The sequence below is a fragment of the Rhinolophus hipposideros genome (genome assembly GCF_964194185.1).
Source record: "Rhinolophus hipposideros genome assembly, chromosome: 15".
Classification (NCBI taxonomy): domain Eukaryota; kingdom Metazoa; phylum Chordata; class Mammalia; order Chiroptera; family Rhinolophidae; genus Rhinolophus; species Rhinolophus hipposideros.
In genome coordinates this window covers 6,692,453-6,836,631 of record NC_138061.1, presented here as the reverse complement: position 1 = coordinate 6,836,631, position 144,179 = coordinate 6,692,453, and the positions used below count along the sequence as shown (strand labels likewise).

At 46.2% G+C, this 144,179-nt stretch overlaps 1 protein-coding gene across 3 annotated transcripts; it reads right to left on the bottom strand.

The window, feature by feature from the left end:
- Window positions 1-29,143: 29,143 nt before the first annotated feature.
- Window positions 29,144-124,423, bottom strand: CPXM2 (carboxypeptidase X, M14 family member 2). 3 transcript variants are annotated; one of them, XM_081074593.1, is made up of 14 exons: window positions 123,993-124,423; window positions 114,744-114,842; window positions 99,364-99,473; window positions 86,765-86,904; window positions 63,794-63,878; window positions 62,673-62,823; window positions 52,094-52,182; window positions 45,007-45,130; window positions 43,580-43,776; window positions 42,452-42,631; window positions 39,614-39,911; window positions 35,064-35,203; window positions 33,059-33,158; window positions 29,144-30,508 (listed from the first exon to the last, which is right to left on the bottom strand). In XM_081074593.1, the coding sequence occupies exons 1-14, from the start codon at window positions 124,291-124,293 to the stop codon at window positions 30,240-30,242; spliced, it is 2,283 nt and encodes a 760-aa protein (XP_080930719.1). In that variant the 5' UTR covers window positions 124,294-124,423; the 3' UTR covers window positions 29,144-30,239. The 3 variants fall into 3 exon arrangements, with proteins under 3 accessions (XP_080930719.1, XP_080930720.1, XP_080930721.1); XM_081074594.1 differs by lacking the exon at window positions 114,744-114,842 and having other exon boundaries at window positions 123,993-124,295; XM_081074595.1 differs by lacking the exons at window positions 114,744-114,842; window positions 123,993-124,423 and adding an exon at window positions 102,223-102,308.
- Window positions 124,424-144,179: the final 19,756 nt, after the last annotated feature.

Here is a 144,179-nt window from a genome sequence, read left to right as displayed (position 1 = left end):
AGGCCTCTAGGGACAAATGGAAGGATTCAAACAGCGGAAACAGCCCTGTTTGCCAAAGTTGTCCTCCCCTGCGTGGCAATTCAACCACACCCTTCACACCCACACCTACTTCCGGGCCTTGTACCAACTGCTCACGCAGTGTGTCATTTTAATATGTATCTAACATTTAAAGGTCAAACATTATGAATCTAATCACTTAGCAGTGCTATAGTTTATCACGGATTCCCATATTTAAGGACTTCTGAAATAATTTAGATTGCTAACTCAAAAGACCACATGTGTGCTCCTTCCGGGGACGTGTATGCTCTTAGGATCATAGGTCCCGTGCTCTGTAGTCAGCATTTTACTTATCCCTTGGCACGGATACTTCATTGCCTGTATTTAACGGAACCTAGAGTGCATATTTCCCTGGTTTCAAAGAACCTAAAATCTGCATTTGGAGACAGGAAGTCCACTTTGAACTGTGAGAGTCAGATTAGTGACCTCGAGGTCCAGGCCTCCGTGACACCCTGTACTACCCATGGGGGATGTGTTTGCAGGAAGCAGTGATGCCATCCACCAGGGCACCCGATCGATTTATTGACCTGAGCTGCCCGGTTTCCTAATGACCACATCAGAGTGATTGCTCCTGCCTGGCCCAGCCCACCACTGCATTGCATCCGAGTCATTTAATACCAAATCTTTGCTTGAATTATTACCGGTAACCAAACCCCATGCTCCAAAAACCTTACAAAAAAACTGACATCATTCCAAACCTCAACAGTCCTGTTTACAAGCATATAAACATTATCTCTTCTGGAACATTTAAGGGACATTTCAGGAGGATGGTGTCTCGCCAAACCCATCAGGATTTCCCCAGGGAAAACCTGGCTAACTCCAGCTCATAAACAGCATTGAAAGTCCAGTGACAAATCCAAAAGGCACCTTGTCTTACCCCCTCGACCACATGGAGCGTTTCCTTAAACTTTGCAGTAGGGTAGTCTTTATTTACTTAGGCACACGTGGGGAAAGAATTTCGAACCCTTGCCATGTTCTACCGCTCTGCTGTGCTGTGGTGTGGAGTGGATGTCAGCGGACCAGTTCAGCCACCCCGTCTATCCTCGCTAATGGGGCATGCCCATCACCCACACGAACACCGCCCAATTCCCAGAAGGAGAGCCATCACTGCCCTTGCTTGAGAGGAGAATGGTTAGATGCCACCCTGAGAACAACTGGAAGCTCTAAGGAATGAGAGCACCAGAGTAAAATTCCTTTAGTTTTCATAGATTTCATGATTTTTTTTGGTGTCTGTGTGGTGGGGACACTTAAACCATCTTAGCTTGGGGCATCACAGGGAGCCCGCGTTAAGGAAACCTAAGGTCTGTGCCAGCCAGTGTAGCATTCCACAAGGAAATGTTCTTTCTATTGGGAAACTTCAAAAATGCTTTTGGAAACTGGGATTTAGAAAAATGAAAGACATTTCATCCCCAGGGACAAAGTAATCTGCCGTTGACTGGCTCCTTCACAATGTTCTGTCCCTAATGTCTGACCTATAGGGACATGGGTGGGACATCTGTGTGGATGTTGGAGCAAATGTGCCCACAGACGTGTGCGCCCACAACTCTGCGCCGTGAGCATACACACGTGGGTGAATGTGCACAAACGCAAGCAGCTGCACACTGAGCGTAAAGCGAATGAAGCCAACGTTTATCATCCTCTACCATTTGTTAATACTGTAGCTTTATCTTTACTTTCTCCTAATTTATTAAATAGGAGTATGACTCCATTTAAAACACAAACTTACGGAAGCCCTCCCAATGTGGCAGTATTTCCTGTCACATCACACACATGCCAACAGCTCTTCTCTGTTATAATGAAATACAAGATTTTTGAATCCAAGGCCAATGTCACCTGCTCTGTGTACAATGGCTTGTGATTCTTGAAAACATATCAGACAATGTGACATATTTTTATGATAGAATTGATAGCTAATACGGGGGGGGGGGGATGTATATATTGTGATTCTGTCCAGTAAAGCCTCCTGTTATAAAATCTGGTCCACGTGCTTTAATGACCTGGTGTGAACACATTTTTGTTATGTACAAGTCAACTGTCAGAAATGCTGGGTTTCTATAACTTCATGGTGGGACAGAGTTTGTATCTCTCGTATCTCCTATCATCCTATATTCTACCCATTTCCTCTCCCATTTCCAGTCCCCAGATGCTCCTGGTCCTCCCACTGCCTTCTGAGAGGTATTTTATCCTTTGGGACTATCTGTTATCTTTCCCAAACCTACAGCCCCCATCCCCTTCCAAACATGCCTGCCCAGGGATGGACCACCTGTCTCTGGGAGGCATGTCCCCCACCCCTCCCAAATGCCATGGAACTTTTGCCACTTTGGGCCTGGTTCCTTCCTAAGGCTTTGCTAGATGACTAATTGTAGCTCAGGAATCCCAGGAAGAGAGCAGGAAGGACCTCAGAAAGGAAGGAGTCTCGTGGTTGTAGATTGCCTGTTGTGTGCTAGGCATTGTGCTAGGGGCCTGCTACAGACTGAATGTGTGTGTCCCCCCAGGATTCATACGTTGAAGCTTAACCCCCAAGGTGATGGCATTAGGTGGTGGGGCCTTTGGGAGGTGATTAGGTCATGAGAGTGGAGCCCTCATTAATGGGATTCTAAGAAGAGACCCCAGGAAGCTCTCTCACCCTTTTACCTAGTAAGGACACAGCAAGAAGGCAGCCACCTCTAAAGCAGGAAGTGGGCTTTCACCAGACACTGATTCTGCCAGCACCTTAATCTTGGACTTCCCAGCATCCAGAATCGTGAGAAAGAAATGTGTGTTTTTTATAAGTCACCAGTCTGTGGTATTTTTTTTTTAAAGATTTTATTGGGGAAAGGGAACAGGACTTTATTGGTGAACTTCCAGGCCAGTGTGTACTTCCAGGCCTTTTCTTTTCCAAGTCAAGTTGTTGTCCTTTTAATCTTAGTTGTGGAGGGTGCAGCTCAACTCCAGGTCCAGTTGCCATTGCTAGTTGTAGGGGGCACAGCCCACCATTCCTTGCGGGAGTCGAACCAGCAACCTTGTGGTTGAGAGGACGCACTCCAACCAACTGAACCATCCAGGAGCTCAGCAGCAGCTCAGCTCAAGGTGCCGTGTTCAGTCTTAGTTGCAGGGGGCAGAACCCACCATCCCTTGTGGGACTCGAGGAATTGAACTGGCAACCTGTGGTTGAGAGCCCACTGGCCCATGTGGGAATCGATCTGGCAGCCTTCGGAGTTAGGAGCACGGAGCTCTAACCACCTGAGCCACCAGGCTGGCCCCCCAGTCTGTGATATTTTTGTTACTGCAGCCTGAACAGACTAAGACAAGGCCTCAGCTGTATTTTCTCATTGAAAATTTCCGGAGGTGGGCTTTCTCATTTAGTAGCTGCAGAGACCAAGCTCAGAGAGGTTAAATGGTTCACCCAGGATCACACAGCCAGTAAGTGGGGCACCGAGATTTGAACCAAATGTGTCTGACATTACAGTCATGTTTTCACTAAATTCATGAAGACGCTTCCTAAACTTAGAGAAGAGTTAGCAAGGTCTCTCTTTATACAGTTGGGGAAATGGGCTTAGAGAAGGAAAGGACTTCCTAACATCAGACATTGAAACTCAAGTGTTCCATAATTAGGCAAGCCTCTCTCTTCCTTCTTTCAAAAATCTCTTCTATGTTCTGGTCCTAATGTCAGATTTGCCACTTTCTAGGTATACCTTGAGCACGTTGACTTTATTGTGGCATGCTTCTATCCTCCCCAAATGGGGGGAGAACATTTTATTCCTCAAAGGCTTGCAAGGAATAAGTCAGGATTGCACACAGAGCATGAAAAGCAGTGCCTCATATTTAGGAACACCCAACTGACATTACAATTGTTATTGTCATTCTGGGGTCCATGATGCTGCAGCTGCTGCTTCTTTAGAATATTACCTCCTGCTTAACTGCAGAATTAACGTAAAATTAATGTCTTCATGTGAGCAGTATCTAAGACCCAGGGCACAGGTGATGAAATACCAGCTTTGCACTAACTTGCTGTGTGACCTGGAACAGGTGACCTAACCTCTCTGTGCCTCAGTTTCTTTATGTGTAAATTGAAAATAACAGTAAGACCTGCCTCGCCATGCTGCGGAATCATTGTGTTCTGCCTGCTAGAACCTGCTTGACACAAGGTTAGCAGTTCAAAGTTGGAGGTTAAGATTAGTGCTATATTATTATGATATAATATTATCGTCCCAGATAGCACACCGTCACTGCAAAGGAGAGTCTTGGGCTTCTCAGGAGGGACTCCTAGGAAACGCAGCTGTGGGGGAGGCATCGTGAGTGAGGGGGCTCGGCTGGGTCTCCTTTATCTTACCCCACTCCACAGAGCCCACAATGCTGCGGCGTGATTCGTGTCGAGCACAGCGGTATCAGCCTGACACTCAATCCTGACATTTTAGAAGAAATCCTAGACATGCTGCAACCAGGAATTGTGCAGTGCTCAGCCTCCCCAGCAGCCCCTCAGCACCCACAGTCCCCGCCTCGACCTTGCTGAGCCCACAGAAGCTCAAGAATGGCCACAGGCATGAGGCATCACTGTCCTGGGGCGGGGGGGGGGGCCTGAGGAGGGGCCTTAAGACATCCTCTCGGGGTGGGATCCAGGCCCCTGTCTGAGGGGGGCGCTTCTGGCTGTGTGAAGCTACGCTGACACCCCTCTGCTGGAGGAGGGCTGAAGTGTCCTCAGAGGAGTTTTGTCTGGGCCACAGCCCCAACCCCCAGGCGGACAAGGAAGAAGGAGGAGGGCTGTGCCTGGGAATGGGGTGGCCCGGTCACCAGGGGCCCTCCACCACCCGGCGACATTCCTGGGGTCAGCTCCAGGAGGAAGGATCCTTACACTGACTGAAGGTCTAAGTAGTTAAGAGTCTCCTGAGCACCTACTGTGTTCTGAGTCCATACTAAGTTTATCCAGAGCAACAGCTCACCCATCCCACAGCACTTCTATGCAGCTGGCATTGTTCTCACCCCACTTTACAGGGGAGGAACTGGGATGGTTAGTTTTGTGTGCCAACTTGATGGATCTTGGGATACCCAGCTATTTGGCTGGATGTTATTTCTCGGTGTGTCTGTGGGGGTGTTTCCCAATGAAGCGAGCATTTGAATCAGTGAACTCGGTAAAGCACGTTGGCCGTCCCAGTGTGGGGCCTCGTCCGATCTGTTGAGGACAGAATGGAAGACAAAGGAAGAGAAGGAAGCATTCGCTCCTTCCGGTCTGATTTCTTGAGCTGAGATGTGGATCTTCATGTGGATCTTCTCCTGCCCTCGGTTTCCCTGGTTCTCAGGCCTTTGGACTCGGGTTGAACTATACCAGCAGCTTTCCTGGGTCTCTAGGTTGCTGACAGCAAAGCATGGGACTTTGCAGCCACTGTAATTGCATGAGTCAATTCCTTATAATAAGTTTGTGTGTGAGTGTGTGTGTGTGTGTGTGTGTGTGTGTGTGTGTGTGAGAGAGAGAGAGAGAGAGAGAGAGAGAGAGAGAGAGAGAGAGAGAGAGAGAGAGAGATTCTGTTTCTCTAGAGAAGACTACTAACACAGGAACCTACAGAGATGGAGAAGCTCGTGCAAGGTCACAGCTGCCACGTGAAGAGCCAGCTCCATCTCTCACTCGCACTGGCCTCTCACTTCTGCATGGACCTCACAGCCAAGCTGGTGGGCTCCCAGGGAAGCATGGCGTCCCGGCATTCATACCCACACTTTTACTAGTTCCCTCTTTGCCAACTTCCAATAAGAGTTAAAGATGGATATTTACAAGAGTCACATTCTGTCCTGGCCTCTAACATTTGTTTCGATCTAGTGCAGGGCTCTTCACTCTCTCAGCCCCAGCTTTCTCATCTTCAAAAATAAAGCTCTGGTTCTATAAGGTGAGCCACACAAATCAGTGGAAAGAATAGAGAGTCTGGAAATAGACCCACACGTATATGATCAATTGATTCCAGCAAAGGTGCTCAGGCAATTCAGTTGGAAAGGATGGTCCTTGCACCAAGTGGTGCTGGAATATCTGAATATTCACACGCAAAGAGAAATAGTAAACCTTGACCTCCCCCTCACCCCACGCACTAAACTTAACTTGCAAAGTATTGCAGACCCAAATATGAAGACTAAAAATATAAAACTTCCAGAAGAAAACATAGGAGAAAATCTTTGCAACTTTGGGTCTGCAATACTGAGATGTCTTTGATAGAATGCAAAAAGCATGACCATAAAATAAAAAATGGATGAATTGAACCTCATCAAAATTTAAAACCACTGCTCTTGAAAACGCCATTAAGAAAATGAAAAGACCAGCTACAGAATGGGGGAAATATTTGCAATTCATATGTCTGGCAAAAGAATCGTACCCAGAATATTTAAGAAGACAAATAACAATAAAATGGGGCAAAAGATTAAGACAGACACTTCCAAAGACACACAAATGGCCACTAAGCACATGACATGGCGCTCCACATCCTTAGCTACCAGGAAAGTGCAAATTAAAACCAGGAAATGCCACTACTCAGGGAATGGCTGAAATGAAAGATCAATATTACCCCGTATTGGGAAGAATGTGGGACAACTGAACTTCCCATACATTGTTGGTGGGAATGCAAAATGATTTTGGAAAGCAGGATGGCAGTTCCTTACAAAGGTAAACAGAGGCTTCCCATATGCCCCAGCGTTTCCACTCCAAGGGGTTTTCCTTGGACAAATGAAAACATCTGTCTGCCAAAAGTGCTGTACACGAATGCCCACAGTAACTTTACTTGTAATAACGCGAAACGGGGAACAACCCAAACATCCACCAACAGGTGAATAAACAACTGTAGTATATTCTGTAGAATTCCATTTATATCAAATGGTTAAAAAAAAAAGACAAAACTAGTCTATAGTGACAAAAAGTGGATCAATGGTACTTGGGTTTGAGTAAGAGATTATGAAGAGGCACAGAGGAACATTTGGGGGGGGGGTGTTAGAAATCCTGTGTACTTTATTGTACTGTTGTTCACACACATGTATTGACAAATGTGCTGCCAGAACTCACTGAGCTGCACGCTTCAAATGGGTGCCTTTTACGTAACAGTGTGAATAAACAGTGCTGAAACATACACTTAAAAATGGTAAACATGGTACAGGCTTCGACCTCAGTTTTCGACCACAGTTTTTAAACAATGAGTATACAGAAAAATAGGCGCATTTTTTTTTTGGATATAAATTAAAGCCCAATAAAGTTGACTTAAATAAAGCTCTAGATCTTTTCTAGTTCCTGGAAATTACGACAAATATTCAGAATTACCTTCTCTCACCATTATCAAAATTGTTTTACTTTTCCACTCTGCCAACAATTCTCCTAATAAGATGAAATTCATCTGTGCTCACAAGTCTTCCTTTAAAGGAGGGGTCTTTAACCTTTTATGTTGGCAGCCTGTGAGCCCTATGGACGCCTCCAAATAACATTTTTTAAAAGAAGGAAGTAAAATCTGTAAGATCTCAAAGGAAACCAATTACATTAAAAGATAGCTGCCAAAATATTTTGTAAATATGTTTGCAAATACAAAGCAATATACGTGCTTTGTTATGAACATATTAAATGACAAGATCTAGTGACAGTCTCAGAATAAACATCATTTCAAAAGATGAGCCTAAACAATATTTCAAATATCTGCATCGACTGTTAAGTGATGTGACAATACAAAGTCGCAGGGCAGTAACCGCCCTATGGGCTAGCACGCATCTATAATTGAAAGTCACACTAGATTTCAGTAAGAGGTTATCGAAAATGAAGACGTGATTTTGCATCCAACTGCACAGACAGACTTCTGGCTGTGGAACCCAGTTTGAGAACCCCTAGGTTAGTGTGTGATCTTGTGATTGACACCTTGGTGGTAAATTTTAAATCAGCCTTCTTTCAGTTAACCCTGAGATTATCTCCTCACCCATAGGAAGGTGGAGAAGGAAGCTTGGGGCACAGTTTGGGGATGGGACACAGGGAGGGTACTAAGAGCCTGCAGAAGACCGGTGCAGCCGCTATGGAAGGCAGTGTGGAGGTTCCTCAAAAAATTACAAATAGAATTACCATATGACTCAGCAATCCCTCTCCTGGGTATCTACCCAAAACATCTGAAAACATTTATCCATAAAGACACGTGTGCTCCAATGTTCATTGCAGCTTTGTTTACGGTGGCCAAGACTTGGAAACAACCAAAATGTCCTTTGATAGATGAATGGATAAAGAAGTTGTGGTACATATACACAAGGGAATACTATTTGGCGGTAAGAAAAGATGAGATAGGAACATTTGTGACAACATGGATGGATCTTGAGAGTATAATGCTAAGCGAAATAAGTCAGACAGAAAAAGCAGAGAACCCTATGATTTCACTGATATGTGGTATATAAACCAAGAACAAGACAAACAAATGAGAAACAAAAACTCATAGACACAGACAATAGTTTAGTGGTTACCAGAGGGTAAGGGGGTGGGGGTAAGTGATGAGGGTAAGGGGGATCAAATATATGGTGATGGAAGGAGAACTGACTCTGGGTGGTGAACACACGATGGGATTTATAGATGATGTATTACAGAATTGTACACCTGAAATCTATGTAATTTCACTAACAATTGTCACCCCAATAAACTTAAAAAAAAAAAAAGAGCCTGCGGAGCGGAGCTGTGGATACACATGGGGGAGGGCAGCAGGGAGTGGGAAGTTTCTCCTTGAAGTTTCATGGAGGGCAGGTTCAACCTCTCTTCTCCTTTAAATAGCTCATCAGAAGGGGCACGGGGTGGGAGGGGGGTTCCTGGGTTCCCCCACCCCACAAGCACTGGCTGGAGAGCTGGAGGAAGATGGACTGGCAGAGTCTGAAGTGGGCATGAGCTCGTGTCTAGACTTCAGATAGTCACCCACATGTGAGCGGCCCTGCTCTCCTGGGGTCAAGCCGGACACTACGCAGACCCTCCGTCCAGCCCTCACGCAGCTCCAGGGCCCCGAGGCAGGCTGCGTAGCAATGGCAGGGCAAGACCCATCCCCAGAGCCCACCGTACGCACAGCTCCCTCTCTCATCTCACTGCCAGGAGGCATACCTCCTCCCAGGACCCTTCGCTTTGCCTCCAGGGTGCTTTGCTCTCTGCCCTGCAAAAATCCCCAAGGAAAAGAAATCCAAAGGGGTGGCTATCTGCTGAAAACCCTCCCGGATGTACGTTGAACTGAGGCCCAGAGAGGGAGAGGACCTGGCCTAGGGGACCTCGCCCAGGAAGCAGGTGGAGGGGCTGGGAACAGCACCAGGTCTCGGCTCACCTGCTCTCCTCTCTGCTCAGACGGCTCTCGGAGAGGCCTGACAGAAGGATGGCATTGTGGGTAGGCGCCCAGGTGGTCTGCCTCATAGACACACAAGTATTTAGAGGCCATGGACCTCAGACATCACCCAGTGTACTTTTGTAGATGGGAAAACATATTCCAGAGAAGGGAAGCGGCTCTTGCCAACACCACCAGCTAGAGGTGGTAAAACCGTCCTTTGGCCCCAGGTTAGCGGTGCCCAAACCTGATCATGCATCAGAATCACCTGGGTTGATCCCTCAAAACACGCCTCCTGGCACCAGTCCCAGACCTGCATGATCAGAGCCTGCGCCAAGGGGCCTAGCGTCCGCACTCAGGGAGCCCCAGTGTGGGGCCAGGCTGGGGGCCCATGGCTCTGTGCCATTCTCAAGGGTGCCTCGGGCAGAGGTCAGGCTGGGACCTCGGAGCCTGTGCTGGGGTCCCGCTGTGGGCAGAATGGAGGAGACGAGGGCAGGGAGAGGGCTCACCCCTTGGGGAGAAAGAATGGGCCTGAAGTGGGTGTTGTTCAAGAAAAATCTTAAGGGCCGGCCCAGTGGCCCAGGTGGTTAGAGCTCTGTGCTCCTAATACCGAAGGCTGCCGGTTCGATTCCCACATGGGCCAGAGGCCTCTCAACCACAAGTTGCCGGTTCGACTCCTTGACTCTGGCAAGGAATGGTGGGCTGCGCCCCCTGCAACTAACAACCGCAACTGGACTTGGAGCTGAGCTGCGCCCTCCACGGCTATGATTGAAAGGACAATAGCTTGACTTGGAAAAAATCCTGGAAGTGCACACTGTTCCCCAATGAAGTTCTGTTCTCCTTCCCCAATAATAAAATAAAAAATTCTTTAAAAAAGAAAAAAGAAAAACCTTAAGCCTCGATTCCCTCCTTTCTTTTAGTTGGCGAAATCTAAACCTCGGGAGAAGGAGTGGTTGTGGGGCTGTGGGGGAAGGCTTCAATTCTCACATCGGCCTTTTAAGTCTCCGATCTGCTCCAGCAGCATCCAGAGGATAGGAGTTCCATCTTACTCCTGTCTGTATCCCAACCGCTCCGCACAGAGCCAGGTGGAAAGCAGGCACTAAGTAAATGCTTCTGTAACGGAATCCCCATGCTTAGCTACACTGTGCGAGCGGCACACCCATGATGGATTTTTCTGTTCTTCTTGAGTTTCCACAGACATTGGGAGTTTCTGAGAATGCTGTATTCCATGTCAAAATACTGATTATGACACGTGCTTTTTGCAATTTCCACGACAGTCATTACCCTATAATGAGCTCAGGGAGGAAAACAAACTTCTCCTGGCAAGGCAGCCATGCAGTCGCCAAGGTCAGAGCTCTGCATCCACACTCAGGGGGCTTCTCTGTTGACCATGACAGGAGGAATTCAGGCCTGGGAGCACTGGCCAGCGGGTGTTTGGCCCGACTAAATCCAGTGACACATCTCAGGCAAGGCCACCAAGACCCTGGACCCCAGGGATCACAAGCCCACAGACATGTGTTCATGATGACAGCATATTTATTTGCGGTGCTGGGTACCCTTGCAGTCATCAAAGAAGCACAGAGATCCTTCTGTTTGACATTTTCCCCTGTTTATCTCATTAAAAAAAATAGCTGCGCAGTACAGAAGTTTGCTCCTGGTCTCATTAGGTGCCTCCCATAATTGCAGGGTTTTAAACAAGCTCAAGGCAGAGCCTCTCCTGAAAATTAAACCCAAAGAGAACGAGAACAAGAAAGATGCGTAGGAGTTGGATAATTGTGCGCCTGTGTCTCTAGCGATGGGATCAGGCACACAGAGCAGCAGATGGGGTCTAAATTGAACAAGAAATGGAAATGAAGCTCGACTTTGACAAATGGTGATCAAAGCAAGCGCAGAGAATATTCCTGGACAAGCAACCAGCTCTCTCGTTATTTGGTTAGTTGTTTGTTGGGTGACTTTACTTGCTCTGACGCTACTCCCCCTTTCCTGGCAGCACTCAGTTGGACCTTCTCCTTCTCCTTTTAATAATAGATGGTTCTGGCATCTGCCAGGGGTACAGTCAGCCTGCACGTTCCCTCCTTGCCTCTCCAGCCAGCTACGCTCACTGTAATCCAACCAGCTGCAAACCTAACCAGGGTGGGGGAGATGGGGGGCTTGGGGGCTCCTAACACTGCACTCTTACAAAGCAGAGGCTAGATTTTTTTTGTTTAATTTGGAATGTTGCTTAGCTCCTCCTCCAGCGTGGGCAAGCAGAAAAATCGTGGGTTTTGGAATCAGAATGACCTGGTACAGAATCCATTCATTGCCGTTTTTGTGATCTTAACCTCTCAGAGCCACCATCAGCGAAATGGTGATAAGGATACCTAAACTGTTAGAAGGACTAAGTGAGCTACCTCTGGAAAGTGCTGGCACACAATATGTACTCCATTGACGTTGGTTCCCTACTTAGCCTCCAAGTTCCGAGAAATTCATCACATTTTCTGGAGTGAAGGGCACTCTTTGGGGTTTTCGGAGTTTCTAGTTTCCAGGACAGCACCTCTACAAGAGTTGATGAGGGTCAATGAGAGGGGCCCCATTTCTTCGAGTCTCCTGTGACCTTGGCCTTGGCCCCAAATCCCTCAGGGCCTATGTCAGGGATCCAGAGACACTGTCCTAGGCCTGACCCGCTCAGTCATGAGGCTGTCTTGAGTTGTGGGTGGTTAAAGACTGAGAACAAACTTATAAACTGGTAAAGGGGACCCCTTATTCCAACCCGAAGTGGGAAGAGCAGCTCTGAAGCCCACAGAGGAAAGAGTTCTCAAGGACTTTTACTGGAGACCCCATGTGGGCTGGCAGCATGCCATTCATGCAACTGGACTTGCTGCAGGAGAAAGGGAGACAACTTTGGAGCCGGAAGAATCTTGGGGACATGTACCTGCCATGCGACTTCAGGCAGCTTCCTCACCTCACAGTGAAAAATACATTGTGATAATCGATGTAAATGTTCTTTATAATTTGTAAAGCACAGGTCCACGTTAGTGGTTCCTGCAATTCTTTACTCTAGCCTCAAAGGTGCTCAGCTCAGCATTAGGCACTGGTTGGTACTTAATTAAAAATCCCCATAGAAGGGAAGCTAGCCAGATACTCACTGAAAGCCCATTATGTTCAAGCAGCACTTGAAGCAATTAGCCTTTACAAGATGATGTGTAATGCAGAATGGGAACGGTTCCCTGAAGATGTCCAGGTCCCAATCTCTACAACCTGTGTATATGTTACTTTACGTGACAAAAGGAACTTCGCAGATGCGGTTGAGGATCTTAAGACAGGGGTGTTCTCCTGGAATAGCTATGTGAGCCCAATGCAGTCACAGGGTCCTTGAAAGACGGAGGATAGAAGCAGGAGAGTCGGAGACCACGCGACGATGGAACGCAGGGGTCAGAGTCAGAGAAAGATTGGCCGATGCGGTGCAGCTGGCTTGGAGCTGGAGGAAGGGGCCATGAGCCAAAGAATGTAGGAAGCCTCTAGAAGCTGGAAAGGCAAGGGCGTGGATTCTCCTCCAGAACATCCAGAAGGAACACAGCCCTGCTGACACCGTGATGTTGGCCCCCCGAGACTCATTTTGGACTTGTAAATAACAGAGCTGTGAGGCAGTCCATCTGTGTTACTTTAAGCCAATTTGTGTAATTTGTTACAGCGGCAAAAGGAAACTAACTGCACAGATAAACGGAAACATCTGCTATTTGTGTACAAAACTCCCATAGGCCAGGCACAAAATGGGAGAAACCTGGTTTGGCAGCTGCACTTTGGAAGAGAGCTAAATGATTAACCATCTGTGATGTGGCTGTGGTCACCAGGGCAGATTCAGTGTGGAGTTTTCTATGAGAAGCATAGTGACTGGGTTAAGAGAGGGGATGGCCTGTATTCACTGTGGTCACTGGGTCACACAGAAATAGTAGGTTCAGTTCAGGGCAAAACCATTCCAGGAGGGCGTTACAAACTGGCGGGTCTCCTACGAGTGACGAGAGACCAGTAACTCTCATACCTAGCTAGTGGAGAATGTGTACCATCTCATTAGGTGGCAATTTGGTGACGTGTATTACAATTTTAAATGCACATAACTTTTGATCTAGCAATTGCATTGCTCTAATTTATCACATAGACAACCTATACGTATACACAAGGCAAAGATATTAATGATTACTTTGCTTGAAGTTGTAAAAGATCGAAAACTGTCCAATGTCCATCAGTAGGGGATGGGCCACGTAAGGTGTCATCTTCACAGGTTTAGTAAAGTGCACATGCAGCTTTTAAAAGAATCAGATATGGCTTTATATATGCAGGTGGAATAATCTCCCAGATGTATTACTCGGTTTAAACAAGCAAGGTGCAGAATAGTGTACCTAGTATTTTTATCTCAAAAATGATGTTGACTCTATAAAAGCATAGAATTCCTTTGAAAAGATCGAAAACAGTAATATGGTTGGCTCTGGAGGATTCGGGAGCCTAGAGGTCTGGCATTTGACATTGGGTCTGCCCTTCACCTTACCTTTCTATACTTTCTCGTTCCATGTGCATGTATTATACATTAAAGAAAAGGAAGATAAAAAAGAAAACAGAAATGCCTGAAATCAGCTCATGTTAAAAGAACTGGAATGTTTATGCAGAAGGCAAGGCTGAGTCCATGGAGAAGATTTGGACTTGAAATGAAAAAGAATTTTCCAGCCATCAGAGCCGCACGTCCCTGGACAGGCGTGAGGTCCCTGTGGCCACAGGGCTGTTGAAGCAGACGCTGCAGGAATCTTTCTTGAGGAGCCACACTGGGGTCTCCAGCTTTGGACGACTCAGGCTAGTGCAGAAAGTCTCCCCTTGGCTCCATATTAATTACACAGGAGACTTTTAAATGCCACTGATGCCTGGTCCAGGTCACAGAGCAGTGAATCAGAATAAGGAATCCAGACTCCATTCTGGCCTAATTCTGCTCCACACGGAGGTCAGAATGATTGTAAACACCCATCCAATCATCTCACAACCTCGTCCAGAACCTGCCAATGGTCTCCCACGTACTTAGGGCAAGGGTTACTTCCTCAGCATGGCCTGAAGTTCCCCTGAGTTCTCTTCTCCGCCCGTCTCCCCGGACTCAGCTGGTCCCTCTCACTCACCAGCATGCGTTCCGACGGCTCACGGCTCACTGCCACGAACTGGTCACAAGCACCATTAACGCATTTACTGTGCCTGCCGACCGCCCCTGGGTATTATTTTTTACTTTGATTAAAAACACAGGTGCACATATTACTTATTTCAGGTGATTACAGGAGCAGAGGCAGCCAATTATCCCATTACAGAAATCGTGTACCTCGAATAATGGTTATGCCGCAGAGTAATCTAATTTCATTCATCTGAATAAAGAAAAGGCACTTTTTACTCGTATATTGCTCTTAAGGAAATCAGACGTGAACAAAAATGACTGACTTGTTATTAGGAGAGATACTCGCTCGGGCGGCTAGCGGATGGAAATTCTGCCGACTGAGATCAAGAACGTGGGGTGGGAGTGACGGGTCCACTTGGGGATATATCGAGTCTGAGGTGCAGGGCGGGTACTCCAGGTGCAGGGGAGGTCCAACGCACCGTTGATTAGATGATTTTGAAAAAGGAGGGAGAGTTCTAGAATGGCGACAAGGATGAATCTGAGAATCATCAAGATTTTAGGAGGTGGCTGACACCAAATGAGTGAAGAGATCACCCAGCAAGTGTGCGTTCAGTGAGGGAGACCCAGAGAATCCCAATATTTATGGGGCAGGTGGAAGGAGAGAAGGACGAAGAGTGAGAGAGAAGATGCAGAGAGGTGCAGTGACAGGCCAAGGAGCGAGAAAGTTCCAAGAAAGAGAGAACATGTGGCGGGTCCCTATCAGTCGGCGTTCTCCAGGGAAATAGAAGCAAATATAGGAAGAGGTTTATTTTAAGGAATTAGCTCATGTGATTATGGGGGCCCAGCAAGACTGAAACGCGTAAATCCAGGAAGTAGTGAGACAGAATTTCTTCTCCTCAGGAAACCTCAATTTTTGCTCTTCAACTGATTGGATGAGCACCCCCTGCCATTGCTGAGGGCAATCTCCTTTATTTACAGTCAGTTGGTTGTAGATGTTAACCAGAGCTACAAAACACCTCCTAGCAACATTTCTCCTGTTTGAAGAAATGACAGGTGGCTCTCACCTATGCAAGTAGGTGCATAAAACTGACCATCACCCATCCTAACTCATGCAAGTTGCTAGTCTCCTGCTCCAGCTAGACCACGACAGAGTGTCATATCCATTTAACAACATATTGGGAAATGGAAGGACTTGGGCGTCCTCTCATGGCCCCTCAACAAGTCATGGAAAAGCAGAAGAGCTGCCATTCCACTTTCTCAGGTGACTTTCAGCTCCTTTGGAATTCCCTTGACATGGCCTCTAAGATACGAGGGAATGTCTTATTATTCATCCAACAGCTGTAGTCTCACGGTGGCTTTCTCCACGACATGTGAGCAAGCAGGCACCTTTTCCGTGACACTCCGTTGGGAACTGATCAAATGCTCCCTCCCACACTCCGTTATTAGGGTGTGTATTTAAGAAGACTAAGCTTGTTGGTGTTCCCTTCACTTCTTTTAAGGTCAACCTATTAGCCAGTTGAGAGGATGTTCCTTGAGGCCACACATCTATGATCACAATGGCAGTGAGACGGCCCTGAGTTATCCACACAGCCGCTTCTGGAAGAGGCTCCTCGTGCCAACAGAATATGGCTGACTGGGAATGCTCAGAGTGCAGGACCCACCTGCACTGTGCAGTCTCCTCTTTAGACCAGGATGGAGACGGTGCAGGGGGTGGGGGGAGAGGGGCCTTGGGGTTCCTGCCTGCCCGCCCCTTGCCCAGTGCACTTGCTGCCTTTAGCTCTCTGCAGCTCTGACTCCTTTACCAACTTTTAAATCAGTAGATTCACAGCGAGCAGCACTCTCACAAAGTGTGTTCAGGTCTACCTGGGAGGTGGATCAACGTTTCTCTAGTAATACTCAGTAGATTATGGGGGGAAATGATCAACCGTGAGCAGCTGAGGGCCCCTCTGGCCGATTCTGACAGTTACTAAGCAAGCATGATTTACCTGCTTCTTCCTTTTAGTGCCTTTGATCCTGCTGCGATAAAAAGTTTGAAATCACTGGGACAAAGTGTGGATCCACAAGACCAACGATTCCCATCGGGGGTCCCGGGGCCCCTTGGCTTCTACTAACTTGACTAGGACGGAAATGCTTTGTTTTCACTAACTCCTAAAATTTAGCATTCCTTTAATTATGAATGTAGGTGGCACTCCAGAGTAGTAGTCCCAGCACGTGTGGGTTTGTCACCAACGGTAATCACAGGTATTTCTACAGTTTAGTTGCACTTAATGTGTTAATGATGTAACACATACATTACTATATCACACATTTGCTTTTTAAATATATTTATAACTGCATTTCAGTGTAATAAGTTTCTGTTGTAACCCTACATACATGGTTTTGTGCATTGAAAAACATGAGTCTAAGGAACGTGTGGCAGAGAAAAGACGCAGAAGCTGTGTACTAGCTCAGGGTTTTTCAAACCTCAGGAATGATCCAAACAGTCGTGGGTTGTCACATCAATTTAGTTGGTTGCAACTGGCATTTTTCTTTAAGAAAAATGAAATAAAATACAACACATCAGAGTACATCATGCATACTAAATACAATATCAAACTTTTATTATTGTGTTGTGTGTGTTCTGGTTCACAAAGGAAAATGTATTTCTTAGTGTGCTTGTGGTGGAAATATTTGAAAGTCACGGCCCTAGACAGCAAGGCTTGTAAGGACAGAGACGGTGTCTGTATTTGGTTCACCACGGCTGACCTTTCCAGCACTTAGGACAATGCTTGGAGTTAAAAGGTGCTCATCGATTGTCTGTAAAATGGAGAAAGGAAAAAAGTCCAAAAGCCAAGAACCATATCCAAAAGATACCTCCATCACAATGGTCATAAAAGTGTTCAAGAAACACTCTTCAAGTACTTCCTGTGTGCTAGGTACTGGCATTTCAGATGTGAATACTCAGTTTCCTCTTTGGTCTAGGCAAATGAACAACTTTGTTTTCGTAATAAAAAAAAATTTTAAAAAGAAAGAAAAAGCGCATGAGGTTTAACATTTTTCTGGTTTTGCGCTCCCTCTGAGGAGGTCTTGTAGTTGACACTCACATGGCCTCTTCCGTGGAGAGCCCACTGGAGTCTGGTGGGAGAACGCAGGGCAGAGTGTGCCCGGAGCCAATGAGGACACTTCAGCAGGACGCAGGTGTCCAGTGGTCACTGGAGAAATCCCAACAAGCACATGTCTTGGGTTAATCAGCTTCTTCAACAGTACGAGATTCTTTGATGCTTTAACCGAAATCACCTCCCTCCTAGCTCAGGTGCCTGTGTCATATAGTTGTTTAGCTCCGTCTTTTTCTTTTAAACCTACACATTACACATTTATTAATTTTTATACATTCAAAATCCATACACTCAGCTAGATACTTTCTAGTTGATGAACTCATCATTTCTGTTTTATATCTCATATCTTCCTTCTGGGGTTATTTTCCTTCTTCTTAGCCTACATCCATTGGAACTTTGGCGGGGGAATCTTTGGGCGATAATAGGGCTGGGACTAGAGTGAGGAGAGGGAGGCACCCAGGCTGTAAATTTGAAGGGACGGAGACTCCCTCTCAGGTGCCAACCCTGACGGCCACGGCCTGGGAGTGCCTTGGTGTCTGTGGGGCGCACTCTTGCCCCAGTCCTAGGTGGTAAACGTTCTGTTTTAGATTTACATAAATCTAAATGTATTTATTTTACTCTTACTCTGGAAAGGTCGTTTCACTGGCCATACATGTTAACCATTATTTTATTTATTTGAAGATAGTATTCCACTGTCTTTTGATTTCCATTGTCATTATTGAGAAATCTGCTCTTAACATCATTTTCTTTTTTTCTTTTGGAAGTGACTTGTCTTTTCTCTAAGGCTGCTTTCAACCCTCTACCTGTCTTTGGTGTTCTGCTGTTTAAGTGCCATGTGTCTAGACGGGGAGTCTTTTGCATTAACCACCTTAGCTTTGAAGGGCTTACTAATCTGAACATTATTCCCCCTCTCGTCATTGGTGGACAATGCTGAACAGTGACCTCACAGAATATTGCCTTTTCCCTAACCTCTCCATGATCTCTTCTAGAAATTCAAAGCACACACGTTGACCAGCCTTACTTTATGTTCCATTCCTCCTAAACAATCCATCCTTTTTTCATCTCTTTTTGTCCCTGTGATAGTTTCCAGGTAAATTCTTTAGTCTTGTCTTCGGTTCATAATGTTCTCTTCTGCTATGTCAATCTGATCTTGAACTTCTCCATTGTGATCTTAATTTATATTACCATAGTTTCGATGTCCCAGACTTACACTTGCCACTGGTCAATGTTTTTATAGTCTCTTACTCAGGTTTGCAATTCCTTCTACATTTCTTTAACAATATTCAACAAGCACACGTATATTCTGGAGCCAAGGATTTCATTATACAAAGTCATTGTAGGTCTGTTTTTCATTTGCCGTTTTGTCTAGCTCTGGCTCAGATAACTAGATCACTAGACCTCTGTGGGACTTCTGAGCAGCTGGACAGAGGGTGTGTTTTCCCAGTGAGATTCTTCTCCTTGCTGAGCTCTTCCCCATTTTGCCAACTGAGAAGTGCTACCTCATTTAGGAACCAGGTCACAAGTCACTTCCTGAATCAGTTGAATTTTAGGGGATTACAAGTAACAGGAAACAGACTTAATCTAGGTTAGGAAAAGGAGTGTGTGTGTGTGTGTGGGGGGGGCATTATTGGCTTAAGTCACTAAACCATGGGTCAGAAGAGAGGTACCATGCCAGGATGTAGGATCAGGTGGCCATCTACTTTGACAGAAGGTAAGGTCGGTGGAAAAATGCACGCCCCATTCCCTGTGTGTTCAGAAGGAAGAAAGGGAGCTAGGTGGGTCTCTCCAAAGGGCACAAGACTCTCTTGCCCCAGTCACAACTCCTGCTTTCGCCTCTGTAGCACACCAAGTGCTTGCACCCAAGCCATTCACATTCAAGTAACTGAAACCCTGCGGCAGTCTAGTCTAAACTCTGACCTTAAGGGTTAAAAAGTTCCAGCCACCAAGTAGCCTAGCTGGCCTTCAACAGTAAGGCCCCATTAATGGAAGAATTTGTGGTCAACTGTCCTGGATATTTCTCTTATATCATCCAGTCATGTGTGGTGGCTTTTCACTGTCATTTCTTGGAGTGCATTGTCTCTCATAAGAGAGGCCCCACCCTGCACATGTAGGTATATAATGTGAAGTCTCTAACATGCAGATATGTATACACACACATACCCCTCCCCACTTATCTCTGATCTCAAAGAAGAGTCCCCAGGACTGCCAGTCTCCTGGCTGCATGAGGTCTCAAGGGTTCCCAACCTACTTCTGTCTCCATCCCAATCTCCATGGAAACCTTGAAACCAGAGAGGACTAGGCCAGGCTGAGTTACTTGTCTCTAAATGAGCAGCTCCAGCAGAGTCCAGTCCCTGCAGCTAAGAGTTAATAAGACGATGAGTTTTCAAATAGACAAGCCCAGCACTTTTCTGACTCTAAGTACTGGGGCCAAGTAGACTGGGAATATTCCTTCAAATAAAGCCCAGTGTCTAAGTAAATATAGCCTATGTGGGGACCAAATACAGGCTAGTGTCTGCAGAGAAAGGAAGAGCTCTGGGAACTCTGGCAGCATGCTGACCCTGCAGGTATCCTATCTGTGGTCTTTCTGGACTGGCCTTTTGTTGAACATAAACATGTCGCCCAGACTGTCTTCAGGCACCAAAAGTGGACTGCGCCCCAGGCTCCCTGGGAGATCGGCTGGTTCCAAAGCAAAGGTAATACCAGATCTCCCTGCTCTGGAATATCTGACTCTGGGCATTCCTTAACACTGCCCAGGCGTTTCCATGGGGATTGTGCAAAGTCATGTCCCCCGTGCCTGAAACTGAATCAGGTTCAGGGTCAGGAGATGAGAAGAGAAATCGGCAAGTGGATGGAGGAGGACAGAATGACCTACCGTGTCGCTCATGACTGCTGTTATCCTTCACTAGGCCCTCAAGTAAAGTTGGGGCCCTGTACCCCAACTCAGAATTCGAATCACCTTGACACTGCAAAGTGCAATTTTATACAGCAATTCTTGATTTACAAAGAAAACCGACAGCCTATGTTTTGATGGCACAAACGTACCATTTCATGTTCAGGGGTTTCTTCTCTTCCGCTCATATTCTCAGACAAAGACTCAGCACGGATACCCAACAAGCAATGCAAAAGCTCATGGACAGGTTGATGTGGTTTGGAAAATACAAGCAAATAAGGGGCATCTGCAAATTGAAGTTGCAAGCGTGACCAAAACCAAAGAGATGCGTCATCTGAGCTTGTTCCCTTCACATCCAGTACTTCCCAAGTCCCTGCTGCCATCTCCCCCAATATAACATGTCCTTCAAGGCCATTAAATGTCCAAGAGGAAAGGCCCTTCCTTAAATCACTAGTGGAGCTGGCAGAGAGAAAAGTAGGGGGGCTATCAGCCTACAGATACTGTTCCCATAGACCCAAGATGGGGGCTATTCTAAGTCAGAGAATGTAGTTAACTTGGGGGCTTAGAACACATACTCCCCCCCACACACACACACACAGGGTACAGGCTCCAGGTACACCCATTAGGGAAGGAGACCAATTTCCTTGTGGGGCTCATGGAATCTTATTAATCAGAATCAAAGACAATCTCAATGTTTGAAGGGAACAGAGAGGCCGGGTTATGTAAGATGATTTTATGGAGCTCACTCAGGAGAACCCGCTGCTGCAACAGCCAGATCAGGGCCTTCCTGCTCCCAGTCAAGTGCACTGTCAACAGAGGGGGCACACACTGCGCACAGCGGCCAACAGACAGCAAGGATCCCTGTCTTCACGGAGCTCATACGGGTCTTCGGCAGCCCAGCCATCTTGTTTACGGGGGAAACAACACCCTGGCTTTCCTTTGTAAAACCACCTTCTCCGCCATTCTCCAACCATGTTCTTAGGGTCAGTGTGATCCCTTTCCTCCAGCCCTGGAGGTGGTCATGAGACCCAGGCCTGGTCACTTGGGATACTGAATGCCCTGGGCAAAGACATCGGGTCAGAGATGGGCATGCAACCTGGGCAATAATAAAAAAATGTGTGTGTGTGTGTTGCTAAAGCTCATGGATTTAATCAGCTCAGCTCAAGGAAATATGGCCCCCAAATGGTGGGATAGATGGGGAAGAGCCTTGCAGCCTGGCGGATTCCAGGGTGTTGGCTTCAGTCCTATCTGTTAAGGGGAAAAGAGGGATTGGTTTGGAAGCACCAGATGCTTGAAAATTTTTAAGTACTGCCTGGACGAATTAAGATGTTTGGACTTGAGACCTGACAGTTCCACTGGAACCTGAGGCCAGAATGCCTCTGAGCCAGTCCTAGAATGTGTGATATGTGATGTCACTATTTCCTGTGGCTGCTGCCTTACTCGGGACCTCTATCATCTCTCACCTGGACCGGTTGATGTAGCAGCTCCCAGTTGGCTCCTTCTTTCCCCAATCTTGGCCCCGCCAACTCCATCCTTCTTGCTGCTGTCAAAGCTTCCTTCCTTAAGGACAGGACAGATGAGCTAAAGAATAACTGCTCATCCTTGGCTCATCCTTCAGCAGTCTTCAATGCAGTTGAATCACGTGTGTATGAAAACCTGAACAATGGATCCCACCATCTTAGCCCGACCTCATAGAAGTCGGGTGTGTTTTTTTTCCCCCAGAACGTCTCATCCTCTTGCAGTTAGAGGACCCGCCTCTCCTAACCCCACCACCGCAGACCCCATCGGGAAAGGCTCAAATGACTCCTGGCCTCCTGTCTCCCTCCAGAAATCCACTTTCTTGAGTGGAGATGTTTACTTCCCACAGACCTTTTCCCACGTGTCTTTCCTGGATGACTTTTACCTGCAAAGTAGCTGAGCACATCAGTACGTGTGACAAGGAGTGCGTACCTGCTTCCCTCCAGCTGTGAGCTTATGTGCACAGCAAGCCCATGGGGCTAAAACATCAGGCACCGCTGAGGACTCCTGCAAGACGCCATTTCCGTGTGGAAGAGACCTCTCGTCTCTCCTTCCGGGGGTCTCCTGAGCCTCAGCACGATGCCTAGCGGACGGCAGGCTTCAGTACATCTTGGTTCACTGAGGAATCAACGAGTAGAAGTATGCAGCCCAACTTCCAGTTCCCTTGCTGCGCTCCAGGTACCAGTGGTGTAGGATTCCTCGTAACCAGCAGTGCAGCAGGGAGATGAGGGGACAATCCCTGAGGTCTTCCTGAGTGCAGGGCACTGAGGCGGTGAATTCTGAGCCTCTTTCACTGAGGCATCACGTGGCCCTGGACCCACCTTTCAAACCTGCCTTCCTTGGGGTTGCGGATGGATTTTAGTGACCGGTGCCCCCAGGTCCACCTGTTCTCTGAGCTGCACATTCACTTCCTGCTGGCAATGTCCCCTCCAGGCTCTGCGCTGCTCGCTTCGCACACACACTTCCTTCCCTGACTCCCAGAGTCCACCTGGCCTCACACCAGCTCCAACCCCCTGTCGGGACAATCCCGGGGCATGACCTGCCGTTGCCCACAGCACCCACTTTATCCTCATCACTGTGTGCTCCCTCACTCCTGCTTCCTGGGATCACATCCCAAATAAACTCCCTGCACCCACGTTCTTGTCTCAGACTTGTCTCAGGGAACCCCAAACCACGGCAATACAGTTAGACAAAATGTCCCATTGTGGACATTTTTCTGCTCCAAATTCCCATCTTGCAGACCTTCCAATTATCGATCCTTTTACTAAATGCCATTCCCTCCAAATTTCTGCTTCTCTATAAATGGAAAAGAGCTTAGATAAGTAACGGACCATTCCTAGGCCTAGTGTCCTCATCAGTAAAATGGAAATAATTACACCTCTCTCCCCCAGTTTCACTGCTGTCCCAGGAGACAGCCCTGGCCAAGCTAATGCATGAGCAGTGCTTGCAAAGGGACCAGATTTGCCAAATTTAAGTTTGCAATTAAATCCTAAAGCTTGTCCTGCAATTCACTGATTTTTTAAAAAATGTATCCTCCTTTTTAAAGAACTAAACATTTTTTCCACTCCATGTACTGAAAGAAATGTTTTTAGCATGCATATTTTTAGACTGAAGAAACCACTCATGGAAATGGCCCCATTACTTCTCAGCAAGAAGCCGTGTTTCTGCTCTCTTGTATTTCTTGGAATTTCTTGTGTGGTCTCTGCTGTTCTCTGTGGGTTGGTAGTGCCCACAGGGTACTTCTCAATACCTAATCCAGCATCTGAGGCCTGGCGCCTGGCACAGCCTTGCACCTGCTTTCCTCTTTGCCATCATCTGCCTTTCCTCACCTGATATTTTTCTCTCATTAATGTGGAGTCATTCTATAGCTCCTCAAATATAACACAGCCTGTGGCTCTCTGTGCCATTGCACGGACTGTCTCGTCCCTCGAGAGGCCTGCTCTTACACTTCCTCCCCTGGTCTGCAGGGTGAACTCTGATTCATCTTCCCAATCCAGCTGGAGGTCACCTTTCCTGCCCTACACCACCCGAAGTCATCAGAGAGAAGTGACCAATCTCTAAAACTGCCATCAACGGACATTGGCACGCCAATGTTCCAACTGAGAGACTGGGGTCTTTTCCATCCTGTCCTAGTGCCTGTCAGGAGGGAACAGAGCAAACACCCAATAAAGGCCTTTGACAACAAACCTCATCTTATGACAAACCTTCATGTCATGGGAATCCACAACGTATTGCCTAGGGTAGACAGGACACAAGATTTCCTTCATGGAAAAAGGTAAGACAATTAATTCCAATGGTCGTTGGAATTGTTGGATTCCATTTCTGTAGATGCCATTACATCTTAACTCTGAAGGGTCCCAGGAGGGATGGCGATACTTTAGTCTCATCTGGTTCAAGGTCTGCCCCAAACTTCCCTTTCCCAGGTTCCCCTGTCAGCCTGAGGGCTGAGCTGGCACTTGATTGGCCAGAACCGATGACAATCATTGGGCTGTGTTTTCCCACTGGGTGGGGTTTCGGCATTTCAAGGCAGGAACCCCTGTTCTCTCTTCCTCGTGCGGCCCTACTTGGTGTAGGCAGGCCCAGCACTTCAGACCGGCAGGCCCTCACTCTTATTCCTTCTTCACTGCGCAGGGTAGTGAGCCTATGTGCAGTCACTGGGTCCCACACAGCCATCGGAGATAGGGAGGACTTGGTTTGTGCCCAGAGGAGGCTTTGTTGGCTTGGCAGCCTTGATCCCCCATCCCCATCATTCTCCCTTACATGGAGCCTCTTGGAGCCTCCAGGGCGGGGAGAGGTGATAGACATGAAGGACCTGGACATTTCTGCACCTTTGGCCTTACAACCCTCAAAAGCACTGACACCTAGCTTGGTCTTGATGATGCCTGGTGCATTAATAACACTGAGTGTCAGCCCAGCAGACCCAGGGTATGAACTAGAACGTGGATCTCAGAACCAATCCAAAGGCAGCATGTGGAGGGAGCCCAGTAGTTGGCAGCACCCACACCGTGGAAGGAAGCTCTGATCTGAATCAGAGTCTACATGCCGTTATCCCAAGGCTGTAACTCATAAGCAAATACTCCTGCGAGCTAAGCAAACGTGTTTGGTTTGCCTCTTTGTACTAAAAGGCGTCAGGATAAGTGACCCCCTCACACAGCTCCACCTGCACACCCCTTACTAGTGGGGCAACCCACCACGTTCACCAACCATTAACTGCTCCAACCTCACTTTTTCATTTGCATGATGGGGCTGATAAGAACTTTCGGCCTACCCCAGGGGTTGCTGGGAGGTACAAATAAAATAATGGATGTGCAAATCTTCTGTAAATTGCAAAGTGCCATGTAAAGGAAAAAAAATTACCCAGTATTCCTAAAAAACATAAAATTAAAAACAAAAACCTGAAGGTAACAGAATTGATTTCTAGGAAGTGATTTTAGTAAAGTGCAAGGGTCCCTCTCTTCCTGCATGCTTGTTCTGAGTCAGCTGGCCCATTTTGCAGGTGAGGATACTGAGTCTGAATAGGATTAGTGACTTACTTGGACTCACATAGGCAGTGAGTGACAGAGTCTGAAGTCAAATCCATTTCTCTCTCCTCCCAATGCCTGAGCTCTCTCCTGTGGAATAAATGAAGGCCACCCAAGTGAAAGCAAGCAGGGACTATGTATTCAGACTATGCATGGGGTCAGCACTGTCTCTGGTGTTTTGGCAGAGACTTAAGGGCAAGCCAAGGAGAGGGGAAGCGTTGAGGGAGGGCTTCAGGCGCACCCGTTAGAGGTTGTTGGCCTGGGGAAGCTGGAGGCGGCATAGCTAGAAGCGGGACACTCTGCATGATTAGTTAGGGGGGCATACTGAACTTTCTCTGGTTGGCCGGAAGTTGGAAGCAGAGACAGAAAGTAGGGAAAGTATCAGTTATTGAGCAACTCCTGGACATTTTGCGTTGATTGGTTGGCTTCCTGAATCATTGGAAGAGAGAGCAGTCTGACTTCTTCCAAGGCTGACCGACAGCAGGCTGTTTTCCTGGCTGGTTGCTGCAGATTGCGGATCAGAAATCTGTTTTCAAATTAGTCTGGTCGCTGTCCACTTGTATATTCAATTTCTCACTCCCCTCCACCTCCTGACTCTGAACCTACCCCCTTCTCAACAGGACACATTTCTTTCCTAGGGTTTTATAAGAACCCAGAGAATTTAATCCCTAATGAAATAACTGAACAAGTAAGCAAACATCCTTAGAAGTGCACTACCTGTCTGTTAACCAAAAGAATCATCTTGGAAAGTTCTTTATGCAGCTAGAAGGTACAAAGCAATAGTTTGCAAAATCATGCTTACAGTCTCTGCAAATGCAAAATTATTTAGGGTCACAGTTATGGGTTCCCCATGCTCAAAGTCCCATTCAAGTGTGTGAACACAGGGACACTCATCGCGCCAACAAGCTTAGTGTCCTGAAGCTTCATGAATCTTACTTTACAATCCTTAATGGTGAGTGCTGAGTCAGGAGGCAGTGCCCAGCGACAAGGTGAAAAACATTAGAAATAGTAGGTGATTTGGTGAGCATGCTTATAAAGGACCTGGGCGCATAACGGAACATCTGAAAACTAGAACTGAAAATACCCGAGCAACACGGTTATTCTTTTTAGTCACAGTTTATTCAGCATTTTGGCTTTCGGCTTTTAAAGTTCTGAGGCAGACTAAGTTAGAAAAATATGTGCAGAAATGTTCCTGGGTTCAGTAGAGCTCATGGGTTGGAAATGCTAACTTTTGCATCAGAGAGACCTGAATTTGAGCCTTGTGTCACTTAGCATAAAGAGCTGACACACTTAACTTAAAACCCCCAATAAGCGAGGCGGAGACAAGGTAGGCTGGAAACATCCAGAGGAAGACTGCGGGGACCGACGTGGAGGCATTTTGTGTCTCCAAGACCAGGCTCTTCCGTCCTCAAGGCGCGGTTTCCGTCTTCAAGGTCGGCATCAAAGACGGCTGCTGCGGCATCAACTGCTATGTGCCTGTTCCAGGCTGACAAAAGGAAAAAAGAGAAGGAACAGAAAGGCACACCCTCCTTTTATTCTCACTTTCTGGAATTGTCACATTTCATTAACCAGAACTGACAAACATGGTGCCACCCCTACCCACAGGGAGAGTTCAGAAATGTAGCCGTTTCCTTGTCCACATTATTAACCCTTGAAAATAACCCCTGAATTTACCAGGGTTCAGTTACTGAACAGGAAGGAACTATTACCGTGTTTTCCTGAAAATAAGACCTAGCCGGACCATCAGCTCTAATGCGTCTTTTGGAGCAAAAATTAATATAAGACCTGGTATTATATTATATTATATTATATTATATTATATTATATTATACCTGGTATATTATGTTATATTATATTGTATTGTATTATATTATATTATATTATATTATATTATATTATATTATATTATATTATATTATATTATATATTCCCAGTCTTATATTATAGTAAAATAAGACCGGGTCTTATTTTTGCTCCAAAAGGCGCATTAGAGCTGATTGTCCGGCTAGGTCTTATTTTAGGGGAAACATGGTACCAGACTGTTTTCTAAATATACTCCATTTTAATTTTTAGATCTTTTTGATGCTGAAGGTTCCAAGCATTTACATATGTTAACATTGATTGAACCTCCACAACAACCCTAAGAGGTAGGGGCTCCTATCCCATTTTAGAGATGGGGAAATAAATCCCAGAGAGATGGGGCAACTTGCTCAACATCACTTAGACAGTAAAAGATGGCCCTGGGATCAAACTCAAGCCACCCACCCACAAAGCGCCATCTTTTCTCTCTCAAACCCATTGCCCCCTCCTCAGGAGGTACAGTGACCGGTGGGCTCTTCCCCTCCTCCACAGGCCTGGGGGTGTCATGGAAACTTTCTCCATGGGGTGCAGCGGTCTCCCTCTTCTTTCTGCTCCAATGGTCTCCCAGGCCTTGTGCAGTGTGCTGTATATGAACTGGAAGAAGGCAGGACCTGATTCCCAAATCCTGGAATTTCTGGACTTCCCAGAGCTAGATGGAAAAAATGCCCAAAGGACTGTAGCCTTCCTGTGTCCCTTAGCCCGGCAAGAGCATGTGCCTGGGGAAAATGACAAGTGAGGCAGAGTTGGGCAGGAAGCCACAACTTTCAGTCACAATTCATTGCAGATTAGAAGCTGTGCTTCTGATGAGCGTCACCAGCTGACCATTAACACGGCACCACAAGTCAGGAGAGAACCCAGATGTGAGGTCGGCTCAAGAGGACAGGGAGTTATGATGGCAAAAAAAAAAGCGCACCAGAATCAGACCCAGTGTGCTTCTTCAGGGTTTTATACACATTTCATCAGCTCCTTGCTAAATTTCTCCAGGCAAATTGATCAAATAAGGGTCCCATCTTTTGTCCTCTCTCTGATTTATGAAATGCGCCCCTGGCTTCCAAGGCTCTGTCATTGCCTGGCGGCATGATCTGCTTCTAAGAGAGTCAGGTCCAGAGGCACAGGGCCCAGGGCAACTCTAGGACCTAATTACACGTTTTTCAGGAAGGCTGTGGAAAGAGCTTTGCCGTAAGGGTCCTGCCGCTGTCTGAAATGGGACTTTGAACAATTTGTGCCCCTTCCTGGGCCTCAGTGTTTCTATCTCTAAGTTCAGGAGGATTGGACTAGCTCAAGGATGGAAGCTTGAGGTCTCCCCGCTTTCACCCCTTCCCAGCCCCATAACACACACAGCTGATAAGTTGCGGTATTCTTTTCCACTGAGCCAGGACTCTGCCTCAGAATCCTTAACACAGAGCTCCAAGCAACTACTACTGATAAATCAGAGTTGGTCTGCAAGAGGAAAGCTGGGTGCCGTCCTGGAACTCATTGATCTGGAGGTGCCCCTGAGCTCTAATGACCTGTCATTCTCCTCTGTGTGCCCCAGAAGGCACCAGAAGGCTCAACCCACCTCTCTGATTTCTTTTTTCTAATTTTCCCTGGATTCCTTGTGCCTTGGCTGTGAACTTGGAGCTTTGTTTATATGGCAGGAGACAGACAGGCAGGAGGAAGAGCTTCTATGGCCTCCTGGAATCAGCTCAGCTGAAGAAGCACGCTGCAGGGAACCCGTCTCGAAAGCTTTCCGGCTGGTCCTACTGGGTGGGGGCGGCGAGTGTACTCAGGAAAACCACACACTGGAAGCATCATATCGTTTGCTTTTTTTTATTTTTCTCATCCTTCCCAGGTCAGTGAGGCAGCAACATTAATAAAAAAAAAAAAAAAAAGTGGGACAAATCGTTTTCTTGTATGGTAATTCAATAGCCCCTCCTGAACCAACGCTCCACAGATAATTCTAAATGCCTTTCATCAGGTTTAGTGCAATCTGGAAGGTCTGGTATTCCAATATCAAAAACCACTCCCCTAGTGACATCAAGCCAGTTTAGGAGTGCTCATTTCCAAGAAAGGAGGACAGCCGGAGCAGAGAGGGTTGCAGGTGAGCCTCCTTCCAGCTCCTCTCAAGTCCTAGCAGGTCACTGAGGAGCAGGGCTGAAGGATCTGGTTCCTTAGGAAGGCGGGCACCTGCTGCAGTCCCCGCCCAGGCAGCCCCCAGGGCTACCAGAGCAGCAGGACATTTGGGGATGGTTCTCTGGAAACCCAGTCTGCAAGCGACCAGCCCAGCCCTAGTGCACGCCAGCTGCCCAACCATCACTTAAATTATTTCAGCCTGTCTCCCCTTTTATGAGCACAATCTTTTGTTGAAAAGGAAACTAAACCTGACTCCAGAGGCTGACTGAGCTCACGTGGTGATGTCTCTATTGTTAACAGAATGCAGAATTGATTTGCTGCAGCTTAGCATGTCCTGGGGCCAAGAGGGTAGATTCTCTTGGAATGCCCAGGAGCATCTCAAAATGGTGACACTGGGGATTGCAAGGCCCCAGGATTGCTACAATTTAGCCGAGCACATTGCAAGTGCTCATTGCAAATACAAGGAGAACTTGCTGTCACGCAAATGCAAACGGGAAGCACCGGTTTCCTGTGGCGGCCAGGAGGCCCGAACAGGCAAGCTTCCCCCTCTCTCTGATTCGATTGACTTGCTGAATTCTCTCACACCAGCCAGCCTTTCTCTGCCACTCTGCCCAAATTATTTGGATACAAGGGAACAAAGAGAAGAAAATGTCCTAAGCCTTCAGCCCCCCCTTTGGGACCAGCCTTGCCGTGCACACATTCTCCCAGGCCTTCTTGAATTACAGAGCAAACAACGGGGAGCAAGTCCTCTATGGAGCTATGACCGGGGGTGGTTTAATTTGCAGGGGTCTGGGATGTGTCTCAAGCGTTGGGAGGTGACCCTCGCTGTCGTCTCTTCCGCCCCCGGAGCTTCAGCCGCCTGGCTGGCAGGCTGACCGGCTGCTTCCCGAACTTCTGCATGATCTCTCTGATCCTGGCCAGGTTGGTTTTGCTGAGAGTGAAGTCGCACTGAGTGGCCCCCATGTCATAGCCAACCATGCAGTTCTTGGTGGACGAGGTGAAACCTTCCGCCTTGGCTGTGACAACATACTCTCCGGGGTTCAGGAGGCGCCAGTAATCCCCATCAATGGCTGTGAAAAGAAACAGAGGAACTCAGAGCAACTTTTATCTAATGCAGAGACTACCAGCCCTGTGATTCCAAGACCAGCCCCCTGGCCAGAGAGAGACTCAGAGGCAGGCCGTGTGGAATTCAAGCCCCTGCAGATGGAAGTCCTTCATGCATTTTGGAAGTCAAGATGTTTTCCTCTTTGGAAGCCCCCTTAATGGTTTTAACAGGCAGGGGCTTGGAGTGTAGACTCCCCACAGTGTCAATACACATAAACAGAGATGGAGAAATAATCACTAACACTCCTTTCTCCGTGACAATATACGCCATTCATTATGAACTTGAATTTCCAAACAGTAGGCCCTCACCACAAAATGCCATCTTGAAAAGCCATCGGTGCATGGCTTCCTGGCTCCCCTTAGCATGGCTATAAATATAGAATAGTAATTTAGGGGTGGTGCTCCTCACTTCTGAAAAGAGAAGGGAAGGACAACATAGGACAAGGGCTAACACCCTGGGAGGAGGCCCTGGTAACGGTATTTCCACGGCCCTTATTTCACGTCCGAGGCCAAGAGAAATTTGGAGCTATATGAGCAGTCAAACATGGGTGCTGCAAGGCCGAGCCCCCGTCACGAGAGCACAGGATGTGAGAAAAATGAAATATGCTGGCCGTTGTTTGCCACACGTCACGCAGCCTGCTCCATGGTACACAGGACTCGGTGTGAGAGCCCCGGTGCATGACTTAGGTAGGGGGCCCCCTGGTATTTCTCAGCCCTGCACCTCACGTCTTCCTTTAGTGAAAATGCAAGGTTTTCAACTAAATCCAATGACGTTTATGGCTTTTTCAGAAGGTAAGAGCCCATCAAGCAGTCTTCATCTTGCGATCAGACAGCCTGCACCTCACAACGCAGTTTCCCCTTTGAGACACCTGTCTGGGCGCTACAGCTCCCGAGCAAACCTGAAGGAGCAGCCCTTCGCATGTCCCCCTGTCCTCCTACCAGATCACGTGTCCTCCTCCTCCTGTCCTGGCCATGGGTTAGAGTGTGGGCTCCTTACGCTTACTCTTCTGCACTTCACAGTATGTGCCATATGGCGCATCCCCAAGTAACGCCAGTTCAATTCAGTGGGATGAAGACAAATGTCTTATTCACCCAAGAAGTTGGGTATGTCAGGTCTTAACCACTGATGGGTTACTGTCCCATCGAGTGGTCAGGTCTGTCCAGGCGCGAGTGTTCCATGCCGCTGAAGAGGGGAGGTCGACATACAGCTGGAGTCGCTCGGCAGTGGTGGACAGAAGGGACAACCCTGGCCCTAGTGAACATCATTTGCTAGAAGATCAGGTGAGTGTCCTGACCAAGCATGGGACAGTCACGTGGCATTCTGAGCCAGGTGCTGGCCAACCTATCTCATGCATTTAGAAAGCATTCTTACTAGCTTCTCTCCCTGTGGAACTGCATTTAATACCCCTGTTTATTTTATGCAAAATCCCTCCTGAAATAAAACATGTCAGATCACATAGGCCTCAGACAGAAATCAGGGTAAATTCAGAGCTGACATTGAGCACTGCAAGACGCTGAAACAAACACAGTAAAGCTCCATGCGTAAAGTATGGAATTCATTTACCATGAGTATGCACTGGGAAATTATTTATGGGGGAAATAAAGGCAATGGGACACATGTTTCCCATAAGCTTATCAAAACAGTCTCCTTGATTACAGGGACTTGAAATTCAGAGCTCATTAGGCAAAGAGCTCCCTGCTGGTGTGTGGGGCCCCGGGATTTTTATGGCCCACTCCATTTCAAAACCCTCGTGTTTTCTCACCATACGCACAAGGCCTAATACTCCAAGGGATGTTCCTACCTCATATGAATCACTCTTTTGAAGGCACTTGTTAGCCTTAAATGCTTAAAATACAGCCCTATGACAGCTGATCAAACAGCCTCTTTCCCACATAATGACCTCGGGCACCTCGCATGTATCTGGCCTGTCATGGGTTTGCAATCTGCATTTGTTGAATAAATGAATGAACAAACGAATCAATGGATACCTATGAGGGGCTTATATGTACCAAACGCCATGCTACACAGTGTGAAGATATTGCTGAGTGAAGAAATAGGCAACTGCATGGAAAGAGTGAGATGCAGGGCGTGACAGCGGTAGTCTGCTACTCTGTGGCATCTCAGATACATTTTGCCCATTTAAGTAATAACTGGCCTCTGTACGGGGCATGCTGGCAGGCGACCTGGCACTAAAGAACACATGGCCAGGTCTAAATCCCAGCCTCATTCCATCCTAATGTCCCAGGGTCTCCGTTTTCTCACAGGTCAAATTGAGATGTGTTGGGAAGACAGGGATGAGGACAATTTTTGGGGGAAAGGCCTCTCCTGCTCTACAGGAGGAACAGCATGGGGTAAGGGAAGGGGCACTGCACTTGGACGTGACCTGGCTCCCATCCCAGCTCAGCCACTCACAGCACAGTTTGTGAACCATCATGCAATGTCCATCCATCCATTCATTCACTCATTCATTCATTCAAATACTTCAAGAAAGTGGATGTTTCCTATTTGCAGTTACCTGTTCGAATGTCATGGTTGATACCTTCTACAGAGATAATGGCATTTGGAATTCCTTTTCCGTGTAAATCCTTCACCACGCCTTTGATACCGCGATGAACCTGCTCGGCAAACATGATGAGACATGGGGTGAGCTCACTGACTCTTCCCGTCCAACCAGCACAGTGAGAACTAAGAACCCGAGGCCAGCCCAGTGTCACTAAGAACCCTCATGAAGCCAACCCTAGCTCAAAAGCTCTGTGTGGATTTGATGCGTAAATGTCTGCACTCCTTATGAGTCTGCACCAGAAGTCTTCCACTGGAGTGAAAATCTTTCAGAGGTTTAAAAAATATTAGGATCTGAGATGGTTCATAAAAAAACAAAAAAACACATCACTGAAAATGAAATGTAACTTTTTATAGGCACATTGATTTTGACTTTCCTGGACTATATAGACGTAATATGTCGACTTCATGACTTAAGAGTCAGAGGAAAGAAAACAGTCACAGACAAACAACAACTCGGTTTATAGGGCCCTCCCACTGATTAGCTGTGTCACATGACACATCAATTCTGAACCCCATGCCTCAGTTTCCTATCTGTGGTAAGATGTGAGAATCCAAGGTGACACGCCATCATTGCCAATGACATTCTTTATGCCTAATACTATGCCCTGGCTTTGAACCCATATGAGGCTCTTTGGCAAATTGGGACCATGACTTTTGAAGGATGAGAGCTGTCTCTCTTTTCCTAGATGAAATGAAAAAGAGCCTTTCCTCACCAAGTTCCAGGGAGGGGACAGTAAGTGTGCTCATGGCTTCCCAAAGGGCGAAGAGCAAGTTCACAGCCTCTTGTGACAGGGAAGTGCACAGTGGGCTGCACCAACCGTCCCACGACCTTCCTTGAGTGCTAGAGCCCAGGGCCGACCTCTGCCACTGGTGTGGGGCTGCAGGTACAGGAAGCTGGCAGCCCACTCCATAATGGCTGCCATTAAGGATCCTACTCCGTAATGGGTGGGAATCAGGGTAGAGTCATACGAGCATAACTGAGGTTCGGCATTCCTTTTTGTTTATTCCTCTGGTTTCCAGTTAGTCTGTTCCTCAGTGGGGCATGGATGCTATTCAGTTAGTTTTAGCACCTAGCTGGAACTGGTTTACTCAGTGCTACAAAATGGACGTGTCCTTGAGAGCAGGAGGAACGAGTCGGGGGTGCAAGGTTCCTCATGTATACAGCAGGGCTTCCTCCCCAGCTGCAAGCAGCACCTCAGTAGGCCCTTGTTAGAACTGCTCCCAAATGACGCCCTGCCTCCTGCAGAGACATTTCAGCATGAGGCCTGTTATGGGCTGAATCGTGTCCCCTACAAAATTCCTATGTTGAAGCCCTAACCCTAGAATCTTGGAATGTGAGTGTATTTGGAGAAGTGATGAAGTTAAGATAAGGTCATTACAGTAAGCCCTAATCCAATCTGACAGGTGTTCTTACGAGAAGAGGAAATTTGGACACATAGACACACATGGAATGTATGCCAATGGGAAAAAGCCCACGTGAGGACATAGTACGAAGAAGGCCAGCCAGCTCCAAGCCAAGGAGAGGCCGAAGAGTGAAACCAACCTGCTGACACCTTCATCTTGGAATTCGAGCCACCAGAACTGTAATTTGTTGTTTTTGCCCCCCAGCCTGCATATTTTGTTATGTAGCCCTGGCAGACTAATGTGACACAGCCTGGTCACGCTGGCTCGGACACATGTCACCCACCTTTCCACAGAGCAGCAGCTGAAAAACCCCCAATCTAGTTCTCACTCAGCATGAATCAGTCTCACTCAGCCTGAGAGCAATCAACGTTGACTTAGAGCTCGCTTTTTCTCCAATCAAGTGCAGACAGACAATGGTTCCTTCCTACTCTGTAGTGGCCAGCCAAGGACGACGGCCACAGTCCGACTCACTAATATGATCTCTTACTTTCAGCCATCTAAAGGGCCTCGTTCCTTAGCTAAGCTCCCATCACAGCCGTGTGCCCAGGCCATACCTGCTCCATGAACACGATTAAAGATTCCCGATTATTCTCCCATTCCTCAGGAAGCTCGCTCTCGTGTGGGTATTTGTCACAGCCCACATAGATGGACAGCTCGAAGCAGTTTGTGTGAAGGTAGCTGAAATCGTTGAGACCTGCCAAGCCAACCGGACAACATGTAACTGACCAAGGCTCAAAATGGCACCGAGGAGACTGCAAAAACATTCAAGAAGGGGATTCAAAAGACTTCATTTGAAAAAGGAGGTAGCAAGTATCTACTACAGATAAAAAACTAATTAGGGCAAGTGTTGAGGTTGGGGTAGGGGAGCTGAGAGAGGGTGAAGATGCAGGTGGAGTGGTTTATGGGGAAGATAGGCACATATGACAGACAGCATCACTGACAAAAGGAGCTTTTTAGGTAAAATCCTTTTATTTCTTAATCTCGGTTTAACACTACTTTTGGAATAAGGGTATCATTCATTAACAGTATGGATTTTTAGTATTTAAATTTACCTCTGTAGTTATGCTGCTCTCAGCTACAGCTCTACAACACTCTTCTATTCTATTTCCTAAAAATAGCTATCCAGACCAGTTACCTCGGTGCGTTCCATAAACCAGGACCTAGCACTCTGCTTCCATTAGTTACTTAATCTGCTCCGCAAACCCAGCAGAGAGGCAGGGAGCATAGCACCATTTTACAAATAAGAAAATCAAGGCAGAGAACGGGTAAGAAATGTGTCCAGAATCATGTGTCTGGAAAGGGCAAGAGGCAGGGTTTGAACCTAGGTGTATGAGACAGTCCCTTGTTCTTGTCTTCAAACAGAGCACAGCTGCTGGGGGCTGTGGGGCACATGCGCTCACCACTAAGCCTGAAAGCAGATGAGCCTGGCGCTCCTGACACGAAGGCAACAGATGTGAAGGACGCAGCCTGGCAGGGAGTCAGTCCCTGTACTCGTCTCCTAGGGCTGCTGTTACAAATGGCCACAAATTGGGGGGCTTGAAACAATGGAAATGTATTCTCCCACAGTTCTAGAGGCCAGAAATGTGAGATCTAGGTGTCAGCAGGGACATGTGCCATCTGAAGACTCTAGGGGAGGACCCTTCCTACCACTTCCAGCTTCTGATGACCCCTAGCAATGCTTGGCTTCTAGTTGCATTGCTCCAATCTCTGCCTCTGTCTTCACATGGTCTCCTCCCATTTCTGTGTCATCTCCTCCTCTTCCATCCCTCGTAAGGACATTTGTTAATGATTTTAGGGCCCAACCAGGCAACTCAGGATGACCTCATCATCTTGAGACTCTTAATTACATCTGCAAAGACCCACTTTCCAAATAAGGTCACATCCACAGGTCCTGGGAGTTAGGAAGTAAGCATGCGTTTTTTGGGGGAGGCACCGTTCAACCCACTACAGTATCTTATATCCGGGAAATGAATAAAGGAATGTTAGACGGCAGAAAGTTCCAGGGGTTCTTTCCCCAACACCTTTGTTTTTGGAGAACAGGGTGATCAGCAAGACACACTGCAGTGACGTTGCGTGTGGTCACCAGGAAGCACTCACCGGCAGAAGGTACTTCTCATGAGCCCCCCATGGATTCTGAGGGTTAGGGCAACAGAGAGTGGAAGCGGGTGCGTTGGGTTTCTCTGTGTTGACCGAGAAAAAGAGGAGGTCCTCCTGCTATTTGACCCACCTCTGCCCTCTCCTCCGTCCTCCCTTCCTTCTCACTTAGCTCGCCATTATGCTAAGTGATGAATCACTCAGTATAAGTGTCTGATTAAAAATCATGGCTTTGGGTGTCAAGAGCAATTCTATATCAGTCTGCTGCCTAATTGCTAATGTCACAGGCAAAATGGTACCAAAATGTGGTCACTCTCTCTACCAGATTCAAACCATTCACATGTCATCAGCTGTAACATTTGTGATAAACAAGGAAGTGGGAGCAGTGGCACGGCAGGGTGGGACAGTGTCAAGTTAATAGAACATCCTTTGCAGGGCCTGGTCTGGTTGAAGAAGGTTGGTCAAAATGCCAGGTCAACTCACACAGGAGAACTGAAGTATGGAATTGCAGAGAACACAGCATGTCCACTAGTTAGCACAGGGGGGACATCCTGGGAGGGCTGCGCTCCTCTGTGCAAATAAAACGTCCTATTGCCAACTTTTTATGCCTCATTAGTACTGCAATAAATAAATGTGATACTTCAAACTCTGGAGTGGGCTTGCTATTTTGCAACATGTGTCTTCCAAGCCCTGGAAGCACTAGAAGATTGGGCAACATGGTATGAAACCGGAAGAACACTGAGAAACCTGGGCAGACGCTATGCTGCTGACTTCCAGAGCTTCAGCAAAGGTCTTGTAACCGAGAATACTTGGCAAAGAGTGGCGTCAGAAACAAACCGTGTGGGCAAGATGCTGTGACCCAGATAGTTCTTCCCGAGCCTTTGGTCCCAGCTGGGGACGGCGAGACATTCCTTTGTGTTCTCTCCTTGCCTGGAATCCTGCTCTTGTCACAAGCTTCAATATGGAACACGGAGCTCTGTGTGCCCGATGCTATCATGGCATCTGCCTTCATTTCGGGAGGACGCAGGAACACAGAGGGTCTAACACCACTTTGGCGTGGATACGCACACACCACAAATGAGGTGCCCTTTGAGAAGCATTGGACCCTGCCTCAACGGTCCCACTCTCCATTAACTAATGCCTGGCAGTGCAGTGCTAATGAGTGAACAAGACCTGAACAAAAGGATGGAAAAGAGCACGAAAGGAGGGAAGGAAATTAGAAATCGCATTTCATTAATCTACAAAGAAATGAATCTGCAGACTTCATCACACTGCCAGGAGGAAGAATGATTAAAGAGGCTGGAGCTACCATGTGGCTCTGCCACAAAAGTCCCTGAAATAATGGAAAAACATAATTGATAGGAAAAAATTAAATGCTGCCGATGTGATGATGCGGCAGCCAAGTTTCAAAACGTTACTATTGACCTGATGCTAATGAATCTGTTGTGTCTGTCCCCGAATTAGTCACAGCAGCCATAAAAAAAAATAAACAGATATTTCACGTGAAGATCATTGTAGGTTTTCAGGGCTAGGATTGAAAAGCAAGAATGCTTTTTGGCCATGAAGAAATGTTGCTGATTGATAGGGATTTGCATTTATATTTCTTATTTTGTACAGAGAAAAGCCATGATGGAGATAAATAAAATACGTCTGCTTGGCAAGAAAAAAACTGGCAAGCTTTCGGCACATGTTTTAAAATGGTCATGGGAATAAATATGTCTACCACTTTTTTTATTTTTATTTTCCCAAGGGTGGAAATATACCTGGAAAGTATGGGAAGCTGAATCTCTGATAAAATAAAATAATATTAAAGTTAATTAGTACAGTGAAATAGAAAATACAGATATGCTGATGAAAGAGGTTGGGTTGGGATGGATGAGCATGGGATGGGGACTTATCACGACTGAGTGCTTCCGATAAGCTGGACAGACAGCACAGCCACATCTGTCACCTACATAATCCTCACAACAGCCCAGCAGGACCATCACTGCCCATTTTACAAATGGAAAATATGAGGGGTCAGAGAGTTGAAGTAACTTGCCCAAGGTCACACAGCAACCAGAATTTCAATCCAGGTCTATCTGACACAGGATATTTTTCAAATTCACCAGTGGTTTGACCAACCATCACAAAGTGAAGAAAACAAGCAACGAGCAATATGCTTAGGGTCTTGCCATCCCCACACACAGGGACCTTAGAGAATGTGACACCCTTAGGCCTCCTCATTTGGGAGGCTTGGGCCAAGAGCAGCCCTGTCCTAGGAAATAAAGTACTCATCCTAAAACTTGGACCACAGGGTCCTCTGAATTCCTGAAGTCTCTACTGGAAGCTTCTCTGGTCCGGTGTAAATGCCAGGAGCAACACCACATCCTCACATCACACACAGAGGGGTTTCCACCGGATTCCCTGGTATGGCTGGCTGGGAGACCAGCTGCTGACCTCCAGCGGACAGATGTGTGAAACTGTCTTCACTACGTGTCGGGCCTCAGGACACACCTGCAGCTTGAAGTCACTTCACACTGGAGCATGGGCTCAATATCCAGCCCTCTCTGTGGGCTTACAGCACGGGACATCCCCCAGGATGGGAACAGCTGTGGGTAAAAAGCCCGGCACCAGCACCAGCACGGACTCTGCCTCTTTGCTGGGTTTCCTTTTTGGTCCAACATTTCCCCTAAGTCCATGTGGACCCATCTCTGATTGTATAAAATCCAAAATGCTCCCTGGCTAAGAGCAGCCCACGAAGTCAAACAGACCCAGCTCTGCCCCTTTCTCGCTTGGGCAGATCCCTCCTGGTCTCCAAGCCCCAGTTCTCTCACTTATAAAATGGGGATAAGCCACACCCTATGCTATGCAGAGTGCTGGCACTTGTAAATGGTTAACCATGATGGCTATGCTACTGATAATAAGAATAACAGTCAGTCAGCAGGAGATGGCCCCGCAGGGTCCCTCCTTGTCCCACAGTCCGTTATCATTTGGCCCCACGATGATGACAGGATGATCAGAGACTTACTTCCAGCCACAGTGTGCCAGGAAGCCCCGTTGACAGTCCCATCCTCTTTCTGGAAGTCTTCCGTGTGGCACACCCTCCTCCTGGCATCTGTCATGAGGCGGTGTGTGGAGGCATAGGAGTAGGCCAGCCAGCGGAACACGTGGTCATCGGGGGTGGGGGTGCGCTCCTGAGTCTTCCACAGAGACCTCACCATGTCATAGGGGTATGCCACCACCAGTTCACCCCCCTGCAGGTTGCCGCCCAGCACAAAGGGGATTTTTTCCATCCAGGCTATGACTGCCCTGGTCTCCACTGCCACCTGTGAGCATTCCAAATTAAACATTCTTTGATAAATAAAATAAGAAGGAAACTGCTTTCTCTCCCTATGGTAGCTTTCCAAACAGGGACATAGTTGAAAAAGCTATCATTATATGGAAGAATCTTAGCAAAATTTAGAATTTCAAAATTGGTCCTGGGAAAACTGGACTTTGTGGGAAAATGAATGTAAAAAGAGAGAAATCCAGGGAAGTTTCTTTTTGTAGGAATATTCCAGTGAATGCACAAAGAGGAAATTATTGAGTATCAACATTTTCCAACTCCAGGGGATTAATGGGTCAGGCGCATTCATCATTGGCTACAAAGAGCACAGAAAGAGACATAGCCACGTGTGATTGTCTCCTGATAGAAGAACACACACCTAAAAAAATATCAACCTTGAATTTGATGAAGCCTTAGTCCAGACTTCTTCTGTAAAGGACCAGGGAGTATGAATGCAGGTAGTATGAATGTGGTCTGTCGTAACTACTCAACTCTTTGCGCAGACAACACGCAGCTGAATGAACGTGGCTGTGTTCCAATACACACCATTGACAAAAGCAAGCCTGGGGTGGGGGACGTGGCCCACAGGCTGGAGTCTGCCAACCTTTGTTCTAATTAGCCTAGTCTCCTCTGATTCTCACTACCAATTTATAAGAAACACAGAGGGATATGTTACATGACATCCCAAGAATACAATGGGATGTATTCCCAAACAGGGAAAAATGCTAGGAGGCAATTCGGCTGTTTATAACCTAGTTGCTACGAGATCAACAACAACAACAATAAAACTGCAGGAAAAAAAGAGAAAGTGATAGAGATGAAATCTGTAACTCCAATGAGACTTAAAAGACTTACATACCAATCAAAATGAATGGGCTTTATATGGATCCTGATTTAAACTGGGGGTGGGGGAAAGGTGGGGGTGAGGGGAGAGGGAGGGAGAATGATAATAGTGAAAACGTGAACACTGGCTAGAGATTTTATTATATTACGAAAAAATTTATTTTGATATGACAATGTTAATAATTTATAGTTTCAAAAGAGTCCAATATTATAGAGATACTTACTAAACTGTTTACAAATGAAATGATATCATGCCTGATATTTGCTTCAAAAACCTTGGGGAGGCGGAGAAAGTTGGTGAACGTGCAGATGAACCATGAATTGATAAAGGAGAAGTTGAGATGGGTACGTGGGTACATCCCCTACAGCTTTCTCTCTAATTTTGTATATTTAACTTTTTTTTATGATAAAAAGTTAAGAAAGATGAAGGAAGGAAGGAAAGACGGAAGGAGGGAAGGCGGGAGGGAGGGAGGAAAAATGACAATATTAGAAACAAAAACTGGAAAGCCTGATATGGTCAAATACTGACCAATGAATCAAATATTTATCATAAGTGAATCAAATATTGAATCAAATATATGAATCAAATATTTATCATATCTTCATAAATCCCTATGAAGATAATTCCAGTAGAATAAAATTGATAATAAAATAAATAAATAAACACTGGAAATGGTTTAACTGAGCTTGCAATGTGCTTGCCTAACATATAGTATTTCCCAGCCTTCCCTGTGGTGGGTTGATGTCACCTTTTGACTAAATTCTGGCCAATGAGATTTAAACAGAAGTATTATGGAGGAATTCGAGGAATGCCTCTTGAAGTTAACTGAATTATCTGAGAGGAGGACTTATTTTTTTTTAACCCTTTCTCTCCTCTTCCTCCACAGGCATCACAGCTGGAGTACCCACTGCCATCTTGGATTATGACCTTGAAGATGAAGGTCACATGCTAACATGGTGGAGGCAGGAAAATGGATGAGTCCTTGGTTCCTGATGATCATGGGACTTCAATTTGGCCAGCTGTGTACCATCTGCCTCCAGGATCCTTTTATGTGAAGAAATAAGTAAATTTCTATCTCATTATTTGTTTTTTTCTGTTGTCGCAATTGAGCCTAACCCCTAACTCATACAGCCATCAAAACAGATTTCTTGAGGGACATATACTATCAAAGATGAGGGTAAAGACAATGGGCAGAGGAGGCAATAAAAGGCTGTGAAAATTATTTATTCTACCACATCCTCTTTGGGAAACAAGACTAAGAAACTTAGGGAAAACACCTCACCCAATTGTGTTTTTCCTTCCGAAGAATCACCCCATGTAATAAATCCATGGAGAGTTATGTATAAAAATAAGACATGTCAAGCAATCAGTGAGGGCTAAAGACAATTTCATAGCAGGATAACTACCAAAGACGAAGGTAATAATGAGAGTTACAAACATGCCCAAATCAGGGGAATTTTTTTGTTGAAGCACTGCGTGGTTGTAAAGAAATACAATTAAGTGATTTCTAAGAAGAATCGCCTCAAATACCAATTGTAAAGGTAGTTATTATCTAGCACACTTCTCTACTTTTGGAGAAAACATGAAAGAAAAACCGCTTTTGTCTTGTGCTTAAAATGTCACATCCTCTTCAAATACCAATGGGTGTTAACCTTGGCCTTCCACTGCTCTACAGATTAGGAGGTATTTTTACTCACCGTGGCATTTTCAGACAGAAACCACTCAGGGATGGCAATGTAGTGGTTGGGAACTTTCCTGGGGATGTTCTGTCGGTCCTCTGCCTCCCAGAGCAGTGTGTTTAAGTCAGGAAAGTTGTTGTTGATGTCAATCCCATCGTGGGTCCAGCGTCCCAGGGACCAGCCTCCCAGCTCTGAGCCCTGGGAGACAATTCAGAATGTGAGAAATCCCCCAACTTCTGGGCAGTGCTGACACTGTCACACACAAGATGCCTCCATCTCCATCTCCACCTCCACCTGAGAGTGTGTCTCTAAGCCTCTAGGTGCTCTCTGGCCCAAAGATAACATCCAAAGGATAATTATCAAAATACCTTCTATTGCTATTTGGTGGATGATGGAGAACACAACCAAATCACTCCAAAGAGGGAACGGAGAGAGTGATCCCTGCCTCATGGCAGTGCTCAGAAAGTATCCAGTCCCTTCTTCCCCCTTTCTCTCCTCTGAGGGCTTATATACTGGTTGGATGAAACTCCCAGTAGTAATGGATCTAAGAGTCCATCATTGCAATATCAACACCCACCACATTAAATGCATTCTCCCTGACCTGCTCACAAATCCCTAACCAACTGGCCTCGCAAATCCCTAAATCTTTGTACCAATAAACACAACCAAAATTCTGTATCGTAGGTACCCTTCTGTTAAGTATAATTTTTCATTTTATTCCCAGGTAGTACTAACTATATTCTATACATAATTCTCTACATATGTATATTCTGCACATAAGTATAACCTATACAAACTCTATACCATAATCAGAACAAGAAATATAAACAATATATCAAAATAATAAATAAACAACTCCCCTCAGAGGACTGATGAGAGGATCACAGAAATCCTCAAGGTCAGTGCATGCCTTGACAGACTGCTCAATGTTAGGCGTCATTATTCTGTTCTATTCTTCTCACTGTATATGTTACAATATTATTCACGTCCCCGTTCTCCCGTCTGTTGGCACGTCCACCTCTCAGAGCCCCTAAGTCTCCGTTTCCGCATTGCGTCTTTCCTAAATCTTGTCTCAGCGGAGAGGCAGACACTCAACAAGAGAGCACCAAGGGTGGGCTTTGAGCCGCGGGTGACCAGCGCCATTACCCCTTCATAGGCCTTCTCGTAGCCGTCGGGGTTGAGAGAGGGCAGGATGTGAATGCGTGTCTCCTCCACCAGGCGGACGATGCGCGCATTCCCGGCCAAGTACTCCTGGCACAGGAACTGCACCAGCAGAAGCATTAGCTCCCGGCCCAGCACCTCGTTGCCATGGGCCCCTGCCACGTAGTGGAACTCGGGTTCACCTTGACTCAAAGACGGGAAAAGTACAGGTTCAGATCAGATGCCTGTAGCAAAACAGCCCTTATCACATTGTGCTAGACAAAATAAACAATCTCTGGATAATATAAACTTACAATATTAGTCCTACCTGTTATTTCAAATAAACCTCCAAAATTATACAGGTACTATGTTGTTGTTGTTTTAATTCCCAAATAGTCAGGTAAATAAGAAAATGTGTAGAAAAATCTTAGAGACTATCAGCCACAAGGTTAATGTTTATTGTTTCATCCTTAGCAAGGATGAAAGCACACAGTGTTAAGGGTTTAAATTTACAAACTAAACACAAGCCATAGAAATTATATTTTTCTCTTCTGGAAGGTAATTCTTTTTCTTAAAAGAACTTCCTATTAAATTGTACACAGATGCCAAGATGAACAAATACAAGCAGAAAACAGTCCGGCAGGGCAAATCAGCAATGACACAATTTTATAAGAGGGTGTCCGAGCTTTTTCTCTTCCAAGCTCAGCTTTTTCCATGTTGGAATTTATCAGTGCTCAGCAGGCACTGATAATACTTCTCTCATTGGCAAAGACACTGCTTTTGAAGAAATGGGATTTTACCAGCAGATAAGCCCTTACTCTTTAAAAGAAACTCCTCAGAGGAAATCCTGAAATACAGATGAAAGTTGAAGTGGAATGAATCAGACAAATCTCTGAACTTAAATATTAGGGGATTTCTAGAGGGCTCGCAGATTTACCAAAAAGCAAATCAGAGAAGTCCCTCTCGCCTGGAGAACACAAGCTCGGGAATGGCTGATAGAAAATGGGTGAAAATAGAAAATACTTGAAAATAGGATTGAAATTAAAAAAAAAAAAATAGGGAGCTCCTCAAATTTGAGTTATTGATGACAAGGGAGTCTAGAATTTTCTTCTGGAAAAGGACTATTCTAGTTGTCTCTGGCCATTTGCTTCTTTGCTTAGTGGGACTGGTCCAGAGCAGAATAGGATTAAAAATGGTCCTTTTGGAGAAAAGAAGGAGATTTCTAGCTTAAATAAGTCGACAACCCATATCATAAGACGAGAGGGTCACAGAACCAAATTCTGTGGAATCTGTCGATGTGAAGTGGTGCATGGACAGCCCCTGCCCCGTTTCATGAATGTTCTCCCATGGTGAACTGTGGCCTTTGAGAACTGTGCTCTTTGAGAAGGCATCGGACATGAAGGGACAGATGTATCCCAGAGGGGCGACCTCACCGACTTCGTGCTCCCCGGGGTGGTCGGAGATCTCCACAGCATAGAGCTTCAGGCCCTGGTGGCTCTTGCCAATGTTATAAATTCTGGTGACATTGGGGCACATTTCATTCACAACCTTCATCAGCTGGAACACAAAGTGGATTAAGGACCTAAGCAATGATGGCTACACACCAAGGGGGGGCAGACCTCTCCAGAAGACAGCCACTTGCTGCTCCCCTCCCATTGCCCCACCTACTGCGTGCCCCCATCCTCCACACACACCAGTGCTGCCGTCTCTGCCTGGAATATTCATTTGCCTTGTGTCCTCCCAGCACCCCTGGGTTGTAGCTATCACCTCCATGGTTGTGATATCCCCTCTCTTGGCTGGGCTATCACTTCCTTTGGTTTTGGTCATCATGCCCCTGGGTGGTGGTTGTCACCTCCCTTGGCTGCGGTATTACTGTTTCACGGTGGTTTCTGTTTTCTTTTGTCCCCTCACTAGACTGAAGATCCTTTAAGGGAGAGACTGAGCCATTTATCTCTATATCCCAGCCTAATAAATATTTATTACTGATTACCAATTTTCTTTCATAATTTCATAAATATCTACGATGTTAGGCTGAGGAAAGAGACACCGCTCCTGCCCTCCTAGAGCTTATGGTGCAGCCACAGATGGCAGTCTTACGATGACCCACTTCCTTGGTGATAAGTAAGGGGGCAAAGGGAGGCCATGATAATGGGTGCCGGGTGGTTAAAGGCGGGGGAAGCAGGCTTCCACAAGGAAGTGAAATAGTTATGTGTTGTTTTCTGAATTTTGCTTTTAAAGTCTGGCTCATCAGACTGACAGCTGCCATCTGCAGGAATGAGAACAGCATTCCTTCCCTGCCAAGGAGGGAAGGAAGGCTCTAGGAGTAACAGGAGCACACACTGCCTGCGGGGGTGGAGGACAGAGACACCCTCCCCCTGAGGGTGCCTTACCTCCCATCTCTGAACAAGGACCTGTGAGTGACCTGTTATGTAGCCTCGATTTGCTGGGTGAAATTGTTTAGCCATTCCCACCGGAAAGAAGATCTGATTGAAAGGACATCTCAGCCAGGCATCAGACTACCCGTGCTCGTGGTGGAGGCAGGGGCATTCACGGGACAATTCTATGATGGTGTATTAAAGAACAGGAGGGAAGCTCAGGTACTGTAAAAGCAGCAAGGAAAAGCATCCCTGCCAGGAGGTGAGCTGCCCATCAGGGAAGGCTTCATTCCTTAGAAAGACGAGTGGGAACGGGGTTGCTGGTGACTAGAGAAAGGCCATGGCCCAGAGGGCCAGCGTGGACTTGGACGCGCTCTAACCGTCTTTCAAATGATTCTGGATCAACCAAATTATCCATAAAATGTCTTTGTAAATTGTAAATAAACAGATCTGTCGCACATTTTATGGTGGGCTCAAATCTTTGAGAACTAGAAAATCAGTACGATGCAGAATTTATGCTAAGTAAAGTTAAATTGCGGTGCGCTTCATTTGCTTTTCATAATATGACATTCTGCAGCAACTGCATGGAATGCATTTAAGGAGCATCAGCGAGCATTTCTAAAGCCCTGGAGGGATTTACGGCCGCTATGGCTTTGTGTTCATGACACACCTACCAGGTGTTACAGGTGCGCCCTTGGTCAGGAACTCAGGGTCCAATTCTCTCACCACTCCTGGGGGGCAAATGTGCTTCACTTTATGACAACACACTGTGTGTTACAGTATCCAGGTGAGAGAAAGAGGATGCTGACTATAAAGGACTCTTGTTCACAAGAGGGCAAAAGCAGGAACCCACCAGAAGTGGAGAAAAAAAATACGCAAGGGAAACGAAGCTTCTACACCCACCAGCAAGAGCAATGGACAGTGCAGGGTGGAAGTGGAGCCACGTCTGAGATGCAACAGGTTTCAACAAGAGACACGGTGGTAACGTCCCTAATAATGTTAGCAATCACAGTAATCACGCGCTCTGTTTCTCTCCTGAATCTCACCAGCACGACCACCCGGTGAAGTAAGCAGAGGTGACAGTCCTCATTCTATAGCTATGGAGACCGAAGCCGAGAAAGACACTGAGTGATTTGCCCAGAGTCCCACAACTGGTACAGGTGGAACCAGGACTTTGGACTCTCAGGGCTCTTACCTGTCCATGAAAGTACAACAAAACAATGAAAAGCAGCACATCTCTGCTGCCCGTTTTGCCTGAGACACACTCTAAAAGATGGCCACCGCACACTCATCATCTGATTTGGGGCCCCGTGAACTAGTCCCTGCTGATTGCACAGTTCTCAGCGAAGAGCGGGACCTCAGCAAATCCTGATCAGCAGGTGGGCCACCGTCTTGCGTGCAGATCAATAACGAGTTCTGCAGACACAGTCGCTCGGCTCATCCTTAACTAGGGAATGAATGCAAGCGCTTGGCACACAGCCTGGCTGCCATGTAATGCTTACCCTCGTCCCCCTTTCAATTAGCTGCCAAAGAAATATGCCACCTGTGTTAGAGAACTTGACCTTGACCTTGGAAAAAGACAAACAGCATCTTCCCTTGCATGCACACTGAGCCATGGAGAGTCTCTCAGCATGGGTCATCAGCGTCACCTCTTTATATTCTACCTACTGTCACAGCGTTTCTATACCAGCCATACTTTTTTCTTTGTAGGGTGGTAATAAAACATATTATTGCTATTATCACACGCATCGTTTCCACATAGAAAAATGGGAACACAGGCATTTGAATGAAGAATCTCCTTTACAAAGGTTCTTTGCAGTTCTCTCTGCACCGTGGCCCTCTGGGTTCTCCGGTGGCCACCAGCACCACCGAGGTTATTCCTGAAAGTCAAAGATGGGGTTTGTTTGTTTTGAGTTTATGGATCTTGAGAGTAAGGACTTTCTTTCTTCATGGCTGTAGAGTATGAATTTTCAATAGGGGTGACATCACCCTCAAGGAGATGAAAATTGGCTCTTTGGGGCTAAAAGTCTTAGATGTTACAATGCTTGGTGGCCCTCCAAAGCTCAACCCCATCCAACAAAATCGTATTCCTTAGTATTCAATATAATGGGTGGAGGGTAACTAAGAAAAGTATCTAAAAAGCCTCTGGGGTAGAGGGTGGGCAGGTGCTGGTGAAACAAGGTTGAGAAACATCACCTTAGAGAGTACCTGGGTTTGCAAGACGCTTAGCCTGGTCAAGACTCTATTTCCTCATCTCTGAGATGGGAATAAATTTTGCCGTCCTTGTAACTACTGAATTCTGGGATCTGTTGTTTCCTCCTCTCCTGAAGGAAACAAAAGAAAAAGCTCCCTTTTCTGGTAATTCAGTTTCTAGCAATATATCAGAAGAAAATTGTTCATAGATACTGGTAAAATTATATGCATGATCACACTTGCTGTAGCATGTTTCATACTTTCTCAGTATTTGTCAAAAGTTGGGAGATGTCCAAATGTTCCAGAGCAGGAAGATAGCTGAGGAAATTATAATGCATCCACTCACTGGAACATTCTGGGGCATTACAAATACAATTATGAAGACAGCATGAAAACTGGCTAATGGTCCAGGATTAACTGAGAAAAGCCGGGCAAAGTTGTAACCATTGTCTGAACAAAATCTTATGAATTCTGTGAACACAGAAATTCAAACACTGGGTAGAAATTGGGGGACATAAAAGCTGCTGATTCTTGAGGGTAGTGGGTTCATGGAGGACTAGCTTTTAGATTTTCGGTTTGCATTTGATGTTGATATAATACTGTTCGCCCAATAAATTAAAATGTTTAAAAAAAATAAAGAGAGAGAAGAGAAAAATTCCTCTTCCACCATCTTTGCTCATTGCCTGAGAAACAGACACTGCATCTGATCAAATGGAAAAGGAATTCCAGGGGGGAGGAAGGAAGGAGAGAATCAGAGTCAGAGGTGCCCCATGGGTGAGGAGTGGCTTTGTCCGGATCTGCGGGCCTGCTGCTCTGCCTGGTTTGCTGCCCCATCACCCACCCCCAGGCTCAGGCTGAGCACGGAGCAGGTGGGAATGCTAGCCCACAGCCTGAGGCCCCAACCATCCTAGCTGCCCTGGAAATCAGTACCACTAACTGGCTGCCTTCCAACCCATGTTTCTACTTCTTTCCAGTGCATCACACTCTGCTTCTCAGCCAACCAACCAGAACTTCCTGAGCATTTAGAACCTGACAACACCATACCCAACACCAAAGTCAAATCAGTAACCTCTTTCTCAGAACCTCCTATTTTCCTCCCTTTGTGGAAGGTAGTCTATCCCATCAGAAGCACGCCAGGCCCCTTTCTCTCCGTAACTCTCTCCAGCTGACCTAGGACTAGCCAGTGCACCTCAGAAATGCCTCTCCCCTTCTCCTTCTTCAGGCCTGGTCAGTCGCTCTCCTGGGGACTCGGCAGTGCTCGCCAGTCTGCTCTCCGTACACCTTCTAGATTGATCTCCCTGAGCTCTGCTCATATAAAACCTCCTCTGATTCTCATTTAGTACAAAAGCCTCTCCCAGCACTCAGGCCAGTCTCCTCTCTCAACAGACTGCCGACTGTTCTAGAAACATGCCAATTGCTCCTGCCTCCATACCTGTGCTCTTGCTTCCCTCCCTGCTCAGAGTGCCCTTCCTGCCACCTCTGCCTGCTCAAGCCTGGCCACAGGCCCTGGGCGACGGCCAGCCCCACCTCGACCCACTTCCCAACCATGGCCAAGAAAGTCAGTCACTTCTCTCCCCTACTCCCCAAAGGTCTCCCCTGTGACCAACTCAGACATACATATTTATCTCATACACATTACAGATTTATGATAAAATGACAGAGTCTCTGCCTTCGTGGTCCCAACGGAAGGAGATGTAACATCCATGTAGACAGACAGATGACTAAACAATTATAAATCGTGACTCGTGCTGTGAAGACTCAGCACTCGGGGAACAATTAACGTACTCTGCCTTTAATATTAGTGTTTGTGCAACTTTCTCCCTCCTCTCCTCCTTCCCCATCCCAACTACCCGGGGCTCCCCCCAGGGAAGAATCGGTCACTGCCTACAGGTCACTGCTCTAGGAATATTTCTGCCCACGGGACTCACACACATCCTCAGGAATTTCTTCTTCCCAGGCAGTAAGTTTTTCTATTTTCTCTTCCTGTTCCTGCTGCTGTTTCTTTGTTTGCCGTAAATGTCTCTTTCAATACTAGGACAAATAACACTGTTTTTCCCCCGAAGTAGGATTTCTACAGTAACCTAGCAGACTCCATATGGGGAACTGCTAAACATGCCGGCTGTATCCCCGTCCCGAGGAGCCAGGGATCCAAGTGGCAAATCGCGTCCCACTTGAACTCTCTTCAGGACTGATGGGTGCTCCTCAGTTGACGGCTGCTGGGGCCTGAGACCCTGGAGGGGTCATCCAGCATCACCCGCGAGGCTGCGTCACCATACCAAGGTTTCTCTTAGCTCTCACATCTACCAAGGACGTTGACCAGAGTCGCTTGGGTAATGAAGCACAGGTCCCCAGCTCCCCCAGTATGAGAAGAACCCCAGTTCTCCACACACCACGACTATTTAAAGACACCAGCTACCTGGACTCTGTGCAGTTCGCTCATTGAAAATGCATTTAGCTTTATTGCTTTTGACATTAATTGAACCCACTGAGTTGATATTTGTCTCATTTCTGGGCTCGAAATGTTGTCCTGAGATGTCCGGGGGGCACAGCTGAGTTAACAGGCAAGTTCTCTGCAAACCGAGCAGCAAGCACAGCCCTATAAACACCCAAGGCTGTAGAACGGCCCGATGATTCACCGACCTTAAGTCCAAATACATTATCACGATTTCTGAAGAGCAAGACAGCAAAAGACAATTTCTGTAGCACGTCCCATCTCTAAGTCTGTGCTGACAGGTGTCTAGAAGCTGTGGGTGAGTGTCTGCTGTTAAATGACATGGAGACAAACCAGGTTTGCTGATTCCCTGGGATGAGGCTCAGCCTAATGGCTCCGTCCTCACTTGTGCTGGGCGGTGGGTTCCTTTTCTCCGTAACTAGGAGCCCTTCCTTTGAGTCATGTTAGCTTGGCCTTGGTGATTCTGGTTTAGTAAATGAATTTGTGAGGACATTTCTCTGTTTGTTCTCTCTCTTCAAACAGCTTCTTTGACATCTAAGGATTTCTCATTTGCCGGCACCTCCCCACACTTTCCAGCACCACGCTGGTGGCAAACCCTTAACAGGATGTCCGAGGCAAAGCACTCAGCATAGTCTCCCCTTTCAGTCCGTTCTAATACATGTTTGGTCCTTTCTCCCTTCTGCACTCACTATGCAAATGCCATCAACAGCTCAGAATTCAATGGTTTCTGTAATTAAATCAGGGAAAAAGCTCATCTGAGATTACCTTTTCCTCCTGACCGTATGAAAGTACTCAGAGCTATAAGGGTATCAGCCGGGTGCCCTGAAGCGTGGCTGCACATCAGAATCACAGGGAGCGCTTTTATAAATTCAGATCCCCAGACCCTTCTCCTCAAGATTCTGCTTTAATTGGCCTGAGGTAGAGTCCAAGTACAGGCATTTTTCCAAATTTCCCCCAGATGATTCTAATATGCAACCAGGATCGAGAATCGGAGACTCTGAAATAACAAAAAGTAGGGTTTTGTATGCTCAGTGACTCGGCTTCCCCATGAGAAAAATAAGGATAACAACAGTCCCTGTCCTCCTAGGGTGGCTGGGAGGATGGACCACCTTAATAAAGGCAAACTGCTAATGGAGGTAAATTAATATAGGTCCTACATGAGGGCTTCCTGCTATTACGATTAGTGTTCCTCGGGAACCTTTTCCTTCTTCAACTCTGCGTCTAATAAGTCAGTGAATCACTGAACACACAGTGCTTCTTAGGAAGTAGAGGATTAAATCAGCAAAGTCTGGGTTCCAATTGTGTTTCGGCCATTTGCAGGTCACCCACGCCCCAACGAGGCATGCTCAGACTCGGAACTACAAGGCCATTTAGTGCGGCCTCAGCAAACCAAAACGATCCTTCAGCTTCTATGTCTAACGCATCATCCTAGTTTCTGTAAATAAAAACCTGTGCGCTTCTGGGCGTATGGCGTGTCCCTCTGGCAAACCTGGGTCTTACCTGGCGCATTTCCTTATAATTGTGGTGCTTAAAGTCCAGATCATCGGTGGTGGTCATCTCATTCCGTCGGTGATAATAGTTATTTGGATCTAGGGACAGAAACATGGTTTTGAATTCCTTGACACCATTCTGTTACTTGTGCTGGCTTTGTTGGGTACCTGATTTCTGTGGGGACACAGCCCAATCACCAGCTTCTCACATATGCACAGAGGTGAGAGAGACAACTTTCAAAAAGCTTGTTAGGAGTCAGAATTACCCAGGGATGGTGAGCCTGGGCCTGGAGCCAGGGGGCCTGGGTTCAAACCTCTGCTTTTCCACTTACGTGCTGTGTGACCCTGGACATGTCACTGGAGAGTCTTGGCCTTGGTTTCTTCTCCCCAAAACAGGAAACATACTGGCACATCTTTCATTGGTTTATTGCTAGTAAACCAACGGATTATTGGGATAATCTGTGTGTCTGGCAAACTGTCAGCACTGAATGAATGAATGAATGAATGAGTGAGTGAATGAATGAATATCACAACTGCATACATGAATGGAAATTTCTGGAAGTGTGATAGACACTGTTAGTCTCTTACCAGCATTCAGCCTACTTTCATCTTCTCTAACAGAAGCCTGTGTACTTTGGGACTCCCCACTTCACTTCTCAGAAACAGACCTCACACCCCTAGCTCCAGGGGTCCAATGTGACCATTCTAAGCCAATCAGACCACAGCACCCCCTGGCCAGTCTTACTGGTCCAGACTGAAGGGAAGGACTTTAATGTCTCGGGGTTGGGGGGGTGAGAACCTCTCCAGGTAGAGGAGAGAGAATACCCCAACAACATCAGGAGCTAATGAGTGAACTAACTCTGGAGTCCAACTTTCCTTGGGACTTCCAATCACACAGGATGAACAATTCCCCTAACTGTTAAGCCAGTGGGAGCTGGGGTTCTGTTGTTGGTCTGAAGCACCCCAATAGGGGTGTATTAATAGTGGTCACCTCTGGTGACCGGGATTCAGGGGTCTGGGAAGAACATGTCTGTCTTGACTTGATTCCCTTACATAACTTGACTTTTTTTCTTTCATGCTTGTAATTAGGTAAGTATGTCATGCTTATATAATTACAAAAACAAACAACACTCAGAAGAAAGGGGAGGAGGAGGAGGAGGGGAAGGGACACTCAGTGGGCCCGAGGTCTTTCTCCTGACCTAACAAAAAGTACCGAGGCTTACAGAGCCTCGGCCAGCCTCCAGACATCAGCATCTGGAGTACGCAGCCAGAAATCCTGGCCAGCTCAGATCTCCCTCCATCTGGACAGAACACGGAGCTTCAGATAGGTCCATCATCTAACCCAGGAACCACCTAAGCAAAGTTGGAACCACAGCAGCTGCTGGTTTGATCCAAGCGGCTGGAAGGGCGATTCTGGAGGCAGGGCAGTGGCAGGCAATGATCCCAGTGGTACCCGCAGCTGCAAGTCCCAATTGGTGCCACCACATGTGGTCACTAGCGCTTTTGCTGCTTGTCCGACCCAGCCCAGATTTACTGAATCAGAGTCCACATTTAAAAAAAATCCCAGCTGACTCCGTAGGCTCAGAAGCTTGAGAAGCACCATGTTAAAGCACTGAGTACACGGCCAGAGGGACAAAGTACTCGGTGCATAATACACAATATCTGAGATCAACTGAGCCAGCTGTGTGTCTGCGTCCTCACAGCCACAGGTCATGACTGCCATAACCAAACTTGCCAGGGTTCACTCAAAGACTGGCCTCACCCTTGAAAATTGAAGCCTTGTGCAATGAGCTGAAAATCACATACAAACGACAGTTTTTACTATTCACGAAAGGTTTGCCAGTAATACTATTAGAAACAAATGACTGTCACTGAAAGGGAAATGTGGGAGGGCAAACTGGCATTTTGTCCAGAAAAGAAAGCAAAAGTCATTCAGGTTGAGCCAAAAATACCCCCGCCATTACTTTTCAAGGGCTTACCTTCTGGGGGTACAGGCTGACCCCTCCCTCAGGCGAGCCACCTTCCTTTTGATTTCCAAACCTCTGTGTTTCAAAGCAAAGGTACGTATTTTTCACTTTATACTTAACTTACACAGATGCTGTTTTCTAAGAGCTATTCACCATTCCCCCCCTAAGTCCCAGGGGCCTCTTTCCAAAACTCTTTAAAGCCCTCTTTGTCTTTGAACACAAGTTATGCCTTCAAGGCTCTTAGAAGAGACTGAAGAAAATCTCAGAAGTCTAAGTACAAAAGAGTTCCATACTTGGCAACATTCTTCCAGCCTTACACTAATCAATTTGCCTAAGGAGATGGGTACAAGTTCCAGAACCATCTTAAAATCATGGGTATTTTTCAGAGCTTTGTGTCTCCCACATTTTGAACAAATCCTTCTTTACTTGTCCATTTATTCTGATTGGATAAAGTGTTATTGGGAATCTGTTAGGAGCCCAACAAACTGTAGGTAAGGAGATGAGTGAGAACCAAATCCGGCCCTCCTAGGGGCCAGCATCTAGAGATAGAGCCGCTTAGCCAAACCCACTGTCTCCTTCTTCCCTCTGTGGACAAAAGATTCCCTCTCTACTGAGGGAAATCTATTCCAGGTGGTTCCAATGGAATTACCTTGCCCAACACTCACATGTATAGACATGTAAACCTGTTCCAGCCAATTAAAACACTTTGTCCTCTGGCCACAGTCACTGGCTCAGCAATGATCTCAGGATCCAAAATGGGCCAATCGGATGACTTTCCTCCCAGAGCTACAGAAGGAAAGTCTCTTTCTACTGCAGTGACTCAGAAGGTAGGACGAGTTCAGGGTGTTAGTGATCGGCCCCCCTGTCTGCGAGCCAGTGAGGGAGGGAACCTTGATTGCACCAAGCAGACCCTGAAATGAGCACCTATTTTTGCCTGAAGCCAGAGTCAGATGTATCCCTGCAATTGTCATTCATGTGAGCCCAAAACTTCCACCCCCACCCCTTCAGCTAATTTGAGGAAGACTTCTGATGTTTGAGACAGCATCCTGACTGACTGAATCTACAAGGACTTTATCCTCACAGATGGAGCTCTGGAGAACCAGTCTCCTGCTTCCTTCCATTTAGTTGGTTTTATATGTCATATATACTGACAACCAGCAGATTCCTTCTGAAACACCTTAGTTACAGGGACAAACTCCAGGCAGGGCTCAGAGGCCCTAAACAACATTCTCCCTACTTGCTCCTCTCATTCGACTACTGAAAATCCTGATCTGCTCCAACTGGTCTAGTGATGCCTGTTGTGGGGTGAATTATGTCCTCCCCAATGTATGTTGGAGCCTTACCCCCTGGTTCTTCAGAATGTGACCTTATTTGGAGAGAGGGTTTTTACAGAGGTCATCAAGTTAAAGTGAGGGCATTGGAGTGGGCCCTGATCTGTTACAACCGGTGTCTATAAAAAGGGAACTTTGGACACAGAGGAATGCCTGTGGGAGAAGCCAAGTGAAGATGAAGGCAGAGATGGGAGTGGTGCATCTACAAGCCAGGGGACACCAAAGACGGTCAGGAAACCCCCAGAAGCTGGGTGAGAGGCACGAACAGATTCTCCCTCACGGGCCTCAGAAGGAACCAACCTTACTGACACCTTGACCTCGGACTTCCAACCTCCAGACCTGTGAGACAATGGCTCCCTGTTGTTCTAAGCCACGGAGGTTTTGGAGCCTCGTTATGACAGCCCTAGGAATCTACACGCCCCAGACAGCTCACTGCACTGCAGTGACTCCCTCTCCTCCCATCCCAAATCAAGCACCAGCTCACTGCACAGGATGCTTTTTCTGACAACAGTAATAATCCCAGACCAAAGCCACTACTGGAAATCCAAAGGAACTATGAGGAGGCTTGGACTGCCTCCTTTGCCATTTGCTGCTTTTGGGGTTGGTGTCTCACTTGAAAGAAGCGGGCGCTCAGCTGGGAGAGGAAAGGCTTCCTTTGCTGGAAAGGGGGTTCACCTGCAATCAAGAGTCTCTGGGCTCACGATTCCTTTGATGTGCTTTATCCAGAACAGGCCAACCCACAGAGACAGAGCAGATTAGAGGCTACGGGGAATGGTGGAGGGGGACTGCGACATCATTATTCAGTGGGTCCAGGGTGGTTTTATGGGTCGGTAACAGAGTTCTGACACTAGAGAGAGCTGGTGCTTGCACAACCTATGAATACACTATTACTAACTGTACACTTTAAAATGGTTAATTGTATGTTATATGAGTTTTAACTCAATAAAAAAGCAAAGAATCATTGGCCTCAAAGTGCTCTCCTGAGAACTAAGGAAGACACCAAGAGCGCAAAGGCACAGCAGACGTGCCCAAGGGAACACCTGCCATGATGGCCACGTGACCTCCCTAAGCCCGGGCACCCCCAGCACAGACCCCTGAGCACAAATGACCTCGAACCATGTGCGAACTAAGCACCAAACCCTCTGTAAAGAACTGATGAATAGAAGTCATGTTTGTCTAGGACCCATCTGACTGTTCTTATGTTAATATTATTCTAAAAGGAACCCAGTGAAGACACAGACCCCCAGGCAAAGCCCGTTTGGATCCCAGGTCATTACTCTCAGCAAAAGCATCAAACCCACAGCTCCATGTGGCTCCAAAGAGAAAGCAGCATATCACTCATGCTTATTTCCTTGAGCCTCCATTTCATATAACCCTACCGCGTGACATCTCCACTGCACTGCTTGCAGAGAAGTCCAGGAAACCCTCTGATTTCTTGACTGACGCTGCTTCTCCAGACAGTCCAAGGGCCAATTTGCAGCTTGGCTGACAGGAGGACTATCAGGCTATAAGAAAGGACCGTTTTCAAGAGAGCTGCTGTTTTTACAGTTTCCCAAGATAATCAACATTGGACAGTTGGATCAAGAAGAGAAATCGCATGTTTATTTAAACTCAGTAAGGGCAAGCTGCTTTCTACTGCAGAGAGGATGGGCTGAGCCAGCAAGGCTGGATGGCCTCGAATTCTGACGGATTCATTGGGGTGAAGATGCTGACATGTCTCCCTCGCGATGGGGTGAGAGTGTGGGGGCAGCTACTGTGTCCGTTTTACTAGAATGCTTGGGTCCTGCCTCGGAACACGCGTTGCTTAAGTGTTTGATATATGAACGGATGAGTGAGCAATGAATGGATAGATGGATGGATGGATATTCCAATCAAGTTATTTAGGAAAGGCTAGTTATGGAAAAGATAACACTTTCTAGGGACAAGGAGACCTCGGAGAGGGGGCTGACTACGCTGTAATCCTGTTAACCTACCACCATGGCAGAATGGAGAATGGAGGGTAGGGTGAAGGGGGGTGGTAAATGAAAACCACATCCTCAGGACTGAGGATAATCATGGAACATTATGTCATCTCTGGGTCTGTTCGTGTGCTAGTTTCCTAGGGCCAAAGCTACAAAGCTACAACCTGAAATAACAGAAGCTTATTTTCTCACAGTTCTGAAGGAATGAAGTCTAAACTCAAGGGATCAACAAGGTTCTGAAGGCTCTAAGGTAGGATCCTTGGCTCTTCCCAGCTTCTGGTGGTTGCTGGCTATCCTTGGCGTGTAACCACAGCACTCCAATCTCTGCCTTGTCAATACATGGCGTTCCTGCGTGCCTCTGTATTTCTGTTTTCTCTTCTTGAGGATATCAGTCATTGGATTTAGGGCTTGCCCTAATTCAGTATGGCCTCATTTTACTAATCACATCTGCACTTCCATCTCTTCTACCCACCATTCATGGGGTCAGGTGACCTTAGAAATGAGTCAGCTATAGAACCAAATGGTCAAACCAAGGCTGTAGGAGAAAGATGGAGGGAAAGTAGGGAAAATCACATTTTTTTTCTATATTTCTCACATGCTGGTATCTACAAACTGATTTATTTAGTCTTCATGATGTCTATGTGTCAGCAATGGAAGAACTGCTGAAACACTGCAAATAAAAACAAGGGAGGCCCGTGTGCACTCTAGGGGGTCAGCAGAGTCCTTCTCCTGGAACTGAAAAGGATGAAGGGCAAGGATGAGAGAAGGGAGAAGAAAGGAGCTCATGGTCTCTATTTAAAAAAAGGAAACAGATGGTTCAATCCCACTCACCTCCCCCGCAACCCAAAAGTCCAAGAGACAGGAAGTCAGAGGAAGACAGAGCCAGACAGGAAATGGGAAGCAGAGGAGAAAGTCTACGCAGGGAGAGAGCGGTCTCAGCAATGTGGAGGCGGGCCGGCCGGTCTTCGCTGGAATGACCAGGAACCTTCAGGACAGCAGTGCTGACTATCAGGTCTGTGGGGGTCTATACTACACGTAGTAAAGCCCCTTCCTATTCTCCATCATGCAGCAATATTGCCTCATGTGAATCGGCATCAGTGGGGACTGTTGTTCTCAAATCTAGAATAATTAGCAGGAAGGGCCCAAGGTGACCAAGAGCAGCCTGGGAGAAGGCATCGTGAAGCAAGAGGTCAGTGCAGGCAACCATGCAGGTACCCGGAGAAATACTGGGGGGGGAGGCGGAGCAACCCAGGACCTTCCATAGGTACATGATGAGGGCTTGCGTTATTTCACTGGGATATTTAAAGAAAGAGTCACCTTGAAGTTTTAAGGAGTTCATCCCCAGTCTATGAGGAAGGTCTTGTTTCCACTTTACATTTGAGGAAAGCAAAGCATACAGTACTTTCATGAGCTGCCCGCAACCTGTTGTCTAGGGGTAGAAGTGGACTTTGAACTCCGGCTGCTCTAAGCCAAAGCGCATGCCCTTCCTGTGCACCAGGCTTCCTCTGAAATGGATGTGAATTCATATCTCTTTTTCTGAGCAGACAAGGCCCGGAACCTGTAACGTGGGAGAAAGGCTGCAGCTGATACAAAGCGAATCCAGGGAGCTGTTGTATTCTCATCTAAAAGACGCTGAAAACATCACCCTTAGCAAAAGGAGGCCTCCATCAGGGTGACCATGAGCAACTTTGTGTCACCCACCTGATTCCTGTCTTTTCAACAGCCCAGGCTGAGCTCAAATTAATGGTCCAGCCTATGGGACAAGAGGGTATTCAAACCGTGGCCTGACTTTGTGAAGGTAACAGGTAAAGGTAACAAACAGATGTATTGAGAAGGAAGGTAACAAAGCCAACAGATGTATTGAGAAGGTCTTTGCAGCTGTGGTGACGCCCTCCCTCTCCCAACTTATACATATTGATGAGAGGGGCGGGGCTGGCCGAAACAGTATTATAGTTCAGCAAGACAGGTGGCGATCTGACAATTAAAATATTTTTTCAGTGATTTATGACGGGGAGGGTATATGTATCAGGAGAAAGGAGAGACAGCACTTCAGTTGGGCCTAGCCCACCTATAGGAAGGATTCTGGGGCACCGCCCTGTAGCAACTCCCCTTGTGCTTGATGGAGAATAAGGTCCTTTCCCCAGACCTCTGTACAGCCCATCACAAGGTCCTCTGAGTCCAACCCAAGAACCCTGGCCACCTCAGCACTGTGCAGAGAGAGGACATCGCTCTGATCTGGTGGCCAGGAAGATGAGGAAGGGGTGATGACTGTCCCCAGAGAGGGCAAGGTCACACATTCATAACAAGGTACAGAGCAGCATGGGGGATCATGCAGCATCATCCCTTGGCCCGAAGGTCATTTTCCAGGACCCTGGGCACAGCCCTGTCACCCTGTGAAGAATTGGCATGCAGGCTCACAGGCCCTTTTCAGAACCCGGCAGTGCTATTCGCAGTAGGAAAATACCTGAAAACCACCAAGGCGGTGACCTTGAACTCATCTGCTGGGTGTGTCAACCTGAACGCTTCATTATTAAAAATGTATCTTCAGAAGCTCTCTCCAGCTTCTGAAATGTGTAGATCTTCAGTCCAAATGGACAAGTCCATCCAAATTTAGAGAAAGAGAACTTTTACTTTAAAAAACAATGAACAACAAATTCTTTTTTGAATTTTTAACAATTTTGCCTGTGGTAAAATACACAACATAAACTTTAGATCTTAACCATTTTTTTAAGAGTATAGTTGAGCAGTGTTAACTACAGTCGCACTGTTATGAAACAGGTCTCTAGCACCTTTTAATCTTGCAGAAATAAAAGGCTACAACCATTAAAGAACACTCCCATTTACTTTTAATTTTGAGCTTTAAAAGTCCTATTAATAGACCATGATGTAAGGTAATTCAGTTTCCAGTTCAGAAATTTCTGGAAACATTATTCACAAAGTCTTAAAAAGAATCGCCACCTTCCTCCGCCCCCACCTGAGAGTTCTCAGGAAATTGGTAAGGAATGGAAAGGCAGAACAAAGAGAAGCAGAAGCAAAGTACATGAATACTTCATCAACAAGAGTTCTGGAAAGAACAGAATCTGGGCGCCACATTTAGACCATGAGGTCACCTTGGGTTTGAACGGCTGAGTTGGTTGGGTCATCCCTGCCTTCGACCTCATTAACTTGCACACATGGGTTGTGCTAACAACAGGGCAATGAGCACTGAGACCCACACAGTGTGCTGCCCCCGGCCCTTGGACGTGACCACCACCAGGCAGCATGCGTAAAGTCTAGGCAGACTGCTAAGTAACTTCTAGAAGAAAAATAGGCCTAAATATTTGGGGTTGGAAAATTTAGAGTCATTTCAAGTCCATACTTGAAACCCACCCAGATTTCACACCATAACTGTTTTTGTGAGGATTAAATAGCCTCCAGGACCTAACGTCAAACACACACACACACACACACACACACACACACACACACACACGAGGAATAACTTCACAGGGAAATATTTATTTCATGAGACTCTCACGGGCATCCTTTGCCCTCTCCCAACAATAGGTGAATTCCTGCCCACAGAGAGAAACCATGACCCTGCTCTTTGAAGTAAACAGACTGAGGCTGCGCTGAGCGTCACGGAGAGCAAGCCTCCTGGCCTGGCACAGAGGGCCTCACAGACACCCACCCACATCTGTGCCCACAGACGCAGCATGCTTGGGAAAGCCCAGCAGGCCTTGCACGGCAGCAGGCAGGCCCTCAGATTGTAATTCCAGCACGAACCAACCACAAACGGAGGCCCAGCTCCAAAATCGGGCAGGCCTTCAACATTCTCTCTGGGTCAGCCTTGAAAACTCCTTCGTACTAGCATTCCCACTTACAACCTCACTTAAGCAATAATCCTATAATTGAACAGTCCTATAATTTACGCAATCACCCCGGACGCACACGATGACACAGAAACAAAGATGTTCACTGTGGGCTTCTTTATAGAATCAAAATATTGGGAACAAGTGCATTTCCAACTCTAAGGGGCAGATTAAAAACGTGGCATTTTGTCCATGAACCAGGATAAAGGCATCCACAAGACAGATGGTCTCTAATAGCTTTAACGACAGGAAAAAGGTTGTGCAATTAGTAAGTACGGATATATAACAAAGGACCTATTTGGTGTGGGGGTAAGTAGGTGGGTGAATAGACCCATCTTTCTCACCAATACAGTTTCTGTTCTAAAAATTCACAGTTGGCAAAGCAAGATCAGGGATATTATGGGATTAAGAGAAAAACAATAAGAGACATTCAATGTGTCTCGAAGATGCAGTCGATATAAGTTCATGGCGGGGGTGGGGGGATGGGTATAGAAATAGCATGATGGATACAGTGGTACCTGAGGACATCAAAGCTGGTGGTGCCCTTCCCCCGACGGTGCTGGAGGGACTGGGAAATCCAGAGGCAGCAAGACCTGATGTCACACTAGACAAGAGTGGGAAAGACTCGCCGGTGGAGAATGCACAGGAGAGATTACCCAAAGCTGTGCTATTGTTCCCTGTGGGCTGGCTGTGAGGGAGAATGTGGAAATTCCTCCAGGTCCTAGTGAAGGTTCTTAGGGATATTCTGGGGCACACTTTCCTTCCCTGGAGATGTCTGATCAGGAGGTAGAGGCTGCTACCTACAGGCTCCACCTGGGCACAAACTCATAAGTTCTGAAAGGCCAGACAGAGCCCGCCATGAGCCCGACCAGGTCAGCCTGTTCACAGCAGATACCAGCACCTGTGAACTCAAGCCCTCTTCTTCCCACCACCCTGAGATCACAGCCAGATACCATCACGTGAAAATAGGACCAGGGGAGTACAACTTCAGGAAACAAACATTTATCCAAAGATACAGGCATCCAAGTGATGCTACTTAAACAGAAAGAGACCATGTACATAGTCGAGTTTAAAATGAACTTACCCAGGGTAGCGGGAACACTCAAGGACAATTACATGTGTTACTGAAAAATTTTTATGTAATTGTTTTTGCTTGCTTGGGTGGAGTAAATTTTCAACCTTGAAACATGTATCACCTTAAAATTTCAGCAGGCAAACCACAGTTGACATGTTACTTTGAGGCCCCAAATGTTCATGGTATTTCTGAGTGGGATTAGGGGAGATCGTTATCTATCTTCTTTTTGCTTACCCAGGTTTTCAAAATATTTTGCAATAGGTGTGTTGTTGTTGTTGAAGAAGAAGATTGCTCGGTTTATTTTCATTTGTCTTGGCTAGACACCTGCTCTCCTGTCTTGCTGAAAGTGTGGAAGGACAAACTCACCATGGAAAGACAAACTCACCATGGAAGGACAAACGCACCTGGCAACGGGCAGCCAAGAATCTCCATTCTCATGCAGATGCTCCCGTTGTCAAACCAGGACTGAGGGTTGATGCGGATATAGCGGGCCATCATGGGGACGGGCAGCTCGTTGAGAACAGGGATCTCCTTCTCACTGTTTCCTTCAAATATCTATTTAGGCACAAGGGGAGAAAGGAGAATCTTTTAGAGCTTGATCATCAAGGGATAAAAGGGTCAGTAATTCACTCATTCCACAAGGAATACCACATGCATGTTGGGCATCGAGGGGAAAAGAGAACTGAATCGGGCCTGGACCATGCCCTGAGGAAGCTCCCATCTTGTAGGGGGGAGAGGGTAATGCTTAGATGTCATAGCTGAAATCTATTCATGCCACGGCAAAGGGACAGCCACAGAGCTCTGGGTCTTCGGGAGGAAAGGACCAGGAGACGTTTCCATTCTTAACAGAGGTGGCTGCCATGTGAACTGGCCTTCAAGGAAAACTATTTAGATCTGTAGGGATGGGAGGGATTCTAGAGAAAAGGAGCAGCAAGGGCTGTGGAAGCCCAGAGGTGGAATTCAGGGGAAGAAAAGCAGCTGGCTTACTTTTTCTGGAACACAGGAGTGTGTGCGGGGGGGAGGGGGTGGTAAGAACGAGAAAGAAGGTTGAAAACAGAGAACAGAGGCTACGGTCAGATTGTGCAAGACACTGCATAGCATGTCAGGAACATGCACTTGAGAACCGGAGGAAAAGAGTGACATGGTCAGAACAGGCTAACCTAGAGCAAATCGTAGAGCTAAAAGATGGGGGTCATTATAGAAAGTTGGAGAGCTATTACAACTGAATAGCTGTGAGGGTCCTCAGCTTACCCAAGGACCACACAACTTCCGGGGCTGACCTGTAAACTGTGGAAGAGACTGTACCCCACAAGCTCTGAATTTTACATGAGCCCTAATGGTGGGCTACTTGATGCTGAACTTCTGGCATGGAAGGAAGGTCATTATCCATCAGACTCAGTGGTTGATGAGAGTCGACAGCGAGTCAGCAAACACCCAGGTGCAAACACAGCCTGGGCACACATTGCCTGTCTTTGCAGAGCCCTGTACAGCCAGGCACCAAGGTTAGAGGGAAGCAGAGACTCACCATGTCTTCAGATCCATTCTTAACAGTGACCCACGTATGACTGTCATTGCTCACCATGACCTTATAGGAGGTCACCCAGTCACTCCTAAGAGAAAATAAAACATCATTGGGACTACACACTTCTTTTTTTAACCTTTTTTTTCCCACCTGTTTACCTGTTCCAGGTAGAGGTATGGCAGTAAGAAGAGTAGGCCCTGGGTCACTCTCTGGCCCTAATGCTCACCCTCCCTGGGCCTCGGCCAGATAACTGAGCATCTATGCCACCGTTTCATCATCCATAAAATGGGAATCAGGAAAGTACCGAGCTTAAAGGATGAATGTGAGCCTTAAATGGTTTAGTACCCTTGAAACACGTAGGACAATGCTTAGCCCCTATAAGCACTAACTGTTGGTCACACACAAGGAGATACACTAATATGTATATATTTGTTTATCGTGAACATTTGTATCAGACACAGTAGTAGTTTAATAGAGTCCCTTAATAGAGCATGATAACCTCGGTAAAAGTTGCAAGTTGGTCTAGAAATTTCATTTGGGAAACTGATTGGGGAACATAACAAACGAGATCCCACCAAGCACAAAAACAACACCTTGAGTCTCTAAGAGACACTGGGTTTCTCCTTGGCTGTCACAACCATGTAGTCAATCCCCCCACCACCCAGAAACAACTCAGTGACAGCTGGGCCCGAAGCCAGAGCCCTGTCATCACGTCCTACTGCACAGAAATTACTGGGGGTAAAATGGCCACAATTTGACTTCCCGGAGTGGAGCTCAGTTTGATAGGTGTGGCAAATAAACAACCTTCATGTGAAAAGCACATGTTCCCCTCTGCCTCGGGTTTTTATAACATTAATCATTAAACAACAGAAAAAGTCTCCCTGAGCTTCTTTCTTTTTAATTTTTAAAATACTGGAACTAAGCATGATTTACTGACCTTTCAGAACATTCTGCCAGCTGAAGCATTTGGAACCCTTTCCCTACTGTGAAATCTTGGACTCAGGATCCAGTTACATCTCAACAAAGTTCTGAGTTTCCAGTCTGAATCAATACTGTCCAGTAAAGTTTAATTAGAAAGAGCGGCTGGTTCTATTCATTCTGGTTCATCTGACTGACCTGTCACAGAAATTATTCTCACGTGTTTGGAAATAAAACTTCACCTCGAACCTTCTCCTCTCCTTCTCTCTCCTCCCCACCAGCTTTGTCTGAATTTCCGCTGGGAGCTGGAATCTATGCAACATGTTCCTCCTTAAGGGGCACAGGCTCGAGCCCACGCCTTTCGATTTGGACACAGTAAGCGAGCCTTTCAAAAGACACCTCAGCAACAGCTCATGTCGTGTGCACTGGAAAATTGTCCTTGCCCAAAATAGCAACCTGTTTCTCACATTCAAAGAATTTCCAAATGACTTGCAACTGCCGTTCCTTTTGCTGTCTGTTTGTCTGCTGCTGATGCCCCATGGTGATCCAGGAGGCCCTCTGCAGAGGTGAGGGCTGTACCCTAGGAGATGGGGCTGTGGAAGGTATAGGAAAGCCATCAAGAGAGGGGTAGAAAGTAAAATGAAGATAAGTTCTCCAAAGAAAAGGAGAGAGAGAAAAATGAAATGACACCCAAGGAACAATTACACAATCTTAAAATATATATATATATATGGACAAATCCACCACTTACGTGTGAGGGGTAATTAGCTGTTTATGTGGCTCAGGCCTCTCTTTTGAACGGCTGGCCTCTGCCAGTGTGAACTTGCCATTCAATGGCTCAGTGACATCGCAAATTTAACATGCTCCAAACCAACTGATTCATTTCAAAGCAGCCAACCTGGCGTCTGAGTACCTGCCTCAGAAAAGGTACCGCCACCTACTCAGGGAGGCCAACATCCCATAGTCATCCTTGGCACCCCACTTTCCCTCCCTCCCCTGTATTGACTCCATCACCAAGTTCTGTCAATTTTACCTCCCACATCTTTCTAGAATCTTTCCAACTCTCCATCTTCGTTGCCACTACCCCAGCCCAGTTTCTCAGGCCAGGATTATTGCCCTTGCTTCCGGTTGGTCTCCTGGTATTTAAATTGCCCCGTCCCCATCCCCACCCCAATCCATCCTGCAATCAGAGGCTTACTTTTCTAATGAAATATTATGTCACCCCCTCCTAAAATATCACTCTTATTCTAGTGTTAAGACCAAAATCTTCAACATGTTCTACCAGACCCTTGCTTAACTCTTGTTTTCTGTGCTCTTTCTTTCAATTCCAGATACTGATGATACCCTCTGTTGCCTCAGGGCCATTGCACATACTGTTCCATCTGTCTGGATTCCTCTCTCATCCCTGTCTGCCTCTAAATTATTCAGACCTCAAACCTTATCAGATAGGTCTGTCCTAACCCTCCAATCTAGCCCATTTCTTTTCTTATGTGTTCCTATCTTTCATAGTTTAATTTTGTTTGTAATTTTACAATTCCTTTCTAGAATTATCTGATAGTGTCTTTATCCCCAATAGGAGTATAAGCATCTCACAGATGGAGCAAGGAGAGACCACGGCACTCTGGAGAACACAAAAGGAAGTTGAAGCTCCTGGAGGTTAGAGTCAGGGACGAGAGAGCACAAAGTTCGCTTGAGTTCTTCCAAACATTTTAGAAAGAAATAGTACTTTAAAAATCAACAAAATAGAAAAGGGGAAGTATTTCCCAATTATGAATTTGGCATAACCGTGACATGACAAAAAGCAAAACTATAGAAAAGTTTCTTTCATGAGAATGGATACAAAAAATCCTAAGCAGTTTATTACCAAATTGAATCCAGTAATATATAAACAGGTAATACATCACCACCAAGTGGAATTTATTCCAAAAATACAACTAAGGGTGGTTTAGCCACAATTGTAACCATTCAATATAATTCACTACATAAACAGAACTAAGGAGAAAAATCATGATCACTCTGATGGCAGAAAATGCATTTGAGAACATTCTATAGCCATTTGCGTTTTAAAAAACAACAACAACCTCCTCTTAAACTAGGATTAGAGAAGAACTTCCTTAATCTGAAGAAAAATATCTACAAAAAAAATGATGGGGGAGTATGGCTACACCCCTTGCCACGAGGGGCCCCAGCGTGCACACTGCAGAATGTGCTGGGACCTCTGGCAGTGACTCCAAAGCTTGGATGTACTGACTCATTTCAAGACTTAAAAGTTTCGGGCCGGCCCGGTGGCTCAGGCGGTTAGAGCTCCATGCGCCTAACTCCGAAGGCTGCCGGTTCGATTCCCACATGGGCCAGTGGGCTGTCGACCACAAGATTGCCAGTTCAACTCCTCAAGTCCCACCAAGGGATGGTGGGCAGCGCCTCCTGCAACTAAGATTGAACATGGCACCTTGAGCTGAGCTGCCTCTGAGCTCCCAGATGGCTCCGTTGGTTGGAGCGCGTCCTCTCAACCACAAGGTTGCCGGTTCGAGTCCCGCAAGGGATGGTGGGCTGCGACCCCTGCAACTAGCAACGGCAACTGGACCTGGAGCTGAGCTGCGCCCTCCACAACTAAGACTGAAAGGACAACAACTTGACTTGGAAAAAAAGGCCTGGAAGTACACACTGTTTCCCAATAAAGTCCTGTTCCCCTTCCCCAATAAAATCTTTAAAAAAAAAAAAAAAAAAAAAAAACACTTAAAAGTTTCTATAAGGTGGAAATAAAAAAAAACAAAACCAGACAACAGGAGTTGCACATTCTCCTGTTATAACATTAGAAGGTGGTTTGATAGAAGCTGGAAGACTATACTCAGTGTTTTCTGAACATGGACATGATATGGAGTGGCAGCAACTATACCACCACCCAAAGACAACAAAGATGAAAAAAAAATCAACTACCCAAAGACAAGTATGAAAAATGAATGTCTACTGATGCTTGCTCTGACAGTCAACCAGGTGAGTATCAGTGGCTGAAAACATCCAGAAGCTCTTATCAAGTGCAAAGAATGAACTCATACTTGATTAAAATAAAAAACAAACATGGGAAAAACCCTGACTTAGCAAATATGTCACTGATGTGCAGTAGGAAAAGAATAATTAAAAATGGTCCTGAGTTCATTGGAAGCCCACACAGAAAATAACGTATCTTGACTTCTACCTCACACCATACAATAACCAACTCCAGATGGATTGTAGATCTAAACGTGAAAGGTAAATCTTTTAGAAGAAAACAACATGTACATAAGTTCAGCTGTCTTAGTTTTCCAGAGTAAATTGTCCCTATTTACACACGAGTTTTTTGTTGAATACATGTATTGCTAATATGTGCTCCAGTTCGTGTCTTCTTTTTCATTCTTGTTGTGGTTATCTTTTGATGAAGAGAATTCTTAATCTTTATATAGTCCAATTAAACATTTCTTTCTTTACAGTTTCCGCTATTTGTGTCCTTTTCAATAAATTTTTGCCTACCCTAGGTTATGAAGATATTCTCCTATGCTTTCCAATCTTGATACTGGTAGTTTATTTTTTTCCTCTTTTTGTGATCAGCCATGGGTTTATTAATTTTATTAATCTTTTCATAGCAACATCTCTTGGCTTTTACTCTCTATTATTTGTTTCCTCTTAGATTGAACCATATAAAACTACCATTTTTATAGATCAAAAGGTTGACCATCAGCAATTTTCTAAGGTTCAAATTAATATTTTATTAATTTCTGCTCTTTATTATTTTCTTCTTGGTACGTTCTTTAGATTTGATTTGCTATTCTTTTTGTATAGTTTCCAGAGATCACTGAGTTTTGGTCTTTCTTCTTTTCTAATATATGCATTTTATATTAGAAAACAATGTCAATTCTGTAATTGTTGTGTGCAATGTTCCACACATACTATTTTGATCAAATATATTAACTGTGTTGAGATCTTCTGCCCCCTTACTGATTTTTTGCTGCTTAGTCTATCAGTTGTAAAAAGAGGTGTGTTAAAGAATGCCAATCTGATTATGAATTTATCTGTTTCTCCTAGTTCTCTCAATCTTTGCTATATACTTATCATCAAGTTACGCTATTGAGTGCATACAGATTTACCCCTGTGATATATTACTGGTAGATTGACTTTTTATGATTATAAAATGTCCCTTTTTATTTCTATTAATGCTTCTTGCCTTAAAGGCAACTTTGTTTGATATTAGGATAGCTAACCCTGCTGTTTGGGTTAGGATTTATATGATATATTTCCTTTCATCCTTTTACTTTTAACCTTCTGTATCCTTAAATTTAAAGTGTGTCTTTTCTAAATAGCATACAGTTCAGTTTTCTGGGTTTTTTTCTTACAGTCTGATAATATTCTTCTTCTGTTGAAGAATATACTTCATTTAAATGTAATGTAATTACTGCTATATTTAGACTTATACCTATCGTCTTACTATTTGTTTTCTATTTGACCCATCTCTTGTTTTTCTTTTCTTTTCTTTTCTTTTGGCATTTTATTGGACAATCAAATATTCTTATTTGATTTTCTCTTTATTAAGATGAATAAAGTATGACATTTATTATAACTACTAGTTGTACACTCACACTGTTCTTTTTATAATTACCCTAACGATTACAATATGCATCTTTGAGTTACTAGTCTCATTTAAATGATAATTTCTACCACTTCCATGATGACTCTAGAACCATGCAACACTTTAAATACATTTACTTGTCTATCTTTTGCATTATTTTGGAATTCATTTTCAATTTTCTATATGTCTTCAATTTAATAAGACATTACTATTATTGTTTTTTACAGTTAGTATTTATAAATCGACATATTTACACTTTCTGGTACTCTTCATTTAATTTTATATTTCTACATTCCATCTAGGATCATTTTCATTCTACTTGAAGAACTCTCTGTGATATTTCTGTTAAACCATATATGCTGGCAATAATGTTTTTCGGTTTTTATTGCCTAAGTATGACTTTATTTAATCTTCATTTTTGAATGACATTTTTGCTGGGAATTCTAGGTTGACACTTATTTTCTTTAAGTACTTTACAATTTTGATTTGATTGGCTTCTGCAGCATTATTTTGTTCGCACACACACATTTTGAATATACTGTTGTGCATTTATTAAATGTACAATAGAGTATGAGTAAAGAAATGAATGCTAATTACTTCAGCTCAAATCCAGTGTTACTGCATGTGTATAAACTTGGCAAGATGCCTAAACTTTCTGAAAATAATAAAGATACCTACAAGGAGATTATATATTAATTTATAAATTGAGAGATGTTATAGTATATTGGCTAAGATCTTAGACTTTGAGGTCAAGAAGCCCCAAGTGAAATCCTTGCCTTACTAGCTGTGACCTGTGTGAGAGTCATGTGATCTGAGCTCCAGCTGTAAGATGAGGTAACAACTCTGCATCTTTGCACAGTGAATGAGCATTGTGCCTGGAACATAATAATTGCTCCATAAACCTGAGCTCTTAATACGAATGATACTATCATAATTAATATCTTATCAAGTGCTATGGCAACATATAAAATTACTAGTTGAACTGAACGTAATTCAGATGCTACCTCCAAACACTTCAAGTTTAACCCTTTGTACCCTAGTGATGGTAACAATCTGTTGCAGCCATAAATAAATTAAGCATTAATGAATTAAATCTTAATTAAAATTAAGAAGGTTCATAATCCAGGGTGATAGAAGAGGTATTTGCCAATCAGCAATGCTGTGGGAGGATTGAATTGTTCCTGAAAGTTCTAGCCACATGAAAAAATTAAAGTGACATGGAATGTGTTAAGTCCTGCTCCTAACTCTGTGGTGACTATATTACAAATATCGTGCCAGCTTCTGCGAATACAAAGGTAAATTGTATATAATCTCTTTACTCAAGGTTTGTACAGGTTAATGAAAAAGACGGGAGTAAACTGGAAATTTCAAGAGAATATGATTAAGTGCTGTTCTGAGGCAAGTACAAGAAGTTGAGGGAGGACAAAGAAACGGTGTGTGGCTCAGAGGAATGAAGGAGGCAGGGGGCAGGTTAATGAATGCAATATACTCCTTATCAAACATAAAAGCTGCATATTTTGTTCTTTTCATGACAGGCACATCCATTGTTATAAGAGAGCCAGCTTCAAAGATCAGAGCTATAATGTCCATGATTCCTGGTCTCCTGATCCTCAGGGAAGGTTTGAAATTCACAGCCCTTTGTGGCTTTTTTCCACTTCCCTCAGAGAGATTTTTCCACATCACAGAACCACCTTGACATTTAATTCTCTGTGACTAGAGATTTCAACTCAAAGCAATACAGCCCAAGTAAAGAAGTATTTGTGTCAAAGACTTTCTGACTGCAGAATGAGGGAGAAGCTATGCTGACTCTAGCCTGCTCTCTCCCTTAAAACAGAACCAAAAACCAAACCAGAAAACAACCCTCTGCATGTATGAGATACCACACTTCTTACTAATCCAGCCTTCTTTCAGATTAGGAAAACAGAGAAGGTGGGCTACAAAAAAATATATTGGAACACATTCATATATGCATATTTTAGTACCTGATATAAATTTGGTTTAAATAAAAACCAAGAATGTCCACCATCTACAAAATGGCAGACTAAATGCTTATAGAGCCTTCTATTACAGTATAAGATCCTGATTACACTAAAACAAACAAATGTTTTAAACCATCAGTAGGCATGCAAACAAGCAAAGGAAATCTCCAAGGGGGGGGGGACACACTCAAAAAAACAGCTGTGAACTAAATATATATATATATATATATATAAAATACACACACACACACACACACACACGAGTTGCCTTAGGGAATAATGCATATAACAGTGTGCTGGTACCAAGCACTAACCCTGGAACAACAAAATGCAGGGAAGTTGAACCAGGGACTTTTTCCTAGACCCTTAAAGGAGGCTGAAATAGTTTCAGAATACTAGTGTCCACTGGGCTCCCAAAAGAAGCACACACAAGTCTTCTCTAAAGAAGAGTCTTCAATTTAGGCTCTCAGAGGTTTCATTGATTTCAATTACATAGGAATTCACAGTTTTAAAAAATCATTAAACACATAACAAAACATTCTCCATGAGAAAGAAGCAGTAGAAGGGGGAAAAAAGCAACAAACTTAGATCCCAAAGAATTTAGTTGTCTATAAATACAACTCAAAAGAAACTAGACATATTATTAGACTTGATAAAAGAGTTCAGCTAGATGACTGGACATAAGCTTACTACACAAAAATTAATTAGAATTCTATATAACAGCAGTAAAAAATAAGGTACTTAGAATACAATTAACAAAATATGTATAAGCCGTTTATGGAAAAAAACTTTATTGAAAGACATTGTAGAAGACATAAATAAGTGGCAAGCTATACCATGTTCATGGATAAAAAAATATTATAAACATGTCAATTCTCACAAAGAAATCCCAATATTAAAGAAACTTGACAAACTGATACTAAAATTTATATGGAAGAAAATAATCATAATACTTTATGAGAAGAAAGATTGGGAGGAAATTGCCCTATCAAGATATTAGAACTTATTTTAAAGCTTTAATAAGACAATGATGACAGACGTATAGATAATTTACAAAAGAAACAAAATTGAGAGTCCAGAAACAGACCAATGCACTTATATAAACTTGGTAGAGATGTCTTGCATATGAATGGAAAATAAATGAACTATTAAATAAATGGTCTCAAGGCAACTGGGTATTAATATAAAAAGAAACTGAAATTGGACCATATATTTCACATCATTCACAAAAACCATTACTGAATGGATTAACTACTTAAATGTGAAAATTAAAACTTAAAAAAAAATTACAGAACCTATGGGAGAATTACTTCATAACCATAAGGTATGAAAGGCTTTTCTATAGAAGAGAATCAGTCTAACTATAAAAGATGAATAAATTGAACTACATTAAAATGGAAAACTTTTGCTTTTCAAAAGACATCATAAAGAAGCCAGTAAGAGAAACCTTAAGCTGGGAGAATATATTTTGAGCACATTTAGCTAACAGAAGGATTAATATTCAGAAAGTATTTTCAGAATTCTATAAATCAATGAGACACAAAAAATGGAGAAACATGACAAGTATTTCACAGTAAAGGTGACTCAGATGGCAACTAAACCTAGGAAAAGAGAAGAAGTTCAATCCTATTATGGTTAGGGAAGAATTGGATAAATGGTGGTTGGTATAACGTTAAGTAGCAGTACAAATGAATGAACTACAACCACAGGCAACAACACAAACTATCCTTTTAAGCAGAATGTTGAGTGGAAAAAGACAAGTTTCAAAAGCTACATAAAGTACAACAGCAGTTTTATAAATCTCAAGAAAGGTAATTTTTTTTGCATGTGTGATACATACATGATAGGACTTTAAAAGGCAAGGGAATGATAAACCCCCAACAAGGAGCATGGTTCCACTTCTGAGAGGAAGCACGTAGGTGGGATCAGGGAAGAGCACGTAGATCATTTCAACAGTTTTGGCAAACTTCTCGCTCTTCAGTTGCGTAGTGGGTGCATGAGTGTTGGTTTTATTGTAATGCTTAATACCTTGCATATCTGTTACATCATTTCCTTTCTATCCATCAAACATTACATAATGGGAAAGGCAAAATATTTATTCGAACGGTGCACAATAGGCTTCTAGACAAGAAGATGCTAAATCAATTCTTGTGAAGCGGTGTATGTGAAGATGCTACATTCATCTCTTAAAGACATATTTTAAGAGAAAAAAAACCACCTAAATCTTTGGCTTTCTAATTTCTTATAAATACATAATTTTTTATTTCTTTGAAAGAGCAACTATACCCACGTTTTCTAATAGTAATTCATACGGCACTTCAGTTTACAAAGTGCTTCCACACACATGACCTGACTTTACGAACAAGCCAAATGTATCATTATTGATGTGGCTTGCTAACTAGGTGGGCAGGAGGAAAGGCTCAGATCATTCTTATTTCTCTCTACCTGGATGCTCCAGTCTCCCATCCATTGGTCTTCATTATACTCCTCTTTTCCCTAGCCTCTAATACAGAATTGCAGTATCCCCAGATCCATCACCAACCTTTGGGGGTATTTAAATGCCATACACCCCTGAAAAGTCTGTGTCTCATTTTCCTCCCTCATAAATTGCCAGTGACATTTACCCCTTCCACGAAATAAGTTTGAACAGGTCAAATGGAGAATTACCATCTTGTTTTGAATTGTTTAGGGTGGGATTTCTCAACCTCAGCCCTACTGGCATTTGGGGCTGGATAACTCTTTGCTGCGGGGGGCTGTCCTGTGCATTTTAGGATGTTTAGCAGCATCTGTAGCCTCTACCCATTATACCCATTAATTCCCATCCTCACCCCCATTGTAGCACCCTACTCCCCAGTCACAACAATCAGAAATGTCTCCAGACACTGACAAATGTCCCTTGGGGGGGGGGCAAAATCACCCCTAGTTGAGAACCACTATTGTACATGCAAACATGAGGTATCTTCCCAGTCAAATACAATTGGTAGTACTGCACAGGGCCTGTCAGCATGCCACAGTGCAATGGAATACTCATGTGGTTTGGGGAGTGCTCAGAAGAGCACATCGAGCCTTGTGCTGGAATTGGAAGGGTTTCTAGAAGTCGCCAGTGGCCAGTAGGATGACCTAGTTATTCTTGCCAGTTGGGCTCACAATGGGTAAAGAACAGAGTGCACCTCCTTCTAGAACACAGCTTTTAACATTGCGTAGAAGGAGCCAAATGTTTTGAGAAACACCGGGAAACTTCAACTATCGTAAGTGGACCATGAAGTCAAACACTGATTTGTCAGATGGGAAGGAATGTTTCCCATCTTAATGTTTATTTGAACTCTAATGTCCACTTTGGGAGTGAGGCTGGTGTGTTGGGGTGGGCAGGGTGACTTAGATTTCTGTGGTTGTGGTTTCCTGGCTAGGCCCTTAGCTTCCCATCCATTGAATGGAATTAGGGAATGGACTTAGTGAAAGGTACCTAGAAAACCAAGCAAACCATTAAAAAGAAGTGATTATTACCTCCAGTAAAAGCAAAAAAGTTGCACAGGAAAGGAAATGTAATTATAGTACACCAGGTGACCCAGCTCTAAATAATGGTTGTACAATGATCATAATACAAAAATTCAATACTAATTTACCTAAACTTGATACTATAACTCCTTTGGGAGGATGGGAGGAGAGAGACAGAGACACACACACACCCACACACACACAAAGAGAGAGAGAGAGAGAGAGAGAGAGAGAGAGAGAGAGAGAGAGAGAGAGAGGCGATGTGTGTGTGTTGGAGGTATGTCAATAAGAGACTTAAATTCTCACCTTTTATGGTAAAAAACCAACAGATAATAACTAATTTAAAAGAATCAAGACACAGTACTAAAAACATTTTGTTCAGAAATACATGGATTAAGAAAAATAAAATAGAAGAAACAGCTAAATGGTTTGTAGTTGTTGCCTTGGGACAACAGGTAGAATAGGAGCTACTATTTTTAATTAAAAGTAGTGATACCTGACTTTTTAAACTACACACACGATTTGTTCATTAAAAAATAAACCCTCATATTTCTTTCTCATTTCTGCTTCCCTCCTCAGGCACTTTCTCAATTTTTCAACCCAATTCAGGGTCATTGTCTTCCAATGCATGCAAGAATTGAGGCCAATTCATATTTCAGTTATAAATTCAAAGCAGGATTTAAAAGCAGAGCTTCTTTTTTCTTTTAAGAGCTTACATTTTACTATGTGACTCTGGAGAGAAAGTCAGTGGAATTTTATTTGAGTAAAACTGGAAAGCATTTTGCTTTTCACTTCCCATTGCTCGCCTTGTGCTCTAAGCATATTGCCAACTGACTACTCTGTTGGCCGTGCTAATGTTATTTTTGAGGTAGACTTTAAAGAAAAACTGGAGATCAGTAGGTTGTTTAAAAAGAAGAAAAATAATGGATACTGTGAAACTTTGCAAAGATTTTAACTTTTAAAAATGGTTAGAAAAAACATGGGCTCAACTACTCCCTCCACCTGGACTGAAGCTAGTATAGTAAGAAAAGTCTCTCCCAAAAAGTGAGAGGTCTTGGTCGAAAACTGGAAGCTTCCTACCATGCATGAAAGATGGTATCAAGTGAATACAATCCATACCACGAGACTCGTACATTCTCAGCCAGCTGGAGCTTTGAGCGGGAATGAACAGAGCTGCCAGGGACAATTCCTGGAGCTGGATGGCATCCGGGAAGCAAAAACACTTGCTCTGCCACGTCCTAACTATGCCACTTCTGGCACTTGCAGCTCTCGAAGAGTAAATGGCTAAATCCTGACTTCCACAGATGTGGGAAGGAACAAAGTTAACACGTACAATGCACGTACTACTCAAGTACCTCAACACATGGTAATTATTGTCATCATGGCTGTTTTGTAGTGAAATGTGACATTTTCCAGTGTTGAATGGCATGAGGCAGCAAAGACTCAGGAACTCAACTGGCTGCCATTTTGCCAGTACGAGTAGAAGAGACCAGCACAACGTGGAACAATGTGCGCCCAGAGACGTCATGTGCTTTCCCATCTGAAAGTCTCCTCTGCTCCCAAGTCAAAATGCCCTAACATGGTTTGGAAAGTTTTGCCGAGATGGTTGGACACCTACCAGAAGCTTCTGAGGAGAGGATTCTGAGGGGAAAACATTCATCTTCTGGACATAAACAGTGTCCTGACCATGATTCTGAATACACATCATAATACGGAGAATCCACTGGCTAGACTTCATGTAGGCCTCTCACACCATGTGTTACATATTCAGTGTGTGCATATATGTACTGCTTAGAGAAGAGAGAGAGGGGAATAATGCCAGTACAAGGCCGAAGTCACCTTGGTTCATACAGAATGGTTTCCCAGCACGTTAATGTTTGAATCACCAGGTTACAGCAGCCAGTGGAAGACATACTAACTCAGCTGGACGCAGCAGGCCACGGATGGTTCCAGCACAGAGCACAAGGCCCATCCTCCCATTTCCTTCCTCTTCATGTGGCCCATGCTCTGACTTGGAAGTGTTTATTACAGAGTTATTTACTATCTTTGCACGAAAGAAACAAACAAAATGTAATGAGCCACAGCCTTCACTTCTGGCATCACATTTCACCAGAGTTTGCCGCTGCTAATCCCACCTTGCCTTCTGACTACGATGCCCTTCTAACCTTGTCCCCTAAGCACAATGTGGCAGCCTCAACCTTTCCACGCTGACTTTACCTTCTTGTTAAACGCAGGGCCCTTTATGTCCTTGAGTAGAGGATGTACCACGTTTTGGGCTATGCTGATATTTTTATCCAGAGTGTTGTCAGTGTTAGTCGTGTTCTGGTTCCGGGTTGCTTGGGTTTCTGCTCAAATAAGCTCTATTATTTTCAGTGCATGACTTTGCAGAATGTGAGGTCTTTAAGAGCTGGTGTGTTGCCGCAGAAATGGCTCTACAGGGTGGAAAGAGCTTCACGGTTTTCCTTGCATTTCCTTTTAGCTGCATCTTCTGGGACGCTGTCTATGACAGAGCTCCACCTTGCTCCGGGAATCAGCAGATAATCAGAGGGCAATTATGAGCACGTACTAGGTGCCGACTACCCGCCAGACACACTTCTAATTAGGTTACTGGTTTTATTCCATTTAACCAACACGCTTAATTTTACATCACTAAATAAGAGAGAGAAAAATGAATGTATTAAGTATTCAACTCGGGAAGTTAACAGAAAAATAAAATAAATCTTAAGAAAAAGCAAAGGGAAAGAATCAATTCTCAAAAAAGAAATGAATGAATGCAAAAACAGAACACTAGCAGAACTAATACATAATTCCCAGGAAGGCTCATTCTTTAAAAAAAGTGGGAAAAAACTATAAAGTAGGTAAACCAGTAGGTAACCTGATGAAGAAAAAAGGGACAAAGCACAAATACTTAAAAGTAATACTGAGAAAATTATTACTGATCAGTAGAAGTTAAAAGAATCTTTAAGAGACTATGTTGCTGAATCAAATATAAATATATTTGAAAACACAAATTTTCTAGGACAATAGAATTTATCAAAACCGACTTGAAGAGAGAAAATCTAAACAGCCTGAGTACTGCAGCAGAGAGGCAGTCAGCAAAGGGCCCTCTATCAGCCTCCCAAAACCAGCCCCCATGAAACCTTATGCCTGCATGTAGTCAAAGCATACACAATGAAAGAAATCTTCCCTCACTTGGAATATTTGACACCAGAAACCAGAAAAGATTGCTCACAAAAAGGAAACTTCAGCCTAATGTCACATACGAATATTGATGCAAAGATCCTAAATAAAATATTAGCAAACAATACCATTCACAATTGCTCAAAAGAGATATAATTCTTAGATGTATACAGGCATACCTTACTTTATTGTACCTCACTTTATTGCACTTCACAGATGTTGCATTTTTTACAAATTGAAGGCAAGACCCTTCACCAGCAAAAAGATTACAACTCACTTTATTGCAATACTCGCTTAATTGTGGCGGTCTGGAACCAAACCCGCAGTATCTCTGAGGTCTGCCTGCATCTAACAAAACATTTACAGGATCTGTATGCTAAAAACCATAAAATGCTGATGAAAGAGATCAAAGATCAAAGAGGATCTACCTAAATGGGAGAATATTCTGTGTTCATGGCCTGTCAAGTCTCCCCAAATTGATATGCATGTTTAATGCAATTCCTATTAAATTCCAGTAAGATTTTCTATAGCTGTAAAAAGGATTATTCTAAAATGAATATAGAAAGGCAAAGGAACTAGAATAGCTAAAACAATTTTGAAAAAGAATAAAGTGAGACAAATCTTTCTATCCAGTTTCAAGACATTATGTAGCTACAGTAATCGGGACTGTGGAGTTTGGGGGAGGGACAGACACACAGATTGGTCGAACAGAACAGAGAACCCAGAAATAAATCCACAGAAATCTGGCCAACTGATTTCTAATAAAGGTGCAAAACAATTCAATGGTGGAGTCTTTTCAAGAAGTGGTGCTCAAGCAATTATATACCTATAGGAAAAAAATTATAGATCCATGGGCAATTATATATCATTAGGTTTGATGAGATGTGTCATTGTAAATCATATAATTAATTATATATCACTAAACCTAACACTTTATACAAAAATTAATTCAAATTAGATCAGAGATTTAAATGTAGAACGTAAAACTGCAAAACCTTAGACGATAATATAAGAGAAAATCTTTGGGATCTAGAGCTTAGTAAAGAGTTCTTAGACGTGACTCCAGAAGTACAATCCATAAAAGAAAAAAAAAATCAATAAATTGGATTTGATTGAAATTACAAACTTTTCCTCTGAGAAGGTAATGTGAAGAGGGTCAAGGAGAAGCTACCAATGGGGATAAAATATTTGCAAACCACATAACTGACAAAAGATATAGCTAGAATTTATCAAGAACTCTCAAAATTAAAGAGTAAAAAAAAAGCAGTTAAAACATGAACGAAAGACATGAAGAGACATTTCACTACAGAGGATATACAGGTGGCAAATAAGCACATGAAAAGACGTTCAACATCATCAGCTCCTAAAGAAATGCACATTATGACCATGCTGAGATACCACTACACAGCTGTTACATAGGACAGCTAAAATAAACATTAACTGCAAGATCCCTCAGGAAAATACTATCTTACAAAAGCATACAGTCAACATGGAAATGTATATGGTCTGACTGAAACAAAAAAAAAAATAAAAAATAAAAACTGCAAAGAGTTAAAAGGAACATCTGAACAAATAGAAAAGCTGACCCCATGTTCTTATAGAGGAAGACACTCATCTCAGGGATGTCAGTTCTCCCACAATTAACCACTCAAGTTAAGTCAATCCCCTCTAACATATCTCCCAAATTCCTTTTTGGGGATAATTTGAACTCATTGAAAAGTTCATATGAAAAAGAATATTCAGGAAAATCTGAAAACATTAATAAGGAGGAAGAACTAGATGTACGAGAAAGTAAAACAGTCCACGCTGTGGTAACTGGATGGCAGTGTGACAGTGACACATGAGGGCAGAGCAATGGGACGGAATTAAAAGTCCAGAAGTAAACAGAAATTTAGAATACCGTGCTGAGGGTACTACAGTTGGTGTCTTAGTCCCTTCAGGCTGCTATAACAAAATGCCATGAACTGGGTAGCTTATAAATAACAAAATTTTATTTCTCATAGTTCTGGAAGCTGGAAGTCCGAGATCAGGGCGCAGTGTAATTGAATGATGGCCCATGTGATGGGCCTCTTCTGGGTGGCAGACTTCTCACTGTGGCGTCACACGATGGAAGGGGTTAGGGAGCCCCCTATACCAGGTGCACCTGGGCTGGTGGGGGCTGTGGTCCAGCCCCCAGGGGGGAGAGAGTCAGGAGTGATGGAGCAGGAGAACATCCCTGAGCAGAGCAGTGATCTAGCACTGGGACCCCAGTGGCAAAGAAGACCCAGGCCCTGCCTGCTCCCTGGAAGTGATATCAGGGCAAGTACAAACAAATAAATAGGTTGTCAAATAAGGCCAAGTGAGGATACAGAGCGACTGGGAGTGGGTTTCAGAAGGATGGTCAGAGGAAGCCTCTGAACACAGGGAGGGTTGAGCACTGAGGCAGAGAGAATGGCAGGTGCAAAGGGCCTGGGGCAGGAGCTCGCTTGCTGTATCTGCAGAACAAAGAGAAGGTTCCTGGGCTAGGTCAAAGGGAATGAGGTCAGACAGGCAGAGGGAACCAGTTCACAGAGCAAGGAATGGGAACACCACCTAAGCTCAGCAGGGCAGAGGGCCCCCTGCAAGGGGCCGGTCTACCAAGAAAGAGATGAAAGAAAAGGCAGGGTATGCCCAGCAAGTTTCCTGGAGAGTCAGAGCCAGGGGACAAGGACCCTTGCATATAGCAGGAAGCTTCATGGCCAGGAAGGAATTCTAGAGTTGTTTCCGTTTCAGAGATCTGACCATCTGAAAACTCATTCCTTAGTCATCGGCACCCAGAAAATCAAGGTGAGTCATGTAGCTGTGAGAACTTTATTTACTCTCAAATAACTTTCTCTGCATTGTTGAAAGGCAACAAAAGGAAGAAATGATTGTACACTGGCCTTCTACTTGAACTTGGAGCTGCTTTCATTAAAACTTCTCCATTTCATGCCAAACTTGCAGCTCAAAACTGACAGTTTTCAAGGAGGTTAGAGAGGAGTTTGGAAAGTGGTCTCCCCAGCCCCGACAGGTGCCAGCCAATATTTCATTTTGGCAATAACAGAGGAGATGCAGCATGACACAGTCTGAAAACACATACACGCTCTCTCCCAAGAAGACAAGCAGATGATTTATGAAAGCGCCCGCCACCTCCCCTTGAATAGCTCCCAGGGCACAATGGACGTCCTCTCGGGCTCCCAGCCCCAGCCGGCACCCCTTCCTCCACCCCTGGCAGGCTGCTGCTGTGTTGGGGCCCAGACCCACCGGGAGGAATGAGGGAACTGCAAAGGACAGGATCCATATCCTGGGATCTAAAACCAGATGAAGTTTAAGAGAATCAGGAACTGTGTGAACCCGTCTCATTCTTCTCACTGTGGACCCAGAGGTCCTGCCACCCGGAACCCTGGCAGAAGAAGGTGTTTGGAAGGTCCCATCTCTGTTGCCTGTATCTGAATAAACATCCTTCAGCTGCTTCTTTATTTGCCTCTGCCTCCTCTCACCTTCATTTCCCTTCTCACTCAGACTCCACCATCTCTTCAGCTGCCTCTTCGTCTCCTCCTGAATGAGTCCAGCGAGTCCCGGAGATTCTTCCAACAGGGAGAGCACTGAGTGGCCAACCCTGCAGCCCCAAGACTCCCAGACATCTGCTCCTCTCTGACCCTCTGCTCACTGCCCTCTGACCCCAGTCATCACCTCTACTGCCCTGTGGAGTTCTCAGATGACCACTGTCCTCCAGCCACACCTCCATCACTTCTGAAGCCTCATCTTCCCCAGGGCCTCCTTGAACCTGCCCTTTGCTTCCAGGGAATCAGCCCTCTGGCTGACTCCTTCCCAACCAGCCCTGAACCTCCACCTCACACAACCCTGTATTCGGAACGTCCTACCAGATTCCATGATGCCCTTGTCCCGGGACCTCCTCCAGCAACTCTACTGCCCCCTGGTGGAAAAAGCGCCAATGGTGCCAAATGGGCCATTACAGTTCTGTTTCAGACTCCAGCTGAGCCCTCCCTGCAACTAGACAGACACCTCGTGTCCTTTTCCTTTGTTTCCAACCCCTATATCTGCTGTGCTCACCATCTACAGAGGACCCATCTCCTACTTCACCAAGAATAGAAATCCCCCAGGTATGAAGGCTCTGAATCCACCTCAGCCTTACCCCCACCACTAGCATCTCAGTGGACCAGACGAGCCCCTCCACTCATGTCAGCCTCACTCCCCACCACCACCTGTGCCCCTCAGGGACCTGCCCCAGGGGCACTGCCCCCTCTTATAAACACAGCTGTCTTCTAGGATCAAATGCAGAACACAGGCCTTTCCTTGGCCTTGTCTTGCTTCTGGGTTAGTACCTCGTCCGCTCCCTTCCATCATCAGAATTCTTGAAGGGGAAGCCCACATTCGGATTCTCTACCAATATTTCCACTAACAAATGAAAGTCCTCTTCTTCAGGATGGGACTGAGTTATCTGCCATCTTTGCGTTCTTGCCCCAAGCCTGGCTCCCAGCAGAAGCTCCATTCATCTCCCTGTAATTAGCCAACTGCTTTTTAAACATTCAGCCACCTAGTCAAACCTTCCCCAGCCCTCTCCTTACAAACTCATCAGTCTAATTGCCACCGCACTTTAAGGACACATTTACAGACTCTCAAGAGATAATGAGAATCGTTTTGTTTATTAAACAATTAAAATTAAAAACATTTGGTTATTTTAAATTGCCTGTATTCTGCCCAAGTCATTAGAAGCATCTATTCACCTCAGGCAGAATAATTAACTTTTCCATCATCATTGGTTATAATTGTAACACTCATCTAATATGCTTTCAGAAATTAGGAAAGTGAAAGATTGGTTTTTATTAGTATATTAATGTTTCACTAAATTGCAGTCAGTAGGGAAGGATAATTTATATCAGTGAAAAATATAAAGTACTCAATGTCACAAAAACAATTATATTTTGTTACTTTCAAATAGCATGAATTATCTGAAAAATTATTAAAACTAGAGGTTTTTGTCAACTTGGTTATGAACTAGTCGTTGACCATGAGTAAGACACATGACCTGCTGTGTTGTCCTTTCCCTCTGAATCTTGGGTCTGACAACAGCCCTCTTGCCCCATTCCACATCAGGGTGTACTTTGCTGATTCTAGTGGACTTGTTAACATTTCAGATTCTTCCCGCAGCCTGAAAGTGGCCTGCAGGCAGGCCACTGCGTCCCCAATAACAGACTGCTCAATAACAGACGATCGAATCCATAAATACATAAAGAGAACATTGGGAACAAATAAGATGGTAGCTGTTCACTTAAGAATACCAACTACAAAAGTCCTATAAGTGAAAAGCACTAGTAGTATTCTTCAATATAGACAGGCAGACTCGGAAATACTGCAGGCTCTGTTCCAGCCCACCTCAATAAAGTGGCTCCGCAATAAAGTGAGTCATAATCCTTTTGCTGGTGGAGGGGTCTTGCCTCCAATTTGTAAAAAATGCAACATCTGTGAGATGTGATGAAGTGAAGCGCAATGAAACGACGTGTGCCTACACTGTAGCTCTAAAGTGCTTCTGTATTCCACTAACCAGATACAAGCCATTTATAAGCAGCCACATGGACTTGGCCAAACCCCGTGGACTGGCAGCCCCCTTTCTTTCCATTTCTAAAACATCATCAACCAACACGCAGTACACTGAGGTCAGGGTGTGTTCTTCACATTTAACTAAAAAAACCAAAATCTCACTCCAACTCTGCCATTGTTTGTCTTGGTTTGCATTCCCCCATTGGATTCTGGAAAGAGCAATTGGCATTTGAAGGAGTTGGCGGGGTTATAACCTGCAGAGGAGCCCTCATGCTGTTCAATATGCTTCTTATACAGTGATACTGGGATGAGCGTGTCCTCCGGGGTTGCTCCTGTGAGAGAGAGGGGAGAGCCAGGCAGGCACTGCCTCTCCACCCCCAGATTCACACAGGAAAGCCTGATTTGCCTGTGTTCTCTAATTGATTCCAAGGAAGATCTTATTGGAAGGAGGATCTGTGGCTGAAAATAAAGCTTGAAAACCACTGTTCTAAACAAATCCCAATTTGTGCAGAGGGAAGAAACTACCGTTTATTGAGCACTTACTAAGTGCTGTGTAATTTAACAACATTACAACAATTTCATTTAACTTTCACCACATCTTTGTGAGCTAGAGAATAGTCATCTTATTTTAGGGAAGAGCAAACTGAGCTTCCAACAGGGGAAATCTCATAACCAACAAGAGCCATGATGTGATTCCAAAGTGACAGTTTTAGGTGCTGTCCATCTCTGGAAGTCTTTGTCACCTCTCAGTCTTTTCTTTCCACATCCCACCTCTCTCCGCACTTACATTTTAAGTTTGCTCTCGGTCATTTACACTCATGGATTAATTAACTCATTACTATTCAGTGTGAATGAACCTGTGCCAATTTGTTACTTCCTAACAATATTCATTCATTAAAGCATCAGTCATTGATGGAGCGTCTAATAGATGGCAGGGTAAGGTCCCAGGGACACAGACTATCAATATATATTGCCTCTGTCACCAAGGGACTCAGCCTGGTGGGGAGAAATATGGAGACCAATAAATAGGAATACTAAAAATGTACCATAGATGCTTCGACTGGGAACAGCGTGGGCACAGAGGTCATGAGGAGAGGGAAAGAGGGACAGCTACTGTCTTCTTTACTATTAGGATTTGATGACATCTCTTGGTGACATGTTTCCTAGTCATACTGGAATGATGCCAGTGCCTCCAGCATTGTTTGTGCCTGTGGGAAAACAAGGCCCAGATACCAAAATGTATCCTTGTCCCATTTCCTCTTCAGTTCTTAGTGCAGACAGTCCTACCCCAGGAGGTCAGACAAAATGAAACCCACCAGCTTTCCATCCATTGTCCTTGAAGAATAATTTGACTTGCAATACATTTAGACATTAAAAAAAATAAACTGACTCTTAAAAGCAATTCTGTCCCTTGTCTTCCATCTTCGACGTTCCTAGGCTGAGTCAAAGAAAGATATTGTTCTACTGCAATTTCTCATTCACCCAAACCCTCTTATGTTTCCAGTTGAAATGGAATGTGAGCATTATTCCTATGCTGCTTTCTTTCTAATCCAATAATAACCGACCACTGGATCTCTAATGATAATGGTCAGACAGGTTAATATCCAAGCATTCAAGCAAAAGCCCCACTCTTGCCCCTGTGGATAATCTCAAATCAGTCTTTCTTTGCAAGTTTCCATTTTCTTTGAGCAATGCAACTTTTTCTCTTTCAAAATGCTTGCCTTTCAGGATCTAAACAGTGAAACGATTGTCATGGTAATAAGCCGCTGATTAGAGCAAAACGCATACCACAGAGCAAAAATTACGCATATAAACACATGCATAACTCCTACTGAAAAGCAAAGTGAATAAAATGCGATACACACACAACACTAACACACATAAGCAAATGTTGTCAAATGCATGAATTATCCCAGCTCTGGAAATTTATATGAAGGAAATAATTCAAAGGAAGGAAAAAGGATGAAAGTGCTTTCTTGCAAAATGAGATTTGATAATTGAAAATTGAGATGGTGATAGAGGCATGGCTGCGTAAATGATAGGCTATTAAAAATGATCATTATGAAGTCTGAGTAACAGCATGAAAATGTCATGGGTATGTTTTAAGTTAAAAATAACATAATTGCAATACCTAATATGATTGCAAATACGTAATCCCTCTCCAGCCCTAGGCTGAGATAGAGAGGTTATTTTGGGTTGGTTTTTTTTGAACACATATTCTTTCATTTATTATAGTAAAATGTACATAACATGAAATTTATCATTTTAACCATTTCTAAATGTACAATTCAGTGGCATTAAATATATTCACATTGTTGTGCAACCATCACCTCCATCCATCTCCAGAACTTTTCATCACCCCAAAGTGAAACTCCATCCTCTTAAACAATAACTCCCCATGCTCCACCCCACCTACCCCCCAGCCCCTAGCAGCTACCATTCTACTTTCTGCTCTATTAATTTGCCTATTCTAGGAATCTCATGTGAATAAAATCATACAGCGTCCTTTTGTGTGTGGCTTATTGCACTCAGTATAATGTCCTCAAAGCTCACCTTTGTCAGAGTGTCCTTCCTTTTTAAAGCTGAATACTATTTCATTGTGTGTATGTACCATGTGATGGAGTTTTAAGGGGATGCAGCCCCCCTCTCTCGGGATCACTATCAGGTCACCTTCTTACTGACCCAGCCCTGATGGCAAACTCACCTCTGATCAATGCATCTCATTCTCAGACCTCACACTGGCCCATCCTTCACTTCTACTACTTCTCTAGTAATCCTTTATTTGGGAACCTGCCTAGACCTCCAGTCTTACTTCCCAGAGTCTGGAAGAGTCGTGCCTTCTATCCCAGGACAGTGGCTTGGACCCGCTCCCTGTTGCTCACTGCGTGTCCAGAGTTGCTACCTCCAGCTGTGTTCAGTCAAGGCAACAATAACTTACCATCCAAGATGGCAGCCACCTGCCTAAACTGCAGTGTTTCGATTACACTTTTGTCAACTCAGCCTGACCTACCAAGTGACTCCTCCTCTCTGTTCCTGTAAGGGAGAGCGTGTCGTTTCAAGAGATGCACCTTCCCAGTGGGACTTGTGTCGATGGCAAACCCAGCCTCCTGTACACATCCCAACTTTCTTCCCTCCTATTGCCTGTCACCACATACCTCCTAGCAACCACCCGCCTCCATCTAAACTCTAGACCGTTAGGCCCAAGGAACCGAGTCTACAGAAGCACACGTCCCGCACACTTACAGCCACAGCGAGTTCCTTCCTTGAGTGATCACTCCAGTGAATCGGGTCAGACGCCGGGCATCCACTTCAATCCACTGATGGAGGTCGTTCCTTCCTGCACACCACGCCCCATCATAAAAGTCATTTTCATTAATACCTGCCTGAAAAGAAAGAGAGGTGTTCTTCAGAAAGACCTGGAATCAAGGAAAATTAAGGTAATTTATTTTTCATGAGACGGAGACAAAGGGGCCGAAGGGGAGAAAATGAAGAAGGGGATTAAAAAAAATCATTGTGCCCTGAACTCCTTATTTTAAATCACAAAAGGGAGTGGCTTATTATTAAAAGTTAGAAGTGTTTCAATATGATATGTCCTCTTCTTGCCCAGGATGAAAGATGAAATTTAATGCGTTTTCCTATTACTCATTCATCCAACAGACACAGACCGTCTCCTACATACTAGCCTACACATGCCAGGTGCTGGGGATACAAGGTGAATTGTTCCCTCCCAGAAGCTCACCATCCGGGCAGAAAGAAAGACATGAAAATAGATAAATTAGAACACAATGGGGCATGTGTTATTTCCAGAATAGCAGCAAACTGTTATAGGAGCATTTAAGGAAAGCACAGCTAACTTGGTCTGGGGGAGACCTAGAAAGAGAGCCCAAAAGCAGAGGTACCTCACGAGGTGCTGAGGGTTAAGTTTCCCTAGTGAATATGTGTTTATTAGTATTTAAGTTACTTGATGTGTTAAGTATCAACTACCATTGTTATCAGAGAATCCTCCAATCCGAATTTTACAAGGTAGGTGAACTTTCTGCTCTGGAATTCCCCTGCATTATCACCACTTGAAGAGCAAATTCCCCAACCTAAAAAAAAAGAAGATATAGGAACCAAGTGACGCTGCTTGGTTTACTAAGACCCTTTCTGCCTTAATCCCCTTTCCCCAGGGCTATTTCACAAGTACACAATCAGAAGAGAAAAAGTCTGTATGATACTTGAAAGAGAAAAACGATAGGCAGCCCATCTTCCCTTCCTCTGAGCACTTTTTAGCTCCAATTCTGGGAAGCCTTAATTTTAGCGGGCAGTGGTGAGTCCAGTTACTGCAGACGAGCAACTTGACCAAGGGTTCCATCACCGCACCACCTAAGACACGCCTGTATCAGGACCAAAGCACAGTGTGCGCATTCCCAATCCTCTCCTGCAACAATCTCGAAAGAGCTTTGAGGGCAACTGTAAAGAATACCAACATATCATGGCCTTCTAAAAGCACTACCATCTCAAAGGAAGGTGCATAAACAAGCTATTAGTCAACATTCTCAAGAAACCCAAGCTCTCAATTAAGCAGCACCTCAGGGTCTGATGACACACCGGGTGTCTGTAATAAGAACCTAGAGGTATTGCAGGGTTCTGCCTTCTAGAACTGCCAAAGAAGGATAAATTTTGCAAGTGTGCATTACTGGTTCTTAACTGTACTTAGTGCACGTTGTCAAAGTGATGGTGACACTCTGTGTGACCTGTCATTTCCCAATGCTGCCAGCCAACAGGAGATCACTACCCCAGCCTGAAGGCCGCAACTCCACGATCACTCCCTTTCTTCACTGAAGGCAGTCACCCTCCCAATGAGAGAGACCTGCGACACATTAATGATCGTCAACATCACAGCTCCTCCTCTTTCAAGAAACCACAAGACACATGTAGTGTTTGCTGTGGTCCTTCTTTGATCGCAAACGGCCTACGAGACTGGTGTTGAGAACAGTTCCGTTCATTTATTGAAATAATCCTTCACAGTGCCTCTATGTGCCAAGTAGTGGCCGAGGCAGTAGGATGGTGAAGGCAGACACATGCGCAGCCCTGCCCTGTTGGAGCTTAGAATGCGCAGACAGACTGGCGCCTTCCTATGGAGCTTGCATCTTGGTCTTGGCCTCTGAAAGTCATCCATTGCACAGAGAGCTGGTTAAGAGCTTGTGCTCTGAAGTCCCCCTGCCTAGGTGTGAATCCTGCTCTGCCACTTACAAGCCGTCTAAACTCAGGTGATCTGACTAAATGTTCTGTGCCTTGGTTTCCCCATGTGTTAAAGTGGGGACAGTGATCATTTCTCCCTTAGGGTGTTGACTGAGCTTACAACGGGGCCCGACACATAGTTAGTTCCGAAAACAAAAAAGTGCTCCATAAATGTCAATTATCAGTGTATATAAAACAATGAATATTTGGCAAATCGTGGAGATTTGGTGCTTTCACATTTTACAAAGTTCTAGGGATTACAATACTATTCCAGTTCATTGCTGTACATTTTCTACAACTTCAAATATCCAGAATAGAGTTACAAAATCTGCAAACAGGGAAGACCCATAGTATAAAGTTTTCAACAGCAGTCCATGTTGCCCACCAGGAGATATATGACAATGTCTGGAGTCATTTTTGGCCGTCACAACTGGGGGAGATGTACGCTATTGGCACTAATAGCTAGAGGCCAGGGGTGCTGCTAAGCGTTCTACAATGCACAGGGAAGCCCCCCCCCCAAATGCCAGCTGTGCCAAGGTTGAGGACATCTGGTCATGGGCTAAGCAGACGAGAACAGCTGCCACACAGCCCGGGAGATTCATCCCTATCGACTCATGGAAGCTTGGAGGAACTAGCCTGCTGGCATTCAACCAAAGTCTACTAACTGTGATCTAGAGTGAAATTTAAGGTTCCTGCTTTTACCAGCCTCGATATTTTGCTTCTGCTGCCAATCTCAGCTCTTTCTGAGCTCACTACACAGTTAAATGTAGTAAGGTGTCAGGGAATAGGAGAGCCCTTCCTGAAACCGACTCATAGGGAAATGACAGCCTCTTCTAGAAAATGACAGCCACCTCTGCAAAATCAATTATAAATTTATAAAGCAAGCTCCTGGGAGAATTCAGTGACAGAAGAGGTACCAGCCCCAGAGATATCACCAAATTACACCACACTGCAATAAACGATATTAGTACAATGCCTCTGAGAAACCAAGAGAGGGGTGCATTCACCCCTTTCTGTTTAATAACACAGAGAAGTACTTCATAAATTTTGGAGAAATCTCAATCAGAAGTTGTTGAAATAAAAGGCTTGATTCTTTAAGGTATAAGCTTATCTTGAAAACTCCACTACACAGAATGATTATTTGTATTACAATATCAAATAGAGAATTAATGTAATTTTCTCAAGGCAATTAGGTTATATGCATCATTACTTTACTTTAAAGAAACCATCAATACATATAATGGAATAAATTTTGCTTAAGATAAATGTGAGACTTAATAAATCCATAGCAAAGAGAAAACCTGATACTATCCATTTAAGATCAATCAAACAGGATTTTTCTGTTTCAAGATATTAGAGTAAAAGTGTTGGTTTTCCTGTGTTCTTCTCTTGAAAATTCCCCCCAAAGAAAACAAAATAAAGAAATACAACCTTGATCTCTGGCAAAACTAGAAGACATTTATAATCCCCAAATTAAAATATATGAAGACAGAAATCAGATGGAGGGATCCTGAATGACTCAGCACAAGAAGGAAATGTTACCTTATAAGGGGCACACCAATGAGAAGCAAACCACGCAGAACCTAAGAAAACTCAAAAACTAGGTTCTTAGGCATCTTGGAAGGTAAGGGTGAGGCAATATGAAAACAGGGAATTGATTCAAAATGTATATTTAAGAAAATTGGATTCCCACATCCCAACTCCCACTCCACAGAAGATCTGAGATTTTTCTCTAAAAAAACCCAAACCACAGAGGCTCCGGATGTGGGGAGCTCAGACACAGAGGAGGGCAAGTGCGACGTGATAGGTAAGAACAGGGAACCCTATGGACATCAGCACGTTGAAGACTGAGATGCCTTCCTCCATCCAACTTTAGAACACAGTGCTTCCAGGCCTAGAATGAATGAACAACAACAAAAACAACAACAAATTAAGGATATAAAGTACAGGAGAAGACCTCAAAGAAACTACGATTAATAGCCCTTGAAAGAAATTATCTTGCTTGCAAGAGATAAGAATAGGATATTCTTAAAAAGGAAAAAGTATTGCACAAGAAAACTCTTGGAATGTGAAAATTCCCATAACAATAAACAATAAGAGAAAAATAATAAGGGCAGAGAAAGAAATCCAGAAGATTTTTCAGCAGAAGAAATTACAAAAAAACCCACAAAACTATAAGATAATGTCCCAGATCTGTACTGCTTAAGTCTCTGAAACATATTCATCTCTAGTACAATGAATAAAATAAGACCCACACGACGGCATGTCACTGTGAAACTTTAAAACATCAGAAATAAAGAGATGATTCTAAAAGCTCCCAAAGAGGAAGCGACTAATGTATAATAATAAACAAATTATAAAACAAATGAAAAGGAGTAAGAATGGTACCAGAATTCTCAACAGCAACATCCAAGCTAGAAGAATAGACGAATAATGACTTCAAAATTCTGAAGGAAAAGATTTTTCATCCTAGAATTTTACACTCAGCCAAACTAACAATCAGTTGGAGTGGTAAAATAAAGACAATTTTAGGTCCACAGATCCTCAAAAAATGTATTTCTCATGCACCATTTCCATGAAACTACTACAGGATGTGCTCCACCAAAAATGAGGCAGAACACCAAAGAGTGGTAGCTATCACACCCAGAATCTAGGGTTCCAACACAGAAAAGAAGGTGCAGAATGATGATGAAGGGAGGCCCAAGACAGTCTCTGTGTAGAAGACCCAGAAAGCAACCCATCCAGAATACAGCAAGTGGGTCAAAGGGCTCTGGAGGGATGGCCACAGAAACATAGAAAACAAAAGTGAGGCTAAAAATACTGAACCCGTTTGACCTCATAGACCACTATATTAAAGGGTATTTAAAAACCCAGACCTATTGCAGGGTATAGGGAGATGTTTTTAAAAGTATAAGCAGATCTAGGAAAACAAAAACTTGTCAAAAAATGATATAAAACGAATACTTCTTGGCTCAAAACTAAATGTTTCTTGCCTCTATAGTAAATATTTACAGTCATAGTAATGAAAACCTTGAATACATGAGATTTCCCCAAAATTTGAGATACAATTTTATTGGAAGCATTAAAGTGAAGTAAAGAGGTAGTTAAAAAAGAGCTGCATTTCTCATTTTCCATAATAAAAATTCAAAAGATAAAGTCAAAAACTTATAAATCAACACATTATCAATAGGTACATACCGTATAGAAATAAAGATTTAAATTCTCAGAGAAACAAAGATTTAAATGCCCCGTTTGTGGTACTTTGTTATGGAAGCCCCAGGAAACTAATACCTATGGTCCTCTCCTTCCGGGTATTAATTACAGTGAATTGTGCATTCACTGGCGAAACGTTTTTTTTTTAATAATTTCATTTCCTTGTTGGATTTTTGGAGTTGCAGGCTACAAAACACTGGAGGACTCCTTGACTCCTCTTTTTATGTCTTGCACCCCTTATCCAAACCTCATGTACCTCATCAGAAAAATGCTACTTCATATATCCAAAATCCAACCACTTCTCACCACCTCCCGCTCCGTCTTGGCAGGAGCCAGCACCACCTCTTGTCTGAGTTGCTGGGGTCGTTCCCTAAAAGCCCTCTCTGCTTTGATGCTTGGTCCCCTAAGTCAGCACAGCGACAAGGTTGGTCCTTTGCATGTGTAAGTCAAAGCATGTCATTCTTGTCCCCAAATTTCCAAGGATCCTCCAATTGACTCAAGAATAAAAGTTCTTCACGTGTTACCTCTGGGCTCTCGCCTCCTCCCCTGCTCACTGTGCTCCAGGCACACAAGCCTTCTGATGTCCACATGCTGTCACTGCAGGCCTGAGTGCCAGCCATGCCCACTACCCAGAATGCTCTTCCCACAGCAACTAGACTCCCTGCTAATCCTCAAGCCAACTGACCCCAAATATCACCCCCTCGCTGAAGCCGACCTTGATCACCTTTAACTAGGACCTGTCCCCTCCCCATAGCCGGCCCGTCTGACCCTCACTGCCGGCTGTAGGTTTTTTTTCCCTTCTCTGCATATCACTTATCACCTCCTAGCATGTTATAAAAGTTATATTTTATTACATCTCCGGCTTTTATGTGCCTCCCCGACTAGAATGTAAGCTTTCAGGTGGCAAGGATCATTGTCTGTTTGGGTCACTGAAGTATCGCCAGCACCTAGACAGGACCCAGCACATAGTAGGTCCTCCGTAAATATTTGCTAACAGGTCAGGGACTATTTCTGTGTTTGTTCCTCATTGTTCCCCCAGGACTTATTATAGTGCCTAGTATGTAAAGTTCCACTATTTTTTTTTATCTTTTTTAAATGAAGTGAACATAAAAAAAGAAAGGATCTGCTCTGATCTTTCTCTCCCTACTCCTCTCCCTTTCCTCTCCTTCGTCCTCTCCCCACAGTGGCTTCTCCACTTGTGTAGTTTGTTGTGTCCATTGAAAGCTTAGCACAGAATGGCCTGCACACCGACTCCCAACTGTACACATCCGGGAAACAGTCTGCCTGGCCTATGTGTGGCTGGGCAGACAGCCCAGAGGGCCCACCCCACGTGGCATCATTTGAGAAGGTAAGCTCGATTGTGCCAGCTGAATAGACACAAGGCTCTGAGGGTGAGCCTCTGAGGGTGCTACACCCCTCAGGCTTCTCTGGGCCCTGCCAGGAGGTGGGCCTGGAAGGTACTAGGGGCCTCTCGGGCCAGAGGTCAGGAAGATGAGTCAAAAGATGGGATGCTGGGAAAAGACATGCTGGTGAACACCCTGAGCTTTCTCCTGGGTCCTGAGACGCAGAGGAAGAACCCGCAGCCAGAAACCTTGAATTTGAGCCTCCATTCTGCTCCGATTAGCTGTGAGGTTAGGGCAGGTCCTTTTAGCCTCTGACTTCAATTTCCTTATCTCTAAAACAGTTTCCCTCCGAGTATATAGAAGATGAAATATTAATTTAATGAAATTTAATAAGGTAGTTATTAAGAAAAATTCACATAGCAAGTGGGACAGAATCCACATCTGAACCAGAGTCTCGCGGTTCCTGAATCTGTGACTTCCGGCCAAGGTCCTGGTGACTTCGGGCTCCCTTCTTCTCTTGTGACCCTGTTCTTCTAGTCTTCGTACTTCTAATGGCTCATGTGTTTACGATGCAAGCTTCTTGAGAACAAGAAGAGCACATTATCATCGTTATGGTAATATTTTGAATTTTCCAAGAGAGTCATGATTTAAAATATTTGGTCCTGTTATTCCCATAAAAATCCAAATACCCCAAATTCCAGCATTTTGGCATGGAAACAGCATCTCCCAGACTGTTCCTTAATGCCAGACGCAGCACAAAATCTCTTCATCGGAACAAGCAGGACATTCCTTGGTTTAGAAACTATACCCATGGTGATTATTTTTGCCTTCACAGCACCGCACACATAGATAGCTCCCAGCCAGGACTTGTTGAGTTACAGCCAAGCTTTGTGTAGCCAGAAACAGACTGGAGGCTGAGCACCCAGAGAACCGGGACGGTCTGAAGGAACAGACAGGCTTTGGGGTCAGAAGACTCCAGTGATCGGGGAGAGAGGTGGTCATGGGAGATGCCTGAGAAAATGCCGCCGCCGAAGGTGCTGCCCTCTTACTTCCTACCAGGACAAATGTGGTCTCCACATTTGGGCAAGGGCACCAAAGGGGACAGTTAGACTGATGTGTAGGATGTCCCCATGCACGTGAACTTTGACACAAGGATAAAACTCGGGCCAACGTCCTATGACCAACTTCCTGTCTTCCTGCAGGGTATATCTGAAGCCATGGGCATCAGTCGTTTTCAAGGCGTATACCGCATTTCAGGTAAAAAGATGATCAGAACACTGGAAGTGGATCCTAATAGCAGCATTCAGGTGCTCTGGAGAAGTCCTTTAAGGAAATGACTAAAAAGGAAGCTATGGTTCATCCCTGCCGTGCTGAGAAATGGCTCTGACAGATGCTATTAATATAACCAGACAGTTGCTCATGAAGCGGGTACCAGAGGTGAACTTCTCTAAGGGTCGAACTTCAAGTCATTTCTAACACCTCCAAGATGGGGTCCACAGTGTCAAATAACCATGACCAGGCATCACAAAGACACCTGGAAGTGTCAATGCAGAGTCCCGTTTTTTCTTGTGACCTCAAAACATCAGCTCTTCCAAAACTCTGTCTGAGTATCCACTCTCTTACATGCCTGTTTATAGGCAAGAATCGTGGTGATATGCTGCGTTCCAGCCGTGCTGATCACATGTGAGGCTCACACCATCACTTTAGGGTCTTAAGAACGAAATCGAAACCAGCCCTTTGAAATGCCAAGTGCTGCTACAATTTGCTCAAGGTTTTCAAGCTAAGAAAGCATCCACATAATGACAGTGGTGGGACACACCAGTCAGGGAAAAGCACCTACCCGTCCCCTTTGCTTCGTTTATGACCATGGAAAATCTCTTGGAGTCCTCAGTGGATTCTGCAGGAACAGGACAGGTAAAGAGCGGCCATTAAATGACCCACCTGAATACAGGGCTACCTCCTAAAACCAACTACAGGCAAATGACCCAAGCCTGATTTTAGAGGTCATTGCCAAAACGTTCTCTTTGAGATTTGGAATGGAAATTTCCAGTATGTCTGTGACTTCTCCCGGAGCAGAAGAAGCCAATGACTGTTTGCTCTAAATGAGATCACAACCTCACAAGTAAGGTAGTATGTAAGGTTCCTGGGCACACAGCAAGGACAATCCTAGGTAAAAAGGCAAACCTCAGCTGACATCTTTTCCCTGAATTCTTAGAAGATCTATCTTGTCCCGATGTGTGTAATGAAATGTAAATGTGGGGTTCTTCTCTAAGCTCACACTATTAAATTGACATAAGCAAAATTCCACTTGCAAAAAAGGAGAAGTTACAAGTTGAATTAGAAGGTGCATTTACCCTTTCAAAGTCCTGTACTTAAAATGAAGATGAAAGAATGCTATAGACTGAATGTTTATGACCCCTCAAAATTCATATGTTGAAACCTAACCCCCATGGTGATGGTATTAGGAGGAGGGGCCTTTGGAAGGTGATTAGGTCATGAGGGTAGAGCCCTCCTGAATGAGATTAGTGCTCTTATAACGGAGTTCCATCGCCCCTTTCACCATAGGAAGAAGACAGCTATGTATGAACCAGAAGGTGGACCCTCACCAGACACCGAATCTGCTGGCACCTTGACTTTGGACTTCCCAGCTTCCAGAACTATGAGAAATAAATCTATGTTGTTTATAAGCCACCTGGTCTATGGTATTACATTATAGCAGCCTGAATGGACTAAGACAAAGAGACAGGTGTTTCCATTATAATGTGGCAAATGCAACTCAGTGAAAGCTCATCGTCTGTAAAATCTTGCACTATATAAACCAAGTGCATGGGGAAAATAGGCTTCAAAATCTATGTGGCTCTGTAATCAGAAGACTAAAAAATCAATCCTAAAAAATACTACCACAGTTAAGGAGACATGTCAAATTGCTTAAAAATTTTTTAATACAGCTATAATGCTAGGATTTGACCTTTACAAAAAATGGGTAAAGGCAGTGCGATGGAAGGGGATGTAAGGGAGAGTGGAAGCCATTGAGTTGTGGGGCAAGGGCAAAATGGGCAAAACAAATTAAGCGATAGGCGTCCTAAAACAGAGGGCACGCAAAAGAGCGTAGGACGGAAGAATTCTTCTGAAGGTACTGCACACAGCTGGGTGGGCGCATTCTGGGGTCAGGTTCCAGATGCCTGGTCCCACAAAGAATCAATGTACTGGCAAAAAACAACACACGAACCAATGCCACTTCTGTGTCATAATGACATCATTCCGTATTTGCCAATCACGTGAGGAAATTTGCAATAGCAAAACACACAAGATAGCAGAGCAGGCTGCAGCGCCCCCTCCGGGAAGACGTCTTGACAGCAGCCGCCACCAGAAACCGTTAGCAAGCAGAGACATATATGTGCCATCGCTGTGCTCAGATAGTGGGGGGGGGGGGTTACTCGGAAAAACCAGATCGCACTTATCTGCAAGATTATCATCTAGCGAAGGTGACAGATGAGTAAATCAAGGTGAGGTAATTGTCAGGAAAGAGAGATGTACGCCGCTTAATAATCATCCCAGATGAGCCCAGAACACTTCTATCTGTTGACTTGGGGGCGGTTTTGTGGAGTTGTCAGGGGCAACGACTCCAGGCTTAAAGCAGCTTGTATTCGCATCCTGCCTCTCCCGGGAGATCCTAACCAAGTTACTCTACCAATCCAAACAAGTCTGTTTTCTAGAAGCTAGATGTAATAATAATAATTGTACTTGTGTTGCGGAATAAAGAATGCCCATGAAGCACTTGGCACCGTGCCAACAATATCAGAGCCGAGCTCGCTCCCCCTCTGCTAGAGATGGAGACATCCTGCGAAATGAGAATAAGCTGGAGCTTTCCATCTTTGCTTTCGGCCACGCACAATTTCTGGCAGTCGTGGGCACTTCACAATGGTCAGCTGAGTGGATGGATTCTAACGCCATGAACATGACAACTGAGAATTACCGAGGACAATTGTCCCTTTGTGCCTTTTGATCCTCACCTTCCGTGAAGGTAGGCGAACTGGTGGTGGACTGTACTGCAGCCTCAGAGAAGGCGGGCATCTTGCCTAACTAAGGCCACTCAGCTTGTTAGCAGAACCAGGACGCGTCAAGCCTGTGAGCCCGCGAGTTCTGGGTGGACCACATGCACGCCCCCAGGGGCACGAGTCGGCAAAGGGCTGGGCAAACTTGCTCACATCCAGCCCTACGGCATTTAAATACAGTTTCTAATTCTGACACTTTGGTGTTTCTCGCACATGAAATCCCAGTAGCTTGAAACGCCTACAAAATACTGGCATGTGAGACAAGATGTGGTTATTTTTAGACTGCATTTCAAACGGTAAATGTGGCAAGATGCATTTGGAGCACCTGTGACTGTGGAATCGCGCTTTATTGGGCACTGATTCTGGAAAGCAAGAACCACAAAAGGGGCCCCAATCTAGTCACTATTTCCCCAGGGAAATAGTGACTTATGTGTTGAAGGCCTGACACAGGCTGCTGGCAACAGCCCATTCTCTGTGGTTAACACCATGTAAGCCATAGGGGCGGAAGAGCCCGGAGCTGGGGCTCAGCTGGCAACTGCACACCCTACATGCGGGTGCAGAGCTTTTGTCAGAGGGCGTCAGGGTAGATGACATACCACTGAAGAAAAACTAAATCCCCTTAAGGTCAACTAGAACTGAAGTGGTTTTCAATCACCCCCTATTTTCATCCCGACTGAAGCAGGAGCATGTGTCTGCCAACACTTTTAGCCCAGGGAGCATGTTTCTCCCTGGTGTGCGCCTCCTGTGGGTGAAGGACCAGAGACAGGACAGAAGACCAAAAAATAAGGACAGCCCAGCCGCCGCTTCCTGCAGGACGACCCACCCACCAACGGGGGCTCCTTTGTAGCCCAGAGAAAGCAGGGAAGCAAGTAACTGCCACCAGCACTTCAGCCCAGGTCTTCATTCAACACACTCTGTGCACTTCCTGTGTGCCGGGCACTATTCTGGCCTGTGGGGCGGGATGGGGGACAGGAGAGGAGAAGAGACAAAGCCCCTTCTAACCAGGGCCTCTGCTCAAGGAGGGGCAGATAACACCCAAGGAAACAAGTCAACCATCATTCAGGAGGGACAGTGCCACACAAGCACTAAGAGGGCTGATCACACAGGGCCAGGCGGCAGTTTGTCTCAAGAGCACCTGGAACCTGCCGCGGCCTTTAAGCAGAGGAGTGAGATGACCCAGGAAATGTTTTTAAATGATCAATTCGCTAATTTCGCCATTCAACAAATCCTGTGAGTGCCTGGGACTTTCATTTTCCTGATGAGGCGGCTGTGGCTCAGACACGTAAGATCATTGTTGCCAAGGTCCCCAAATCTAGAGGTGTTAAGACCAAGGTCTGAACGCAGCACAGTTGTCTACACTACCCGTGGAATTCCCAACTGAGAGCACACAGCCCTCACCTCCCGACACCTCACCCCACTAATTTAGGACAAACAGGGCCTTTCCATTTCTGCTGAAAGTGTGGATAAATGTGAACACTTCCTCTTTAAAAATGGGTAACTTCTTTTATAAAGCGTTTAAGGTGTCAGAGGACAGCTCCTCTAATTAATGCGTGGTACAGCCCCATGCCCATCTGAATCTAGCCCTGGGTCCTGCTTGGGTCTGACTTTATTTACTGGAGGATCGGAGCCCATTCGAGGTGTGGGAGGCACTCAGATTTTTAATGGTTACTCCTGTTCAAACTTTAAGAGTTCAGGAGTCTCCTCCTGCTCTTTCCAGACAGGTCACATGGACATGGACTGACTGGGGCCCAGGTACCAGCAGCACCCTTTTTACCAAGCAGTTTTTGGAGAAGACACCTATCATGGATCTCGGGGCTCTCGCTCTCTCTCGCTCTCTCCCTCTCTATAAGATAAGGATTCTGCAGCAATGCCCTTCCTATTGTAAGAATTAGGGCTAATGTATGTTAAACGCCGTGCACGGTGCCTGACCCAAATTCAATGAACCACTGCATGTCTATGACCAGAGCAACTAGCCATGCACTCAGAATCCTTCCCCCGGCGCTGGTACCTGGATGTTGAGACGCCCTCGGTGTGCCCCCAGGCCGTAGCGCTTCACCGTGGACGCGTGCAGCTGGAAGTCTGTGATTTTTAAGGTTTCCAGACCAAGAGGTGGGCAACCTGGAAAGAACAATGCTTGTTAAAATCAAGGACAGGTGTTGAAAAAAAAATCTGGCCACGCACTTTTCTGTTTTGCCCCTGAACTCCCACTCATCATCGCAGCCCCTCCCACTGGCATGCCCAGTGTTTTGGGACAAATATTGTTGATTCAACTGTCAGCATCATGCCAACTTTCCTTCTTGTCGGCATTTCCTCTCTGGGTGTCTTTGCTCTGATATTCCTTCTCTCTGTTGCTGTCCATGCTACTGTCTGAGGCTGTTTCCAATTAAGGCTCCTTCCACAGCGTGACTCAACCAGGCAGCATTATTGGTTAGAAATTTCGGAGCAACCCTGTGGTTGACCTCTGCAGATTAATTAAAACTTGTTCATTTTACTCCAGCAGCTCTAGCCTTTATGTTGTGCATGTTAATATGCAAAGCAGTATAGATAGAAGAAATATAGAAATAATGTAGGAATAGAAGAAATCTGTTGTCTTCTGTTCTTGGCAAAACTGGTCACTTTCAGAATGGGTTCGAAACAATTCGATCCCAGCTGCCCCGGAACAAGATGCCCGCACTGGGTGACGCCCTCGGCGAGGCCCAGCCCAGCCCATCATCCCACAGATAAGAGCTTTAATAGCAGCGCTGGGACTGGAACCCAGGCCTGCTGACTCCTGGGCTGCTGTTCTCACTCCCTGTCACGGGGCTAGAAATCTCCAAGTGACGCTGTCTGCTTCGAATCCAACTCTGGAGGAAGTAAACAAAAACCCCTGCAGCAGAAGTAGACAAAGTCTATTTCTACTAGAAATATTAGAAAAGTCCCGCAGGTAACAAGACTTTATTTCGCCTTGTGGGTCACTACTGAGATGGGAGTGCCCCAGGGATCCCACGCACCTGGGGACGTGGGGGCTTCTGTCCATCCATGACAAACCATGGCAGGGGAAAGGCCCCTCCCATCTCAGGAGGCTGGAGGAGCCTGGGAAGTGGGCAGCCTGGGGTGCTCAGTGGGCACCTGGGTAAGAAAGTGAGACCTTCTAGGACCTGAGACACCATCTCATCCTCCGCTTAAGTTCTCAGAAGAGGAAGCTGAATCCTGAGGCTTGAGGGGAGTGGTCCAAGGCAGAGCTGGACCTGAGCTCCTAGTCCCCAGATTCTCAGCCTCCAGGCTTTCGAACGATGCTCTCCTAGCTTTGTCCACAACTGCAGGGAGGCTGCCTTGATGGGTAAATACTTATCAGCCACTTGTGCTGTGCCCCGGGAGGCAGAGGTGCTGCTGTTCAGTGTGGTGGGGAGCAAGGGAGGGTAAATGGTGCCACTACTACCTGCTGCCGAAGAACTCAGCTTCAGGTGGCACCATGAGTAATGGCTGGCTTCTTTGAGAGGGGGCCATGCTGCAAGCGGGTCCGCTGAACGAAGACCATGAGGTGAACTCATGACAGGGGCGGGGCCATGCAGTGAGTGGGAACCACATTGAAGGGGTAGGGCATCAGTAAGTGAGAGGCTATGTGGCAAACGGGGGTCCATGCAGCGAGCCTGTGAAGGGGCCATGCAGCAAGGGTGGGAGCTTAGAGCCAGCAGGGGTCTGTGCAGCGAGCACCCCCAATCCCCTGAGGCTGACCCCACAGAGAGTAACCTAGTTACCATGACCCGGTCCCTCACTCAGGTTTGCCCTGGACACCTTCTAGGCCTGGAGGACATTCCTGGTTCCAAATGTTAACCGAGGAATTCTCCATCCTGCCTACTGGAAATTGACTTCAAGTGTCTGACGGCTGAGCAAGGCTCTTACCCAACTTACCCAGAAATCCGTGCTGCCTGCCTCTACCAGCCATGGCAGTCACAGAACCTGTGATGCTGATACAGCAGCAGTGCAGCCCCGAGGCTAGGAGAGCGGAGCCCTGCGCCACCCCACCCTGGCCTTAGGACAGCGGCACCTTCTCTCAGTGCTACCTGCCTCACTGGCCTCTCAGATCCTGGTGGTCACTGGCATATACCAGAGTCCCTGGTCAGGATTCAGAGTGAAGCCTGAGAGTCAAGGTCACTGCTGATTGTGTCTGGGAGGCTGGACCCCAGAATGTCCTTCAACCTGCCCCTTAGAACCTGGTTCTGACCCTGAGCTCTCAACAACTCGCCGGAGTTGCTACTCCATTGTCCCCGTTCTTACCCCCCATCCCGCTTGCTCCCCTCTTCTCTTTGTCACCAAGTCCCAGCCCACCATGCTCCTTGCAATCAGCTTCCTCAGGAATAAGCAGCATCTCCTGAACTCTGCCACCAAGCTGGCTGGGCAGTGGGTCTGCTGGACGATTGCATGTCCTGAGAATGGCCTCTGCGCGTTTCCATTCTGCCAGGGATGCCAGCTTTGGTTTCAGACCCCAACAGGGAACAGGGCACTGGTTCTGCCCTTCCACGTCCGGGTGCTCTGTTCAGATCACCAACGTTCCCACATAATCAAGCATCAGAAACACAAAAAGGATCTGCCGCTGTTTTGGTGAACCTTTTCGTAGCCATATTTCGTAGCACGTGTTCCCAGCCCCTAGGTCCTTCCTTCCTTAGCAGAAAACAATGCAGGTGGTGAATTCCACATACTGCGTCCAGCTTACACCTTCCATTTGTATCATTGAGATAGTCAGACAGACAGAGACAGACAGATGGGCAGACACACATATATATTATTTACCAACTAAATAAAGCAACAGTTGCCATCCAAAGCATTTCTCCCTGAAAAGGGAAACTTCTTGTATATATACGAATATTTTAATTCAATGAGGAACTACCTGAATAAAATTGCATGTTCATCAAAATTGCTCTTCTCTTGATAGGTGGAAGCTCTGCCATATCCTCTCCCCAAGGTGCTCGGGGGTGAAAAGAAAGTGCCCAGAAGTGGGGTGCTTCTTGGTGCCCGTCTAACATCAACTCAATGCCTGCCCTCTCAAGGGGCAAGACCACCACGTACTCCTGGCAAGACTGGTGTGCCATGTAGCCTGCAAGGCTATGGGCTGCTGCCTCAGACAAACATCTGCTCCTGTTCTCTCTTGACATAATGTGACAGCAGAAGCTAGAAAAGCCACTCCGTCCGCCCACAGCTTGGCTTTGGTGGGAAGCCCAGATAAACACACCGGCACTCAGCCTGCTCCCAAATGTAGTCTTCAGTGAATCCTAATAAGGATTTTGTTTTCCTTAGTAGATGACACTGTCTTTAGAGAAGTGAGTTTTGTTTGCATGCCTTCTCCGTCATCCATGCTATTAATAAAGAAGCTAGAGATGGTTTCACAGAGAAAATGCCATACCCTGCACAGGCAAAGATGAAGTTTCTGACACACAGGGCTGGTGAGGCTCCTTTGGTTGTAAGAAACCAACAGCAGTTAAGCAGGAAGGAGAATCATTGGAGAGATGGCAGGAATCGCACAGAAGGGACCAAGGCAGGGACACAGGACAGGTACAGGGCAGAGCCACTAGAGGCCTCATCATCCAGGACGCAGAAACCACACACTATGTGCCACCAGAGGAATGGATGGATTCTCATAGCATCACACACATCTTTCAGGGGTCCCCACTCAACCTCACGTCACACCTCCTGGAGACGGCCTGACTCATTTCATCACACCTCTGCCCACTGAGAATTGGGTGCTGTTAGCAGGGGGATTAGTGCCAAGTCCCCAGTTCACAACTGACACACACATGGGCCAGGCATGTGGAGCTGCCTGTCTGGCACTGCGGGTAAATATCGGCCATGTTCAGCCTTTGTGTAGCTGAGGCATGAACGGTTCTTCTGACCACCTTCCCTCAGTGCCCAACCCCGGGGCTCCATACCCTCCATCTCAACTTCCTCTCCACTCATTCCTTTCCTGAAGTGTTGCATTGTGTGCCCTGGCTTCTGTCTGGAAGATGGTGGCTCTGCTCCATCTTTGGACTCCTGGGGCTTTTCCCTTTCTCCTGCTCTCTCGGCTATTCCCTCCCCTCCCCCGACCCCCATGGCTTCCATAACACAATATTTCCTCGTTTCTCCTTTTCCTTCTTCCTTGTTTTCCTCCCATGTAGCACAGGGTTGTGACCCTCTAACTCTCTAAGAGCTCCCTCCCTTCTCTAACAATCCACAGTCAGCACCCAAGGCCTCACCCACGAGAGGTCACGGGAGCCATCTACACTAGCAGCCATCAAATCACACACGTACATAGTTTAACTCAGGACCGCACTCGTGAGCATATCTGCAGACCAACTCTTCCATGACCTTCCATCCGTCAAGCCTGCTTAGCTTCAGAAGCCCTGGTAGCTCCTGTGGCTTCGGGTGTGACTACAGCAGCTGAAGCAGATGTCCCAATGGTCTTCCTCAGTCTACTGCTGAAGCAGCTCTCCCAGGTTGTGGCCACTTCCTCCTCCTCGCCATCCTGTCCCCACACAGGCAGATGGCAGAAGCCCCAGTCGGGGTCAGAGACACAGCCCTAGCACTGCCTTCCCTCGGGAGGCTGCTCTTATTCCACCACTCTTTCCTTGTTCCTTCGAGAGTCTCCACTCCTTTCCTTCCACCACACATCTGTTTCACATTGACTTTCACTCCTTTCCCGTAATCAATGCAATTTAGCTCAGCAAGCATGTCCTGCATCCCTACCTACCGCAGGGCACCTACCTGCTGCGGGGTGTGGTGCCGTGTCCCACTAAACTCAGCAAAACACTGCATGCTAGACCATCTGAGAGTTACCCGCCTTCCCAAATCACATTTGTAATTAATGAAAAGTTGAACTATAAAGTAGTTTAAGCACAAACTGTCTGTCCCTCATCCCTTTATGCAAAAATCCATGAGACAAATCTCCCAGGTCAGAATCACCCTTTTCCTGACAACGGTTCCGAGGCCCATCCTAATGACTAATGCTGGAAGTTTGACACAGGAGCCTCCACATTTAGGAAAATGAAGGGTTTTCCTACACTGCAGGACAGGGAAATAATGGGCAGGAAAATTACCTTTTAATTTAAACATTCTAAATTCATTCAAAACACAGAGTACCAAAATGTTCTTCGTATTAAATACTTAACTCTGAGGAGTTTCAGTATATTTCAACCTGATTCGTTTTTCTCCTCTTCTTTCTACCCTGGGAAAAGATTTTCGGCAGGTCTACTCAACGGCGAAAGTAGTAAGAAACCTCTGCAAAGACACTCGGGAGGAAGGTAGAGGCCAGAAGGAAAATGAAGGACACAGAGCAGCCTGGAGGCCCCAGAGCCACATGGGCAAGGGAAACCCTGTGCCCCCACCGCAGCCCAAACCATCCGAGGTGCCCAGTCGTGCAGAGGCCTACGAAGGAGCCGGGGGCTGTTCCCCCATCCGGCCACGCCCTGCGCTGGCAAAGACAGAACAGCAACACAAGAAAGCAGCAGAAAATGGCAGGCCGACCGCATGTGGCCGCCAGCTCCCCGTCCCTCGGGCCATCACTCAAGGATGTCTCCTGGTCCTCGCAGGGACATCTACAGAACTTCAGTTTTTCAGCTGCACCCTGGACTCTGGACACGATGAGGGGACTGCTGCTAAAAATGAGAACCCCAAAGGCAGGAAGCAGCCAAACAAAATCCACAGAATGAATTAACCCACTTCAAGGACACTTCCACGTCTTCAGAACCGGAACTCTAGAAGGGCTGAGGATAGCAGGAGACACACAGCACCATTCCAGCTACAGTCTCTGCACGTCCATGACTGCCAGCAGCATCCCAAGGAGTGATCATCAAACGAACGCGAGACTTCTCGTTGGCAACCTGGGCATCCAAGGGCCAAGGGGAAAGAAACTGGAACCTAGAATCCACTGTCAGTCATCAGTCAAGGTACTGAAGGGCATCTGCACACATGCAAGTGCTTAGAAAATGTACTCCCTCCCACACATGCCACAGACTCTGCAAGAACTGCTGGAATAATGTGCTGGAGACATACAGACACACAGAGACACATGGTACAGGAAGGGCTGAGCAGTGCACAGTGACACCCTCCCCAAAAAGCCCAGTGGACTCTGCCAAAGAACTCCAGAAGCAATGCAAAGTTGGAACAAGAAGTTAGAATTCCTTTGGTTTTAAATTCTTACAGAAACATCCTACCCCTGTCCAAGGAGCTGTCAACGTCCAACATGGAGGACTTTTTTCCATCCTTTAGAAACTTTACTGAGGAAGACGGGTGCTGCCATGATACTCACGTAAAATGGAGGAGAAACAAGTGTTTCAAAGCTTAATTTGGATATTGGCAGGCAACAAGAAAGCAACAAGGCCAGAACCCCCGAAGTGACAGACTGTAATATGTTTGCATTATAAGCACAATTATAATGTCTGTGGAGGAGCTCATTACTAGGTTTAGAGAGCACTTGGATTCAGTGGGAGACTCAGCCCCAGCCCCTCACCCCTCCTCTGAGCCCCAGCCAGGCTGCACTGCAGAAACCCAGCCAGGACTCAGCTCTGCGGCCAGGAAAAGCTCCTCAGGACAGCTCCTGCCCCTCCTACAAAAACAAACAAAACCCTTTATCAACAAATCTACTTCCTGTTGTCTCCAAGAGGAAAGAGACGCTGATCCTCAGCAGCATGTGGGTGAGGAGAACAAGAAAAAAGGTGTGAAAAGAACACTTCAGGAAGATACTAATTAGAGCTTGGAGGTAAGCCACAATCTGGAGGAAAGAGAGTGGCAGGCGTCAAAGATGACTCTATTTGTCTCTTAAAAGCTGCGTGGCTCTCTAAGGACACCCTGTGCTGAGCGGGTGTCATTCTCCAGGCCTGGGCTCCATTCCCAAGGAGACGGGTGAAGACAGACGGGATGATCGGCCTGGTTCCACACCTCCTTCCGACACGCGAGCGCACACACACAACTAATTAAATCTCTCCGTGCTGAAGTCCTCAGCACTGCAGCCACTTTACAAAACGGTTTGAGCACTCTGGCCCACATTCATCGGTCCTCATCTTCCTCACCACCTTGAATTACAACCTAAGCACACCAGCTCTTTCCTACGAGCTGGAACTCAGAGTGTCCACTGCATTTACTGTCCTAGAGGTCTTTGTGGCCCCGAGTTACAGGGCGAAGTCATTGTATCCGTTAGAATTCTAAATCTGGACCTTTATTCCCAACACCCCACCCCCAATGCCTCCAATCTGTCTGGAGGAAGCTGTTCTGAGAGTTAAGTCATAAAAATTATTTTAAAAGAGTAGTGATTTGGGGAGCGACGGGGCCAGCGTGTAAGCAGCTACTCTGAGCCAGACCCTCTGAAGACATTTAATCTTCATGAGGACCCTGAGAGATGGGCGCTATTATTTCCATTTTACATGTAAAAAAACTAAGACTCAAGGAGGCTTAAACAGAGCTCAACAGCTACGAGGTGTCCAAGTTAGAATTTGAAAATCAAGAGTGACATAAAACCCCAGGCACAATTTTTATGCCACCGCCGTTTGACTCGAAAACTCAAGAGTGTGATACAAATACAAGTTGCACGGTGGTGTTTGGGGTCCCACCAGAGAAAGGAAGTGGAGCTGGGACAGGCGCCACCAGTTGGCAGAGGGGAGCGCAGAGCCAAGGCTATCTGGCCGGCTGTGATCTCTGCTGGAAGCGAAGCCAAGAATTCTTCTGCCAGGGACAAGCTCACAGCCATTCTGAACTTTAGCTCTCACTGTCGCCTATAAATTGAATAGCTCTGACTCAAGACATTCTTTCCTTCACCTTTCTGAACTTGACATTCCCTTTGATCAATGAGAGTGTGGAGGCAGCTTCCTGGTGTGCTGGACAATGTGTTTGCAGTGGCTCTCTGCCTGTCTCAGAAGTCACTAGCTCCCCAGGGGCACACCTCCCTCAGGGTCTTGGGAAAGGAGCTAATCTCAGCCTTATCTAATCACCCTTGGACAGCCTGGTCACACCCCCATTACAGAAGACCCTTCAGACTGTCCTCTCTGGACTCCTCCAGGCAACAGTTCTCACTCTATCCAACATTAGAATCTCCTGTTGAGCTTATAAGAAACACCCAGACCCCTCCCCAGAGGCTCTGATTGACAGGACTGCAGAGGGGCCCATGCCCTGATCTACAGCTCCCAGGAGAGTCTTCTGGGACCCTCACAACCTAGCTGGTGGCTCTCCTTTGTAAGGCGACATGAGCTCAGAGATTCTCTTGGCCAGGTCCCAGCAGATGGGACAAAGGAAACATCAGGGAACTGGGTATCAGTGGACACCGCCTGAAACCTGTCATGCCCGGAGCCTGACCAGAGTCACCTGAGGTCTCAGTGGTTCTGACCACTGAATAGTGCTGCCTCATCTGAAAGCCTCCCAAGACTCCCTCCTCCCACACCCATTCCTCTCATCCTACCCACTCCAGCCCCCAAACAGGACAAACCACACTGCTAATGTCACAGGGCAGCAACTGAGTTTTCATCATTGAATTCCCGAAGCCCAACCAACATTTCCCAAGAAATTAATGAATTTGAATCATAATCCAATATAACTGATAACCACGATGTCTGCATCATCATGGGAAATTAATAGTTTGTTCTAATAGTTTGTTCTAATAGTTTGTTGCTAATAAAGCCAAAAAACATTATTGGTTCAAAATAGCACTTCTCAAACCTCAGTCACTAGCTGATTATCTTCATGACTTTTTCCACGTCCATGTGACTCCTGCACCACATAACTTAGTAGAACGCACGCACATGAATGACTGTTATAAAGCTCACTCGATGGGACCTTAACAAAGGCGTGACTAAGCCTTACCAAGCATTTGTTACGTGTCAGCCACGGTTGTACGTGTTTTGTTTGAGTTATCTCATCCCAATTCTATGAATATGTCCAATTAGTGTCTCTGTTTTATATTTGAGAAAATTGAGGCACAAAGAGGTTAAACCATACGACCAAGGTCACACAGCAAGTAAGCGGTGGGCTGGGCTTTGGGCTGAGAGCAGTTTGGCTCTCAGGCTCTTAACTACACTGTACAGCAATGTATAAGCAGAGGTCCCTCGTCCTTCATATAGAAAGAGCTCCCATAAATCAACACAGCCCATTGCAGGAAATGGCTGCAAGACTATATGTAAAGGCTGGTCAAAGCGTAAGTTGGTACAAACTTTCTAGAGAACAGTGAACTCCTTTTGTGTAGTTCCTCCTCTAGGAACATGAACTTAAGGCGTAGGTGAAAGGACTCAGCTGCAAAGAGGCAGTACAGAGCTGCTCCCCACCAGGGAAGAACTGGAAACAACGTGGCTTAAAACACAGGAGGGCAGTTATGACTCCATCACAAACTGGAAAAAAATTTAGTTTTGTGAAAGAACAGTTGATGACATCGGAAAATAACAACAGCATGTTAAGTGAGTATGGAAGGTTATAAAACAGGACTGGCTCAATTTGCAAAAAGTGTGTGTGTGTGTGTGTGTATGATCTACAAAGATACCTGTAAAATTGTCCTTGTATACACACACACACATACACGGAGGAAAAAAATTAGAGGAACAGATTCCAAAATGTTGATGGTGGTTATCCCCGGAAGAAAAGACTATGGATTCGTTTTGTTTTCTTCTTTGTGTTTTTCTCTATCTTTCAAATTTTCTACAAGGTACATTCACTACTTTCATAGTCAAAATATTTATAAGCCAGGAAACAAATGTATTTGAGGACAATTTCCACTTCAAGTGGGTTAAATTTCTATTTTCTTTTCAAGTTTTAGGGTATGATATAGTGAATTGGGTTTTCTGCTAACTGTGTCCTAGAACCAGCAATGCAGAATAAAGGTCTCACCACAGAAGCGTTGAAAGATGGGAAGGACACAGGCAGAGTGTCTATCACAAGAACAAAACCCCAAGAGCAAGAGGGGCACATGTACTGGCCTTGGTCATGAGAACGGAGTTGCAGCACTAGAATTCACACTCGGCAAATGCAACAGTGTGACCTTGGTCACACAAAACCACCCTTGGGGACAACTGGGTTACAGAAATGATGGGAGCCTTTAACTGACACCCATCGGTACTACCAAGCACATCAGAGCTCTGTCCCCTGACCCTTGGGAGGTATTTCTAGGCCAGCAAGTCCACTGTGGCTGCAGTTTCAGACCAAGGCTGCTGAAGCCTATGGCCCAGGCTGGTCACACTGTCATGTGGTTTTAATAAACACTCAGCTTACAGTTTGCTGTGGGCAAAGCACGCCCAAGACCCCTAATCCAACCCAGTGAAGACCCTGCCACAAAACCACTGGAAAAACAAAACAAATCTTTCCAGATTGTAAAGGAAAGCTAGAAAAGCCTTACAAGGCACACATTTCATTTCAGAGACTCAAAAATAACTTTGGGGCAAAATGGAGTCAAAAGTGGAGAAAACAGCAAGGGGGGCCGGAGCCCTGGGTTTTTCAGTGCCTACGTTTCTCAGGTTTCCTGACGAAGGCTTGTCCAAGAGGCTGTGACTCCATCTCAATCTGTCCCTCGTGCCCCCAATCACTTCCAAAGAAGTCTGAAATACAGATGGGACCATTTATCATAGCATCTGTCAGGGTAACCAAGAGCATGTCAGCCACTCCTCCAGAATCAGGAGTCTGGGATTTACACCATCACCCTCAACAGCTGTGACAGATGTCTGGGAAAAGAGCAGAACTGAGCCTCAGAGAACCATCTGGCTGTGCAACAATGCAGAGAAACTCACAACAAGGGCTTGGATGAAAACCAAACCATCTGAGATACAATAAAAACCCTCAAGTTTAATACATACACATACACACACACACACACACACACACACACACACACAATGTAGGGCAATCTCCAAGCATGGTACCTGGTTGAACCCTCAGCCCTTAAATCTTACCCAGCAACCCAGCCCGGGCACGATGGAGAGGAACCAAGGGTGTTGCTATTCAACAATGTGTATGGCTTTGGGAAAACCATCCTACTTCCACGATGGCTGGAAATCATGCTTCCTTCCTACAGATCAAAGAGCACTTCATGTGGAGGGCTAGCCCTGAGGTCTAGTCATGGAGAATCCACTTGAACATACATGGGACACCTGTTCGATAGCCCAGAACAGTGCGGGTGCTCAACAAACAAGTTTGCCATTGTGTCAAGTGCTGCTACCAACACTGGGTACATCCTGATCGATCAGAAGGGGGCTCTGCTCTTAAGCACTCATAGCCTCCCAGAACAGAAGAGCCATGCATAGGAATCACTATGATGTGAGAGAGGAGGCGACGGGGACCATAAGGAAGAGGTACAGGAAAGAGGAAGACAGGTGATCAGGGCAGGCTTCCTGGAGGCAGCATTTGCAGAACCACGAAGTTCTAAGGCAGGGGTAGGCAAGCCACAGCCCAGGTCAGGGCCAAATCCAGCCCACCACCTGCATTTGTATGGCCTGTGATTTAAAAATGGTCTTTACATTTTTTAATGGTTATAATTTAAATGATTATTTAAGTACCTACATAATAATATCCTCGATTTTACTTCTTGGCCAGTAAAGCATAAATTTATGAGCTGATCCTTTAAAAATGTCTGCCAACTCCTGTAACTGAGGCACAGAAAAATCCCAAGATAGCAAATAAAAATCATTGCCAGTGCTTGCTGAGGGCTTACTGTGTGCTATGTGTGCTAGGCCTCATTTCTCCTTCCAATAACCCTATAAAGGGCTATCATCCCCACTTTATGGAGTAGGAAACTGAGTCATAGAGTAGTTAGTAACTTGCCCGGAGTCTCACAGCCAGTGAGGGTACAGCCTGACCCAAAGCTGTCCTCTCGCTCACCAACTTAGATGCCTGTCCAGGTCCCTACAGAGGAAACACATAAGCCATGTTTTCAGCACAGGACATGTATGAGAAACAAGCTCCCATCTGGCTGGAAAGAAAGGGAGGCAGAGACGAGAAATGAGTCAAAACATGGTGGGTTTTGAATGCCAAGTAGGGAGTTACTGTTCAACCAATGCAGGGTCAATGACACGGGCATGTGGTAATTCTATGGCAACACTGTTTAATAATAGCAAAATATTGAGAACCACCTAAATTTCCATCATGAGGGGATTACATAAATCTAGAACATCCCTTTAATAGAATTCTATGCAACATTTTAAAAAACAAGGACCTTCTTTGCCTTCATTGTGTTCGTTAGCTGCTGCTATGTACACACTAGGGGCACACAATAGGCATGCATTTCTCAGGTGTCTGCAGACCAGCTGCGCTCAGCTGGTGGCTCCAGGCTGCAGGGGCTGTATTTGCTCCACTCCTCTGTCAGCCTCCTTGGACCAATGGCCGAGGTGCACACATTCTGCTCATGGACATGGCAGCGGTGCAAGAAGCAAGTGGAAACAAATAAGGCCTCTACGACCTTGGCTCAGAACAGCACCTTATCACTCCACCGTATTCTATTGGCCGTAAGAAGGCAGACGGACCAGCCCAAAGTCAAGAGGCTTTCACCTTTCGTGAAGGAAACTGAAGCTACCCGGCAGAGGGTATGAACATAGAGAGAAGCAAAGACCTGGGCCGATAACCCAGCCACCTGCAGATGCTCTTACAGAATAATACCCCAGATGTATTTTGGATACTTGTCCCAGTCGACACTGATCCTTAGTCATGGGCATAACCTCTCCCTCAAAGCTAAAGTTCCCCAGAGGTGAGTCCACATCTGACACAGGCCCTCTGATGCCATCCTCTCACATAGCTCAATAACTCTAGGTTAATAACTCTACCACCCACCACCCTGAAAACAAAGCAAGTAACATCTGTTCCACCTGTCACCTTGCACACGATGAAGGTGACATCTGTTCCACCTGTCACCTTGGACACGATGCAGCTGACATCTGTACCACCCCAACCCCTTCATTCTGCCACGTCTCCAGAAAGGCCCCCCAGTGCCACCAGGGAGCTGCTGAGAGGAGGAGGCACACAGGTTTCAGCGAGTGCCCAGCCAGACACCTTAGGCCCGTGCTGCCCAGCACCACCCCACAGGCACCTCCGCCTGACCCCAGGCCTGTGTTCCTAGCTGCTGTGCCACCTGCCTCCAGAAACAACACCTCCATGCCCACCATCATTTCTCTTCCTTCCATGTTTGCATAGCAGGGACCTCCATTACTTCTCTTCCAACCAGGGTTGTCCTTAATTCTGGTTGAACAGAAGAACAACGTAAAGAAATTTCACAGGCCAAAGGACGTTCAAGGAATCAGAGACACAGTGGTTGCTTTTGAGGCCAGTGATCCCAACCCATTCAGGAAGAGCTCTTAGGTCAAGGTCAGTGGAACAACTTTGAGTGGGGGAAGGGGAACGTGCCCGTGGCAGAACAGGAGGCATGTACAGACTTAAGTGTATGTGTGTGCATGTGTGTGCATGTGTGTGCACACATGTACATGTGCATATGTGCAGTGAAATGGGCACTGAAAAATCTTTCTGAAAATAACCCCCAAAATTTCAACAACTTCCTATTATGGTAATGGTGAACTGAGGTACTGCACAGCAACACGTCTGCTGAAGCCACTAAAAAAATCTGGACAAAATATTTTTTAAAAATATGTTTAAAAGTACTTAAGACGGGGCGGCCGGTTGGCTCAGCTGGTTAGAGCGTGAGCTCTGAACCACAGGGTTGCCGGTTTGATTCCCACAGGGGCCAGTGAGCTGCGCCCTCCACAACTAGATTGAAGACAACAAGCTGCCACTGAGCTTCCAGAGGGGCGGCTGGATGGCTCAGTTGGTTAGAGCACAGAGCTCTCAACAACAAGGTTCAATTCCCACATGGGATGGTGGGCTGAGCCCCCTGCAACTAAAGACTGAAAACGGCAACTGGACTTGGAGCTGAGCTGCACCCTCCACAACTAGATTGAAGGACAATGACTGATGGGCCCTGAAGAAACACACTGTTCCCCAATATTCCCCAATTAAAAAAAAAAAAGTACTTAAGAATGAACAAGATAGTAAAGAACTTCTAGGCCCAGATCTGATGGCAGCAAGCACCCAGAGAGAGAGGCCAGCACTGGAAGCTGCTTCAGCCCCGTGGAGTTTGTAAGCCTGAGGGGATGTTTTGTCGGCCTGCTAGGTGAAGACAACACAAAGTCATGCCGAGGCCCACCCAAGGTGGGGAGTCACATGACCACTCATGTAGAAACGCAGAAACACAGCCCAACTTCCCGGGTGCCCTCAGCACACCCTTCTGACGTGCGGGGTCGTCTCAGTGGCAATGGTACAGTACACACCTGCCCACCTGAAGACAGAATGTCATTCTCATTTGTTAAGTGACTGCAGAGGTTCATTTTTGCTTGAATTCCTGTTTTTTATTTTACTATCCACTGTTAGTCATATCTAGGATTTCTTTGATGGCGAGTTCTTTGTTAGAAACACTGCCCCAAATCGTTACCTTATGACTAAGGGAACAGGCGATTCCCTTGGTGACAATCAACTCTGTTATGTGGTTTATAGGCTCACATGGCCATTGACACAGGTCCTGCCTCTGTAAACGCAAATTTGTGAAATGCCCTTTTTACTTTGAGCAGCTGTTCTGCTGAGCAGAAAGTCTAGAATCAGAAAATCTGGGGTCTCAATCCCTGTCTTGCCACTTCCAAGCTGCATAGCCTGAGGTAAGTGACTCATATTACTCATATTACTCATATTACCAAGTCTCATTATCTATAAAATATGGATAGGCTGTGACAACAAGGGTGATGATGATAATAGAATCCACATACTCAGAGGGGCAGTGGAAGTCAAAATGTGAGGCCCAATGACTAGCAACGCCTGAGAGCTCAAGTGCTTAATAAATGGTTACTATTACTAATGTTAGCAGAAGTGTGATCCTAGATACCATAGTTTAGGGTAACAGAAATAAACAATAGTAATGGTAATAGGAATATGTAGCTGTCACTCAGGGACCAGACTTTGCCTATGAGTCTAGAACTAATGGCTTCAATCATCCTAAGGTAAATAACTAAATTACATGGCAGGAAGAGGCCAAGATGAGGATTGCATGCTTTGTAAGTGGAAGACTTACTCTCTGACCCCGGAGGCCCCCGGGTCTGGTTGGGAGGTAAGAATCGCACAGCCAAGGTTAGGGGCAGCTCTGAGGCCCCACAAGAAAAAAAATGATGTAATCTTTGGGGAGGAAGGGGGAGGGGCAGGGAAGGTAACCAGGAGCTCTGGAAAATTCAGAACTCAGGGGAAAATCTGTCTGTGAGTTACTGTGCACGGCAGACAAGACAGCAGCTATGGAGGTTTTCACCCCCACACCGATGGTTCAGAAGAAGCAGCCAGCTCCCTGGTAGCCTCATGCAGCAATCTGTGGTGGTGGCTGCTCCCAGGGCCAGCACTGTCGCTGGACCGGTGATGGCCCTGGGGTCGGGCTCTCCACAGGATCTCACTCACCCTCTATGATATCACCATGGGCTATGGGGACGCTGTGATCATCACTGGCAGCCTTCTCAGAGCTCTTGGTTCTCACGCCTCTTCTGTTGCTATTTTTACCTAAAAAGAAAGACAGAGAGACATGCCTTTACTCTGACATACGTCCCAGTTGTCCCAGGGTGGTGAGAACTGAAGCACCTTCTGCAGAGCAGCGTCTCCGCCTCTGCCTCCCCTGTCCCCAGTGGGGTACCCTGGACTCTGAGCTGCTGCTGGTTAACGGAGAGGAAGCCTGTTCTTAGGAACACACAGGGAAATAAACCCTCCTGAGAAAACAACGTCTACTTGCAGATCCTTATTGTTCCAAGAGTGCAAAACGCCCTGTGGTTGTACCTTTCATCCTCACTGGGGCGCAGAGAGTGACACCACCTCTAACTGATAAAAAGAGCTGGAACTCCAGACCACCAACGCTCTGCAAGGCCCTGGTGATGAGACTCCTTATCGAGGCCAGGACGTCTGCCTGCTCAAGCCCCACGGGCCCCTCCAGCTTCCTCCCACACCATGCTCCCTCTCTCTCTGCTCCAGAAACACCAGCTTCCTTTTAGCCTTCAGTTCATGTTTCCTTCCCACCAGCACTTGGCACGTGCTGTTCTTCCTCCTGCAGCGTCCTTCCATTCATCTCCATCTAATTAACTCCTGCTGATCCTGCAAATCTCAGCTCTGTATCCCCTCCTTGAACTGGATTTCCTGAACTCTCCACCTAAATCAGTGCCTCCTTTGCTGGGCTCTGCTGGCACCTGTTTGTGGTCCAGTTGCCTCTAAGCAGAGCCAGATGCAGGGGTTCGGGTACACGGGGTGTATTGAGGAAGGGCTCTACGGAGAAAGGGGAGGAGGAAGCAGGACGAGGCAGAGGAAGGAGCTAAGCAAGACCACATTCTCAGCGAGAGTCTGACAGTCTGACCCCACGGGGAGGTCTAGAGCGGGACCTGCACAGGTTGCTCCCCCCGCTTCCTCTTTGAGACTAGAGCTGGTTAGCCTCTGGTTACACACTGACCAGTTGGGCAGTGGGAGCTTTAACCTTCCAAGGGCAATGCTCCAGAGAAGGGAGCAGCTGGGAGCCATCGCAGCCAAGCCCCCAGCAGTTCGGCACACCGTGCTGCTCTGTTTGTGGGGCAGGAACTGCATCTGCTTTTTCTCACTGTTCTAGTTCTAGACTATGGCATATAATCTGTGGTGACTAATGACAGAATGAATGAACGAATGAGTCACTCAATGACAGACAGAAACAAGAGGAGGGGCAGGTCTGTGGAGAAAGATACTTAGTCCGGACTTTTATAAAGCAAGTTGAAATACCAAAACCATAGAGTCGATTATGCCAATTAATGAAATCATTTCAGATTGTTCTCCAGTCACCAAAAGAAAAAAGGTATTTCTTAAGAAAAACTTAAATCTTCAAAACATACAAAGTGCGCATTGGGCCCAGCCAAGAACAGTTCTCTCTGTCAGATTCTTGGGTGATGCCCACGGAGAGTGGCTTCCATTTTTCATATAAGCTGAAAAATCACAAAATCAAGTATCCCCCTTGAGTCGAGGCGTCAATGAACCAAAACATCCAGAAAGGCCAGAGGAAGGCTGTCCGCCTGGGAGCCTCTGACATCAGCCTGATGTCACCTGGGCATTTGTGCCATTTCTGTGGGGAGGAATGTCATGGCCAGTGACGTCCAAAGGTGGCCTTTCCTGACTGAGGTTCTATAAAAACCCTGATTGGCAAAACCGGTGCCATAACTTCTGCGAATGTGGAGTCTGATTTGGCAGAGAGATAAGATATTGAGGATGGGAAAAAAAGTTTTACAAAATATGTGAGGAAAAAGCCAAAGTTCTGAGAAAGACGTGTTCCATCACAACCCTCCCTGAATGTACCATCACAATCCTCGGCCATTCGTTGGGAGCCTGCTCTCGCCCAGGGCCACCTCTCTGCAGTCTCCATCAATGACGTGGAAATGCGTGTCACAGAGCCTGGCCCAGGCCACACGCCTCACCTCCCATACGCCAGATCCACGCCCATGACAAAAACGTCCCCGCTCAGCTCTGGGAATCCCATAAGGGCCCAGCTGGGGGGCACATGTGCACTACCCCTGAGAGGTTGATTCCCCAGGGGTGCCACATGTGGGGGACAGACGCTCTGAAGGGAATGGCAAGGGGGCAGAGACAACAGGCAGGGCCCAGCCACTTTCTCCCGGGAAGACGCAGCTCCAGGTGATACACTGGCCTGAGGACCCAGTTCCCAGCACTGCCCCTGCACTGACCACGGCATGTCCTTGGTGACTCACTTCACCTCTCCATGCCCTCGTCAATAAAATGAGGAGGCATGGTACCTGCCTCAATGGCAGTTATGGAGAAGAAACAAATAATATATAATACATGGCAAGTGCTTAGGGCAGTGACTGACTACAGGAACCACTGGGAAAAAGACGGCTTTCATCTTTTCATGGTTAATATTATTATCGAGCCCCCACACATCACAAAGCACCATTCCAGTTGCTGGGAGAATAACAGCCAACATGTGGAGTGTGATTCACAATTTACAAGGCATTTTCACGTAGATTATAACATTTGATCTTGGCAAGGTCCCCCTGAGGATGGGAAGCTTACTATGAACATTATTTTACAGGTAGGGACACAGAGGCTCAGAAGGGGGAACAGACACATCCAAGGTCACTGACAGCCAGGAGGTGGCAGAGTCTAGGCCCTTCCCAGCCGCCTCCTCTCTTATAACAAGAAAGGCAACATATGGTCTGTCCAGATGAAAGAAGAGAGTAAAGTGGAAATAGCATACAGAGAAGGAGCCAGAATCAAATCAACATCTCCATCTGGGCTGCGTGACAAAACTAAATTCCTTAAAAGTAGCAAAACTGAATTGCCAATGCGGGCCCCATGTTCTATTCTGGTCGATGGTGATAAATAGAGTGCTTCTTGTTTGATAGGAAACTATTTTTTCCTCTCTATACAAGGAGCTTACAGTAGCAAACCCCAGAAACTGAAAAATTCTTTGCTGCATATTTGCATTTTCCCCAGGAAATTCCAGCCCAACAGCATTTGCACTCCGTCTTGGGAAGGGCTGAGCAGGAGTCCTAAGCCCCTCGCCTGCCTCCTGTTAAGAAACTCACATGACGGGGGGGAGGCCTCCCCCACGTGCACAGCAGCCTCTCAGGAGCACCCTAGCAATGAAGCCTGATGGCATAGGGACAAACAATAATTACAGCTTTCTAAAACACTGCAACCTATGCACGTCTGCAGACAGCGTCGCACACGAGAGCCAGGACTCTGCAGGTAAGCATGAAAAGCCTAAACAATGGTGGCTACAGTCGTCCTCCAGTGGATGTTAGCACGAGGCCAGGACGTGGGGAGGAAACAGCCTGTGCCTTTATCCAGTTCTGAGACAGCCAAGCTCCCCGTGGAAATGGGTTTTCCAGGGATCAGGTGAATCCTGAAAGGCAGGCAGAGCAGCTGAATGAGAAGCGTGCTTCCCCTGCTTGGTGACCTGGAAGGTCTGGGGTGCAGATGGTGGCACCAGTGCAGTTTTCTAAGTACTTGTCACCAGGGCTAGACCAAAATCAACCAGCCCATCAATCAGTCAAAAGCCCTCCCCTGCCCCATTTCAGCTGTCTTCCTCGTCAGCTTCTGCCCTCTCCCGGGGCAGCTTTTGTGCAGAAGGCCTGGTTTCCATCAGGGTCCCTGCGGCCTGAGAGACAGCCACACCCAGCCACGTTCCTGACTGGCAACCAGATAAGGAGCTCTTTAAAGAAAGAGCCACCACGTAACAGCAGCAGGTGCAGATGTGCCAGGCTCCGTGGGTACTTGCCTGTCTCAGTTTGGATTCAGCCTGGAAACAGCCTGAGACAAGGCCTCGGTATACAAGGGTATCTAGGAGGTGACTCCACAAAGCAGAAGTGAAGGGAAGGAGATGCGGAGGAGGAAATGCCAATTGCCCAGGCTGCGATGTGGAGCAGGACCTTCTGGGACTCCCCTTGGCTGGGGACTTTGGGGAACTGGATAGAAAGTGCTTCTGAACTGTCCATCCGAAGGCTGGGAGGCTGCACGTTGACCCATCTAACCACACACCCCCTGGGGAAGTGTGGCTTGTTAATATTCCCATGTGACAGTGAGGAGTCCGAGGCTTAGAGAAGTCACACGTGCCTGTAGGTGGCAGAGCCAGATTTTGATTCCAGCTCTCTCCGATCCTGAACAAGCTTTGGCAAACACCTACACATCTTGAGTATCCCATAACAATCCATGACATTAGTCTTAAATTCACATTTGAAGAGGTGTCTTGTGCCACTATAACCATCCTATGGGGCCCAGATGAACAGCTGACAGGATGCCAGCCCTTCCCGTGGCCATCCAAAGACACCCCAAATCACAAGTTTCATGATCCCAGAGGGGCAGCTCTGGCGGCAAGGACCCAAGAAGGCCACCAAGGGCAGAGCCATTCCTGGAGACACCAAGCCTGATAGCCCAGGCTCTCCGGCCCCTCAGGGAGAGCCAGCAGACTCCATCTCAAAAATCCAGGCTCCAGGGTGCAGGCTGCCATTGTCAGGGCGCTGAAGGTGACATCTCCCATGAGATCGGGCAGCCGAGGACGCTTGAAGCCCACGGGAAACACGGTGGCTATTTTTAAGAACCACAGCATCCAATCCAGCTTCCCCAACCACGGAGTGTCTCCCCTTCATTATCTATGCACAAGCCCTGGTTTCTGGAACCATGGGCACCGGCAGGGAGAACCTGCCAGCATGAATAGTTGATTTTGGAAAGCATTCTGGAAAGAGGTGTATCTTAGAAAGCTGCTTGCTGATGTACATGAAATGAGCTTTTTTATAAAACGTCCTTTCCCTCAGAATTTTGTAGGGAGTTTATCTGGACAAAACACTTTGGATTGAACTCTTCAAATGAGCCTATAAAGTCGTGATATAAAGATTTCTTGTTACTTGTGTAGGTGTGCTGAACGCATTGGATCGCTTTTAAAATACATACTACAATATTTGCAAACACAGTCTCCTAACCCTCACCCTCCAGCTTTGCCCAAGAGAAGATGTTTCCATCTGAAGGCCAAACACAGAAAGACCCCCAAGAGAGATGAGCAAGGCTTACAAGTGAAGGTCTTTCCAGCAACTGGCTTACAGCGCGCACACAGAAAGGGCTTTGTTTACAATCCCATATGCTCAAATAACAACTCTTTAGTCGTTGTCCCCTCCCCCTACCCCGACCCCCAGGGCTGGGGCACAACACAGTACAAAATGCAAACTTGCAGATTCTGGGCACAGACGTACAAACAAACGTGGCTCGCTGCCCACTCTGCAAATTCCATGGCTGGGAACTATGGACCAGGACTATGGATGTGATGTGGGCATGAGCATTTTCAAACAGTGGCGCGTTCTCCCTGTTCCTCGAAGAAAGCGACAAACAAGCAAACAAGTAGGAACCCGAAAAGCAAAGGCTGCATAAACTTAGCCTACTTCTAACCCAAGACACAGTGGGGGGAGGGGGGTGTAAAAAATTTCTTCAAATCACCTATTTAGTGTCTTGTTTATTCGCTTGTTTATTTCTTACTGCCACTTGGGAGGGAAAAGGTAAGTGAGTTATATAACTACGGTTTATTTCTCTGTTCCATTTTATTCTCTAAAAAGAGTATAACCACAAACCAAGGTCATCGACTTGGAGATGACACGCAAAGTAAATGCAACCCAAACCCACTGGCATGCCCAAAATGTGGTCCCTTATCTTCTCTTCACCTGGGGTAATGAAAACTGGGAATCTGATACTCACTCTCTGAATCCCAAAGCAGTCCAACTGCAGGCATCTAGAAACTACTGGATTCGCTAGAAACAGTTGACTGAATGGAATTAGAGAGAAGCAGGCAGCCAGGCCCCGACGTCCCTGTGGCTAAAACAACATTCTAGTCATCAGTACTGTTATCCAATGAACGGGCCATCATGGGAGGTGGGGAGAGTGCATCAGCAGACAGGTGTGAGCAGAGACCAGCAGCCCAGCACCAGACTCTTGCAAGGAACAGGATACACTGGACCAACGACAGCTGCTTCATTTCCTTCAAGTTCTAAAACCCTGGAATTAACTGATATTCACAGTGAGGCGCTCAGAAATTGTATGATACTGAGTTCACTCAATCTCAAAAAAGGATCGCACAGTTCTGCATCCTAACGGTGGTTCCACGAATCTGTACATGTAATAAAGTTGCAAAGAACTACACACGCACACACTAGTGCAGGTAAAAAAACTGCTGAAATGGAAGGCATATAATCCAGTTAATAGTATTGTAGCCATGTCAATTTCCTGGTTTTGCTGTTGTATATACTACACTATTTTTGCAATTTCCTGTGAGTCTACAGTTATTCAAAATAAAACCTTAAGCATTTTGTTTTAAAGATTCCACTCTACTCAGTAAATCAGGGCTGCACTTCTCTGGGAATCAGCCACTCCTAGGAAAATGCAATGCTCTCAATTAACCAGAGGGTTCGTCTGTCCAAGCCATCCCCAGGACATCGGCACATGATGTCCACTGCACATTTCTGTGGTTGTGTGAGAGAGCAGCCAAGCGTCAGAGCCAAAACTCACATGGAGATCCAATCCCGATGCCCCTGGCTCCTTAAGTCAACCTTCCTATGAGATGAACAAGAATCCCCGCTGGAACCTGACACACAGAACATTTGCGCAAGACAAGAGCTGTCTGGAAAACATTTTATCATCTGCAGAGACAAAGCACATGATAAACTTTTCAATTCGTTATGAAAGCTTTCACATGATTATTCATCTCTGACTCTAACCCTTCACTCCTCGGGGCCCGTTACATAGCATGCACTGTCCACGTAGCGAAGCCGAGACCTCAAGTTCACACTAAACACCCTCACCGAGGCCCACTGTTTCTTCTTCCTCTACAAATCAATGCCTTCCTGAGATATGACACCTGTTTATGAAACAGTCCAGTGCAGAGATGAATGCTTCCATTATATCAGGAGCAGTACATACATCAAGCCACCACTTAAAATGGGGGGGGGGGGAATGGTCTCTCTTAACACAGTTTAACTGCAGAAAACTACCACCGACTCCCCTAATCAAGGTCATTCTTAAACCAGTCTCCCCCATTTGGGGTCCAGGGAGGAGGAGTCCACCGGCCAAATGCCCTTCTCTCCCCACCACCACCCACAAAAAGGATAGGAGTTGAAAATGGGTGATAAATGTCACACTTTGCTTGTTATAGTCGGAGGTGCTCTAAAAAGCCCCACACAATGCATTACAAACATGGCAGGCCCAGAGGCCGCTCCCCTGGGAGGCCTTGAGCTGAGTCTCTGAGCCAAGTCTGGAATTTCCAAGGACGAGTTTTCAGTTTGGGGACCAGCGATCCAGCCTTCAGCACACCTGCCATTAGTCTCTCAAAGTCCCCCAACTTCCATTCCACAGGGTGGGGGCAGGGGCTGTGTGGCTCTCCTTTCCCCCAGGACCCCATATTGAGCAGGTTCTTGGTAACAACCTGTGGGATGAATGAAGGGTTCACAGACGGACTAGCACAACCATGTATTAACACACTGGCATCTTGTTGAAAAGCTTCTAGAACAACTGGCAAAGTATAGTGGGGTAGCAGAGCCAGGGAGAGGTCCAGGAAGCTGAGAGCCCAGCCCCAGACCTGGGTGTTAAGTGTGGTCTTCAGACTCTCAGTCTGGGGTTGCTCCTACACTCCCCTCTCCTGTATCCCCCCCAATAAATACCAGTACCTAACCCATGTGCCTCCCACCCACCCACCCATCCTTGCCCAGCACTGTGCTAAACACAGAACATGCAAATTTGATTCAAACTACCAAACCCAAAAAGGCCTTTCCAATCTCCCAAGCCAGCAAGTGACACTGAGCAAGTTAGTAAACTGTCAAGGCCTCAGGGTCCCCATCTGTAAAGTAACAAGAAAATCCACGCCACTAAAAGAATTACATGAAACAGTTGTACATACAGCTTCAATGGAGTCACGGCAGACGTTTTACCCACATGAGGGTCTCTTCCCACTCTTGCTTCCTGTTATTAAGCCACTGTGGCTTTCCCAAATCTTCATTTTCATAACTCCCCAGAAAATATTGGAAATTCTGGATGGTTCTGTTCAGGGTCACACAACTTGCAGAACGGGCTGCTCATTCACAGAGTTGACTAAAACCGAAATATTGCAGGACGCCCTCCCCACCCCCAAGTACTTGCAAAGGGGCTGCTGATACGTGTCCACACACGCAAGGGTTCTGTGTCCCCATCTCCACTCCTTTCCCACTGCCTCACTGCAGACTTTCATGAACAATTTAACCAAACAGTGGTGATTCCTGCCATGCTTGGAGCAGTGTAAGGTGCCACCAGCACGTATCTCCTTTCAAGGAAGGCCATTAAAGGCCAGAGAATTTGGCCATAAGCCGGCTCACTCCTCAATATTGAAATACTAGGACCACAGCCTTTTGCAATTTGAGCAAAGAACATTTGGAAGAATTAAGAGAATGTCCACATTCGCAAAGAGTGTAAGAAACTGAATGAAGTCATTTCCCCAAGACTGGGCTGGCGGAAACTGGGGATGGACGAAAGATACCAGGCTACCAGGTACTGCTAGCCTTTTGGGGGTGGGGGGAGGCACCAGGATCTGGGTGCAGCCCCAGGTTCCCCAGCAGAGGCTCTGCCCTCCTGCCCCAACTGAGCAAAGAATTCAAGGGACCCATAGAAAGCAGGAGATGGGGAAGGAGCTGAGAGGGGACACGCTGGGTAAAGGCTCACTGCTGTGCTTTTCCTCAGGCCATTGTGCCAAAATACACCAGCCATTCACATCGCCAAATCGGAAATTCACTCTCAAGAAAACGCCCTGTAGGAAGACTGAAAAGTAGGCACAGAAGTAAGAGTGTCCGGCAGAAAGACCTTTTGCTCAGTAAATCAGTAAATTTCAAACTTGGGGCACGAGGGACCCAGCTCCCCAGGCAGCTTCTCAACTGCACAGCTGTCTCTACCCGAGGGCAATGCTCGCCAGGGTTAAGCACTGGGGACCTCGGAGGGGCCGGCGGAGTGCGCAGCGCAGTCTCAAAGGAGGCGGGGCGGAGGGGGGAGCGATGCGGAGGTTCTTGGGGCTCCTTCACGCCAGACACACGGAATGAGAAACCAGCTGTCCCCTCAGACCCAGCAGGCCACCGCGGAGAGAGGCGCACGGCCACGGGCGCCCCTCGGGCCTCCCAGCGCAGAGGTACTTACCTGGTGGAGGCGTCTCCGGAGCCAACTTTTCCCTCTTGGGAACTTTCTTGGGCTTGGTTGCCTTCTTAGACGGCCTGGGCTCCGGCGGGCGCGGCTCCTGCTCCTCCTCCTGGGCCCCCGCGGGCAGCGGCGGCGAGAAGGGCTCGGGCTCTGGGCGCGCGTAGTAGGGCTCCTGGCTCCAGATCTCCTGCACGTAGTAGTCGGGGTCCTCGAGGGCTGCGCCTTGGGCCCCAACCCCGGCCAGAGCCACCCCCAGAAGCACGAGGGCCAGCGACAGCGCGGCGGCCCCCCGGCGGGCCATGCCCGCTGGGCCCAGCTCCCTAAGCTGGGTCACCGTGGCCGGGAGCGCCGGGCAGGCGGTGGGCGCGGACGGCGGCGCGGGGCAGGGGCGCCGGGCACTGCAGCGCGGCGCACTGGGCGCGTGTGACCCGCCCGCCGGGCTGGCTGGGCTGGGCTGGGCCGCGCCAGGGGCGGGCAGGGGCGCGCCAGGCGCGGGGCGGGCGCAGGGGGGCCGGCCCCGCCCTTCCTTCTTCCCTCCCTTCTGCGTCGACCCCGCGGCGGACCGCCCTTGGGAGCAGGTATTGGAGCCCCTTCCAACCCAATAACTGTCTCCAAACCTCGTGCTCCCTGCAACCCCCGGACACCGGCCCGTCAGCTGCCCTGCTGGGCGCCTGCTTCCCCGCAGACTCAAAAGAGTTCCATCTGTAAGGAAGCTCGAGACCATTCCTTTGTCCCATCCCTTCGTTTCACAGGTTGGAGAAACGCGATCGTCGATGAGAAATGATTCGCCCAAGGTCCTAAAGCAAATTGGAGCCCGAAACCTGGCCTCCACACCAGACATGCGCTCCCCTCCGAGCACACAAACCTTCCTCTCAACTAGACTCCGATCCAGTTTCAGGAACTGTGAATGGCATTCCTGAGCCCCCAGGTGGCCAGGTTTGTGAGGAGTCAAGTGTCTGCAGGGGCGGAGCCTAGCAACCCGGGAAGACCTTTGTTCCCACCTGAGACTGGGAAGAGAAAGTGGAGTTTTCCTTGGGCTGCCTTCCTGGAAGTCACAGGGGACGTTTGGTGCATCCAAAGAGCTGGCTCCCGCGCACAGGGCCCTGCGTCAGGCAGGGACGGAGCTTACTGCCTTTTGGGAAGGTACCTTCTGCCCTTGATCAACTTTGTGTTGGTCCTTCAGGCAGGGATGTTGGAGGTACTGGCCTGCATTGGTTTACTATTGCTGTTGTAACCAATTACCACGGATTCTGTGATTTAAAACAACAGGTATTTATTACAGCTCTACAGGTCAGAAGCGTGGGTAGGTGTCACCAGGCTAAAATCAGGCATCAGCAGGTAGCATTCCTAGTGGAGTCTCTAGACTCCACTAGGAAGCCTGGAGTCTCTTCCAGGCTCACACAGGGTGTTGGCTGAATTCAGTTGCCCAGGTGCTAGCACTGAGGCCCTGGGGACTGGCTGACAGTCAGTGTGGCCAGGGTTGACTCGTGCTGGTTGCCTAAGTTCCTTCTCACGCCTTCCTAGGAGTTCCTAGTGGCCTCTCTCTGGTTCCTGCACGGCTCTACATCTCAGCACCAGCACAGGTGTGCTCAGTCCCTCCAATGGCTCCAGATCTCTCTGACTTTCCCTTCTGCCACATCTTTCTTCCTTCCTGCTGGGGAAAGTTCTCTACTTTTAAGGGCTCCTGTGATTAGATGTATTCACCCAGGCAATCCACGATAACCCCCCTCTCTTAAGGTGGTAATTTCAACATCTGAAAAGTGCATTTTGCCATGAAATGCACTTTTCATATTCACAGGTCCTTGGGGTTTAGGTGGGGATGTCTCTGGGGGCCCATTCTGCCTCACACAGGGACAAAGTGACCTTCAACCCTGGGTTGGGCTATCACTTCCCCAGCCCCTTTGGATCCTGCCAATCCAGGATGCCAGTGAGCTGGATCTGGGCACCCTGGCAAGGCCTCCTCATTTCCCTGGTGTCACACTTCTGAACCCACATAGTGGGCAAGGCGTGAGCCTGTACAACTGCCATCCTCTGCCTCTGGCCTCCCCCATTTGCCACCTCGTTTTTTCTCATTGACCCCACCCAGGCTGCCTAACAAGGCCATCCTCTGGGGCAGGTCTTCTGGGCTCCCAGGCCACAGGCCAAAGCAGAATGGCCAGAGTGAGAGAAGGAGGCTGCAGACTAAGGCTGGGCCCCTCCACTGTGTCCAAGGGCCAGCAGGCCTTGGACCTGGCCATCAATCCCTGAGGACATTCCAGAACCCACAGCCAGCAGAGGTCTCCAGAATGAGAGAGGAGGAGGGCCCCTTCCCTCCCACCACTGTCCAAGCAGGCCTGGGCCGGGCTGGTCCGTGACCCCCTCTGGATGCCTGCTTGCCCTCCTCCGTGGTACTTCCCCAGGTGCTCACTCATACGAGGTGCTTTCATCTGGAGTGAAGCCAGCCACTCCAGACGACAAAACAGACCAGCACAGGGCTTCAGTGGCAAAACCGAAAGCGGCTCCAACAGCACGGAGACGCCCAGAAGTTCCAGCCAGCTGTGTGAAGCACAAGGCTTCCTGGCATCCCAGAACGGGCTTCAGAGACCATCCAGCTGGAGTTGCACCCTGCACTACCTCCATCAGAGACCGCAGAGCTTGCCAAACATGCAGGCGCCAGGCCCCTCCCCAGACCTACAGGATCTCCTGAGAGCGGGACTGAGCACTACATGTCTACGTAGCTCAAGTAATTCTGATACAGTGAAAACTGGAGACCTACCTTGTCCCTCCCATTTACGTACCGGTAGGAGGAGACTGAGGCCCAGACTCTTCCAAGGACACAACGCAAACTAGTGACAGTCAGGACTAAACCCCATTCGTCTTTTTTATCCAATAGCTCCCATCAGGTAGTGTGGATCCTGGTGGCTCCAAACCCATGAGTTCTGAAAACATGTAACTTTCCTGGCACCTCTTAGTAAATAAATTAACATACACCTGCTCTACTGTGTCTGGTAAGCATTCAGAGAATGTCCCACCCCAACATAATTCTCAACTCATCCCTGGAATCAGGAAATGAATCCCATCAATCACCATGCTCCCTGTTAGTGCTTGTTTTCCAATGAGACACATGGTTAAAGCAAGCAGAACAAACAGAAGAACTGATTGCACAGACCCCAATTCTCCCAACACGCAGCAGCGCCCTCCGCAGTCCCAGAGCTGCCTTTGTCTACCTGAGTCTCTCTCTCCGGGGCTGCTCGCGGGGAAATCTGCAGGGCACAAAGAGAGTTCAGGAAGTACAGGAAGACAGGATGGCAAAGCTGACCTCATTTTCTCGGTCTCCCAGCGTCATCCTGCTTCTCAACCCTGCCTATCTGCCAGGGAGGCTTTCCTCATACTTCAACTTCACAGATGAAGACTGTCCCAACTCTTCTTTACCATCTAATAAACATATATCTAACATAATACCAAGTCCTATTTTTTGTGACATGTATCCTTTAATTCACCTTTTCCTCCATTCCCGCGGGCGGTATCCTAGTCCATTGCTCATTCAGTGCCCCAGGCCAGACTATTGGAACACTTACTCAGCAGGTCCCCTTCTATGACATACCATCCACACTTCACGGGAAGCTACCAGCTTCCTCCCTAAAACACCCATCTAATATATTGTTCTCCTACTGAAGAACCCACAGTGCTTATCAATCCCACATAAACCCAGCCCCACCTCATAGGATTCAGGCTTAGATACTCACCCACGCTTTGTTCTCCTGGCTCACCAATGGGCAACAACAGTAAGGCATACTCTTCATTGACCCTGCCCAGCGTTTATAAGCTCTTTATAACCGGTGATTTTTATAATCTGCTAATTTTCCATCCTCCACGGAAGCAATAGAGTACAAGAAAGCATAAAATTTTCAATCCTTCTTGCATGACTAACCTTGTATAGGGGTCTTTCGTGGCATTGGCAAAAAGTGCTTCTTTTTGAGAATTTTTTGTTTTCAACCTAATAATTTGTTTCACTTAAATCTGGAACACAAAGGACTATTAGCCTCTCCGGGTAGCCTAAGTGGAGCTTGGTAAGGTGGTAACTTTTCTTGGACATTAGCCGTACTATAAAACCAAACCCTCCAGCTGGGCATAGCAGCTGGGGCAAATTTGGAAACCAAAATGGCAGTTCAGAATCCCTCCTGGTTTCTGAGTCCATCAATGATGTTTTTTAAAGTCAACCCAGGCTGTATGTGATGTCAGAGGAGTAGTAGATGAAGGTGTGTGTGTGTGGGGGGGGGGGGTTATCACTGTGTGAGGGATATAAATGATAAATGTCTGTTATAGCCTAATAAATAAAATAATAAAATAAAGTCAACCCATTGTTTGCTTCTGTTGGGAATCTGTTATGTGCTTTTCTGTTAAGCAAGTTTAGCCAATGTTTATTCATGCATTCATTCCTGACACTCACAATTCTGTTAAGCTAATTTCTGTTACCAGCCTAAATCTGTACTTGTCAAATAATCCTCAAACACCTTACAGAGCTAATAACTTTTCAAATATTTATGAGCACCACAGAGAAAATTTATATGACGCTGCTTGACAAGGAACAATACAGTGTTACATGTCCAGAGAACATTCTTTTGAAACAAATGTTGTCAAGACATCAATACTTTTATAGCATTTTTCATAAGGGACTTTCACACCTGCTCTTTTCCCTAATTATCCCTGAGACTTTTACACTCAGAGAGAATGAAAATGGAATTATTTTTTTAAGATCAGTAATTTGAAAAATTAGCTGCTATATAAAGAAAAAAATGCATGCTCCGGCACAGTCATTGCTAAAAATACAATCTCGAGATATATGCTCAGAGAGAGAGATACTAAGTTGTTATGGCAACTATGATTATAACTATAAAGCTGGAGGGTTTTTCCCGTTTATTACTCTGTGGAGTTGTGGTTTAAATGGCAGTGTCCTTTGTAATGTCCTCAATCTCATTACTACATAATTACCCATTTCACATTTAATTTTCATGTTTGTTCCTACTCCTATGCTCTGTAGATTTGGCATCTTTTTGTTAAGACTTATTCTTGTTTCATGGGTCCCCCCTTGCAACTCAGCTCCTCTCCTCACTGTCGCCTCCATTCTGTGATTTCATTCCTAGGTTGACCTGGGGAAACCGGCTTTGGCTTGAGATATTCCATTTGTAATCAACAAGACGCTGTTGTAAAAACTGTTGAGAAATCGCACCAATAGACCCTTGAGGAGAGAGTGCATTCAGAGTAGCCAGTGGCCCCTCAGCATCCCGGGAGACCCAGCATTTGAAGTCACCTGCTCTGTGCAGGACAGTTTCCAAACAGGATGGCATCCAACCTTCATGCTAGTTTTTCCTCTCTTTACACCCCCTCTGATCTCCATTCCTGTCGGCCACCTGCATCCTGAAGGCTGATCCTTGGGGCCTGAGTGTCCTTGTCCTCCGGTTTCTGACTGGGAATGGTCAGTGAGAAGTGCCAGCAGGAGATAGGAGAGGGAAGGGGATCTGGGTACTTCTAACCCTCCCACCGACCCTTCCACGTCCCCTCCACTTGGCCCCAGAGATCCTGGTGGTGGCTGTATCTCTGTGCCGCCCCGAAGCCTCCCTCCTCAGCTCCAGTTCAGCAGCCCATGAGCAGTAATGACTTCCTACAAGCCTAAGTCTGCCGTCACTAGTCAGCGTTCCTCCTCTCAGTTCTGCCCAGTCCTCTGGGCGTCATTCAACTCACTTCCATTTATCTGCATGTGCCTCCATTCCTGCTGCGTCCCTGACTGACACAATCCTCCCGAGACTTCATGAGGAGAGGATGATTCTCCCCCGTCTTACTGCTGAGGACACTAGAAGTCAAGCCACTTGCTGAATGTCATCCATTTAACAAGTGACTGAGTCAAGAGTTGGTCCTCCAATTGTCTGGTTTCAAAACATCTACTTCTATCACATAGGTTACAATCTCAGGCCCAAGGGAATTCTGGAGCCTCACACAGCCCAAAATGCACTTAGGAACATGCAGAGTCAGGGCATAGCACAGGCCCCCAGTGATGGTTATGTGATGGTCACAATGGGTTCTGGGGGATGGTTTTAACACCCAGGAAATCTCTAGCCCCTCCTTCCAGTGGGATTTCTTAGGATCTAAGTTTCTCAAATTTACAAATTTTGGAGCAGCTCCTGATATCACCTAAACAGGAAGCCTAAAAAAGAAGGAGCAGTAATCTTTGTGGAATCACATTTACATGAAGAGGAACTCGATGGGAGAGGTCAAATGCAAAGCCTGGGAAGACACTACCCTATCCCCCAGCCCACCACCACCACACACATGCTGCACTCCCACCCCAGAATCAGAAGAAAAGTTGGGAAGGCCTGAAACTCAGGCATTCATTCCCCTTTCTCCTTTGTCAGAGTACAGGGTTCTTCTCTAGGACAGCAATGCCAAATACAGTTAATCCATCCACATGGGAGGCCCCAGGACTGGAAAAGACCACCTATAGCCCATTCTCAGGCAACCAAACCTGAAAGCAGGGGTCCCACCCAATACAGTTTCTGTAGAACATTTCTGCCTCTCCCCACATCACAGAAGACACTGAGCTTGATAGAACAGAGACTAAAAACATAACAAGAAAGTATGATGAACTTAAGAAATTTGAAAATCTAATAAATTCCTAGAAAAAATACAAAATACCAAAGTTGACGCAACAGAGAATCTGAACAGACCAATAACACTAAATAAGTTAAAATGGGAGTCAGTCAGTCTTTGTAAAGAAGTTCCAGATGGTTTCACAGGTGAATTTACCAAACTTTTTAAAACACCAAAATTGCCGTCTTATAAAAGTTTTATTCCAGGAAATAGAAAAAGAGTAAAAGTTGTTTAGATCATTTTAATGAGCTAATGTAATTTTGATTCTAAAATCAGAGAATGACAATACAAAAAAGGATATAATAGGCTTATTTCATTGGGAACATATATACAAAAAAATGTTAGGTCAAATATTAGCTAGCTGAATCCAACAGCTTATTTTTTTAATGTAATATAAGAAAGTCAGCCTTGTTTTAGGAATACAAGGATGGTTCAACAGCAGAAAAATCTATCTATGGAATTATCACATCAATAGACCAAAAGACAAAAAAACTGTGTGATTATCGAAATCAATGAATTGTCAATGAATTATCTGAATCAGAAAAGCATTTCTTAAAATTCAACACCTAGTTAGGAAAGAAACTCTTAGAAACCTGCAAATAAAAGGGAACTTTTTATCTTGATAAAGGTTATACACTAAATCTACAGCAACATGATAATTAATGGAGTGAATTGCGTAGATTCAAGGCCAGATGTCTACCATCACTGTAATTGTTCCTTATGGTCCTGGAAGCTATGGCCCCCACTATAGGGAAAAAAAGAGATAGAAAAGGTATAAATTTAGAAGGAAAGAGAAAAAAAAATCTTTATTTTTAGAGATAAATGGTCTTATCATTTATACACAAAAGATCAGCAGAATTATAAGACAAATAATACATAGTTTTTCAAGATTGGATGATGAAAGATAATTTTTTTTAGAAATCAGTAACCAGTAATAACAAACCAGAAAGTATAATACAAGATGAGATGAATTCACAATAGTAGTAATTATGGCTGGAATTATTTTAGAACTTATCTAACCAAGAAAGTTTTGAGATTTTGTTGGTTTTGAGAGAAGATGTTCTAACCAACTGACAAAACAGTCTATGCTCTGTCATGGACAGCTCAGTATCATAAAGATTCAAGTCTTCCCCCAACAGATTAATCTAGAAATAAATTAGTTATACATAAATCAATTACATGCAATAAAAAATTCAGTTGGATTTTTTTGAAGAATTCAATAAATTTATTCTAAAACATGTATGGAAGGAAAAACATCTTGAAATAGCTAAAACAGCTTTAACTTACCCAACTAGGTGTTAAGACATTTCAAATCACAATTGGAAGAAAAGAAATCATGTCATTGGTGCAAAGCAGACCACAGACTAATGTAACAAAAGAGAGAGGTAAGGTAACGGACTTACATGTCGTATACTGGGAACAATACAAAATATGTGGACATTACAAATGAAAATAGAATCTTCACTGTATGGCATTGGGCAACCTGTCTCTCTGTATGGAGAAAACTAAAACTGGATCCTTACTTAACACTACTCACAAAGATGGACTCCACAAAGATTAAAGAACTAAATGTGAAAAGTGAAATCATAAAGGTAATAGAAAAAATATAGAAAAATATCTTTGTGCCCTGCAGATAGGGAAAAATTTTCTTCAATAATGCCTGAAAAGCACAAGCCATAAAGCAAAAATAAGAAAAACAAAATAGTTGGTGACGTTTATATCAAGATAAAGAATTTATGTTCCACAAAAGACACCCAGGACAAAATGAACAGATAGATAACATATCGGGAAATGATAATGGCAATGTCTGAATTGGACAAAAAATGTATGTCCATGAGCTATAAAAGAGAAACACAGTAGCAAAATGGGCAATGGCTGTGAAGAGGCTACTAACAGAAAACACAAAAGGCTAAGCATGTATAAAGACATGCTCCAAGTTGTTAGTCATCCGAGAAACGAACATTTAAGGGATGAGGTGTCTGGCAACTATTAGCTGGGCATGAGCCGAATAGTGTCCAGTGTTGGTGACGATGTGGGCTTATAAGAGCCTTCAATCACGACTGATGGGCATGAAGACAGGTGACCCCCATCTGGAGAGCACACCTGACATACGTCGTGTGAACACATGTCACCCATACCTGAATGCTTACTATTTGTATAAGAGAAAAATGACAAAGATTATGGACCCAACTTTAAAAGAAACATTTAGCTGAGAAGCACTTTTTCCTGCTAAAATGTTTGTGCCAATAGAGAATATGACATGAACTCAGGGCACAAGTCACTGAAACAGTTTCTACATGTTGTTGTTTGAAAACACAAGACTTGGTCAACCAGCTTAAATAATTCTTGTCTTTTCCACTGAATTGCATGAACCAATCAATGTTAAGGCACAACCTTCTAAAGTCAGCCCAAATTAATGATTTGGTCGTTCAGATTAACTTTTTATTCTTCCATGACTGTCTGATTACTTTCAAGGAGTAACAGACATGGGAATAGGTAAGTAAATGAAGTATATTAAAAGCATTTGTAATATGCCATCTAGGGACTATAGTATATAAATGCCCCTGTACAGTAAGAAAAATAGATCCCTGCCCTCAAACTACAATTACCTGATTACAATCACAACACTGCATATACCAAAAAGAGGCATGGCAGTTTTTCAATTTGGTTTAATTACATCCACCCCTAAGGGCACAATCAGGGAACCAATCATTTCTTTTGTTTAAGTCTTGGCCTCATTCCTTCACACCTGGGTGTCACTGATGGCTACCTCGAAGTTGTAAATCCCAGGCTGAAGCTCAGTGTGATTTAAGGGACTCAGGCATAAAAGGTGGGAGCTCTTCAGCAGCGAAAACTTCCTTTTCCTTCCACCCAAGCACGGTTTCCCCTCTGTGTGCAAAAGAAGGCAAGTTGTCACATCCAGTTATAAATTCTGTAGCTAAGAATGCATTTCTATTGCTAAGTAGGCGGACTTTCAGGGACAGAAATCCGATGCGTTGTGTATCCAACCAAAATTGGCAAACACTGTAACAACCTGGATACAATTCTTACATCTTACGTCTTTTTTAAACTTAAGCTTCCAAACTCCAGTGGATGAAACAGAAAGCATGTTTGTCATTATTGTTTCCATTCTCCATTCTGGAGGTGAAGGTGAGGGGTGTTAAATATTAAGGTATTTCTTTCAATTTAATATCTTAATCTGGAAACAGCCTCCAGGGTTCGTTACCGAACCAGGAGTGGCCCATCTGAGGACGTGGCAGGTTACCCATTGGAGTTAGACCAAGGTGGACTTGAGGGTCTCTTATCCTGACTCTGCCCCTCACTGGCTATCAGCCTGGAGCAGGGACTGACTGCACTGTCCTAGCCTCGGTTTAGTCATCTGTAAAGTGGGAGAATCCCATCCTGACCTAATAGAGAATTGTGGTGAGAAAGCACATAACTGCTTGGTATAAAGCTGGGTACATAGTGGGCACTCCGTTAAGGTTCGATGTTGTTGGTATTATCTTGTCCTATTGGAGAGAGGCACATGCTCATTACTGCCTAGTGGAGAAAGGTAACCTCCACACCATGCCCTTCCTTTTTCCTTGTCACCCTGCTTTTGCCACCACCCCACCCATCCCCTGACTTTGGCACACACTGTTGCCACTATCTGGATGCTGTCCTGCCCTTCCTCTCCTAGCAAACTCCTGCTTGCACTTTGAGGTCCAACTCTAACCCTCTTCATGGGGAAGCCCTCTCTGACTGCACCTGGGAGAGGTCCTCTCTCCCCATCCCTGGGCTCCTGCACCATCCTGCTCATGTCTCTCACAACCCTCAGGACAATGAGTGCAGGCATGGCATTGATTTCCCCACCACCCAGTGAACTCCTCCAGGAGAAGGAACACTGGAGAGCAGTTGGCATCTCTCCTGTATACAGAAGGTGCTCAATAAATGCTGACTGGCTGCATGAAAAGACCTTGAGAGCAGAGTCCAAAGCCTGCTTTCTCTCAGTCCCAGTGCCTGGCACACAGTAGGTGCTCAATAAGCAATCATGCACTGAAATGGACTTTCGAAGGCCTCATCATCTGGCCTGCATTTTCCTCCAAGGGGCCCCTCCCGGCCTCCTGGCACAGCTAAGATCTGGGGCACCCACCTGCCCTGCCCCGCCGCCTTTATTATCACCCAGTCGTAGGTCCCTCCCTGACTTCAGTGAAGCCCTCCCCAGGGTGCACAACATGAAGAGGACCTGCTCCTTCCCTGAGACCAGGGAACACTCTTTTCCGTGTCCCAGTGACGGAGCCCCCAGGCTTGGGGGAAGGGACTTTGCAATGTGCAGAGAGCGTTTCCGAATTGGCACAGCCACTTTACACTTTACAGTGCATTTCATTATCAAAGGAGGAAAAGCTGAAGCTAAACCAATTAATGTTATAAGCACCCCAGAGATCAAAATTAAAAAAGGTTTGCCAGCATAGCTGTAGCCTGACAGAAATCGGAGTTTTCTGGGGGAACTCTCAGCCTGTGGCGTGGGTTAGCAGTCAGTCGCCACCCAGGTGAGTTTCGCCCACCTCAGCTCATACAGCACTTAGCTCCCTCTCCAGAGAAAGAATAAATGAGACTTATGAAGCGAAATGAAAATGGCATAACAATTAAAATCAACATGCAGTATTTTCTTTTTCAAAAGAAACCTTCCCAGGTATTGGCTATATAAATACAATCTCTCATCCTTCAATTCTCAACTTACGTGTCACTTCCTCAGAGAGCTCTTTCTACTGAAAACTTCTGCTTCAAGTAGGACTTACCCTTCTGCCCTCATTTCCTGGCTCTGCATCCTGTTCTTTTCCTTACGGCGCCCACCTCACTTTGTCATTCTTTTCTGATTGCTTAATGCTCAAGTAAGAGACAGCCTGTTTCAGTGGCCAAGAGAGTGGGTCCTGGATTGATGTTCGAGTTCAGATTCTAGCTCAGTCACTCAGCAGCTGGGTCCTGGAGCAGGTCACCTCACCTCTCTGTGCCTCAGTGTCCTCATCTGGAAAATGGGGATACTAATATGTTCCACTCCATAGACTTGTGGGGGTTAAATGAGGTAATACCGGTAAAGTGCTCAGAAGAGGGCCTCGCCGTGGGAAGCGCTCACGTGTGTTCTCATTCTGACTGTTAACCTTCCATGTCTTCTTCACTGAGGTGTGACCACACCTAGCACAGTCCCTGGCACAAGGCAAGTGTTCAGTAAAGGCTAGCATGGGCTCTCCCCATCAGAGGACAACATCCAAACCCCGGGGTCTGAATGAGCTCCCCAAGCCTGGCCTCCCAATGCTCTCCCCTCCTTGTCACTCCACCAGTGAGGTCCAGGCACAGAAATGAAGTCACATCAGCCACATGCTCCCCCCACACACTCTTGCTCACCCTCATCCCACTGCCAGGAACAGCTTCGCCAACTGCCGGAAGTCCCCTGCCATCTGCCTACACCTGCTTCAGCTGCAATCCCCACTTCTCTGTATTTCACACCAGAAGTCTCCACAGAGACACAAAAGAGGAACATGGGCAGGACATGTGCTAACCTCATCATTTAACCTTATTGAGCCTCAGTTTCCTCATCGATAAAATGGGATGCTTCCCTAGCTCGCAAGAGAGATAGAATGGATGCCTCACAAACTGGAAACACCGTGCAAATGTCAGGCTGATGCTAAGCCAAGCCTCGCTTATCGCTCCTGCCTGCCCACAGCAGCCTTCCCACTCCAGTGGGTGTACCACCTCGTCTTCCAGACAGCTGCAGGACCTCGAGGGGTCTGCCAGATCACCGCTCCCCAAACAGCCCTGCTATAAATCATGTCAGCCGCAGTCAGCTGCCTCTGGGTCTCCAGGCATGTGTGCACGCTATCGGAATAAAGTTTAAATTAAATCCAGAAGCTGCAATGTTTCATAAACATCATACTGCAAATCCCCCGCTGCGGAATGCCAAACCCCCAAAATAATAATAAGCAAATGCTACCTTTTGCCCCATGGGCCCTGTATTCTCCCCAACTTGGCTCCATAAGACCTAGGGACCTTCCAAAGACAAGGGAACTATACAGGAAACCTCTCACGTTTCCTCAGGATTCAAGCCATTCCCATGCATTTTCTAGAAGGACAGAGAGAAGCAGGGTCCCAGGCCACCAGAGGCCAGAATGATGGAAAGCAGTCCCCATGTGGTGCCGGAAGAGACTGGCAGTACGTGTGCACTGCTCTGCATATGGCTGCCTCCCCTGCAGTAACCAGCCCTGTCTTCTTCTTCTGGCCAAATGTCCAACTGCCCAGCAGCTGTCTGATGGATGTCTGTTCCCCATGTGGCGTTCACCTAAAGGATTCATGAGTTTCTGCCCTTACAAGTTGGGCGCAATGAACTTCACGCTGAGAGGCACCTATGAAAGTACAAGAAAGGGGTGTGTGTGTGTGTGTGTGTGTGTGTGTGTGTGTCCTCTGAACAGCTGCATTTCCAGGAGGGCTCCTGTCAGTAACCAACGGGGCAGATACAAGAGGCTGCGCGCCCAGTGGTCAGGGCCTGTTCCTACTGCCAGAATGATTTGCTAATGTAATTAGCATTCAGGCTGACACTGAAGAAGGCAGTTCAAATCACCATGACTATTTTTAGAGGCCTCCTAATGGAAAACTCTTTTCCTTTCAAACCACACAGCTTTCTGTAATTAGAAGAGAAACTATTATTCAAGTCAGATCATTTTTTCCCCTTAAATGTCTTTATACGATGCTTTACATGATGTTATCAGGAAAATGCATTTGCTTGGGCCAGAAAACACGCAGTGCAAGCAGCACAGCCAGGGTGGGCATAAGCAGGGTACCTGCTGTGTCCTCATCCATCCCCATGCAAAAGGGAGGACAGTGTCACCACCACAAGCCCTCTCCCCGCAGCCCCCACTGCCCCCGCTGAGGATCGCCGGGTGACACAGAGCCATCCGTGTGCTTTTTCTTAGGAACCCATCATGAGTCCCCAAGAGTGTTGACATACCTGAAGAATGATTTTTAAAATGCTTCTTCCACTGTTCCCATCATTGAATCATAGATAACCTCCCATTGGTTCATTCGTGCACTCAGAAGCAGATCATGAGTGTCTGCTTGGTGCCAAGAGAGAGACGGGACCCTTAAGAGGGCCTGGGACACAGGGGGCTGTCCCCTGGAGGCATTGCCACCGCCCCCACGGAGTTTATATTCTAGAGAGGGGAAGGGTTAAATAAATAAACCCGAATGTCCAAAAAGCATATGTAGCTTTGGATAAATACTTAGAAGGAAAAGGAGGAGGGAAAGGAGAAATAGAGAAGGTAGGGAGAGATGAGGGAAGGATGAGGGAAAAAGTGCTGTGACAGAGACAGAGGGAGGGGTCCACTGTGGGATAATGTGGGATAAAGAAGCCCCCCCTGAAGAAGCCTCAGCGGAGACCCCCACAGATGAGGAGCCGGCCACATGCTCAGCTGAGGGAAGAGCATTCCAGAGAGAATATAAAGGCCACAAGAGACAAGGATGGAACAGCTCAAGGGACCAGGAGGCCTCTGACAGCCGTCGGAGGCTTGGCACAGGTAAAATTAGGGCAGCAGGCCAGGGCTAGGGGTCTGGGTCGCAGAAGTAGGTTAGGATTTATGCTAAGTTCAATAGGAATCTATGTGAGACTTTAAATAGGCGAGGGATGTGAAAAGGGTCATTTTGGAGAGAAGAGATTTGGGTGGAAAGCACGGATGTGGGGAAACCAGTCTGGGGACCACTTAACTGTCCATGCAAGGGGTGTGGTGGTTTGCGCTGAGGATGGGGTCATGGAGAAGAAAAGAAGGGGCAAATTCGAGCCAGCTGTTGGGGCAGAACCAGCAGGATGTGCTGCAGCAGCTGTAGGTGGGGGAGGAAGGGGGAGGAAAGGCATGGTTGGGGGCTTGAGAGGGTGGCACTTACGACGGAGGAAGGGAGAGGGTTTCCATTGCAGGGCTGCAGCTTGAGTAACAACTTTTCCACCAGAAAATCCACACTAAAGCCAAATGTAGGAACCATCCTGTTTTCAGTTGATCCAGGACACCTGCTAATTTCTCCAGTTGGTGACTCATTCAATCAGCAAACACTGGCTGAATACCTACCAAGGCCAGAGTGTAAGGACAGCCTGCAGCCTAGTGGGGAGGCAGATATGCAAATGAGGACCCCTCATGGAGAGGTCCTGGCTACAGTGGAGGACTGGGGAAGCGGATGGGAGTGGGGAAAGGCGCCATCTGGTCCATCTGCCTTGGGTACCACGAACAGCTGCACAGGGACCAGGCAACTAAGTGGAATCTTCCGGAACAGCTGGAGTTGGGCAGAATCTGCCCACATGTTCGGAGTTGATTGAGAGTTTAAATGACCGTGAAATTAACCGACTGCAAAAGGGTACCCAGGAACTTTCTGCTGTGATGGAAATGGTCCATATCCTTATTTGGTTAGAACTCGGTCAACAGTACACGTAATACCTGTTTCACTATATGTACATTATACCTTATTTTTTTCACATTAAAGACTTTTGTAGAGCGGTTTTAGGCTCACAGCGAAATTAGGAAGAAAGTACAGAGATGTCCCATATGCCCCCAGCCCCCATACATTATCAATGACCCCACCACAGTGGCACACTTGTTACAAGGTAGGATGAACCTACCTTGACATATTGTCATCACCCGAAGTCCAAGTTTACCTTAGGGTTCACTCTCGGTGCTGTACATTCCATGGGTTTGGACAAATGTATAATGGCATGTGTCCATAATTACAGTATCATACAAAGTATATAACCTTAATTTTTAAAAAAAGGTTTAAAGCAATAACATAAAACAACGAAGCTCATTTTTAACTCTCACTAGGTTTAAATGAACATTTGATAACCTGCTGTATTACCTCTGAATAGTCATTCTGTATTTGCAGCTGCACTTTCAAAGTTTCTGCTGTGCTCAGGCACACCTGCCGTCCACCTCAGGCACGGTGGTTCCCACGCGGGATCACACTCGCGAGAGCATCCCACTGGCCCATGTCCCACCCTTGGGCCAGTGACGGGTCTTCTGGGTGTGCAGCTAAAACCACCCTTGGCAAGGTCCTTCCACATCCCAAACTCTACGTGTATGTAAATGCAGACTGCAGTCCACAGTAGGCTTAAATTTTTCTAAAGAACTTCCTTTGTTAGCATACAGAATCTGTGTGGAATAAAGTAATTAACTGGTGCCATGCCCCGAAAACAGCTCTGTAGCTTATGTTCTGCCTAGTTACATGTGACAAATTAAAGCGTGTGTACCTGTCATTTGTTACCTTTCCCCGTCCATTCATTTGCAGCTAAATGCCTTAGTCCCGGGCTGCTTGTAGCCAATGACGCTTAATTGCTGGGCTATGCAAAGCATCCAGAATATTACTCTTTTCATTGCCCATAACTAATCTCTGTAGACACTTCCCCGAATGAGGAGGTTGACAGTCAGTTTTCAATGTCTAACGTATGACTCAACGAAAAGCCAGTAACAGCTCCCTGTGGAACAGCTTTCAACAAGTCATTCTGATTTCATTTAAAATAAGTCAAAGAAGGCAGGGGATGAGTGAAAGACTCTACTGTGCTTCTCTCCCCATTAGGTTCTTTGGGGGGGAAGATGGAGGGAAGATGTGGGGATTCCCCAATGTCCAGGAGTGGGACCACCCAGGAGGGCCACACAGAGGTACCCTCTCCACAGTCTCACACACCAAGATTTAGTCCCTCCATGGTGATGGCCTTGAGCCCTTCACATGAAAATAAAGATGCCGCCAGGAGAGGTTTCCCCTACTTCCATACATCAGGCCCGCTGGAGTTGCAGCAACCTACCTGCCGTCGGTGGGTACAGCCCCTGGCAGCTCCTGAGTCCATACAATCAGTGCAAGGAGTGACCAGGTACAGTCTTGGTCAGTAGGTAGCTGAAACAGAGAGGTGGGGAAAGGGGGGCTGGTGGAGACACGTACAGGGAGCAAGTCCAGGTCGCACGAGGCACCCACCGGCGCACTGTGAAGGCGCCAGCAGCCACAGCGCATCTGTTGGCCTCTGATAACAGGCGCCATCATCGCATGCCCACTGTAAGCAAGCTGCTTTGCCCACACTCTCTCCTGTAACCCCACAGCAGCCCTGCCAGGGAGGGGTTCTCATGTCCACTGCACAGCTGAGAGAACTGAGGCCCGTCTCCCCAAGTGCTATGAAAGGCAGCAGAGGCTGGACTCTGGGACTCTGCTCCTAAGCCCAGGACAGAGTCCTGCATCTGCAGACTGGGCCTCCTGAGACAGTCCCCAAGGGGGCAGGGATGGGATGGGCTGGTGGCCAGGGCTTGTTTGGGGGCGCTCACCATAGGGCTCAGCACTTTAGGGAGTCCTGCCAGGTCTCAGGAGCACCACCTCAAACCCACTGACCCTCCCAACCCCGTCCAGTCCTGAAAGGCAGCGTGAAACTCATTTCATGCTGGGCCCTTGGAAACAACCCACTCTTGCCGTTTGACTCCCATGATTTATTGTTTTCTTAAACATCTTCAATCTAGTCAACCATCTAGTTATTTTGGTCTCTCTGAAGGCAAACAACAGGTTCAGTTGTTTTGTTGGTGCTGTTTCATTTGCCAACTGGCTCTACAGGTCACGAAGGAACCGCCCTGATCAATGTTGCTCCCTCCGTAGCCTCACCCCACAACAACACCCGTCCACACCGTGACTTCCTGGCGCCCCGGCTGCCTGTCGTGTGCTGCAAGACTGCCTGGTGAGGGGGTGGGTCCCCAGGCTCCGAGCCATGAAGAACTCCAAATTCGCAGTTCTTACTCGAATTGGCTGTGGGCTCTCTGCCTTGATTTGATTGATGAACATGGGGTTTGGCAGACGCAATCTTGGAAGAATCTGGATCGGCTGTGTGTATACAATAAAAGATGCACAAGTTTTTTTGGCTGTGTGTGACTGACAGCTATGTCTATTAAGATAGGAGCAATCAAAGCCTGGCTGTTTAAGTTACACGCAGATATGCCGAAGAAGAACTGCCTTATCTAAATGTGGGGTGTCAGGATAATTGAAAGGAAAATCCTGGACTCCAAGGAACGTTTGGTGAATGATGAGGACAGAGCACATTTCCCCCCACTCTTTATTCGCTTCCTAATAATTGTTTGGGTAGCATTGGCATGGAAAAGAACACTGGGGTTATTGCATTATGACCTCGTTTATGTGTGTAGGTGGGTATGCGCATAGGTCTAAATGAACCTAGGGATGTAGTCCCCTGTTTATTCCCACAACAGCAATTACAGGTGACTAACAAAGCTACACATAATATTTAGGATGAAAATCAAACAGATGGGGAAATCAGGGCACGCAACATAGAACGTGATGAATAAAAATAGACTCAAGAAAGTAGAGGGAAGAGAGCGAGTAGGTGTAAGGACAGAAAAGGAAAAAAGATGGGAGGGGGAAAAGCGAAAAAAAAGAGAAGGGGAAGTGGTGAACAAAGCTTCTGTTTCCATGGTGACCAGCAGCTCCAGGTCTGCAAAGATAAAGCTCCAGAAGACTCTGTAAACCGACTGGTACGGGAGGCAGTGGGTGCCCTTCTAAGTGTCCGTGCAGCCCAGGGGGCAGCACCCTCCCTGCTCTGGAAGCTGAGTTGCCTCAGCTCACGTGCTACATACGCGGGCCCCCAACCCAAGCCACACCTGATGGAACTAGGGTGCTGTGGGGACAGAGCCAGGAGAGCAGTTTCCAGGCTCTCGGCCTGTCACGCAGGGAACCCTGCTCGCTGCGCCATTTGTCGTGCAGGGTCTCAGCTCCCACTCCCCGCCCAAGAACGCAGGACACGGTAAGGCCAAACAGGAACACCCACGGAGCCATAAGTAGGGGAGTCAAACCAATATATTCTCGCTGGAGGCTTGGCTGGAGACACAGGAAGCAGGATCTACATAATCTGCCTAACAGCAGTCCGCGCTTGCCAGCCACCATCTTCTTGCTAGCCCCCATTCCTTTTTTCTGCTAGCGTAGCCACAGCCGTTATATTAGTGGCCAATGGCCTACGGGTTACAGCTGACGGCCAACTAGCCACAGCTGCTGGCATCTGATCACAGTTGATGGCCATTTACTACCCGAGCCAGCACCTTTCTATGTGAGGCCGAGAGCCTGGAAACTGTTTTTTGGGGTTTTGTCCACACACTCCACCCCTACAGGGTCTCGCCTCACAATCTACGCAACAAGCGTCTTCTGCGAGGGGCCCTGTGCAAGGAGCCTGGAGGTGAATGCACTATCCTGAACACAGTCAGGCTCTCTGGGCACAGCCAGGGTTTCTCAGGGCACCACCACAGTACTTCTGGGCACAGCCAGACATCCTGGGCTTCTTAGGGTACCACCTGTCTCCCCGGGCACAGCCAGGTTTTCTCAGGGGACCACCACAGTACTTCTGGTCACAGCCAGACTTCCTGGGCTTCTTAGGGTACCACCTGTCTCCCCGGGCACAGCCAGCTTTTCTCAGGGCACTGCCACTCTCTCTGGACACAGCCAGACTTCCTGGACTCAGCCAGGGCCTCAGGGCACTGCCACTCTCTCTGGGCACAGCCAGACTTCCTGGACACAGCCAGGGCCTCTCAGGGCACTGCCACTCTCTCTCTGGGCCTCTCGGGGTACTGTGCTGGAACAACAGCGGCTCACATCAAGGTGCTTACATATTATCAATGGCGGCCAGTCAAGACACAAAAGCAAACATCCACCAGTCCCACTACATGATGGTATGTTCCCAAACAGTCAAGCGTCCATTAAATCAGGCATAGAAGGCAATTCCCCATAGTCCATAGTTATTCGCCAGGGCTGTCCTGGGGGTGAGGGATGACCTTGACCTCACCCTCATCTCCCATGGAGGACTCAGCAAGCGTTTCCTCCTGGGACTAAAAGTCCTGCATCCGGGCTGCCTCAGCAAGCAGTTCTCAGCCCACAGGGCGGCAACAACCTTCGCTTTCTCCGCTTTCTCCGGCCTCTGCTGGTTGGGGAACCATCCACATCTTTCCACCCCTCCACGGGGATCGAGCTCTCCGGCAGCTGCTCCTCCTGGTCTTCCTCAGACTGAGCTTTCATACGCACAAACTGCTCCACTGCCCTTCGGAAAGCTTTGGCCAGCACCGTATCCTGCCGACTACGCCATGTGTCACGCGGGGAACCCTGCTCGCTGCGCCATTTGTCGTGCAGGGTCTCAGCTCCCACTCCCCGCCCAAGAACGCAGGACACGGTAAGGCCAAACAGGAACACCCACGGAGCCATAAGTAGGGGAGTCAAACCAATATATTCTCGCTGGAGGCTTGGCTGGAGACACAGGAAGCAGGATCTACATAATCTGCCTAACAGCAGTCCGCGCTTGCCAGCCACCATCTTCTTGCTAGCCCCCATTCCTTTTTTCTGCTAGCGTAGCCACAGCCGTTATATTAGTGGCCAATGGCCTACGGGTTACAGCTGACGGCCAACTAGCCACAGCTGCTGGCATCTGATCACAGTTGATGGCCATTTACTACCCGAGCCAGCACCTTTCTATGTGAGGCCGAGAGCCTGGAAACTGTTTTTTGGGGTTTTGTCCACACACGGCCTCACGGGGAA

What these genes read in the sequence shown, in the direction of transcription:
- CPXM2 (XM_081074593.1), bottom strand. Translation starts at nt 124,293, where the DNA reads ATGGCCCGCCGGGGGGCCGCCGCGCTGTCGCTGGCCCTCGTGCTTCTG. An exon ending in CTGGCACACTGTGGCTGGAA is followed by an intron (nt 35,204 to 39,613) that starts GTAAGTCTCTGA and finishes TTGGCTTGGCAG; the next exon opens with GTCTCAACGATTTCAGCTAC. An exon ending in TAATCGTGTTCATGGAGCAG is followed by an intron (nt 33,159 to 35,063) that starts GTATGGCCTGGG and finishes TTTGCCGAGCAG; the next exon opens with GTTCATCGCGGTATCAAAGG.